Source organism: Macaca nemestrina, chromosome 1 (assembly GCF_043159975.1).
Source record: "Macaca nemestrina isolate mMacNem1 chromosome 1, mMacNem.hap1, whole genome shotgun sequence".
Lineage (NCBI taxonomy): Eukaryota > Metazoa > Chordata > Mammalia > Primates > Cercopithecidae > Macaca > Macaca nemestrina.
Window position 1 is genome coordinate 133,878,025 of NC_092125.1, and position 144,179 is coordinate 134,022,203.

Below are 144,179 nucleotides of genomic sequence, written 5' to 3' on the forward strand. Positions count from 1 at the left end.
TGAGGAACCCAATAGGTCACCTGCCACATAAAGTAAAATGACAGCCAGGCTGGATGTGGTGGCTCATGCCTATCATTCCAGCATTTTAGGAGGCTGAGATGGGAGTACCACTTGAGGCCAAAGGTTTGAGACTAGCCTGGGCAACACAGTAAGACTCCATTTCTACAAAAGTATTTAAAAATTAGCCAGGCGTGGTGGTGTGCTCCTGTAGTCCCAGCTATTGGGGAGGTGGGAGGCTGAGGCGGGAGGATTGGTTGAGCCCAGGAGTTTGAGGCTGCAGTGAGCTGTACTTGCACCACTGCACTCCAGCCTGGGCAACAGAGTGAGAAAAGAAAAGAAAAGAAAAGAAAAGAAAAGAAAAGAAAAGAAAAGAAAAGGAAATGACAGCCAGGAGAGGTCTTCAGCAGCAATGCCCTTTTCTCTGTTTCCTGCTCCACCCTACCCTACCCCAACATTGAAGAAGATGTAATGAAGCCGAATTGTGTGGGTGTGTGAGAGGAGGTGGGGAGTGGTGGCAGACTAGCGGGGTGGAGAAGCAGGGACAGACTGAGGGTGAGAGGAGATGGGAGAGATAAGACCAGTATCCTTCTCACTCCATTTCCTTCACACTGACTCTGAATCTGCTCAAGCTGAGATAAAATTCACATTTCTCTTCTACAAAGTCTTCATGTGCTCAGAGAATATGAACAAATTTCACTGTGGAATAATGCCAATAAATAGATCTGATTCTACACAGATGCTGCAAAGCATTTCATAAGACAAGTTGGGGCAGAACATATTTTACAGTAGTATTGACTATATGCCATATTATATAGATTCTCTTTGCAAATGAATTTACCGTGATTTTTAAAACTTTTAAAAGAAAACTGGCGTCGGTATTGACTGTCTGCAACATCCTTCCCCGTCTCCACCCTCAGTTTCAATCTGTGGTAAACCCAAAGTGATGCAGACAAAGGTGAAGTGAAGTGCAACAGGCTGACCTGTGAGAATCAGCTCTTTGTCTTAGAATTTAAAAGACGTCTCTGTATTTGTGCAAAACTTGAATCATGCTGCTGCTGCTGATGTTGACGTCATGTAATTTAATTGCCAAGGCAAAACAGGGAGAACTGGACTTATACTTCTATTATTCAAAAAACCAAACTGGCTGGGTGAGGTGCTCACACCTGTAATCCCAGCACTTTGGGAGGCTGAGGTAGGAGGATCACTTGAGCCCAGGAGTTCGAGACCATCCTGGGCAATAAAGTGAGATGATCCCCATCTCTACCAAAAAAAAAAAAAAAAAAAAAAAAAATCAGCCAGATCTGGTGGCAGGTGTCTGGAGTCCCAGCTCCTCAGTAGGCTGAGGGGAGAGGATCGCTTGAGACCTGAGACCAGGAAGTTAAGCCTGCAGTGAGCGCACTGTTCTCCAGATGGGGCAACAGAGTGAGGCTGTCTCAAAACAAAACAAAACGAAACAACCCAAACTCCCTCATCCTCAAATTTTATCCATTTAAAAACACGTAACAATGTTGTAAAAGCTGCATTCATTCTTTTATTCAATGAAATTTTACTAATCACCTTTTATGTACCAGTCTGTGTTTTAGGCATGGGAGATTCAGCAGTGAAGAAAAGAAACATAATTCCTTTCTCTCACATAGCTTATAATGCCTGGGGATGTGGTTTTGTTGAAGTTGGCAAGATAGAGAAGAGACAGACAATAAATCGATTATATAAATAAATTATATAATATGCTTGAACGTGTTTGTTGTTATGGAGGAAAAAAGAAAGATAGGGGATTGGAACTAGGGGATATGCGTAAAAGTGGTTTGCAATTTTCAATAGGGGTTTTCCGGGTAATATATATGAGATTACTTTGCACATGGCAAAACATCATACAAAACCTAATTGCTTTTACTGTTTGGGGGTATCACAATATAGACATCTGTTTTCCAGGGTAGGTACATGCAAATTTTGTAATAAAGAATGTACAAAGTCACAGAGTAGCAGAGTATCCTATTTAAGCCTTACGTATTTATTAAGCATCTTTGCACCCTGATCTCTAAATGTCTTCTAATAAAGCTGTAAAACTACTTCATTGGAAGTGGATGTCCTTATGGTGATTATGAATGATTTAAGGAAAGATTTAAAACAGAAGACTGAGGTCAAATATATTTATCTCTATAGTGATTTCCAAATATCAAGTCATCCATTGGTCCATCTATTGTTCACCTAATATTTACTCAGATGCATGATATCCAGGGCATCTTTTTTATTATTATACCTTAAGGGCATCTTGAATAAGTGCTAGAACAGTTATAAAAGTGCTCATGGTCTAGGGTGAGAATGGAGGTAATAGGGTTATGTAGGAATTATGCTCTGGAGATTTAATTTGGTGTTAACTATACTATTTCAGGAAACTGTCTAAAAATCTCATTCGACACCAAAGCAAAAATGTCAAATGAGGGCCGGGCGCGGTGGCTCAAGCCTGTAATCCCAGCACTTTGGGAGGCCGAGACGGGCGGATCACGAGGTCAGGAGATCGAGACCATCCTGGCTGACACGGTGAAACCCCGTCTCTACTTTAAAAAAATACAAAAAACTAGCCGGGCGAGGTGGCGGCGCCTGTAGTCCCAGCTACTCGGGAGGCTGAGGCAGGAGAATGGCGTGAACCCGGGAGGCGGAGCTTGCAGTGAGCTGAGATCCGGCCACTGCACTCCAGCCTGGCCGGCAGAGCGAGACTCCGTCTCAAAAAAAAAAAAAAAAAAAAAAAAAAAAAAAGTCAAATGATCCTTTGAAAAGAGGAGTAATATATCTTCATATATATAGCATGCAGATCTTTAGTTTAATGATAGAGGTGATGAACCAGCATAGACTTCTATAGAAAGTTTCATAGTGTGGGAAGCATTGTAAAAACCAAACTGAAATGAAAAGTAAAATGAGTTAGCTCTTGAAATAGCCTTTAAATAGTATTAATATTAAAAATTCTAATTATTAACATAATAAAAGCCAGATTTGAATAGAAATAGTTTATGTCATTTAGGATAATTTTCAAGATGGCCCTGACAGCTTTGTATTAATGGATCTTTTTCAAATTCCTGTATTTATAATCACTGTGATCTCTTCAAGGTTATATATTCCAATTACATAAATATTAAATAAATAATTTTATTATAAATGTTCACATAATTCAGATAAAGAATGCTATGTTTTAAATATTTGTTCCCCTGAAAACTCATGTTGAAATTTAATCCCCATTGTGGCGGGGTCCTAATCCAGAGGCTGGGTCTTAAAGAGGTGTTGGGTCATGAGGGTTCTTCCCTCTTGAATGGATTAATCCATTCATGGATTAATGGTCAATGAATTAATGGATTAATGGGTTATCACGGGAGTGGAAAAGGTGGCTTTACAAGATGAGGAAGAGAGACCTGAGCTAGCATGCTCAGTCCCCTCACTATGTTATATTCTGTGCCACCTTGAGACTCTGCAGAGTTCCCACTAGCAAGAAAATATATGGGTCTCTCAACTTTGGTCTTCTCAGATGTGGCCTCTCAACTTTGGTCTTCTCAGATTCCATAACTATAAGAAAGTATTTTCATTATAAATTACCCAGTTTTAGGTATTCTGTTATAAGCAACAGAAAATGGACTAAGACAAAGTAAAGTTTCCATTTACTTTATTCCTAGCCCCAGCTACTTCCTAGGAAATATCCACCATTATTAGTTTAAAATTTTGTATAACATTATTACGTAAGAGTTTATTACATATGTGTATATAGGAATATATTGTTTTATTTTGTGTAACTAGTCTTTAAATTAAATGGGACTATAATATGAATATTGTTCTACAAATTGTGTTTTTACCCCATAGTACACCTTGGAGATCTTTCCACATGTGTAAATATTGATATCTTATTCTTTCCAAGAGCTGCATAGCAGTTCATTGTATGACCTTCCATAATCATTATTTTATTCATGGATATTTTGGTGTTTTCAACTTTTTACTGTAACAGACAATGTCACAGTGAATGCCATGTATGCTTTCTTCTACACACAAATATTTCTTTCTTGAATATATTGAAAAGTACAATTGTTGGGTGACAGAGTAGCCATATTTTAACTTCTAAGAGTACTGACAAATCATTCCCTACAAACAGTGTGCCAGTTTACACCCTTAACAGTAATATACAGCAATATCAATCTTCTGACAATCTCATCGACACAAAGTAGTATCAAAGTTTAAAGTGTTTTTATAATTTCCTATTATTTCTCATTGATTTGTATGAGGTCTGTATCTATTTTAGGAAGTAATTGTCTCCCCATTACAAAGGTTGAAAATATATTCTTACTATCTGAAGTTTATCTATTCTAAATGCTAGTCAATTTTTCTGTTATGTAGGTGGACAGTACATTCTCTCAATCTGTAGTTTGTTTTCTGATTTTTAAAGTTCTTAATTTTGATGTAGTCAAAATTATGAGTCTTGAGTATTTTCTTTGTGGCTTCTGTGTTTTATATGTTGTTTAAAAAAGTCTCTTTTATCCCAAAGTTATGAACTTTTTTTTTAAAATAATGTGTTTGCAGTTTTGATTGTCACCTTTACATCTTTAATCCACATGGAATTTGTTTCTTTGCAAATGGTGTAAAAAAGAGATTTAACCTAATTTTTTTCTCTCATTTTACTGACCACACCATCCCCACTGAGTTGTTTTATCAATTATTGTGTATTTATCCATACAAAGGCTCATTTCTGGACCCTATCCTTTTACTATAATCCATTTATCTCTTTATGTATCAATACTGTCATTTTTAAATTCTTACTTCCTTCTGACTTTATAATGCCTGCCACTCTGCATGTTAATATTAGCAAACTAAATATCATGTTTCTAAGAAAGGATCCTGGCATAGGATAGAAGTTAAATTGACATTTATTGAATTTTTTTTTAAAAAAACTGTGAGTCGCCTTCAGCAGACTGAAAAAATAGTGTATATAATAATAAGATCAACTGGACTTTATTTTTTCCTCTTTTCCAGGCTCACATATTTCAAACTTTGGAATTGAAATAAACTCGTTATATCAACCCCTGAACCCCCACCACACTGCCAAGGGGAGAAGCTAGCATAGCCATCTGACTTCTGCATTTATAAATAGCTATGTTTATAGTAAAACATAGTCCAGTGGACTAGAGCTTCCAGTAGCTCCTGTCAATCAAGGAAAGAAAGACCAGGCTGTAAAGCAGTAAGACAAGGCATTTATTGGGGTCTTCAGAACTGCATTTCAGGAGACACAGATTCAACTAGAAGCCAAATTGTGTTTCAGAAAGAGGAAAGGGAGTAGAGATTTTTGAAAGGACACTGAGATGATTACACAAACTATTTTAAAAGAATTATCATAAGTGGAGGCGGCTGGTTTAGTATGAGTCAATAGCTCATTCGTTGTTGCTGTTTAGGAGCTGCAGGGCTGGCAAAATTCACCTATTTTCTAGGATGTTGTGGTTTGGCCCAATTTACTTTAGGTCATTCAGGGAATTCTTAGAATGGCTTCTTTACTCCATTTTAGACCTCTGAACCAAAGTAACACCATTTTGTTTATCACATATTACACCCCTATGACTGAGGGTTTAAAGAAACCGCAGTCGTTTCTTTTGATTGTTGCCATGTATCTTTAAAGAAAACAACATTATTTTGACATGGTAACTAATTGAGAAAAAATATTCCATAAGCATTGCTTTCAAAATGTTTTATTGATGATTTAAAAATTTTAAAGTAAATAGCAACAAAACAGCAGAATACACACCATGAAATAATACAAATTAAAATAATTTAAAACTTTTGATTTCTGCTAAGAGAGCTGATGACATTAATAAGAATATTCTAAAAAGAAGTCCTGAATATGATAGAAAATAAAATAAACCTAACACGGTGGCTAAAATAAAACATCCACAGAGCATAACAGAAGACTGTTATGCTGTTAGGCAATTAATTCATTTCCCATTGCTAGGAGATAAGTAATTTAATTTTGTTAACATTAATTATAATCCCTTTTCAAAGTCATTTGGATTTAGGTCAGAAAAAAGAGCATTATACTTTTAGGTGTTCTAAAAAGTACATTATGTAGTTTCTGGTTCAGCATACTGGTAGCTTAGAAGTTGCCACTCCATTCTAACAAGGAAAAAGCTGAAGAAACTGAAAAAGAAACAACTCTTCTTAAATTGGTGAAAGATGTGAGGTCACACGGCAAACTGCTATCTCCAAAATTGGAGAGATCAACAGACGAATACAGAGAATCTCATTTTAACAGAGCAGAAATCCAGGAGCTGAAACCTCTGTGGGAACCAGTACCACGATAGGGAAACCTGAACTGTGATTGATAGATTGTTGGAGGCTTCGTGCGGACGAGTCTGAGATGGAAAACCTCCAGGGGGTCCCAGTTATTGGGAGTCCCCACACATTTGCAAATTTTATCTCCAAGAGCTTGACCTAGTTCTTGCAGTGAATAGAGAAGAAAAATCCCCTCCTGCTTCAGGCAAAGAAAGGACAGGGAAAAGAAGCATTTTGAAATATGCCAGAGCACTGTGTACTTAGCAAGGCTGGCCACCAGGAGCAACTATTTAATCAGAGCCTCACCTGCTGGTCTTTATCAGCACCTAACTGACCTGGGGGAAAGGAGATACCCTACTTCAGCTGGCTCTAGTCTTCCAAAGGAGAAAGGAAATATCCAGCTCTCGTCCAATTTAGCCATCCTGTCCACCAAAGGCAGGGGGTGGAAATGGGAGACGGGGGACCGAGAAGCATTTGTGAAGTTCCTAGACCAGAGGCACAGTCTCAGCCCTCCTCAGAGGCAGAGCGCTCACGAATGCGATTAATGCCCTTATAAAAGGGGCCCACGGGAGTGCTTTTGTCTTTCTCCTACATGAGGACACAGTGAAAAGACTTCTATGGGTGCCTCAGGAAGCGGGCCCTCACCAGACACCAAATCTGCCAGGGCTTTCATCCTTGACTTCTCAACTTACACCACTGTGAAAAATAAACATATTGTTTATATGCCACCCAGTCTATGGCATTTTGTTATAGCAGCCTGAACAGACTAGGAGAACTGGAGAAAACACAAATCCCAGCCACACACATAGTGCAAGTCCTTTATTGTAAACCATGAATTTATAACTGTGGTTTGTCAGTCAGTCAAAATTTAATTTGTGTCAGTTCCTCTCACCTGGTCACCTTTAAATGGGCTGATGATGTCGTTTATGAACTTTCAAAGTGGTGAGCCCTTCTGCGACTGCATTGCTCCTTCATGAAGCCTCCCTTGAGTGGTAAACTATCCAATTTCTCATATTAAAACATGAATTTTCCCCGTGCAGACCCGAACTGAAATGCTCTTTATTTATTTATTTATTGAACATCTTTTAGAAAATACTGTTGTAGGCACTGAAGATAGAGCAATGAACAAAATTAACAAAATCTTTGCATTCATAGAGCTTATGTTCTAGTGTGATGCTAATAATGTATATCCTTAGATGTAAGAGTCTTGAAAAGCTTTTAGTTCAATTTCCTTATTTTAATAATCAGAAAATGAACTCTTTTAAAGATGAGATCCCCTGCCCTAGGCCAGATAGGTAATAGTACAGCTAGGGCTTAAAGCTAAGTTTTCTCATTGGCTGTCAAGAAAAGGAGAAGGTGATAGCAGAGCCAAATTTGTGTTTCCATTGACTGCTGTGTAGTATTGGTAGGGAGGAATGAGGGCCACTTACACTAGTGAGGATTACCAAGGGGGATGACAGACCAGGACAGAAATGATTATTCCCATAATTTCCTCATTACTCTGTGTTCAGCAAAAAAATTGCCAAAACATCTAGAAGAAAAACTGAGAGGCTATATTGTAAACCACATAAAGAGAATATACAATCAAATAATGAAGAGAAACCAAAGTAAAAGAAAAAAGCATTCGTCAGTTAAGTGGAGATATTTAGTCAATTCTAAAGATTTCGTTTACTGTTGCTATTGGCGTTGTTGCTTAAATAACAAAACAGCAATTTAGCTATGAGAAAGTGTTTAAAATATAGACTCAACTAACCCAATTATTGTGACAGTAGGACAATTACATCATGACTATTTGACTTAAGAAACAGTTCAATAAATCATGTATTTACAGGGCTATAAACCTAACATGACATTTTCTGTGTTTTCCCACTCACCCCTGGCAAAGCAGCACAAAGTATGGTTTTGAACCTGGGTCCCAGATGTACATGCTTCTTGTACTTATTCATTAGTATGAGTGACTTTGGCCAAGACACTAGTCTTTCGAAGCCTCTGTTTTCTCTTCCTTAAAACATGGCCAATATTTCTTTCCTCACAGATCTGCTGAGAGGATCAAATAGATCTTTGCGTAAACGCACACTGTAAGTTAGGGGAAGTGTATATTAAACTGGTCAAATACTAGGCATTCATCATAGATAAAGGCCTATAAAATCTCTAAAGAAATTCACTTAGTTTAAAACATTCTCTGACCTATACTAGCATTTCACTTGCTTCTTAGTGGACTTCTATCAAAGGCCTTCCCTGTTATTATATTAGAAATAAGCAACCTCTAGTTAAAATTGTGAGGTCAGAGAAGTTTGTCTTTATTCTTGCTCAAGCCCCTTTCCAATTCATTTTTCCTTTTTCAGATTCTATACAATGGACATTAACACATAGGACTTCCTGATTAAGGTTCTTACAAGGATGTCATGAGAAATATGCAGTAAAAAGTGCTTCAGATATACAAATAGGTATTATTATTCTTTATTTCAGTTTCTGTCATTTGTGCAGGTGAAAGTTAAACACCTACCGTCGATAAGTGCTGCTCAGTGATTTCAGATTGTCTCGTACCTCCTACCTACAGAAGGCTGGAAACCAATTTGCTTTATTTTGTTTGCCTGCTTATGAACCTCTTATCCAGTAGGCTTTCCACATTTTCTTTGGATTATAATTTGAAGTGTTTTTAGATCCTCCTGTGGCTTTTTACAAATTATTATTATTACTGGAGCTTTCTGATGCAAGCAGTTTCTGATTTTCCCTTACATATAATTCATCTCAGTACTACCAGAGGCTTAAATGATATATGGACTGAGATTAAACAGAACTCCAACTTAAGTAAAATCAGATACAGTTTTAGATTATATGTTTATAGACAAAGGTTCCATTTAATTTCTGCTTCTTTTGTACAATCTGAAAAGAGTTTAAACCCCCAAAACTCTTCTAGATGCCTGAATGGTTCACCAAGTTCAAATTTCAGTTCTCCATATTACATGATAAGTAAGAAAATAATACTTTAAAGAATACATAGAAATGATTGGGTCATGCCACTCCATTACCTTTTCTGTTATATCAATTTATACCAATCCTTCAAACGTGCACAAATTGGACATCAGAATGCTCCACAGAAAATACAAGTTTTAAAAGGTTGGATGCCTGGGTAGGGAATTATGCCTCACACTTTGTATTAAGCACATTCTATATGCCTAGTAGTCATCCAGTGAATTCTTGTTGATTTTAAGTGAACAGAAAAAAAATGGGAAAAGACTTTAGTAGTTGGGGATGGGAGAGCATACTAGAAATAAAAGTAATAGCATATCTGAAAGTAAATCTTAAAAACCAGAGATTTATAAGCCATGTGAAGAGGTTCAAAATACAACTTTGGATGAGTCAAAGTTCAGATTATTTAATCAATCCTGTATTCCTTGGGGAAATTGGATCTGGGAGTCCATGGATTGGCAGAAACAGAATCTAGGATTCTCAACCAGCATCAGAAGACGTTTCTTCTAGAGAAGCCTGGGAAGATCTTGAGAGAAGGGTGCAGTGGGAGGACCCTAACAACAAGGACGCTGGGTGAGCGAGAAGGAAGTCTGAATATTGTGATAGGGATAAATAATACATAGCAGGAGGAAGCATGATGGTAAATTGTGTGTGTCAGAGTGAAGGATGGAGTCTGGCCTTGTGGCCTCTCTTTTGTACTTTCTACTTGGACATCTGAAAGGGCAGAGGCATCTGTATTGTAGAGTGGATTCTGATGGTCAAAATGAGGGAAACCATTCTGTAGGGGTATAGTGCCAGAGAAGGGTGTAGATAACTGAGCTTGGAACTGGAATACAAATTTTGGAACTAAATGTCAGTCTTAGGAAAGACAGAAATAGTTTAAGGCATATAAAACTATTTTAAAAAGATGTTGTATGCTTTCCAAAACTTTCAAGTCTTTCCAGAGGTAAATAGTTTAACATCAGGTCAGACCTCACATGACATATATTATTAAAGACAGTCTCTACAATAAAAAATAACATACTTTTGTACCAAAGAAAGTACTATTATTTTCTTTTTTTATTCTTTTCTTTTTTTGTTATACTTTAAGTTCTGGGGTTCATGTGCAGAACGTGCAGGCTTGTTACATAGGTATACATGTGCCATGGTGGTTTCCTGCACCCATCAACCCATCATCTACATTAGGTATTTCTCCTAATGCTATCCCTCCCCTAGCCCCCCACCCCCTGACAACCTCCGGTGTGTGACGTTACCCTCCATGTGTCCATGTGTTCTCATTGTTCAGCTCCCACTTATGCGTGAGGACATGCGGTGTTTGGTTTTCTGTTCTTGTGATAGTTTGCCAAGAATGATGGTTTTCAGCTTTATCCATGTCCCTGCAAAGGACTTGAACTCATCCTTTTTGGTGGCTGCAAAGTGTTCCATGGTGTATATGTGCCGCATTTTCTTCATCCAGTCTATTATTGATGGGCATTTGGGTTGGTTCCAAGTCTTTGCTATTGTGAATAGTGCTGCAATAAACATACGTGTGCATGTGTCTTTATAGTAGCATGATTTATAATCCTTTGGGCATATATCTAGTAATGGGATTGCTGAGTCAAATCCAGCAATTTCTAGTTTTAGATCCTTGAGGAATCACCACACTGTCTTCCACAATGGTTGAATTAATTTACACTCCCACCAACAGTGTGAAAGCATTCTTATTTCTCCACGTCCTCTCCAGCATCTGTTGTTTCCTGACTTTTTAATATTGCCATTCTAACTTTCGTGAGATGGTATCTCATTGTGGTTTTGATTTGCATTTCTCTAATGAGCAGTGTAGATGAGCATTTTTTCATGTTTGTTGGCTGCATGAACTTCTTTTGAGAACAACGTCTATTGAGAAGTGTCTGTTCATATCCTTCTCCCACTTTTTGATGGGGTTGTTTTTTCTTGCAAATTTGTTTAAGTTTTTTGTAGATTCTGGATATTAGCCCTTTGTCTTAGATTGCAAAAATGTTCTCTCATTCTATAGGTTGCCTGTTCACTCTGATGATAGTTTCCTTTGCTGTGAAGAAGCTTTTTAGTTTAATTAGATCCTATTTGTCAATTTTGGCTTTTGTTGCTGTTGCTTTTGGTGTTGTAGACACGAAGTCTTTGCCCATGCCTATGTCCTGAATGGTATTGCCCAGTTTTTCTTCTAGGATTTTTATGTTTCTAGGTCTTACATTTAAGTATTTGATCCATCTTGAGTTGATTTTTGTATAAGGTGTAAGGAAGGGGTCCATTTTCAGTTTTCTGAATATGGCTAGCCAGGTTTCCCAATACCATTTATTAAATAAGGAATCTTTTCCCCATTGCTTGTTTGTGTCAGGTTTCTCAAAGATCAGATAGTTGTAGATGTGTGGTGTTATTTCTGAGGCCTCTGTTCTGTTCCATTGGTCTATGTATCTGTTTTGGTACCAGTACCATGCTGTTTTGGTTACTGTAGCCTTGTAGTATAATTTGAAGTCAGGTAGCGTGATGCCTCCTGTTCGTCTTGCCCAGAATTGTCTTGGCTATATGGGCTGTTTTTGGTTCCATATGAAATTTAAAGTAGGTTTTTTTTTTTTCCAATTCTGTGAAGAAAGTCAGTGGTAGCTTGATGGGGATAGCATTAAATCTACAAATTACTTTGGGCAGTATGGCCATTTTCATGATATTGATTCTTTCTATCCATGAGCATGGAATGTTTTTCCATTTGTTTGTGTCCTCTCTTATTTCCTTCAGCAGTGGTTTGTAGTTCTCCTTGAAGAGGTCCTTCACATCCCTTGTAAGTTGTATTCCTAGGTATTTTATTCTCTTAGTAGCAATTGCAAATGGGAGTTCACTCATGATTTAGCACTCTGTTATTGTGTGTTATTGGTGTATAGGAATACTTGTGATTTTTGCACATTGATTTTGTATTCTGAGACTTTGCTGAAGTTGTTTATCAGCTTAAGGAGATTTTGTACTGAGACAATGGGATTTTCTAAATATACAATCATGTCGTCTGCAAACAGAGACAATTTAACTTCCTCTATTCCTATTTGAATACCCTTTATTTATTTCTCTTGCCTGATTGCCCTGGCCAGAATTTTCCTGAAAAGCTAGTAGAAGACAAGAAATAACTAAGATCAGAGCAGAACTGAAGAGAATACTATAAACACCTCTATGCAAATAAACTAGAAAATCTAGAAGAAATGGAAATTCCTGGACACATACACTCTTCCAAGTCTAAACCAGAAAGAAGTCAAATCCCTGAATAGACCAATAACAAGTTCTGAAATTGAGGCAGTAATTAATAGACTACCAACCAAAAAAAGTCCAGGACCAGATGTATTTACAGCTGAATTCTACCAGAGGTACAAAGAGGAGCTGGTACCATTCCTTCTGAAACTATTCCAAACAATAGAAAAAGAGGGAATCCTCCTTAATTCATTTTATGAGGCTAGCATCATCCTGATACCAAAACTTGTCAGAGACACAACAAAAATGAAAATTTCAGGCCAATATCCCTGATGAATATCGATGTGAAAATCCTCAATAAAATACTGGCAAACTGAATCCAGCAGCACATCAAAAAGCTTATCAACCACGATCAAGTCGGCTTCATACCTGGGATGCAAGGCTGGTTCAGCATACACAAATCAGTAAACATAATCCATCACATAAACAGAACCAATGACAAAATCCACATGATGATCTCAATAGATGCAGAAAAAGCCTTCGACAAAATTCAACACCTCTTCACGCTAAAAACGCTCAATAAACTAAGTATCGATGGATCTCAAAATAAGGGTTATTTATGACAAACCCCCAGCCAATATCATGCTGAATGGGCAAAAACTGGAAGCATTGCCTTTGAAAATTGGCAAAAGACAAAGTACTATTATTTTCATTGAGAACTGAATATTTCCATATTCTAAAACTCATAGAGATGAAGTATTGGACCATGTATAAAGCAAAGCATTTCTGCCTTTAAAAGAAGCACAAGCAATGCAGAGTTACAGACAGGCTATTACATGTAACAATCAGAGGCAAGGCACAGCCAATCAGAAAGTGCGTTGGAGAGTAAGCTAGTGGGAGGCGTTTGGTCTAAGACTTCACAGCACTGCAAATATGGCATCAGAGGTAACATTTACATACTGCCACACTAGGGAGATGATCTAACTTACTGTATTGACATTTTATGATTTCTAGTTTCTATAACTAGATATTAAGGATTGTTTTCCAGTATCAGAACCCATTTTTTTGTCACTATTTTTCTGGTAATTTATTTAAATGAAATATATGTATGTGGTTATAGGCAGAATAAGCTCTGCTGAAGGTAAACAGCCTCTGTCTGAACAGATCAAGAAATGGAAGGCATTGCTGATATTTCATTTTTGATACTATTTTTACTTTCCAATAATTATAGCACTTTCATTTCTTTAAAAGCATTGCTTATTGCAGGCATAAAAATGTAACTGGGTTTCTTTAGCACCAGAAATATGTATTTAACCATAATTTTCTGAACATCAGAAATAATAGTTGATACTATAATGTAATTGAATCATATTTTTGTTATAATGGAAGACATTTTGATTACTACAAGATACAATTACTTCAGTTATTAGGCATCTAATAAGGTCAAGTCATGCTTTTAAATACAAAGCAGCTTAAATGTCTAGCAGGCATTAAATGTCTGACATGCATTTCATTACAGTCTTCCCTGAAATGAATGCACAAATGCATCCTTAATGGAACATTGTACTGACTGGAATAAAATCAAGATACTTTCTTGCATCCTCTATATGTTATTATCATTGTTCTGAAGAAACCTCAGAAAGTATAATATAAATCTGAAATTTTATTGATAATTTGTATTTGTCTATGCTAACACACTGTGAAGAATATGTAACTTACATTTTGTATATTAAAAAGCATAGCTAATACAATTTATTAATTTGTATCATGAATTTACCCAGAAAGTATAATTCTAATGATAGTGAAACAATCAAATTTTGTGAGAAGATAAAACTCTGACTAGATATTTAGATTATTTTAGTGTTTTGTTTCAAATATTTTTTTTCTAGAAAAAACAGACAATTTTCAGAATAGGCATTTTTGATCTTTCTGTTCTCTTATGTAAGACATCCACAGTTGGCCCTCCGATTCTGATTAAAGTGAAAAAAAAATAAACAACCTTCTTCAGTTAAATGTACAATCATCTTCTATGTGAAAAGCATTTAGAAATAAGACCAAATGAGGTATCAAAATACAATTTCAAAGCAGAGTAAAATTTCATAGGCTTCAATCAAATTGTGGGTTTTTTCACTGACAAAAGTTAACGAAGGCAGTAAAGATTGATTGATTCAACAACACTGAATGAGTTTACTGTGTGGGCCTGGGCATCCCAAAATGAACAAGGTGGACTTCAAGGTGCTCACAATACAGTGGTGATTATATCATGTGAAAATGTACAACACTTACTACATTTGTAAGTGGTTAATCATTTTTGTAAAATAAAAGAGTAATAATATGTTAATTATTTTTTAGAATTATCAGCCTTGTCTCTGGCTATTCATGTATTAATTGGGGCAGATGTATGCAAACTGATACATTTAGGTATATGTGTTATTTTTCTTTGACATTTTGGCATATATTGAGATTATTTTCAAAAATATACAAATAACTTGATGAACTATAAGGAAAGCTTTATTATACACACACACACACACACACACACACACACACACACACACACACACAGAGATAGCTAATGAGAACATGCCTTACTATTTTTAAAAATATATCAAGAAACTAAAAAACTGATAGAACTAGTAAGAGAATGCAGTTAGATGACAAAATGCAAGCTAAACATGCCTGAATATGTAGGATTAATGGCAATAAGTAATTAGAAAGAAAAACTGGAAAAATATTTCAGGCACAATAGCACAAAACTACACAATGCTAGAATTTTTTAAAGCAGACAATAAAATATTACAATTTTACTGTCAAACATAAAACTGAACAGCCCAAGTAGAGACACATCCCATGTTTCTGCATGGAAGACTAAACATTATATAGATGTAAATTGTGCACTAAATAATAAATGCAAACAGTGCTGGGAGTTTTGTGGAACTTCTAGCTGGTTCCAATGTTCGTAAAAAAGAGTAAATGAACAGGTTACTAGCACACATTTGATACTTCCTATTATTCAGTTGATCCTTGAACTGCATGGATTTACTTTTATGTGGATTTTTCTTCCACCTCTGCCACCCCTGAGTCAGCAAGACCAACCCTTCTTCTTCCTCAGCCTGCTCAACATGAAGATGACAAGAATGAAGATCTTTGTGTCAATCTACTTCCACTTAATAAATAGTAAGTATATTTTCTCTCCCTTATGATTTTCTTAATAGCATTTTCTTTTCTCTAGCTCACTTTATTGTAAGAATACAGTATATAATACATATAACTTACAAAATATGTGTTAATCAACTGTTTATCTTGTGGGTAAGGCTTCTGGTCAACAGTGGGCTGTTAGTATTTAAATTTTGGGGAAGTCAAAAGTTACGTGCAGATTTTCAATTGTGCAGGAGTAAAAACATAATATACTTTAAGACTATTCAAGAATGAAAAAGAAATATAGAGGAATGTTTGTAATCCTGCAGTAGAAAAGTCTTCCTAAGTGAAGCACAGATTCAGAAGCCACAGTGGAAAACCTGCCATATTTGACTACATAAACTAAAATGTCAGTATAGCAAATAAAACCACAATACAATGAAAGTTAAAAGATAAAGAATAAATTGGAAGATGATATATACTTTCTATATAACCAAGGGATAATACCCATACATAAGAGTTTCTATAAAGTCACATTGAAGAGTAATACAAGAAGGTGGTGAAAGAAATGCAGACTGTAGTTTGTGTGTAGTTAATAAATGTTATTTTAAAAGATAGCATGAATTTTTAAATGGAGGCCAAATGTAAAAGTGTATCCCAATTTTACATTTTTCTTTTTAAATGGTTGAGTATTCCTTTCTTTTCACCATATGCTTGCCAGCATGCATCTACATGAATTTTCAATTTGACTCTTCTATTTTTACACTATGACAGGTACAAGAGATCTGTTTCCATAAACCTTGATTCATATGTTATTTTTCTAGCAATTTTCCTTCTTATTGCAGAAGGGTTCTCAAAAATTGAACTCTGATAAGCCTGTTATTATAAAATATCTATTTATAGGTAGGCAACTGGCAGAGTTACCATAGAAACCAAAACAGCAATCAATTCAGAAACCATAAAAGTGTAAGTAAAGATGTATTATGAATAGAAACCAATAAAACACACAATGCCTCATAATTATTAAAAAAATGCAAAATAGAATCTTTTTCAAGGGATAATAACAGAAGGAAAAACAGTTTACAATTATATCCACTAATGTAAATTTGTGCAACTGTAATGAAGCTAGGCATGCTCTCATTTTAAGATGCTGTCACGAAATTGGTTATTTTAAGAAAACTGGATAAATATAAAACTCCAATACACTTTGAGAGTGTTAAGTACGCTTAACACTATGTGTTAAGGCAAGCAATTGTCACTCTCTCTATATACCCCCAGTATTAGACCTACCTCAGATGCAATGCCCGGATCATTTTGATTTGGCTATCTTGACCCATATCTACCCCTTCTACAGCTACCACCACACAAACATGGGAGTTGAATTCAGTGGGTGAAATTGAGGAACAGGTCAAGAATGTTAATGGATGACCATCAAAGTGATAAAATCCTTTGACAAATAATTGTCTAGATATTTTTAGTTGGCATGTTTGGTGCAGTAATGTATTCATTCCCAAGTTAATGATTGTGACTCTCTGGTAAGACTGCAGAAGGAATTATAGCTAATTCTGGTGGGAATGGGATTTAGTTTTCACTTTTAAAACATGCTTTAATTTTTTAAAGGTAGAACAAAAGAAAGCAAGTGTTATGTTGATAAATGATTTTATGAATGGATTTTTCTCATTTGTAGGTATTCACTGCTATAAAATGGAATTGCATGAAGAATGTTAGAGTCAATATCCTTTATTTAGTAAATTAATATGAGTTATACCCTAAAGTCAAAGGCACCTTATAATTTAACCTTACATAAACCAATATGAGTAACTGAATTTTTTTTTACTTGAACAACAAAGGAAGTTTGTAGTATACTAGGGAGCATAAGATAATTCATGTTTCTATGAATATTCTCTTGCTAAATTAAAAGCTTCTCAAAATTTGGCTGGCAAAAAACACGGATTGCTTTCCCATATGTCTACTAAATGAAAAGGAAAATGATTAGTTTTTAAAATTCATATTAATTATATCAGATAGCTCCAAAAATGAAGATTATGACTCACTATAGGCTTGCTCAGTTGCAGAAAGCAATGCATTTCATTCCCAAAGGGAAATAGCTCAGGTAGCTTTCATTACAGTTAGGGAGCTGTAGACTACACTACCCTGACTCAAAGAGGTTTACACAACTGCAGGGGGGTTACATAGTAAAGCACTAACCTCAAAAATAATTCTCTTCATGAAAAATTGACCTTATTATTTGATTTTGAGAGTGTTAATGGCCTTTCATTTATCCAAACACCCAAATTGTACATACTAAGTATGAGAACTAACAAAGCAGTACAAGTGATTTTAGCTAAATGTAATGAGATAAAGAACAGTAGTTGGCAATTTTAGGAATAAGAAATCCTGATAATGAAATACTTTGCTGATGACTTTTATGAGTCAAATAAAATTAAGGGGGAATATTTCCTCTGCCTTTATTTAAATTTTTATATTATATATGACAATTTCTATGTGTACAGCCCAGTAAATTTTCACCAAGTGAACCCACTTGTAGTAGTCCATTCTCATGCTCCTATGAAGAAATAACCAAGATTGAGTAATTTATAAAGGAAAGAGGTTTAGTTGACTCACAGTTCTGTGTGGCTCGGGGGGACCTCAGGAAACTTACAATCATGGCAGAAGGTACCTCTTCACAGGGTAGCAGGAGAGACAATGAGTGCAAGCAGGGCAAATGCCAGACGCTTATAAAACCATCAGATCTCATGAGAACTCACTCACTATCACGAGAACAGCCTGGGGGAAATTGCTGCAGAATTCAATTACCTCCCATTGGGTCCCTCCCAGGCCTTGTGGGGATTATGGGAACTACAATTCAAGATGAGATTTGGGTGTGGACACAGCCAAACCATATCATCTCTCATGTAAATAGCACCCAAGTCAAGGAATGGGACATTGTCAACATCCCAAAGTTACCCTCAGGTTCCTTACCAGTCACTATTCACACTTCCTAAGGTTAAACATTATTCCAACTTCTACCATCATGGAATAGCTTTGCCTATTTTTGAAATTTGTCTGAATAGAAGTATTTTCTATATACTCTTTTATGGATGCTGCTTCTCTTACTCATTATCTTTATGGTATTTATCTACCTTTTGCATTTATTTGTAGTTTCCTCCCCGTATTATTGTATAGCATTTAATTGTATGAATGTTTCAATTCATTTATCTGTTCTGTTGACACACATTAATGTAGTTTTCATTTTGGCTCTTACAAACAGCACTGCTCTCAACATTGTTGTTGCTCTGACCATTTTGGATCAATATGTAAGTACTTCTATAGAGTAGATACTAAGGAAGTGAGTTGCTGAGTCATGAGGAATGCACATATTCGGCTTTAGCAGATACTGCCAAACAGATCTCCAAAGTGGTTATATACTAATTTAAACTCCCATCGACAGGATGAGAGTTGTAGTTGTTTCACATGTTTGCAACAGTTAGCATTTATTGTTCTTTTCGTTAGTTATTCTTGTGAGTGTGTAGTGAATTCTCATTGCGGTTTCTAATTAGCACTTTCCTAATATGTAATGAAATTGAGGACTTCTTCCTATGTTTATTAGTCACATGGATCTTTTCATTGTGAAGAGCATCTCCAAAACAGTGATTGCTTCGTAAGGGAAAACTGTAATTTGGTCTACACTTTAATAATTCTGCATTTTAATAAATACTCCTGGTGATGAGTATTCATGCCAACACATGACAATCATTGCACCACACTCTATTCACTAAGACAGGGATTTTGTTTTAGTTACCACTGTATTTCTACTGTCTAGCATAGTGCCTTGCTTTAGATCATTGGCTTTGCATTTTTCTTTTTAAATATGGACATTTAAAACTATAAATTTCCTTCTAAGTATAGCAAGAGTATTTCTTTAGCTGCATCCTGCTAGTTTTGGTATGTTGTATGTATCTTCATTATCATTTAATAAGAAATATTTTCTAATTCTTTAGTGATTTCCTTTTCATTCCAAAGTTATTTAGAAGGAAGGTGATTAATTTCCAAATATTTGGGGATGTTCCAGATATCTTATTGATTTTTTTAAAAAATCCAGTTATGGTATGAAAACATATGAATCCAATCCTTTTAAAGTTAACAAGACTTGTTTTATGGCCCAGTAGATGGTCCATCTTAGTATTTCATTGTGCACATAAAAAGAATACATATTCTGCAGTTGTATGTATGTATGGATGTATAAATAAATAAATAAATAAGGCCAGGTGTGGTGGCTCCCAGCACTTTGGGAGGCTGACCAAAGTGGATAAATATAAAACTGGATGGATCACGTGGGTGGATCACGAGGTCAAGAGTTTGAAATCAGCCTGACCAACATGGTGAAACCCCATTTCTACTAAAAATACAAAAAAAAAAAAATAGCTGGGTGTAGTGGCGGCACCTGTAATCTCAGCTACTCTGGAGGCTGAGGCAGGAGAATGGCTTGAACCAGGGAAGCAGAGGTTGTAGTGAGCTATTGGAGCTAAACGTTACTTTTTTTTTTTGAGATGAAGTTTTGCTCTTGTTGCCCGAGTTGGAGTGCAGTGGTGTGATCTCAACTCCCTGCAACCTCTGCCTCCTGGGTTCAAGTAATCCTCATGCCTCAGCCTCCTGAGTAGCTGGGATTACAGGCACATGCCACCACACCTGGCCCAGATGCTTTTTGTATTTTTAGTAGAGATGGGGTGGGTACCCCATCTCTAAAAGAGTTTTACTCTTTCACTCCTGATCTCAGGTGATCCAGCCGCCTCGGCCTCCCAAAGGGCTGGAATTACAGGCATCAGCCACTGGACCCGGTTAAATATATATATATATTTTTTAATTTTAAGTTCCTGGGTACATGTGCAGGATGTGCAGGTTTTGTTGCATAGGTAAATGTGTGTCATGGTGGCTTGGTGCACCTAGCAACACATCACCTAGGTATTAAGCCCAACATGCATTAGCTATTTTTTCTAATGTTCTCCCTCCCCACACCCCACCCTCTGACAGGTCCCATTTTGTGTTGTTCCCCTCCCTGTGTCCAAGTGTTATCATTGTTCACCTCCCACTTATAAGTGAGAACATGCAGTGTTTCATTTTTTGTTCCTTTATAAGTTTACTGAGGATAATGGCTTCCAGCTCTATTCATGTCCCTGCAAAGGATATGATCTTGTTCCTTTTTATGGCTGCATAGTATTCCATGGTGTATCTGTAGCACATCTTCTTTATCCAGCCTGTCATTAATTAGGTCAAGTTTTGGCAATGTTGTTCAAAACTTCTTTGTGCTTACTGATATTTTTCTACCTATCAATTACAAAGAGAAGGATGTTAAAATATCCACCTGTGAATGTGGACTTGTTAATTTTTGCTTTATATATTTTAAAGTTCTATTAATGGGTGCATGCATGCCTGGGACTGTTATGTTTTCTCGATTCACTGATACCCCATCTGGTTAATCTGGCTGGGTTGATATCAATCCCTTTAGCACTTTTCTCTTGTGCCAGTCAAATTCTCCTAGGTGAGTAACTTTGAGATTTTAATAAGGATTTCTGTTCCTATCTGTGATGAGTGCTTCCCAGGGATGGACCTCTTACCCTCTCAAATAAGCCTCTGTCTTATAGTCTCAAGGACAAAGTTGAAGTCTTCTGCAGAAGTGGGAAAGGAACAGTGAGAAGGTCATGTGGTAGCTCTTGCTGATTCTTAAACATCTTCTGATTTTAAGCCCTACCTTTATCTCTATTTTTAAAGGTACCCAGTGCTATAAATTCAGCATTGTGGGAAGAGGTGATAAAGAACAAATCAGATTGCTTCTAAGTTTCCAAAATTTTGTTGCAGAGTTGAGGACTATATGTAAAGGGGATAGTGGCCCAAATTATAGAAAGTAGGAGATTATTGGGGTTTATAGTTGAGTTGCTGCTGAAATTCTAACATCATAAATTAATTCTTCCTTTGAGTATTATTTATTCATTTATTTGTTAAAAATTTCCTCAATTTCCAAAGGATTCACACCAGCAAATTAATTTTTTAATTTAAATATCTCTTTTAAATGTAGATCACCCTGTGAAGTGTAACACATTGACCTCCCCATCAGTCATTCACATGATATTGTAAAAAAAAAATTAATCAGATCTGTCTAACAAATATATGAGAACCTTCTCCCTCCACTAAGGCTTGGAGTGTGGGTAAGGAAATGCAAAAAAGCCAAGGTGGGTCTGCTTCTGAGCATCGTAAGCCTACAGTGTGGGGACCTAGAGCATTTGGGGAAAAGAGTGCTATGAGGTCACGGGGAAGGAAGAGAATTGACAAGATGCAGAGTTTTATCAGAAGTTGGACATGAAGAGAAAAAGGAAAGAATTCGAAGGTAATACTAAAGTTTCGAGAACTTATCTGCTGTTAAAATGGTAATACCTAAACTCCTCTTTGAAAGCTGTATGCAGATGTTCTGGAGAATTACATATTTTTCTAAAATGGAATTTTTTCTCTGGGCTCTTAAAATATAGTACAGATTAATCTTGCTTTCTTATGTTGTTTATAGGAAGTTATTTGTAAGTTACCAACTTTTTTCTAAATCAAATTCTTTCATAGCAATTCATCTTGTAAATTTATAAATGTTCTATGTTACTTATTGCTTATTATTTTTTGACTCTTCAGGCTCTCTCTCAAGTAGCTAACATGTTTGGCAGTTAGATGTACTACAAAGCCAATAATTAAGAAAAAGTAATTACTTTGCATTGCCTTGATTTTCTCCTAGAGTATTTATGTTGTATGCTGGCCTTTTTTCTTATACTCAAATAGTACCAATACAAATAAAAAATTGTAATTCATTTTCTCATTTAAAATATTTTTATTTTTAGAGGTCAGATAGATCCTGTTTCTATACTTTGAAAAAATTTGTGAATACTACCCATGGAAGGTTTTTAGAGAGGACGTTTTGAAATGCAATTAAATTGGGTACATGTGTTGCTCATAATACCGGTGGTGTGAGTTCAGCTTACCTGGAGGTAGTCTTCTAGACTAACAGGTTTTTCCGTTGTTACCTGTGTTCCTATGGAAACTGGCCTCTCTTGTATTCTGTCTCTCTCTCTTTTTATCACTTTAGAAACAGGTTACAGAAGCAATGGCCAGGAGGAAACATAAAATATTCATACAGCCACTACTTAGGAGCTTCAGCTAACATACTTACAGGTGTATATTTTCCCTTAAAGGTTATGCACACACATGCACAAACCCCCATAGCATGTATTTATATATTTCTAGCAACCCAGACCACAAAGCTGAAAGAATTCTCTCTGACTTGGTAAGGAAACAGTTCAGTGATTATGCTGTAAGATCTGTCAAAGCATGTGTGGAAGTGGACCGAAGCAACATTAACAGAACTGAGATACAATGGTGACTTCTTGGGTACGTTGCAGTTCTGGGCCAGGATGAATACATACATTCCAGCCATGCTCCTGGTGCCCATTGATTAACAAAGATAGAAATTGATTAAAATCTCATAAAATGGATTAAAATCTCGGTTCTCAATCTTTCAGCTCATCAGTTTGCTGATCTGTAAGGTGGGAAAAGTAGTAAGATTTTTGTGAGATTACTCTGAGGACTCAAGTAGCCTACTACTTACTGCAGGTACATGCTGAGCTGGTACTAGAGTTCTGCACGAGCACAAAGCAGATAATATCTGGTTTCTGTCTTGTCACAGCACTGAGCAAGCTTGCAACAGCAAAAGCAACAGAAATAACAACACTTGCAATACACTTCAAACAACTATGTTGGAGCCATTTGTGTGCCCTGAGCCCCATTGCTTTAAAGGAAGGAGAGGAAGGGACCCACTCTAGTTTCATATCTAGGTGGCAGCAGCAGCTACAAAGGACTTCCTCCCAGGTGCAGAAAGTAGAGTCTACACTACATTTTCCCCTAAGTGTTGATTTATCTGGTGACTAAAATTAGTTTAAATAAACCAAGCTGCTTTATGTTTGGGTTTTACATTTCTTAAAATCCTCCTCTACGTGAAATTTTCTTTATGTTATCATATAAATGCATATATTTAATATTTGAGCAATCTATTGATTTTAATAAATATTAAGTAACGTATTCATTATAATTTAAATTGCTATGCTGAAGTATTGGAGCTAAACATTGCATTCTAATAATAGAACACAAATAGTGCTACCATCTCCTGGTGGCGGCCTGCTGAATCACAGGTGGAAATAATTAAGCATTGCCAATCCACAGATATACTTGCAGCATTCACTGAAGTGATTTACTTGAATATATCACATCTCATTTATTACAGCTTCAGCTATGTATAACGAGGAAGTTAAATTATGAATTTTAAGCAAACCCTAAATTTATTTGCTAGTTTATACTTATGGTATTTACTAATCTTTTATATTTTTAAAAGAAATTGTAGATGTACCATCAATCCGAGTCTCAAAAATCTTTGTGAGCTCGTGTTTTTGGACTGATATTTTTAAAATTTTATTTTACAGAGGCAGAAATGGAAGTTCAGAGAGATCAAAGGATAATTGCTTAAGATTTACACTGCAGGGAAGTGGCAGACCTGGAACTTGAATCCAAATCTGGTGACTATATCTCAAGCCCTTATTCACTCTACAAGATTGCCTCTAATCTGGAGTTATCATCTGATTTTAAAATACAGCTACAAACATGTATACAATATCTCCCACAAATGACAAATCCAATTAATTTTAAATGTATAGAGTTAGAAAAGACTAATTTCCTGAAAGATCACTTTGCTTATTTATTACATAGTGAAAGTATCACAAATGTGCCAGGGTGCTGTTTAAAATAGCCATATCAAAGGCTCATTAAGCTTACTGTTAACAAGACAGTCTGTTGTGGTTCCCCTATAGCCTCTGTATGTCTTTGTTGAGTATGTTTAACTGCAAGACCTAAGTGTCCTCTGATCAAGAACCATTTACTTAATTTTTCATGTAGGGTCTCAAGCAGTTTGAGGTGACTAAAACATGAATACCTAGGTCCTGCTTGCTCCCTGCTGGAGGGAAAATGGCTTGTTTACTTCTTGCTACAAATTGTGCTGAACTCTTAGTCTTGGGTTCCCCAGCCGTAATCACCATCTGGACCCACTGTTTCACCTCACAGGACTTGGGGAAATTTGTGCTACTACTTGACGCTCCTGATGTTTGCTGTGATGTGAGTAATAAATTGTTCTCTGATCCAGTGTGTCTTGTCTACTCTTAGGATGTGTGCAATTGTCACAAGTCAATTTGTTTGCTTAGTCTTCTCTTTTGGAGTCTTGCTACTCTTTGCTATTCTCTATGAGATTGAGGGCCCTTCCCTAACGCTGTCCTTTATTCCCGGCAATTATCTAGGCACATGGTAGTTTGCGTCTTACTTTACAAACAAGGAAATTGAGAGACTTAGTACAAAGTAGAAAGTGACAGAACTGAAATGAAAACATGGTGGATGTTCTCTCTTAATCACTACTTTTGAAAGAACAACAACAACAAAATAGCAAACCTTAAGCTAGGTTCTGGCATTTTTTTAATAAATTCCAAAGATCACCAGATCTGATGGAATTGAGATGCCATTTCACTTGTTTTGAAAGTTGCTACTGTTTATCAGAGCTGAGCTCCAGAATTACTGCAATTATTGTATTTTCTTCTGGCAGGATTAGAATATATGATTCATTTGTGCAACATGCTAGCAGCAATACTGGACTTCCTTCAGTGGAGAGGAAAGACTGTGAAGCTAGAATAGAAAGTATGGAAAGCACAGTCATGTTTGTAGCTTCTAGAGGATAATGTTGAAGGATCTTATCCGATCTACAGGATAGGATTGACAAGACTAATGCCACAAGGAATTCCTGGAGATTTCATTCAGCTCTAATCCAAGAGCTGGAACCCAGGTATTGGATTACCTAATTGGGGAAATAGGCTGTAGAAAGAGGTAGAAAGTTCAAAAATAGAGCAGACACGATGGGGGTATCAGGAAAATATTGGCTCGTTTCAACAGCTGCAGCATCCAGGACCTGAGTAATGGAGTCTGTGGAAATCAGGATCACACCCAGCTACATGAATTTGGGAGCATGCCTTTAACTCCACTAGGGGCTTAGACTGAAAGGGGACAACATTACCTAAAAGATCACAAAAGAAAACAGGTAAAGACTTCAGGTAAAAGTGTTTTATTGAGGGAAGTAAAGGGAGAAGAGATCCAGAGGGCCGGGGGAATTGTGGGAATATCACTTTTGCTTGCTCCTGGGTTTATCTCAGCAGAATGACATTCCACCTGCCACTGATACATGGGTGAGGGCTCTTGACATGTCATATTGTGCAGTTACTTTCTCAGTAGTTCAAGGAGTAACATGATTGCCTGCTGATTGCTAGGTGTTCATTAGAAGTCTCTGGAAGAGGCTAGTCCTATCACTGAGGCTAACTTTCATGGCTATTTAAAGAAAAACAGCTTTTAAAAATGCTGATGTCATGATTAATCTTAATAATGAAAGAATCCCCAAGACTGTGCATGATTATATGCACTCAACATCAATTTGAAGAGAGAAAATAGCCTGTCATCTGTAATGCTTTACCATTTTGATTTGCTTAGCAGAAAATGATTTGCTTAGCTAGTGAAGCACCTCTTTCTCTGTCATAGCCGTTATTTAGCATTTAGACTCAGCAAGGTGGAGAAACTTGACTAGAACGTTTGGCCTGGACAAGGAAAGCTGACTGCATAAACAATTTCTATTTATAGATAAGTGTAGATTAAGACCTTTCCTTTCACTTAGTTGGTATATATCCTTCAGTTGAAGTCTTAAAATTGAGATATTCAAAATTTGATGATGGAAGAGGGGTGTGTAGTGAAAGTTCTTAACTGGATTAATCTTTTTTTTTTTTTTTTTTTTTTTCTGAGACAGGGTCTTTCTCTGTCTCCCATGCTGAAGTGCAGTGGCACAATCTCAGCTCACTATAACCGCTACCTCCTGGGCTCGAGTGATCCTCTCACCTCAGCCTCCTGAGCAGCTGAGACTACAGGTAGGTACTTTTATTTTTTTAATTTTTAGTAGAGGCGGGGGCTCACTATGTTAGCCAGGCTGGTCTTGAACTCCTAGCTTCAAGTGATCCTCCTTCCTCGACCTCCCAAAGTAGTGAGATTACAGGCATGAGCTACTGTGCCCAGACTGGATCAACTTTTAAATAACATGTAAACATAAATTTACATATGTTTTTTCATATAATGTGTAGTTTCAGCATTTTTGGAAGTATTAATTCCAACTTGCACAAAAATAAAAATCTTTAATGATGCTGAGATAAATGTTTGCTGAAACTTTTTGAAAGCATTGCCTACATTTGGTGTCTCCAGTTCCTCTCCTATTTGTTCCTGAACCCACTCCAATCAGGCTCTTCCCTCCTGCAAGTCCCCTAGCACTTTCCTCATCACAGTCAACAACGACCTTCCTGTTGCAAAAATTTATATTAAGGCAATGGTTGGTGCTCATGTATGTATATTATTATGTGAATTTTATTTGCTGTGGAGTCAAGCATGTACAAATCTACTTTTTAATTTTTTTTTGGTCCAAAAGTTTTAATAGTTGCCTTTTTTATTTTCTTAGTTTTTCTTTAAAGGTCTAATTGGTAATTTTTTGCAAAATGCTCTGAGATCTGTCAAATTTCTAACAATATTTCTTCCAGATGCTCAAACATTTCAGATGCACTCAGCTGAATTCTGTTTCTAATGACATCTCACCATCCACCCTCCAGCCTCCTTCTCCAATTTGGACTAGTTGATTTCCGCACCTGGTTACAACTAGGCTCCTGAGACTGCCCTTCAGTATTTGTGTGTGTTAGAATTGTGTTTTGGATCCTATATCTTCTTTCTCATTTACTCTCTCATTTGTTAAAGCATACTTTCCAGCACTTCCTAAGCAGTATGAAATAAGAAACTTTTTTTCCCATGCTACACCTCAAAAACAGAGAACAGTATTTAGCGCGTAGGAGATACTCTGTAAATATTTTAGTTTTTATTTACTTTTAATTGACAAAAACAATTGTATATATTTATGGAGTACAATGTGATATTTGATATATGTAGACATTGTAGAATAATTAAAGGGAATTAGCATATTCATTATCTCACCTTACTATTTTTTTGTGGTGAGAACACTTAAAATCTACTCTTTTAAGCAATTTTGAGATATAAAATATATTACAATTAACTATGGTCACCATGGTGTGCAATAGATCACTAACACTTATTTCTCTTGTCTAACTGAAGTTTTCTATCCTTTGCCTCACATATCTCATTTTTCCACCCTCTTACCCCCACTTCCGGTATCCATCTCTGCTTCTGTGAGTTTGACTTCTTTGGGTTCCACATATAAGTGAGAAGATAAAGAATGTGTATTTTTTTACCTGCCTGATTTCACTTAACTTAATGTACTCTATGTTCATCCAGGGTGTTCTAAATGACAGAATTTCCTGCTTTTTTAAAAAGCTGTACAGTATGCCATCACGTGTATATGCTACATTTTCTTTATCCATTGATCCCCGGGCAGGCACTTAAGTTGCTTTCATATCTTGACTATTGTGAATAACGCCACAATGAACATGGGAACGTAGATATTTTTTCAACATACAAATTTCAATTTCTTTGGATGTATATCCATATGTGGGATTGCTGGATTCTATGGTAATTCTAGTTTTAGTTGTCTGAGGAACTTCTATATTGTTTTCCATAACGGGTATACTACTTTACATTCACGCAGTGTGCAATGGTTTCCTTTTCTTGCCAACATTTGTGATCTTTTCACTTTTTGATAATAGCCATTCTAATAGATGTGAGGTGATAGCTAATTGTGGTTTTAATTCGCATTTCTCTGATGATTCCATTTGTTTCCCCAGAATAACTACCCACTGTAGGAACTCTAATGCCACTTTCTATTCTAAAAGCATTTAAAACATGTCAATAACATGCTAAAATATGAAGTTTCCTACAGTTTTTTTTCGGGGGGATGGTTTGGGTTCTTCTTCTTTTTTTTTTTTTTTTTGACATTTGATCACTCCTCCCCCTCTTTAACCACTCACTGTTTCATAAATCACAGCAAATATTTCTCCATGATTTTTTTTGGAAAAAAATCCGGAAGAAGAGAACATTTTTGCCAACCTTTTTGCCTAAATGCCAAATATCTGTGAGTGCTATTCTCGTACCCAAATACCCAAAGTAGATCCTATTTTTTTGTGGCTAGGAAAAAGCGATCACAGTTGGGTTATATTTTGGAGGAAGTGTTGATAAGACTTAGTTTGAGAGTGAATGGTGAGAGAAAAGAATGGATTAAGGATAGAGTTTAGAATTTTTCTTTAGCAGCTGTGGTGGGAGGGTGGACAGTTAGACATTACTAACAGAAAGAAACAAGTTTGGGAGTAGATATCAGGAAGTGTATTTTGAAAATGTTAAATATGAGGTAGTTATAGATACTTAAGTAAAGATATCAATGAAGTAGGGAGTTACATATTTGAATCTAGAATTCTAGGGAGAAGTGAGGACTGGAGATAGAGAAGCCACAGAACACTTACAAATAATAAAAATAAGGAAGAACATTTATGTGCTGCTTACTAAATGTCACACAATATTTTAAATATTGTACCTATATTTAGTCATTTAATCCCCATAACAACCCTAAATTATTATACTGATTGTACTGGTAAGAAAACTGAGGCACACAGTAGGTGGTGCTGAAATTTGAATACTTGTCAGTCTGACCTCAAAGACTCTCACTACTCTAGAATTCTGAAAAATATTGTGATATTCGAGTGGCGCACTGAGTAGCAAGAAGAGAGCAGTGGATATGCCAGGTACAAAGAAATCACTGTAGGTCCTGGTCTATTATTTGATTTTGAATTAAGAAAAAAACCTTGCATGCTTGACTATAGAGGGTTTTCTGTTTTTTTGTTTTTGTTTTTTAAATGTTCGAGTAAGTAGGTATACTTTATTAGCACTTGCCTCCACAAAGATTACTGTGGAGGTGGGAACATCTGAACAAACAACTGTTGCTAGGTCATATGTATTGTGAGAAAACAGCTTGTTCCAAGAAATCTGGCTTATACTATGTCAACACGTTTTAAACATGCTTCAAATAAGAAAAAAGATAAAAACATAAATAGCATAAGTTTGGCTTCAGGGTCTCAGAGTGGACTTTTGAGAAACTGGAACTTCAGGGCACACTCAAATGGACAACCATTCCTTTCTCTTCCAAATAAGTCTCATTTACTTATTTTATTTATTTTTTATTCACAGTAGATAGAGCACACTGTACTCATTCAATTATTCTATATCTGTTAAACATCTGTTGTGCTAGAACTGCTTATAAAGAACTTATAGTTTAGTGTGTAGTAAATATTCAATGTCTCATTTATCAGATTGATTAATCATACAAACTGTATGATTAAGTAAATGCATTGGCCATACAGATCAAAGATCTTTAAATAGTTTCAAAAAGGAGAGATGAAGTTAGCCCTTTTAAAAAATGTACTGACTCTAGTGATGTCAGAAGATGAATTATTTGATTCATTCATTTAAAAATGTTTAATCAATGTCCAACCTGTGTGGTGGGATGATGTGCTAATCTTGAGGAATGAAAAAGTTAACAGAACACAGCTGTTCCTTGTTCTCAGTGCCTCCCTGACACCTACCAGTTGCATGACTGAGTAAATCCCTTCAGTTTCCTTCCAGCTCTAAAATTGTATAGACGAAGATTGAGATTTAAGTTTGAAGACCAAAGGGGATTTTTAAAAGGAGGAGTGAAGACTTTTCAGAAAGGGAGCTAAAAATAAACTCTGTATATATCTATCTATCTACCATCTATCTACATATCTATCAAACAGGTTTTCCTGGAGAAGTAGTAGACTATATGAATTTGTAGGTTAGATTGTGAAGTGTTTTGAAGCTGGTATGACAGAGACTGATCATTAGTCCCCAGGAATTATTCTCATCCTCTTCTACCTACCTAGAAAAGAGACATGCACAATTTTAGCTGGGCCCAGGGCCTCCCAGCTAGAGAGTACATTCTTCAGCCTCTCTTGCAGAAAGGTGATCTATTAGGTTGGTGAAAAAGCAATCGTGGTTGTTGCCATTACTTTCAATGGGACCAACCTAATAATTACTTTTGCACCAATCTAATAGTTTGGGCCAGTTGGGTAGATCATAAATAATCGATACCAGTTATGGCATCTTCTTAAAGGTAAAACTACTTATCCTTGACTTCCTCCCTCCTACTCCTATCCTACTTATGCTTGGAAATTGTGGCAATTAGAACAACCTTGAAAACCGTGTATTAAAGATGAAAATCCACCTCTTCAAATACAGATTGCTTGTATCTATACTGTTTATTGCATGAGATAATTAACACATTGCATAACTATTTGGTGTTGATTTTTCATTCCATATAATTCCCTGGAGATTCAATCAAGTTGGTGGGGTTATCAATAGTTCATTTCTTTTTATTGCTGAATAATATTCCATGATATGACTATATAATAGTTTGTTTAATCATTCACCCATTGAAGGACACCTGAGTTATTCCTAGTTTTTGGCTATTAGTAATAAAGAAACTATGAATATATATGTACCATTTTTGTTGTGGGCAGATAAGTTTTCATTTCTGTCAGATAAATGCCCAAGAGTACAATTGCTGGGTTGTATGGTTAAGTAAGTGTATACTTAGTTTTTAAAATATTATAAATCTATTTTTCAGAGTGGTTGTACCTTTTACATCCCCACCAGCAGTATATGAGCGATTCAGTTTTTCCACATTATTACCAGTATTTGATATTATTACTGTTTTTAATGTTAATCATTCTCATAGATGACTAGTGATATTTCATTGTGCTTGTGATTGGCATTTTCCAAATGGCTAATGATGCAGAATATCTATTCATGTGTTTATTTGCCATCTGTACATGCTTTTTTGGTGAAACTTCTGTACATATTTTTGTCCATTTTTATTTTACTTTTTTACTGTTTTTTATTTACTCTGTTTTTTTTCTACTGTTGAGTTTTGAGAATTATTTTTATATTCTAGATTTGACCTTAAAAGCACGATTCATGAAAGGAAAAGTTAAACTGGATCTAGTTGGGGTCAATCGAGTGGATTATAAATGATGGATGTCACTGCTATATCATCTTTTTTTTCTTTTCTTCTTCTTCTTTTTTTTTTTTTTTTTTTTTTTTTTTGTTGTTGTTGTTTTGAGACAGAGTCACATTCTGTCGCCCAAGCTGGAGTGCAGTGGCATGATTTCTGCTCACTACAACCTCTGCCTCCCAGGTTTAAGGGATTCCTCTACCTCAGCCTCCTGAGTAGCTGGGATTACAGGTGCCTGGCACCATGCCCAGCTAATTTTTGCATTTTTAGTAGAGATGGGGTTTCACCACATTGGCCAGGCTGGTCTTGAACTCCTGACCTCTGGAGATCCGCCTGCCTTGGCCTCCCAAAGTGCTGGGATTACAGGTGTGAGCCACCATGCCTGGCCTCATATCATCTTTTTAACGACAAAGAGGCTTATCCTTGACTTCCTTTCTTTCACTCTTATAAGGAAGTAGCCAGGCATAAAAGGTGATAAATAGAAAATGAGATTTTATACAAATGCAATTTTCATATTTTCTCTTCTTTAAACTCATTCATCTAATGGTCAGTTGTACCATTTTAAAAATGTAACTTTAGAATTTAGATACATTTTTCTTATAGGCAATGACAGAATCTTAAGGTAGGGGAGTAAAGGAGATGAAAAGGGCATTCAAGTTTCTTAAGTAGAATTGGTGGCAGAGTTATAGTTTTACTTGTCATTAACTGTGGTGCACAAATACACAAAATTAGGAACTTTCTTTGGCTAACAATTGTTTGGACAGTGAAATAAAAGTCACATCTATATCAAATGGCTCATCTAAATATTCTTTCAACTTGAAAGCATCGTCAATGGGGATCTTCTATAAATAGATCTTACTTACAATCTATATACTGTTACTGAAATATATGCTTTCTTCAAATGGGAACATCTGATCCTAGAGCATCTTAGAATCTTTTTACAGAATAAAGTCAGAAACATATTTAAGCAGAGGAAATGAAATATCCAGTCACAAAAAGGCCTTTGCCAATTTTCCAAGTCATGGTTGTTGTTTTTGTTTAGATTAAATTTAGATTAAATCATCTTAATTCATTTTTATTTTTTATTCATATTATTTTAATTAAATTACTCTCTGAATCATGCATACATGTTTATATTCCCTTTTACCTGTAATATGAAATTACTCATAGACATAAAGACTTGACCTATAAAAGACAGAAATAATAGGGCCCTTAATGATAGCTTCCTAAGTATATAATAACCAAGAATCTACTCACCTGTTGCCTCATAAGAAAGGTACTAGGACCAGGGATATATGTATACAGGCCACCTGTTTTGATATGTTATGTGGTGAAATGGTTGATGTAGGCTTTCAGCAACCCCAGTTGGCTTGCTTCTATTAACCTTGTAGTCAAAGATGGCAATACTAAATAGTTACTTATTTTAGATCATTAAGTTATTTCCTATTTTCTTACCAGTTTTTGCTCATTGGATAAAATACATAATGATAATCCATAGAAATTGAGAACTTTAGGACATCCTTTAGAAAGGGAAATATGGCTGAATGTCCCCATTTTAGAAATGAAAAAATCAAGACCTAGAGAAGTTTAATTTAAAGACCTAGAGAAACTGTATTTCACCCATTATATAAGATACACATTTTTTTTTTCACATGTTAACTTCTCTAAAACCAGGATGTTTCCTACAATCAACAGTATCTTACATTGGCTGTTGGCCAGGTAGCGATTGTGATGTTGTTGCCTGGTATGTATGAGCTTGGTTGCAATTGGACAGCTACATGAACTTGGTGGCATTACTGGACATTTGTAACTTCACATATCACTCAACAAACTCCTTAGGACCATTTGAGTAAATCCTAAGTTCTGGTTATGGTCTAAAAACTTGTGCTAATACCTTCTAGTTAGATGTACAAATCATCAGCAGTAAAATTCATATAATGAGTCTTAATGGCTCGGAAGAATATCGTGGAGTTTATGGTGAAGCATTCTTTTAAGAAAAGCTGCAGCACCAATGGCCATGATGGCATAAAGGGCGCTACTGTTTGGGAAAATAAGTACATCAACTATTCTTAGTCAAGTCCTTCATATTTTCTTTTTTATACACTGTAACATTGATATGCAAAAATGTGTTTAAAGTATAAAAAACCTCCTTCAATAAGCATAAAATAAAATTCTAAATAATAAGAAAACGTCATAGATTGAGAAACTTTTCTTTCTTAGTTGTAACCCATTCCTAAATATTGATGATGTATTACGTTTATGTTTATGTATTAAATTCATTGATTATGAATTTAATCAATTCTGATTTATTCTTATTTCCTCAGTTATTTTCTTATAAGCCAAGCTATCATCTATTCAGACTCTGAAGTAAAAACAAAAATATTCCAATTTTGATGAAGAAATCTAATCTTTATTTCTATGATTTTAGCACAATATACTCACACAATAGCTTTTATCTGTACTTAACAAAATACATTTATAGCACTTTACAAACTTTATCAGTTTGGAAAACATTGCATAACATTTTATTAAACACAATACTTTATATATACTATATATATTTTCATAATTTTATTTACTTTAAAAAGATAATTAACTCTCTTTATTCAATACTTGGTTTTATCAGTAAAGCACAGCCTAACAAAGGAAGAAGTGCTCCCATTAGCAAATAAGATAAATAGAACACTAAGAAGAGATACCACCTGTTAGTCTGATTTATTTTAAATTAAGGTACCAGTGGAATGTAAACAAATTTTTTTGTAATTTTTTTTTTACAAAAGACATGTTATCAAATATACATGCAGAGGTCTGAGTTCTAGTGTCTGTCATTACATGTCCTTAACAATGTGGTACAATTTGTTAAGTCATTAAAAACTGTAGCCTTTGGCACTTTGAGTAGAAAAAGAATATATCAATATTTATGTAAAGAAAAAAAAAACTTCAATGACTAGAGAAGTACTTTAAAATCTTTTGTTAAGAAATAGGAAAGATTAGGAAATATCATACTGCACCTGAAATGCTGTAGCAGGGGTTTTTGTTTGTTTGTTTTTGTTCTTCGGAGCACGAAAACCAACCCACCTTTCCCTCTACAAACTGGCAAAAGCCAGTAGAAGCATCATGATGGTGGTGGTGGTGAGAAGTGAGGAAGGCAACATTTTATTCCCACTCCCCTCTCTGAGAAGGAAATTGCCAGAAGGGATATGGTCAAGTCCATGTTTTATTGCCAGAGTTTTCAATTCTGCTGGTTTCAGCTAAATTCCTAATGCCTTAGAAGGTTGGTTTTTCTAGAAAGCTCTGCCCTTTTCATGTAGAAATTGATAATGATGTGATACTATTCATCTGTAAACAACTCCTTCTATTATTGGAAAGTGAGCTAAGATTAGATCAACCATCTCTGTGGTTTCCTCTCATCCCCTTGGCAATCATCAAGTATATATCAGAATTCTTATGAAATGGTGTTAAAAAGGTTTAATACTAAGTTCCAAGAACTGAATATGTCTTCATACTTTAAGTTGGAAAACACTCCAAAATATTTTGTTTTTATCTTCTTATTATCAATGGTATTGGTTTCCTTTGATTTAGGCTCAAGGCTTGATTCAGGAAAGGTAGCAAAAATGGTTGTTTGCATATTAAACTAAAACTGTGCGTATTCAGATATTTTGAAGTCACTCTTAATTTATACCGTGAGCTACTTTGACTTACCAATATGCATTTTTTTTTTCAGATTCTTCCTCTTGGTGTCCAATTAACAAAAATGTTTTAGAGACAAGGGTTGAACTTAACCAGTGTGGCTCTAATTTACTGGTCAGCAGGATATAGAAAAAAAAAGTTAATAATGTAGAACCAAATGGGACTTTTAGATTACTTGTTAAGATGGCAACCTATGCCAGCTAGTTGTAGACATCTAAGGGCAAACTTGACCAACATTTCTGGCAATGTAACCCACAATGTCAAGTTTTGGCTCAGATTTCTTGTTTGCAAATTCACAGCAGTATATTTTGCTCAAGGAATGTCAATTGTTATTTTTGCTTTTAAAGTAGGAGAATGTATCTATAACATCAAAAAATTAAGTTAAGGAGAAGCCATAGAAAGCAAAATATGATCACAACAATTTCAAAAAATTCTCTAAAATAATATATTTATAAAATTATGCAAATTTACTCACTAAGAAAACAGATTCATTAGCAGTACCTATACTTAAATAAAAAGTAAGCAGCAGAAGAACTATGCAGAAAAGTACTAGTTATTCCCTTTCACTGAAAATATTCCTACACAATTTTTGATGTTGAAGAAAGCAGAATTTTGAAGAAACGCACAAAAACCTTTTCTTTTTTTGACTGTGACAGAGCCACTACAGAGAAGCTGCGGGGTGTCCTATTCTAACACAAAGCAGCCAGCATCTTCTTAATAAAGTTGCATTTCTTTAACAAGGAATTGCACACCACTATTTCACAGCTAAATAGAGTTTGAGAGTTTACATGGTATATGTACTATAATAATCAGCACCAACCGTATTGAGCTGTAGGTGCAGATTCTGCAAAATGAATATATAATACTGCATGGCCTCTGCTGTAGGGAAAACGTGTGTGTTCTGGGTTCCCACAGCTCACTATAAAGAAAAATCCCCAAAGTTGGCACATTCAGGAAGTAAAATAGTATACATTTGAAGAAAACCACTTTCTTTTGATACTGCTTTCTGCAAAACCTTTTAAGTTTGACGACACGTCTTAAGAAAACTCTTCACACCATCACGTTAGTTAGGTTCTTGCATTGTGCTTTTCCCTCTCCTTGATGTGAGATCTACAAGTTTGAGTATAGCGGTTCTGAAAAGTTACAGAGTTCTGGGCTGATGGGAGACAATCTAGCTTGGTGAGACTTCCCAATTCGCTGGAACAGAGCACAGGTAGAATCGACAAATGGTCTTTTGGGAGTAGCCCAAATGATGGAATGGACATCACTCAATCCTTATAAGCCCGTGTGGGGGAGGTTCCTTTGTAGAAGATATTTCTAGTGTTTTCAGGGCTGTTGCTTCTTTCAGGGATTAGAATGATGTTGCCCTTTCTCCGCAGGGTGGAGTCGCGGGAAGAAGAAATGGACAGCGTCTCTGAGCCAATTTCGCTGCCCTCTACTGGGGTGACGCGGATGGTGGTAATTCCGTGGTGGTGATGCTCATTGCTATCAATGTTGCTTCTCTTGCGATCTCCAGAACCAAAGCTGTCTTTCAGAGACTCACAGCTTTCTGAGTCTCTGTTGAGATCGTTGAGCTCGTAAGTTTGGCGAAGGCTGCCTTTTTCAGGGGCTTTCCACTTCCAGGAGCCACTGCCTTCACCTTCAGTGGACGGGATCTGTATGATGGGCCTGTTGTTCTCTGGGTGAGCCTCAACCCTCACTATCCCACTGGGCTCATGGTCTGTCAAGGTTTTATAGCGGATGGAGCCAGTGCAGGAGACCGTGCTGCCTTCCGTGTTCTTGGGGCTGCTTTGGAGGACACCCTGCTGCTTGGACATGGCTATGACTTGCATGATTCGGGGCTGGCTGTTGCTTCTGTTACAGGCCACAGTCTTCTCAGCAGCTTTTAACCACTTGGCCCGAGCAGAGCTGCTTTTGGGGGAGGTGCTTATGTTTTCCTGAGTCTCCTCAGGGATGTGCACCAATTGTGAGGACCCAGGACGGGACTGAATGGACACTCTTGGCCCTCCAGGCATGCTGTTGTTACATCCGGGGACAGCGCCAGGCTGGATCTTGAGGTACTGGTTGCCAGGACCGTGGTGGTCTCCATTCACCCCTACCCTCGAAGGCTCTGAGCTTGACCTCATTTCTATGGATCTGGGTGGTGACTGTCCAGGCTCAGGCTCTATAACTTGCAAGGACAACTTTCGACTTTCATTCTTATTCTTCCACTGGGTGAGGAGCTGCTTTGATCGAGCGGAATCCATAGAGGCGTGAATGCTCGCATTTCTTCTGACAGGGTCTTCTACAGATGGGGTATTGGCTCGCGGCAAGGTATTGCTGAAGGTAACCATGTTCTCTTTCCCCATGGGGCTCCGTGGAGTAATGATTTCCACATCAGCATTTGCTCTTTTGAGGTTTGTCAACGAGCTGGCATCTCTGTGGTTTCGGTTGAGGATGCCTTCCGTATGAGCAATTCCATCACTGCTACTACCATTTTTAGCAGATAAAACTCGGTTGGGATCTTGATTGAGGTCTGTCAGAGACCTGAGGGCGTCTCTGTGCTGAAACATACTCTCATCACTGGGCAGGAAATTCCCCACAGCATATAAGCCCTAGTGTTTGAGAAAAAGCAATAAATATCATGCACTAGAAGACTGTCACGAGGATTTCCTTAGAATACCCACTGAAGTACATACATAGGTATACGCTTCTTACACACCATTGACTAATACAAATAATGAAACATGAAAACTGTATTTTTGCAGGGAAATAGTTAGTTATATCATAAATCACTGCATGAATTGCTCAGCAATGTGAACCCCATTCTTTTCTCCATCCTATTGGATGTTTTTGTCAATCTTATCTTGTGTATTTTTTCAGAAGAAAAAGCAGACAAGAGAGAAATAAGGACTTTTTTTCCTGCTTTTCAAAGCAATTCATTTCTCCAGATTTAGGAACTTCTTGTTGAGTGACATCTCAAATGGCTTAAATGATTTATTTTACCTTCCATTTTCAATCATATGATGGAAAGTAGAAGAGGTGTACAAAATATAGAACAATATATCATTCATAAAACATGATATCTGGTTTTGAAATAAGGTCAGAGACATGTATTATTGCTACCCACACTGAGTACAGCCTTGTGTGTTCGTCATTGTACAGGGTGCTCTTGGAAGAGAGGGCAAAAACCATCACCAGACTAGGGTACCTAGATTCTTTCCTGATTTAAACTTGGTCATAAGTTGGGAAATACTCTTTGATCAATTTAGTACCATTGCACTAAATTTGAGCCAGATTTTATTTAATTTTTTCTTCATACACAGTGTATCTTTTTTTTTTTTAATTTATTTTTTTATTTTTTAGATTTGGGAAGCAAAATTTGGAAAAAGCCTAAAGTTCAGCCTCAAAATCATTACCCTTTTGGCACATAGAAGATCTAATCCCTGCTGGACTTTCAGTTTTTGAGATACTTGGTTTAGAGATAAAATCAAGCAGCAGACACCTATTTGCATGCTAATTTCAAAAGGAGGTAACCACTGTCTATTTTTCAAGTCAAAACAAAAAAAATTGATTTAACATTTTATAGAATGCTTAACAATGAACAAAACGTTGGCTTAGAACTGAAAATTTTCCAATTTTAGGGCAAGAGTGCAGACAGAAATGGAATAAAGTCAAGCTCCTGCCTCTTCGAGTAGTTTAATTCCTTCTTCTAAGTATCTTTCTATGCTCTCACCCGAATGAGCAATCCCTACATGAATTCTATTAATAATTGTACTTAAATTTGTAAGTTGGGGAAAATCCTCCACTAAACTATAAGCTCTCCGTACAAGTACAGCCATGTGTCGCTTAATGACAGGGATACATTGTAAGAAATGCATTGACAGGTGATTTTGTCATTGTGTGAACATCATAAAGTTCACCTACACAAATCTAGATGGTATAGCTTACCACACACCTAGGGTCTATGGTATAGCCTATTGCTCCTAGGCTGCAAAATCCTACAGCATGTTACTATACTGAATACTCTAGGGAATTGTAACACAATGGTAAGCACTTGCATATCTAAATATAGAAAACATATAGAAAAAATTCAGTACTTCAATCTTATGGGATCATCGTGGTATTATATATGTGGTCCATGGTTGACCAAAATATCATTATGCGATACATAACTGTAGTTGTTTAATTCTTGTTATGACATGGGACAGAGAGTTAGTATCTTTATTTTGTAGGTTAAGAAACAGGCTTCTGAGAAGCTGTGTGACTTGGCTAAGTGGAGGAAAATCTGGATTCATAATCAAATCCTTTGGGCTATAAATCCCACACTAATTCCAGGACATCATGAAATGACACACATGCAAAAAGCGATACATAAACTAGAGAGTGGCATTTCCAATCTTCTTTATTTCTTCTGCAATGCACATTGCCAACACTCCTATAGGTAATCCAGGCTTATGCACAATTTCTGGCACACTAACTTTAATTTGATCCCTTTCTCCTGCACTGAAGAATGCATGTGAGTAAAAATAACTTTTAAAGTGACAATCTTGACTATGCTGGTTTATGAAAATAAAAAAAAAAACGTATAAAATTATAGCACACTTCAGTCCTTTACCTGTATTTCGGTAATCATTTTCTTGTAATACCTTTCCAAGGGCACTAAGACCACGTGATTGAGAACTGTAGCTACAGATAATTTATTTTTATTTCTGTCAGCTCTTCTCAGTTTCTTTCATTATTGCCTTTTCTTCTGCTTGTAACTTGTTTATTGGTATTCCCTGGCTCCCTTTTATTTTTATGACCTGGCAATTTTATATACCCGTAGTAACTACAATGGTACTTCCATTAAATAATATCCTTCTCCAGTACTAATTGCTTTTTTGAACTCCAGAAGCAACTACTCAACTGGTTATTGATTCAATTGATCCTCTCAACTCCCTTTACCCCTACAAATCTGCTTCATCTGTCATTTACCTGGTCTGCTAATGAAGTCATCATTGATCCAGTGTTCAATGCTGGAAACCTGACCATTATGTCTCCTTCCTCCTGTTCCGCCACCTTCCACTTCCACTTGCTTTTTCAGATGCCTGTCTCTTTGCATATGTAGTTTCTTCTTCTTGAATGCCCTCCCTCCTCTCTTTACCCCATGGAACTCTCATTAAAAACAACAACAACAACAGCAACACACACACACATCACTTTTGTGACGTGTTTTCTAACGTCCTTAGGCAGTTTGCTATTCCCAAAATACTTTGTTCATACCCTGTTATATCATTGAACATGTTGTAACCATTTATATTTATGTTATTCTTTACATTGTAAACTTCTAAAGAATACATCTTATTTCTCAGTGTTTTCATGTTCAATACAATCCCTGGCACAGATTAGATATTGAATAAATGTAAAATGCATGAATGCATGCATGCATGACAAAATGAAATGGACAATCTCACTTTCCTTATGCTGAGGATATTTCCCTTAGAGGAAGACCACTCTTGAAAAAAGAGTAGTGTTAAAGAAGTCAATACTAATTGTATCACAGTAACATTCAGGTGCTAAATTTGTGGTGTTGGGAAAGTTATATAACCTTTAACTAAATTTTTGTTTCCACTAACCTTACTTTTGGCAATAATCACTTTCCTCATCTGTAACATTATAATTGTACTATCAATAGAAGTCCCTGCCCACCTCCTGTTTGGTGGGCATAAAGACAAAATTCAAAAATCTTTTTAAAATTACAATTTTTGGCTCATAGTAAGAGTTCAATAAATGATTTTGTTGAAAGTGGGATATGTGTTTTGGCATAGAATGGAGATGTGGCCATTTCCTTGTAAATTTAAAATATATTGCAAGGAAGTTATTATAGTGCAAAATATTCTCTGCATGTTTTCCATTTTAAACTTTGGTTTATAAGATAATAGTAAATTATTTACCAAGTACAGTGCAATTCCTCCTCCTATTAAAAAGCCACAATAGACATCAACTGGATGGTTCTTATACTGAGTTATCCGTGTTAGCCCGCAGATTATTCCACAGATGATAAATGTGAAGACCAAGAGAGGTTTCAGAAGCTTAGAGGAATCCGTTAATGTGGAATTGAAGTACATCTTAAAAATGGAAGAAGTGGGTTAAGTATGTTAGAAAGGCCATTTTATTAGTAAATTATAATCAAATAAAAAGTTAAAAGTCTGATACAACTGACTTCAGTTTTACTGTTTCATTCCCCCTTCCTATGGCTATGTTCTGTACCTGCCAAGAAGAGATATGCATGATGAAATTTACCAAATAAATAACAGATCTCTCATTTAATTATATGAAGGTTGGAAAAATACCAAACCAGTAGAGTTAGCCATTTAACTGTTTAGTCTCCATGTTACTTGTCATATAATTTCGTTCATTTTTCTCAGGAAAGACTTCACGGACTATTGTATAAATTAGATAAAATGACTATTCATTGTGCAACATTTCCAAATTTACACTGACCTAAAACTTATTGTTACAGAAATACTAAAGTAGCATATGTGTGTGCATGTGTTTGTGTGTGTGTATGTGTGTGCACGTTGTATGTCTTTGTGGGTACTTATTGTGATTCTTTCAAGTTTTGTAACATTCCTATAATTCACAATATCCTTCCATGAAGTATAATATTAAAGGGATACCAGAATAAATAAATATTATTATAACTGTGTAGAAAAATTCCTTTACTGTACTATTTTTTATAGTAGCGTTTGATTTCTGCTTTGGATGCCATTGTATTTTAAGGCTGCAGTACTAAATTTACCATTCTGTTATTACATGGGTATATCATCTAATTAGTCACCTGGAGACAACATTCATTGCTCAGATTTTCTGCAGAACACAACTCAACAAAAAGAACCAGTTACTTACCGAAACATACACAGCTGCAAAGGCAGCAAGGGTTGCATGTTGAGAAGGGAAGGACTTTCTGCCAAAAGAAGATAGTCAAATTATGCCTTGTAGTTCAGATACACTGTTAGCAATAATCTCAAAGACACTGAGTGGTTAGAACGTTCAACTTAAAATCACAAGACAATAAGCAATAATTTTGCTTTCTGTTCAGCTTTCTGGTGAAAGACCTTAGTGATAAAGTAAATACTGCTAGTCACCATTAATATTAACAAATAATAGTGATGTACTTTCCAGTATAAAGAACTGCTAGCTTGGCAAGGGGCCGCTTCATTACATCACTAGAACGATGGTTGAAAGTAGAAATGGATTGGAAAACATCATTGTTCTTTGGTGTAAGAGTTATACCAGTTCAAAGTAACAGCTCACAAAACCTAGCTGTAAATTTTTTCTATGCTCCTAAATACATTGTTTTATTTACATAGAATTTTTTAAAAATGAAGTTATTTTCTCATGGCATTGGATCTAAATGTATATTATTAATACTCTAGAAAGCATAAGAAAAGTCTAATTTTAACAAAACGTTTCTCTACAAAATTAACAAAATGTAGTACACTTTACAGTAATTTCATCTCAAGAATCATAAATCATGTTGTTTAAACAGTTTAAAGAGCAGGCAAGGATGGTGAAGAGACACTGAAAAGGGCAGGCGAAAGAAGAATAGAGACTTGTTTCAATGAATTAAAAAATTAGAAAAAATAAAATTCACTTAAATTATTGCCTTCCTAATTATTTGGTACCATGATAAAGAAGATCCCTATTCAATAGAGATAAGTTAATATAATAGGACTGAGAAAAAAATAGAGGACATAGGTCTTGGCTGTAGGTCCAAAATTATTGAATGATACATGAGAACCTTAATGTGTATAATCACATAACATCAGGCTTTAATTATTCAGTTGTACCTATTAACTTATTTTTGACTCCTTAGTGAATATTTGGGAACTTATTGAATGGAAAATTCAATTCTTACAATAATTAATTGGCCCTTATCCCTCTGCAATTTATTTCTTTTGAGCCTCTAAACTACTATCTCTTGTCATATAAGTTTATTTTTGCTTTATTTATTAAAAATTTATGCGTTGGTAATTTCTTGAGTTTCCTTTATATTCTGACATGTAAGGCCAGAAGCTATGCACACCTAGGTTCATTCAAAGAATGAATGAACTTAGTGGCACAGAGTCTGGGGCATGAGTTAGACCTGATTGAAAGAAATCATATGCAATCCTAGATGTTACCCCTTCTCAAACTTTACAAAAAGGAAAATTCACATTTTTTTAATATAACATGTAATGGAGATACAACTTTCATATGTGTTTAGTCTTCCATTTAAACCAGTCCTAGAGTTATATTGACTGTCAGCCATGACTGACTATAAATATTCTGAAATAAACCATTATAGTAACCTAAAACCATAATGAGTATAGGATCGATCACAAAACATGGTGGAGTTTGGTGATATAGGGACTAGTAGCAAGAAGGTGGGCTGAAATTTGGAGACATAGGGAAGAATGTGGAATAAGCCCCCAACAGGTTTCTACGGTTTAGTCATTGACGAGATCATTGAATTGAAAAGAAAAATAAAAAAAAAAAACCATTACGACTGAAAAAGCCATGCTTAAAGTGATACTCCAAACAGCATTTGAATAATGAAAACAATGATGCAGAGTGTTTTTAGACCTATTTCTAACCTGCCACTGTTGATAACTGTGAGGTCAGATCCTGAGCAAATATCTTCCACAATGTAGGAATTTTCTTTGCAAGATACATTCAGAGAGGTATAGTTTGGTTTGCACACAGTCAGAAAGTAAGGTGCTTGATATCCTGTGGACAGCTGTATGATATCTGTAATAAGAGCTGTAGAGCATAGTCCAAATACATGAACACCTATAAGCAAAATGAAAGAAATTGTTACCAAGTTGGTGGTTGTGTCAGCATCAAACGTATTCATTAAACATTAATGAATTAAGATCTTAAAATCTATTATGCTCATTTTCTCTAAGTTAATTTCAAGAAGACAGTATAGAAAATTCCTAAACTTCTAAACAGATATTTACGGCCAAAGTAAAGGCAATGAGTATCTCCAAAGTAGTAACTTTAGGCACTTTTGTTAATTTGGTTATAAAGGACCAATTCTTAACATTAACTGTAAGTCACTTGTCAGACACTTGGAGCATGCTAAGGTATGATTTGAGAGGAATGACATGTGTGGAATGAAGCAAAATTTAAAGTAGTTTTAATTTGCTTAGCATTTTTAAGTTGCCAGGGTTATTTCTCCCTGATGGTCTCTAACACTAGCCACAGTCGTCACACTCTGCAGAATCCATTCTAATTCTCTTCAAGCTGTGATCATACTAGGAATGCTAATTAAAGCAGAGACAACGTCAGGCAGGCCCTGACATGGAAATGACAATCATATCCTAGGTACACTAATGTGGGGAGCCTACCTGTGTGTTTGGAATTTGGACATGCTGTTCTTACATCTCTTGGTCCAAATTCTTTTTTCTCTCTCTCCTAGGACCAGTCTTAAACCATAAAATAAAAAATCCTTGCACTTGTACATGCAAACTCCATATCTTCTTGAAATTGCTTGCTTGGCCTTATCTTTGGGAGTCCAACTCTCTGCTCACAGGCACATGATCTGGAACCTGCTCACTCTAGGTTTTCTTGTCACCCTAGATTCATTCTGACTTGACAGCTTGCATTCTGATTCATGAGTTACTCATAGAAATCATTATGAGAGGACCAGGGTAATTCTTCAGTCACCGCCTCCAGACCAAGAGTGCTGGCTTGCACATTACCCTGTTTTGCATTTTTCTTCACTGCTTACTGTCACCTAACCACCACTCCTCCAATTGCTTCTCCACCCACACACCTGGGATTCATGACACAGAAACTTTGTTGCCACATTCTAATTCCTAGAAGCATGCGAAGACTTACTTTTTCCTTCGGATAATGGACTTTCTAGACCTATTGCTGACGCAGGCTCTGGAACATGTTCTCTAGGGTGGAATGGATCATCCTTCCAGTCGAGAGAGGGTATGTGGCCCTTTGTCCACAGTATTTTGTTACATTAGGGAATATTTTCTCTGTGTTCAGCTACATGTCCTGGAGTTTTATTTCCTTGCCTGAGTTTGCGATGCTGTTAAGCTGTCTATTGTTTTCTTATCTTCTCAATGTGATGGGAAGAAAATGCTTAGTGGAGCAGAGTCCGGGGCATGAGTTAGACCTGATTTTTCCTCTTGTGGGAAAGAAATTTGTGTATAATTATCTACTAGGGATTAAGCAAAGCCATCAATTATTTTGAGCTTATATGTTATAGGTAAAAATAATTTTATGCCGACTTACTGGGAATGAATAGAAAACATTCAGGTGGGTGTGATGTATTGTGGGTGACTATTCAACTATATTAAAAAAAATAAAAGACCTATGACTGGAACAACATTAAGATGGCCCCATGCTATGCAGAAGAGACAAAGGTTTAAAAACTGGTTTGATTCAGATGATGATAGCCAGGTCTATAGATTTTCTATAGGTCTCATGAAAGAGGAAAGGTAACATTAGGGGCTACAACCAAGGAAAAATGGCCATGATGCAGTACTCAATGGTGACATTTCAAAGTGTAGTAACTTCTGGATAAAAACACTCCAGGAAAATTGAAATGGAATCATTCGTGTGACTGAAGTAATTTCTGAAGAGTTGTCTGTTCATTCTGGCCTGCTGACGTTTGTTCTCCATTTTAAAAAACTGAACACAGATCCACCGAAACCATTTTAAAATAAATTCATGCTTCAACCAGAGCTAAGGCACAAATAAGTTGAAATGCATGGCATATTAGCTCTCAAAACAAGGGCAACAAATGTAAATAACACATTTCAGATACAAAGCCCAAATTTTGGTGTTTTAACAGTTTCTTGTACAATGTAAAACTCATCATGTACTGAAATTATACATCTAAATTTTAGTGTAAGAGACTTAATATCTATAATTAAATATGACATTTCTATTTGAAAAAGAAAACATTTCTTTTCTTTGTGGTTCCCCACACCCACCAACGAATCTGACGGCTCGTCTGAGGAAGGAGTTGAAGTTGCAGCCTCCGGCATTAATATTGGGCTCCAGTCCAACCCCATTTCTTCTTTTGGAGAGGCAACAGTAGAGAATTCCTTCTCCTACCATAATCTGCAAAGATAGAAGGGTATTCAGGAAAAGGCATGTTGGAATACCTGTTAAGCCAACAGGTATAAAGGAATTACATGTCACTTTTTAACATATCAATTCAATAAAGTAAGGATGTAAATTTTCTTAAAAGTTTTAGAGGCACAGTAATTTCTTCTGAGAATTTGATCAAGCAGTGAGAATTAAGTAATCAGGCCACTCTAATGAGATTTGGTAGGGTCTTCTGGACTCTTATGTACTGGAAGATTTTACCAGCAGATTAGGTCCATAAATCAATTTGGGATTGAGCAGAAGGATCAATCCATGGAAAGTGTGTGAATGTAGAAAGGTGCTGTCTACAGCATAGCTGTCCCATAAATATTTCTGCAATGATAGAACTGTCCTTCACACTGTCCAATACAGTAGCCACTACCCATATGTGGGTATTGATCACTTGAAATATAGCTACCACAAATGAGTAGCTGAATTTTTAGTCTTATTCCATTGTATTAATTATTTAAAAATTAAATAAACAAATATAAAATGAAGTGGCCACGGGTGGCTAGTGGCTGTCTTATCAGAGAATGCAGATTACAAGAGAATCTAGGTCAGCAGGATAATATTTCCTAGGTATAGACATTTAGACAATGTGTTCACAATGGACAGAGAATCATACAGTAGTATCAAGAGGACTCTCTTAAGATAAGGAACAGGGCACTTTGCTGTAGGATTTTAGGACCTGTGAGATCAATGAAGGAACTCAATGTGATTTAGACATGATTTTCTTCAGTAAGTTTTCTTTGAAACCTCTTACTGTACCCTAAATTGAATTACATCTCCATCTATGTGGCTCCCTTATCTTGTCCTTCCCTCTAGCATAGCTTTATGAAATTGTTCATTTGGCTGTCTCTCACTAGACTGGGGCCTTCTGAAGGAAGAACCATTTCTTATTTATCTTTCACCTTCACTGTCTAGCACAGTGCCTGGCACGGTGAGATTTGCATGTTTGGCTTTTACTGTGGGACTCACATTTGCTAACTACCTTAGGCATTTGGGTTGTCAATTATCCTGTACAACAGAAGCAAGATTTAAAATGATCCATTTTATTCATGAAAAAGTTTTTCAAATATTTGAGAGAATTGTGCCTAAAAGATTGTTGTGAAATTAGATATTGGTTTGCTATAAATGTGTGGAGCTGAGGAAAGTACGATTAGTGAGATACTAACAGTCTCTTAAATGAGATACTAACAGTCTCTTAAATACAAATAATCATGTCACTGTAAATATTATAACTCTGATTAGGACTGAAACAAGTTTTCCAGGGAAAACCTCTCAGTTGTCATTACTAGCTTAACATTTATTTTATGAAGTGTTCAAAATTACAGTTAAAAAACAAAGCTAATGACAGTAAGCCTATGGCCTTCTGCTTTGAATACTTAAATGACTATATTTACTTTTGTAGGGAATATGGTACATGTTTAATTATAAATAATCTTACTTTGTATAAAAAATTTAAAGAATAATTATCACAGTAGAACTCTACATATAACCATATGTGTGAAAATCATGTGGCATAATAAACTCTTTTAAAATCAATCATTATAGAAACAATCAAAAGGAATTCATTTCAAACCATTGGATGCTGAGTTAACCATGTATACTTTTTGAAAAATACAGTCCTACATTAGCATTTCAAGTTAGACATGGAAATTCAATAGATTCTATACTCTGTGTAGACAGATACAACATAATACAGCACTTACACAGAGTAATATAACTGCTACCTCAAAATCATCATCTCCAGAAAATTAACCACTTATTCCTGAAATGTATTGTATTCAGCTAAAAGAGATTAATTTCACCTTCACTTCCTCAATAAAAATTCTGTGAATAATTTTGTTTTCTCTTTGTATTTGTAATGATTCATGTCTTGTCCATGAGTGTTGAATTACATAAGAATTTATCTGTATTTTGTCATACAATACAACAGTCATTATCTCAAATGACCTTGAGACCTTGAGATTTCAGGAGTTTTTTTTTTTTTTTTTTTTTTTTTTTTTTTTTTTTTTTTTTTGAGACTGAGTCTTGCTCTGTAGGCCAGGCTGGAGTGCAATGGCATGATCTTGGCTCACTGCAACCTCTGCCTCCCAGGTTCAAGCCATTCTCCTGCCTCAGCCTCCCAAGTAGCTGGGAATACAGGCATGCGCCATCAAGGCTGGCTAATTTTTGTATTTTTAGTAGAGACAGGGTTTCACCTTGTTGTCCAGGTTGGTCGCGAACTCCTGACCTCAAGTGATCCACCTGCCTCTGCCTCCCAGAGTGCTGGGATTACAGGTGTGAGCCATCGCTCCGGGCCAAGAGTTTTATTTTAGTTGTTTGAATATGTTCAAAACTCATATGTAAAAGAAGTACAACGCTTATTTGGCTAGACCATGTAATGTGTATAGAGGTTTCTTATCAGTATTCTGACATCACCCAACCATCCCTGTCATTAAACAGGACATTCATTTTCTCACACTCACTTCTGTCACTTAACCTCAGCTAATGTCATTCACGAGTTTTCAAAATAATTCAATTTGGCATAAAGCTAGGTCTCCTCAGGGTATGGGGATCTGTTTCCCAGTGCATTTCCAAACGCCTAGCTTGTTTCCCCCTTTTGAATGGCACACTGTTGTACTGCAGTATGGTGTCAGAATTTAGGTTCTGATAAGAAAATTATTTGTTGCTGTTGCATTTGTAAACAGAAAACAGTTTACAACAAGTATCTTTTCGCAGTCTCTGTTTTGTTCTGTACCCAACCCTGAAAAGAACACAATTTGTTGTTGTTATGGACAGGTGTTGGGAGGAGATGTTATAATGACTACTTCAGGGGAGGTTTTGAGAAGAAATACATTTCTTAGTAGTATAAGGAACCTGGCCATGGAACAGTCATCATAGGGAGAACTCACAATCCAAAAGTCTTTCTTGTAAAAGAAAACAACAAAAATTATGATAGTATTCTTCACAGTATCCTCAATATTTAAATTTTCAATGAATGTTTTTTGGAAGCCCCAACATGTCTAATATTCTGCATATTGATTGTGTAGTCTCTTAAAGCTAAGTCTATCCCAGGAGCTAGAATTAAATTCTGATAGAATTCTTCTATAAAATTAGATGTATTAATTGTTTAACAATATGTAGTAAAATTGTAATTCCAGTAAGAAAAAGTGCACTTTTTTTTCTGTTCACATAGACTTCATGAAGATTTATGATAAACCCAAATAGTCTTTCTCATTTTCTCTGAGAAATAATCTCCGAAGAACCTAAAACAGAATGCTTGTTTTATCACTCAAAAGTAAATGAAAATTGAATATTAAGGAAGAAATTTTTCAGTTTAAGGGCAATTTCAGAAAAATAAACATATACATTTCACATAAATGAAATACATTTTTCCACTTTCATGTATAACATCACGAAGACAAGTTATTTTTAAACATCTCTCAAAGCATTAAAAAATCTGGGAAGCAAATACTGAATGATTCATATTTAAATTCCTGCATACAATTAGCTGATCTTTGTATTCATAGGAAGGTCCTTTTGGAGAATCTGGCTGAAGCAAGGCCTTTTGTTTTGCTTTGCCTTCCCTCCACTCCACGTGGCGGGTGGCGGTTCTCCTCACACAAGTCCTTTTGGACACTCATCCCCAAACGGAGAGTTCTGCTTACCTCCCTATCCCTTCTCACTACCCCGTTTTTGGAACAGGCTTATGCTGCCCTAAAGATAGAAAAGAAAATGACATCCTGGAAAGTCAGAAATTAGAGTCTGTTATTTTTACTGTCAGGAAGAGAGGGGGAAAGGAGTTAGCATAGCTATATATGTAGGAAGATTCGAGATAGAATTATGGTTTTAGAACAAGATGACAGCAGACTCTAGAGGATCACTGCTGAGAAAATGTATGTTTTGGGAGAAGGCCTTCAAAACCAAAGAAAAAAAAATGAAATTAGCGTGAAATCTAGAAGTATAGTATATGTTTGGAGAGAAAGCTGTGACAAAGTGTTTGATGTCAGCAAAGTCTAGTCTGTCTCACCATCCAGTTAGTTACCTAAAACCTATCAAACCAGTGTGGTGGGATGAATTGCTGTCATCTTGGAGTATCCTGAAGTGATATAGGGAAACCAGGGATCCTGAAGCATAAATAGTTCCCCAGTTTGCCTTTCCTCCCATGAAGAGGCATGCAGCAGCTATGGAGGCTCCATGGAGACCTAGGAATTGAATGATGCCTTTCTGGAAGGAGTTGGCACTGGAATTCCCAGGTCAGCCAGGTGAAAGGGAGCCATGGTGGAGTTTCTCTTTTATTTCTCAGACCTCAAGAAAGAAAGCTTTAACGCCATATCCCTCAGAAAGCATCCCAAACTTGTATATTGAGAATTTATTACAGGATGTGAAGGAGTCAACACAAGCAGGCACACAGTGATGACACCAAGCTTATTGTCCCCTGGACATGTAACAGTGTCAGCAAAAGAAGCAACATGAAATAAATAGTGCTGGCGGGGAGTGCCACAACTGAATTTGCTTTCCTAGCAACTTGATAAAATACCCTAGGGGAGAAAGACTTCTGGATATGTACAATCAAATTGTTTAAATGATTAAATATCAATACAACTTTTATAACAGAGGCATGATCATTTGTATAGTATTTTATGTAATTTATTTCAAATTCAAATATATCAATTATAATAATTTTGAGCACTTTACCCAATTAGGATAAGTGCTTTCTGGTGTGGCAGTATGATACATTTAAAGCATCTATATGTGTATATATACATATATATAAACTTTATATACATTATAAACTTTAAGCTTTTATTTTAAGTTCAGGGATACATGTGCACGATGTGCAGGTTTGTTACATAGGCAACGCATGTCATGGGGATTTGTTGTACTGATTATTTCATCACCCAGGTATTACACCTAGTATCCATTAGTTACTTTTACTGATCCTCTTCCTCCTCCTAGTCTCTGCCCTCAGGTAGACCCTAGTATGTGTCTTTCTCCTCTATGTGTCTATGTGTTCTCAATGTTCAACTCCCAGCTATGAATGAGAACATGCGGTGTTTGGTTTTCTGTTCCTGTGTTAGTTTGCTAAGGATAATGGCCTCTACATCCATCCATGTCCCTGCAAAAGACATGATTTCATTCTTTTTATAGCTGCATAGTATTCCGTGGTGTATATGTACCACATTTTCTTTATCCAGTCTATAATTGATGGGCATTTAGGTTGATTCTATGTCTTTGCTATTCTGAATAGTGCTGCAATGAATATATGTGTACATGTATCTTTATAATAGAATGATTTCTATTCCTTTGGGTATATACCCAGTAATGGGATTGGTGGGTTGAATGGTAGTTCTGAATTTAGGTCTTTGAGGAATCACCACACTGTCTTCCACAATGGTTGAACCCACAACAGTGTATAAATGTTCCTTTTTCTCCACAACCTCACCACCGTCTTAATATTTTTTGATTTTTTAATAATTGCCATTTTGACTGGTATGAGATAATATGTCATTGTCGTTTTGATTTGCATTTCTCTAATGATCAGTAATGTTGAGCTTTTTTTCATATGCTAGTTGGCTACATGTATGCCTTCTTTTGAGGAGTGTCTGTTCATGTCCTTTGCCCACTTTTTAATAGGATTGGATTTTTTTGTAAATTTGTTTGAGTTTCTTATAAATGTTAGATATGAGACCTTTGTTAGGTGCATAATTTGCAAGATTTTTCTCCCATTCTGTAGGTTGTCTGTTTACTCTGTTGAAAGTTTATTTTGATGTGCAGAAGCTCTTTAGTTTAATTAGATCCCATTTTTCAATTTTTGGTTTCGTTGCAATTGCTTTTGGTGTCTTCATCATGAAATCTTTGCCTGTGCCTATGTCCTGAATGGTAGTGCCTAAGCTGTCTTCCAAGGTTTTTATAGTGTTGGGTTTTACATGTAAGTCTTTAATTAATCTTGAGTTGATTTTTGTATATGGTGTAAGGAAGGGATCCAGTTTCAATTTTCTGCATATGGCTAGCCAGTTATCCCAGCATCATTTATTGAATAAGGAATCCTTTCCCTATTGCTTGTTTTTGTCAGGATTGTCAAAGATCAGATAGTTGTAGGTGTGCAGTCTTATTTCTGGGTGCCCTATTCTGTTCCATTGATCTATGTGTCTGTTCTTGTACCAGTACCATGCTGTTTTGGTTACTGTAACCCTGTAGTATAGTTTGAACTTGGGTAACGTGATGCCTCCAGCTTTGTTCTTTTTGCTTAGGATTACTTTGGCTCTTTGGGCTCTTTTTTGGTTCCATATGAATTTTGAAATAGATTATTTCTAGTTCTCTGAAGAATGTCATTGGTAGTTCAATGGGAATAGAATCGAATCTATAAATTGCTTTGCACAGTATGGCCATTTTAATGATATTGATGTTTTCCCATGAGTATGGAATATTTTTCCATTTGTTTGTGTCATCTCCAATTTATTTGAGCAGTGGTTTGTAGTTCTCCTTGTAGAGCTCTTTCACTTCCCTTGTTAGCTGTATTCCTAGATATTTCATTATTTCTGTGGCAGTTGTGAATGGGAGTTCTTTTGTGATTTGGCTCTCAGCTTAACTGTTGTTGGGGTATAGGATTGCTAGTGATTTTTGCACAATAGTTTTGTGTCCTGAGACTTTGTTGAAGTTGCTTATCAGCTTAAGAAGCTTTTGGACTGAGACAGTGGGGTTTTCTAGACATTGAATCATGTCCTCTGGTGACTAGTCAGCAATAGTCTTACTTCTTCTCTTCCTATTTGAATGCCCTTCATTTCTTTTTCTTGCCTGATTGCTCTGGCCAGAATTTAATGCTAGGTTGAATAGGAGTGGTGAGAGAGGGCATCCTCATCTTGTGCTGTTTTTCAATGGGGAATGCTTCAAGCTTTTGCCCATTCAGTATGATGTTTGGGTTTGTCACATATGGCTGTTATTATTTGGATGTATGTTCCCTCAATACCTAGTTTATTGAGAGTTTTTAACATGAAGCAATGTCAAATTTTATTGAAAGACTTTTCTGCATCTATTGAGATAATCATGTGGGTTTTGTCTTTAGTATTGTTTTTCTGCCCTGGTAAAATGACTGCATAATATGAATTTTTAATTAAAACTTTAGTAAATGACAGGAAAATACTGTTATTCTGAGCAATATTACACTCTAAGAATATTTTATTAGTCTCAGAGTCTCAGCTTCTTCCAAGTACATCATTAATAGTTCTAATAATCGGGCAGTCACTGTAGAATAACTCATTAATTTATAAAGTATTTAGAGACCTTTTAAATATGATAAAGTTCTATGAAAATTGTTTCCATTTTATCTTCTGAGAATATTTTATACACTATGTATTTAAAGTGTAAACAGCATTATATTAAATAATTCCGAGCATTATTCAGTATTGGGGAATTTAAAAAATCCATAGCTATATAAAAGTGTAGAGTTTAGAACATCTATGCAGAGACTCTTCTTAAACTGCCGCTGTACTGGACCTGAACAGGTCAATTAACTAGAATGTGAAGCTTTCAAATAAAGCTTTTAATTTCATAGCCATTTCCTTTGACATTCACGAACATGCTAAAAGCAAAACACGAGTTTTTCACCGTAGAAGTCAATATCATTTCCCTTGAAAAGTGTTTCTTGTCCTCTTAGGTAGTATTTTTGGGGCAAAAGAGGTGGTGAAAATGGTTGGCCAGTCTTATTTGTTAATAGATTTATCTAAAAGTGTGTTACAATGTATGTTAACACATTAAAAACAACTATGTTTTGAATTTAGTTCTAGTACATTAGAGCATTTCTTTATGTACATATTTTATTTATTTAATTATTTATTTTAGATTTTTTTATTGGTACATGATAGATGTACATCTTTTCAGGATATAGCTGATAATTTGATACATTCATATAACATGTAAAGATCAAATCAGGGTAATTAGGGTATTCATCATCTTATATATTTATCTTTTCTTTATGCTAGGAACACTTAAATTGTTCTCTTCTAGCTCTTTTGAATTTATGAACATTTTAAAATGCAAATGCCTTTTCTGAATATAAAACAGTTTATTCTTTGAGCATGTCCATATGTATGTGTATGTGTTCATGCATGCATGCCTTGAATGAGTTTTTATATCTTTACTTTATAATTATTTATGCTCAGTACTCATAATCAATAAACAGTGATAATCTAGTAAAAAAATGAAACTGTAAGTGGTACCAAATGCACTTTTGGAAGACAGTCTGTTGAATATGTAATTTCCCCCCCATTTTTTCAGGCTTCAGATACCAAATAAACACATGTAAAGTAAGTTAATTAGGAAGTGTATCAGAAATATCTTATTAGCCATTCAAAGAGAATTATAAAGTTACAAAACTTTTCATAATGATTTATAAAAATAAACACTAGGAATCAATCATTTTTCAAATCATAGAATGTTTAAATTCTAATGCCAATAACGTTATGCTATTAACTTCCACATGATACTGTCAATATATCTCAAAGACACGATTTTGATTTAAGATTTACAGTTCATCTTTTGTTTGCTTTGAACCCATTTATTATACAAATGTGGTGATTTTTAGTTTTTCAGGACTGATAAACACAATTTTGGGGGTAATTCTTACCGTAATTGCAGGTCCAGCAAAAGCCAAGCTAAGCAACATGAGGAATGGAATTGCCTCCTGGGTTGGTTCAATGTACGGCATGCTAAGACTCCGATCATAGCAGCTAAATCCGGAGTGTACGGGTTTGAAGACATCTGTGAGTTCGAGGAAATAGAGGCTAACCACCGATGATGCCAATATAGGCAACTAAGAATGAAGGACAAAGAAGATCAATTTATTCTACCTGACATACAGGCCATACATAGAAAACAAGCGGCTTTCTCTCCTTCTCTCACTATTTCTCTCTGATTCCAGAGTTAAAAATCATTTGTAAGTGCTATTGCTTCTACCTTCAACGTGGATTCCAATTCACCCACCTTAGTCACAGCCTGTTACGAGTTGACCCCAACCTTCTAACTGGTGCTACACTTTCACTCCCACCCTCCCACTATACCCATTCATTTTCCACACAGCATTCCAAGGGGTCTTGTAAAGGTATTTCAGATCAGACGTGTCAACATCACTGATAATCAGAGAAATGCAAATCAAAACCACAATGAGACACCACCTCATACCAGTCAGAATGGCAATTATTAAAAAGTCAGGAAACAATAGATGCTGGTGAGGCTTTGGAGAAATAGAAATGCTTTTACACTGTTGGTGGGAATGTAAATTAGTTTAACCATTGTGGAAGACAGTATGGCGATTCTTCAAGGGTCTAGAACCAGAAATACCATTTGACCCAGCAATCCCATTACTGGGTATATACCCAAAGGAATAGAAATCATTCTAGTATAAAGACATATGTACATGTATGTTTATTGCAGCACTGTTTACAATAGTGAAGACATGGAACCACAAATACCCATCAATGATACACTAGATAAAGAAAATTTAGTATGTATACACCATGGAATACTATGCACCCATAAAGAGGAATGAGATCGTGTCCTTTACAGAGGCATAGATGAAGCTGGAAGCCATCATTCTCAGCAAACTAACACAAGAACAGATAACCAAACATGCATATTCTCATTCATAACTGGGAGTTTAACATTGAGAACACATGGACACAGAGAGGGGAACAACACACACCAGGGCCTGTTGGAGGGTGGAGGTTCAGGGGAAGGAACTTAGAAGATAGGTTGATAGGTGCAGGAAACCACCATGGCACACGTATACTTATGTAACAAACCTGCATATTCTGCACATGTATCCCCCTTTTCTTTAGAAGAAATAAAGAAAACAAACACACAAACAACAACAACAACGAAGTATTTCAGATCGCATCACTTCCTATCTGAATCACTCTAGTGGTTCCCACTCAACTTGAATAAAATCCAAATGCCATCCCATGCAATGCAAGTTGCTTCATGCTTTGGCTCTTGATTCTTCTTGTACCAGATTTTCATCGCTCCTCAGCCCCCTGCTCACTGAAATCTAACTGGTTTTCATTCTTTTCCTGTAATAGTCAAATTCATTTCTGCCCAGGATCCTTTGCACTTGCTGTTTCTTCTTCCTTTTGTGCTCTTTTTCTGGCTCTTTATACTACTGGCTTCTTTACATCATTTAATGATGACTTTCTGCACGCTCTACCCAAGGCAGCTCTTGATCCATCCTTCACTCTCTACCTTATCATTTTGCTTGATTTTTTTCATGACACTTATCATTAACTGAAATTACCTTGCCAGTTTAATACTTCACTTATTTGTTTTTCATCTCTCCCAATCTCCCACTGAAATAAGTGCTCTATGAAGTGAGAGTCTGCCAGTGTTATTTATAAGTCCTGGCACTTGGTAGGCAGGGAATACATCATTTAATAATTTAAGGAAGCAATCAATACTTGCTGATAACTAGCTAATTGAATAAATGCATAAACCTTAATTTAACTACAATAACTAGACTTGGAGTTACCAGATTTAGCTAATAAAAATACAGGTCACCCAGCAAAACCAGAATTTCAGATAGCAATGAATAATTTTTAGTGTAAGTATACCCCATGCAATATTTGAGAGAGACTTATACTGAAAATTGTTCATTGTTTATCTGAAAATCCTGACTTCACTGGGTTTCATCTATTTGGTCTCCCTAAACTAGGCACAGTGTACTTTCTAGGTTTTGTGTACCCTTTTTGTGTTCAATTATTTATTCATTCATGTTTGAATGTGCCAGGCACTGTGTAGGTAGATGTAATACATTGAACAAAAGATAGACTTGGTCATCAAGGAGCAGTAGCTTAGTGAGAGACCTGCTCTCAGCCAAACAGAAAATATCACAAATGCTTAATCTAGTGCCAGACTTTCCAGAACCTGAAAATGGAGACTTACATAACACTCAAAGAATTGCTTAGTTTAAGGCTTTGTTCCTTTAGAGGATATAATATTTATTTAAGCAAACAGGAAATGTTTTTTATAAAGACAATATTTACTACTCATGATTTCTGATTGTTTGGTTTGAAAAAACAATTTTTTAATTTTTATTTTTAGAGGACAACATTATGCCTTCTATTCCCAAGAGGTCTTTTTTTTTGTAATTAAGAAATAATTAGGTTTACTGGGGGAAAAAAAAGAAATACATAGTAAGTAATCTTGCATTATCTTTCTGTTTTTCAGATGGATGCTTTGTAGAGAACAAAAAGTATATCAAAAACATTTATTTTTTCTTATCGACTATTATTCGATCACTTCAAGTATCTGATCATTCCCCCTCACTACTTCCCTCTTCGATAGTGCACGAATAGTAGCTTTCAATCTTGACCAATAAATCAGCACTTCATGGTGCATGCACATTATTTAAATTTCCACTTAAATCCATATAAATATATTTAAGTATTAATTTAACAAGTACTTCATAAAGTGCTTACTATGTGTCAATTTTTCTGTTTTAGATATTTTAATTAATTTGACACATTTTAAACTCATTTAACCTAAAACTTTCTATTGTGATATAAGATAACTGCTATCAGTATCCTCATTTTGCAGGTGGATAAGCAGTCACCTGTCATAAGTGACAGAGGTGGATTTTGAATACATGAATTCTAGTTCCAAAGTCAACAATATCTGGAATAAATAGCTTATAAATGTTATTAAGTATTGTTATTGTTATAACTAGTAACAATAATATATTCGTTAAACATCACCTTTCTCATGAAGCTTTGCTTGATAATACCTTTTGAGAGTAATTTCTTTAGTCTTAATCCCCTAGTACTTCTTTTTAGGAAATTTCTACCCACTGCTCTTTTTTATCTGCTATAAAATAGGTTTAGTCTTTTGCTTTGCTTCCCAAACTAAAATCGCCTTAAGGCAGGGGTCTAATGGTACTGATTTCTGTGTTGCCACTAATATACATTATAGTGACTTCCAAATATATATGCATGTATCTCTCTATATAATATATGCTACATTAACATATGAATTAATTTGTCACTAATATTATGCATTAGTCTTTTCAGCCAGTAGCCTTCCTGAAACTGACAATTTTTCCAATTATATCATTTTTCCAATTATATAATTTTCCATATTAATATCTTCTACATTTCTATAGAAGCATGTTTTAAAACCTTCATTTGTTTCCATAATAAGAATCATTTTTTCGCTGGGCCCAGTGGTTCATGCCTGTAATCCCAGCAGTTTGGGAGGTGGGTGGATCATGAGGTCAGGAGTTTGAGACCAGCCTGACCAACATGGTGAAATCCCATCTCTATTAAAAAGAATCTTTTTTTCTTTTTGATATCTATTTCTCTTATTTTTTCAAAAGCATATTTACTCTGTTCCCTACATCATTTTGTTTGTGATAAAGAGTAACTTGTATAAAATCTTCATTATATTCATTATATTTTAGAAATAAATAATTTTATACATGGTGTTCCCATAGTGTAGTTTACTACCCAATGTAATGAATTAAATGACAATGTTTATTTCTAACATAATTGTCTTCAGAGTTACCTTTTTATCTTTGAAATGCTCAACAAGAGTTTTTTTTTTTTTTTGAGTGTAAGGAATTTAACAGATGGTATGTGCCAATTTTGGCACACATATAGAATTGATATGCACATAATAAAATTACACAGACTTGTTTTGATTACATTTAAAATGAGATTTTGAAAATGAGATTTAAAGAGATTTTTTAAAAGTATGTAGCCAAACACTACAAATTTTATTCTCCAGTCATGATATAGCCCTCAAAAAAGCGTGAACCAAACTTTCTTTTTTTTTTTTTTTGCAGGGGCGCCATCTTGGCTCACCGCAACCTCCACCTCCCGGGTTCAAGTGATTCTCCTGCCTCAGCCTCCCGAGTAGCTGGGACTACAGGCGTGTGCCACCACGCCTGACTAATTTTTTGTATTTTTAGTAGAGATGTGGTTTCACCGTGTTAGCCAGGATAGTCTTGATCTGCTGACCTCGGTTATCCACCTGCCTTGGCCTCCCAAAGTGCTGGGGTTACAGACATGAGCCGCCGTGCCCATCTGAACCAAGCTATTTGTATGCAGCAATAGAGAGGAGAAAAATTACCTGAGGATTAGGAAAACGGTTTATTTTCAAAAAGAAAAGATTGATTCTTATAATTACCATCCACTAAGGAACCTGTGAGTGAAAATAATAGAGCAATTTTTAAGAAGAAAAATTATAACTGTTCTAGAGAACAGGGCAAACAAAAGAAAGATGTTTCAAAATACCACATTTGCTAGTCAATATTGATTTTTCTGATGTCAACTTTAAAAAGACAAATTTAGACTATATATCCATTTTAGTGAAACATTTTATCAAATCTATCATGACACTTTATCTAGATCAGATAGCTTACTTGTTTTTAGCATGATTATAATAAGGACAAACTACTTTTCTTTGGGGAGAGTTCACTTTGCTCTGAGCCTAGGGCAAAACAGATCAGCTGCATTCTTTGCCTTCTTCATAGCCATCATGAATTCAGAGTCCTATAAGAGCCTTTTGAACTGGTGGAAACCATAGTCACAAAGGGCCAATTAATATATATGGTAATGGTGGCTCATCCATTTAGTCATTCAACAAATATCTTTGGGAGCCTGCTAGCCCAAGGCCTTGTTCTAGGTCCTGGGAATACAGTTATGATAAAACAAAATCTTTGTCCCTATGAATATTTCATTGTAGTTGAGGAAGCCAGGTAAAAAATATATATTATATATATTAAATGTATGTCAGAAATATATATATCAGAAAGAACACATACTATAAAGAAGAGGGCTGTGTAATTAAGTGCCTGAATTCCTATTTTAGATCAAGGAAAACCTATTTGAGTAGGTGCCATTTAAGCAGGGACTTGAAAGGGCAAGAAAGAACTAACCGGATAAAAACCAGGTGAAAAGCATAATCAAATGGAGGAAGTGATACAAAATGAAGTCAGAGAGGTAGATTTGCGACCAGACGTTGCAGAGTCCTGAAGTCCAAGCAGGAAGTTAGAATTTTATTTAAAGTAGGATCAGAAACATTCCGGAGAGTTCAAGCAGAGGTGTAATAGGATTTGCAATGTATTTTACAAAGATCTCTGGCTGTCAGATTGAGGATGATCATGGCGGGTCAAAAGTAGGAATAGGGTAAAAATTTAGAAGGCTGTTCAAAACTCAACAAATATGTATTGAATGCCTAGTAGGCACCCAGCACTTCTCTAAGTGTAAGGAATGTAGCGGTAAACCAAACAGAGAACTCCATGCACTCACAGAACTTACATTCTAGTGGATGCATGGCAATGGCGGAAATCCAGGAGAGATGAGGCAGCATGTCCTAGAGTTTAGTACTGGAGATACAAAGAAACTGGTAGATTGTTGATATGGTTTTGGAGACAGATATAACAAACCTTGTTTATGGCTTGATCAGTGAAGAAGATAAAACAATAAAGGTTGATTTCAAAGATGGGGTTTGAGGAATTAGGTCAGTGATGCCATTCCTTGGGATAGGAAGAAGTTTGGATGGAAAGAATAGAAGATTCTGTTTTGAAAGTATTAAAACTGTTACATCTCTTAGTTATTAAAGTAAGATGTCGACTGGAGCTAACAGGAGAGACCAAGGCTGGAGGCATAAAGCTGCAAATTATTGGTACTAGATGATTTAAGCAGCAAAATCCTCACTTTTGGAGAACAACGCTAGCATAAGACATTTCAAAGTTAAATTATTTTAGCTTTGATATAAGTAATGTCACAAGAAGGCAAAGAAAATAATTGTGTATATTCGTGCCAATCATATGCAAGATCTATTATAAGAGATAAAGGAAGATTTTAATATTAATAACACATTTAAAATGAGATGCTTGGAACCAACTTGATAAATACCCTGAAATCATATAAAATGTGAAATTTGAAACAGTAATACAGTACATTGAAATTCAATTCAAACTGGGAAAAAAATGCTAGCAGATCAAAGCAATTGTATTAAAGCCTGTAGCCATGAAGAAGGTTGTCACAGGTCAACACACACGTCGTGAGGGAATTTTCTACTTCCTACAGTATGATCTTTAGTGGTATTCTGTAGTTTTTTTTTGCCTTGTAGCTAATACAGATTAATATTTTCTTCAAATATTGATAATAATAATAAAATAATATTAGGCTTTATGATATATAAAACTATCTTCGCTCTAAGTATAGCATATTCAGATTGGCTGCAAAGAACTTCAAAAATACAGATTATAAACATACAGTAACACTTAAAGTGTCATTAAGGGAAATAATTGGTCAGAATGAGTCTGCAACATTACTTAAGGTCTAGAAGTCTAAACTGGTTTTTATACGTAAAACAGATACGGCTTGTATGACATGAATAGATACAAATTGAAACAGGGCAGTGTGATTGAGGGAAACCGGTCTGGCCTCAGGACCAGAAGAATCCAGTTTCTCCCCTTATTTATTCTGCCAGCTTCTTCTGGGATTTGGAAAAGTCTCTTAACCTTTCTGGGCGTCATTTCTTATCAATGAAATGATGGGTTTTTTTTACATTGCAATCTAATACTGAAATGCTTCATATACTGTCATGAATGAAGAATCATTTCTCTCATTTATTTCACACTGTCACTGCCTTATATAAAGCATTAGGGCCTTTAAAAAAAACTCTATTCTCTTCATAATTTGTTTCATCCTCCACAATGCTTCCAAACTAATTTTCCTAGAATTCACACCTCATCGCGCATTTAATGGTGCCCCATTAATAACAAAATAACGTGCAAACTTTTTAGAATGATATTTATGACTTTTTAAAATATGGCCTTGATCTGCCTTTCTTGGTTAATTTTGCTTTCCACCTACTCTCCACTCTCCTAAACCAGAAAGACAGCCCATGTTCCCATTATATTTATATTTCAAAAAGATGCGTTCTAGTCTCTGCTTCACGTTACAGTTCCACATTTATTTCTTATAAAAGTTGGACTTATCCTTTCAGGTTGAGGTCATAGAATTTTTTTCTCCCTGAAACCTTCTCCAGGCTCTCCACTCAGAATTGAAGACTCCATCTCATATACTACATATATAACTTTATCAAAGGATCTGTTAGTCTGCCTCTGATTATAGTTATTTATATATTACCAGCCCTTGCCCTAAGATCAAGTACTCAAAAGTGAAACCTTTGCAATTTACCCAATGCTTTGAATGTTCTAGGTGTCCAATAAATGTTCACTGAATTTAATTGAAAGAAATCAAGAAATTTTGATTAAAGGAACAAAAAACATAGACAATTTCTGAAAAATACACAGCAGGTGTTGAAGACTTAGGTGCCAGATACTAGTTAAGTTTAAAAGATTGCTATATTCAATCTACACTGTATAAAGTATCTATCAGTATCCCCAAATTACGAATGAGAAAACTGAGGCAGAAATAGTTTACATAAATTGTGCAATAGCCACAAAGCCCCCAGGTGGGAACACCCAGACTCCTACCCAGGTGTCTAAGTTGGGAAATGTGCTCAAAATTCTTTGCTCATGGAACTCATCTGGCTTTCCTCCTCCACACCGCTAAGATAACTGCATGTGGGGTGCCCATATGGGGAGAGGGGGTCCTAGGGGACAGGTGCAGTTTGAAGAAGGCCACTCTGTTTCTCTTAATTCTTATTACTCTTAAACATGTTCTCTACTCACTTATTCCTTATCATCCAAACATGAAAATTGCTTTGTTTGTTCCAATCTGAGATCTGTCTTTTCTAGAGCTCCTCTCAGTTTCGGTAGAATTTATTAGGTATGTACTCAGACCTAAAAAGCAAAGGACATTTACTGAGTTTTCATTTAGACATTTCCTCCTAATTATCTAATTTAATTCTTATAACCTCCTTGGGATTCTTAAGATAAATTTAAGATAAGGACCGTGGCCCAGATAAGTAAAATAGAACGCCTGGCTGCAAAGGCCAGTAATAGAAACCTGGTCTGTTAAATTCCTGGAAGCATGCACCACCGTGTATCCTGCTGCCATTCTGCCACATGTCACCATCTGGCACTAGTCTAGTGCTTTTCAGGAAAGGATAGCCCCAGGCTTCAATGAGATTGCCAGTTTAAAGGACACAAGGAGAGAGATGGCCATGTGTCAAGGGGTTTCAACGGCAACAACAGCAAAGGGCTGGCAGGCACTTTCAAATCACACTTTCACTGATGTGGTGCCCTCAGGTCCGGAAGGTTCTTCCCTGGGCAGTTTCTGTGAAGTCATTTGTGTTATTTTGGTTTTGGGAATATCTTAAGAGCATTTAATTATATTTTGGATATGGTCTGCTTTTATTTTCACTTTTGTCTTCCCTAGTAAATGATTTCTAATATAAAGTATCAGAAATTAGGCAAACGTAAGGTTCCAGATGCTTTCCTGCTTTTAGTGTTTCCTTTGGATCACTTTCTCTGAACATACAGAGATATCCTGATGAATGCCTGGATCATAGCAATTGTCATATGGGATGGCAGTTGTTCCTTTACGTTCTCTCCTATTCGGCCACAAGATCCTTGAAAGCAGAGAAATTGTCTTATCCATCTCTTTATCCCTGACATATTAGGTGTCCTCAATATACAATAAACTAATATATACAATAATATACAATAAACTAATACATACATGGATAATTTGAAGAGAGATGCCAAATGTTGAGATGTTCTTGCTGTATTGTTAAGAAAATATCCCCCATTTAAAAAGATCTTCATTTATTCTACCACAAGAAAATGCTTTGTATTTTGAATTTCTAGAATTCTAATGATTTCGTTAGCATTAAAAAAATCAAGAAACTTACATTGGATCCTCTATAGCAATGATAATTAATAGAGAAGTGCTACCTCACCTAATAGATGTATTAGGTTGAATGGGAAAAAAATCTGTTCTATGTTTTATACCTGAATATGAAACTACATCTTTACAGCTCTAAAAGGACCAATACAATCACTCAATGATCTAACAGTAAAGTCAAAAATAATGATAAATGGTTGTTTTATTACCTGAATATTGATCTAGCACTAGGCTTGGGGTAGTAGGTTTTGTAATCACCAGTCTTAACCTCAGGTAGTAAAAATTTGTTCTTCTTACATAATTAGACACTGAAGTATGTGTATTGTCTTGGGAAGCATTTTATTCTTTAAACCAAATTAGAGACTAAGACCTGAGGCTGAGGATCTGTATTTCAATTGTTAAAAGTAATTGCTTTTAAATCCTTTCTTCCAGCTGTAATTTCTCTTCCCTTACAACATACAGCAGACATTTTAAAATTTGGGGAATAATTGTAATTTAATGCTACTAATATTTGACAGGTACCATTTAAAGTACTTTATATGTTTGAATTCATGCAATCTTCACAACACCTTTTTGATGAAGGTACTATTATTACTGCCATCTTACAGATGAGGAATCTGAGATTACATGAGATTACATGATTTGTACAAGGTTATACAGTAAGATTCCATGATTTGTATAAGGTTATACGGCTTGTTAGCTGGATTACAAACTCAAGAAATCTGGCTTCCCAATTCATGTTTGTGATTATTGTACATACTACCTCTTCCTAGGAGCTTATACTATGGACCAATGGGTTTCCAAAGACATTGAGAAATAACAAAATAAAAGAATTAGAATATTTCTCTTTATAGATTGTTAATGCTACCCTACAATTTCTATAATGTGTGATATTGCATATATTCTTGATGTCCTCTAACAAAACTAAGACCTTAATATACTTAGATTAAATAGTGCTTTCCCTATTAGTGGGATTGTTATATTCATACAGAGAAAGCATATAGATGTTCACATAACCTGGCAAAGGAAAGACATAGTGCATACAAAACAAGCATTAAGGGAAAAAAGTCTATTGCAATAATGTCAGGCAAAAGTGACATAACTAAAACTTCTATATGAGGGATCTTCAAAAGTCACGGAACATGTATATTATGAAAAAATTGTGAATGGATTTCAATTTGTTGCACCAAAATAAGCTCATACTCACTGAAAACATGTCTGAAAAAGATCTAGTTTGAAACGCCAAGAAGGATAAGATATCAGTTTGAAAAGAACCCCTATCAGAGCAACACGAATTTTGCTCAAATTGAAGCAAGAACATCCATCAAATTTATGATGAAACTTTGGTAGAAGAATGGCAAAATCATTGATACTTTACAGAAGGTTTATAAAGAGAAGAAATCCGAAGTTTACAAATGGATGATTCATTTTAAGAAGGGAAAAGATGATGTTGAAGATGAAGCCCACAACATCAGACCATCTACATCAATTTGCAAGGAAAACATTTGTTTTGTTCATACCCTAATTGAAGAGGACTGACTACTAACAACACAAACAATAGCCAACAACGTAGACCTCTCCCTTGGTTCCGCTTACACAATTATGACTGAAACATTGAAGTTTTGCAAACTTTCCATTCAATGGGTGCCAAAGTGACTGTGGCCAGATTGACTGCAGACAAGAGTAGAGCTTTCAATGGAATTTTTTAAACAAGTAGGCCATCAAAGTCCTGAAGCATTTCTTCAAAGAACTGTAACAAGTGATGAAACATGGTTTTATCAGTATGATCCTGAAAACAAAGCACAATTAAAACAATGGCTACCAAGATGGGAAAGTGGTCCTGGTAAAGCAAAGGTGGACTGGTTAAGAGCAAAGGTCATGACAACATCATCTTGGGATGCTCAAAGCATTTTGCTTGTTCACTTTCTGGAGGGCCAAAGAACAGTAATATCTGCTTATTATGAGAATGTTTTGAGAAAGTTAGCCAAAGTGTTAGCAGAAAAATGCCCAGGAAAGCTTTGCTAGAGAATCTTTCTCCACCATAACAATGCTCATCTCTCTCACCCAAACAAAGGCAATTTTGTGAGAGTGTCAATGAGAAATCATTAGACATCCATTTCACAGTCCTAATTTGGCTCGTTCTGACTTAGTTTTGTTTTCTAATCTTAAGAAATCTTTCAAAGGTATCCATTTTTCTTCAGTTGATAATGTAAAAAATTTTGCAATGACATGGTTAAATTCCCAGGAGCATCAGTTCTTTAGGAATGGACCAAACAGCTTTTATCATTGCTTACAAAATTATCTTGAACTTGATACAGCTTATGTTGAGAAATAAAGTTTATGTTTTTTATGTTTATCTTTTAATCCCATTTTTTTCCATGAACTTTTAGAAGTCCCCTTGTATTTGAGTTATAGCATAAGAAAAGCAAATTTTTGATTTTGAGATCTAAATTGACATATAATCTTAACATTATACACACAGAAATGACTGAATTAAAGACCATCAGTGTTTCTAAATTAATTATAGTTTCATAATGTTTATTAAAATAAGGTATCAATTTTGTCATTAAACCATTTTACTTAAACATTATGAAAGTTCATATTTTCTATTATATTTATTCAATTTATTTAACAAATGTTTTTAGTATTTGCCTTGTGCCTGATACATTTTATTTGACCTATTAATTATCCAGAAAAGGAATTTCTCATCTAATTTCAGAGATTAGAACACTATAGCGTATCACAAGTTTCTCTTCCCTCTGAGCTTGTCTCCTACGTACACATCTTTATACACACTTAGATGCACACTTAGATGCACATTATGAGCCCTTCTTCAAAGTTAAAACTTTCCAGTGCTGCTGAAGGCCTTAGTTATTTAAGTTTCACTTTTGAAAAGGCTTGGTGCATGTAAAAGAGATGTTGAAGTTAAGCTGTTAATGTGGGACATTAATAACTTCTATTTTATTTTCTAACATATTAATGCTGTGATTAATTAAAGTAGGTAGGATTGTGTTATGTGTTTTACTGGAAAATGCATCAAAAAGATGAACAATATATATAAATAAAATGCTATATAACTGCCAAAGAAAGCCACTTTATTACTAAATACATAAATGAAAAAATATAACTGCTTTTGGATTGCTTGACCAACACAATCACCTGGGAAGGTAAATGAACCAATAGTAAATAGAGAGAGTGTGAGAGAGAGCTAAATTGCCCTGCCTCACTGCCCAAGCTCAGTGTCCATGCTAAAGAGCTTCTGCTTAGATTGTAAATTGCTGTCCTCTCTGTGATTTTTTTTTTTAACATGGCGTGGAAAGAATGTGGAACTGAGGATAGATGGCTAAGGACATTGTGATTCTTAGGGTCATCCCATATGAGATACCTTATACCCCGCTCCCTCTCCCTACTGTGCTGCATTGACCTCTGGAATCTTGGGAAGGTAAAGAGTTGTGGTGGAGGAAGAAACAGAGCCTGTTGAGTTTGGTTGGCTGGGGGATTTGGAATGAGGAATGAGCAGTTCTTAAAGTTTTTTGTAGTCCCATAGAGTAGGCATTTTCTAGGATTTGCTACACTTGGCCATTCTTAGTCATGTTGGAACATACATTTGAGCAGTGAAGTCTTAGCAATCTCTTCCTCTATTTCTGAACAGGACTGAAAAGACCACTAGCCTTCAAGGTCAGACAAAGAATAATGTGGCCAAGGCCAAGGCCAAAGCTGAGGTTCAGTCCAGGCTCTGTCTCCCTATATTCATTAATTAAGCTCCTAGATTTATTGACCAACACCACAACTAATGCATCACAGATCTATTGAGAGAATATCTGCTCTCTGCTATTTGTATTGTTCTACAGGCTGGAGTTTAAAAATAAATAATAAAAGGAATTTTTCTTAATTATGTCTTGGGCCAACCATCTAAAAATTACTAGAACCAATATTATCTATGGAATAGCCACTAGTCTGAAGCTTAAATATTGAGAAACATAACACCATCAAATAATTTTCCTTCATGTACATCAAATTCAACTGGAAGCTAGAAACTAAATGAGGTCTTAATGCAGAAGAGTTTTCAAAAGTTCATCTCTCTATAGTACATTGTTTATAACAGATTGCTGACCATCCTTTTTATGAGGTTTTGCCATGAAGAAGACATTATTTATGTCCAAATCTTCACAGTTGGATGTTCTCCATGTTTTAATCAGTCAAATCTCAGTTGCTACAATACAAGCATTTTCAGATCATCACCCAAGGGATAAGTAACCTGTTAATTCTTCAGGGTGTATGCAACTGCCTTAAAAAAAAGATTTCAATGAATCATACAATAGCCTAAATGAGATGACTCTTTCCCAAAGACTAAATCTAATTTATTCATCATTTTTTAGAAAGCGTAATATTCTTTATTTCACAGATGGTTCAGTTGAGGCATGGGAGGATATTTAATTTGCATTGAACAGACACTGCTGCTGATGAGTTTATATATGACACTTTAGAACTCTGGAAACCTGAGAACGGCAGTAGCTTACAGATTATGGGCCTCCCAACAACCCTGGAATAGGGACTTTCAGTAGAGTGTTACCTGGGCACTGTGTGTAGAAGATGCTCAGTAAATGAGAATTCCTCTCCACTGACTAGGTCAAGGTAAGGGTACTGAAAAAAAGTGGTCTCTATTTTGTAAGTGTGTGCATATGTCCCTCTATCTTTAAAAATGAGCAGAAATTCCAGTAAATATTTGTTGGTATTGTATTTAAACATTATAATAAACTGCTCTACCATTGTATGCACACTGTATAAAACACACATAAATGTGTGATACCAATCGAAAACAATCAGGAGAACCAGCCCCTTTCCAGGTAATCTGGTAGCATCTAAAGCCACCACAAAGTTTACTTCAGACAAGATGGGAGAGGGGGTGTTGGTAAATGGGAAAGAGAAAATTCGTTTACTAGGCCTGACTTTGCTTTAGAATTCTTGGCCATATTTTATAATTTGTATATGATTAAGGGGTCATAATTACTCTATCCTGACCACAATAGTTCAATCATTTTCAAATGAGGAAAATGATGCTTAGAGGAAATAAGTTAATTGCCAAAGATTACAAAGCTAATTGGCAGATCAAGTTAAAAAAAAAAAGCTATATTCTTTTAAGTAAAAAAATATATATATCTATATCTAATAGTTTTTTTTACCATAGGCACAAAAAATTGTCTGTGGTATATGTGCCTTATCTAACTGAAACAACTTTCTATGAAAACTAAAATTGCAAGTTCTTTGCTTCACTGATGCCTTTGAAATTTCAAATCTCAAACAATCCATAGGTAGGTCCTAGATCATAAAATGAACATAAGCATAATTAAGATATAAGGACTCATATAGACCTTGGATATTGATTTAATCTTCAACTGTTCAATAATCCACAAGGCTGAGCAATGTCTCTGATAGGGAATTTATGATCACTCTGCAAATAAAAATGTCTCCACAAGCTGATAAAAGACAGTTAAAGAAAAATTTATGTTCATATGATTAGTCTTGTTTTATTACATCCAATTAAAATTTATGGAAATTCTACAATTGACTAGAAAGTATGTCAGTGATGATTCTATATCGTTTCTATTACTTTTACCAAAAGTCACATCATAAGCAATTAATAAATATTTACTCAGTACATAAATAAATTGTTGTAAGAGTACAAAACAGGTTATACCCTGGAATTTCATTTTAGCATTCTGTATTGAAGAACATTTGATATAAGATCCGTCTCTTTTGGACTCTATCCCTGAGGACTCAATTTCTGAAGCATGTCTAGGATTTCATTAAATGGCAGTTTACCTCTAAGCAAACCCATAGCACAGACTTTTGGTAAGAGCATTAAGTTATTAACAATATAGTCACATCTACTTCCATTGCTCTCACTCCCAAACATCATTCTTTTGTTAAATGTACTGATTCCATGTTTACCTTTTCCACAAATACATTGATTTTAATTACTTGTCTTTCCCCTTTTCTTTAATTTATTCCTAAGTGGTCTAAATACCAGTTTTACACAGACAGAAACCATCTTGTTACAGCAAATAAGAAAGCAATTATCCTCCTCTATGTTGCCTGACAAACAACCAGATAGTAATGATTGGTTTAGTCCAGATAGTGCAATTGGTTCAGTCTAATTATTGATAAGAAAAACACCTCAACGTTACTTATGCCAAAATTAGCATTTCTATCCTTGGCATCCATATTTCAAAATCCACTTGACCATGAAAAGATTACTCCATTCGATAGTTAACTGTAAATAAATTTCTCAGCTAATTCATACCATAAAAGGCTACCATGATGCTCATAATTAGACATTTCACAGTTTAAATATCACCTTTTTTTCCTTTTGACCAAGATGGAAAATAGCACTACTTGAGTTTTAGACAAGTTTTTGGACTTCTCTGAGTCTTCGTTACTTAATTTTTAAAATAGAGTTTATATTTATTTCTCAGTTGCATTTAAAGGATCAGATGAGATAATGTATGAAAAATTTACATTGAAGTATAAGGGAAAATTCAAAGCTATTCTATAGCTGATGACATAAATTATATTCTTACACCTTCCCTTGTTTATGCTTTCCTTTACTATCTGTTAGAGACCTCATGTCAAGGGAGTTAATTGTGAAATTACAGGTGGGCATGTAGGCAATGAGAAAAACCCTTTCTGATTTTCTAATCTTTAGCTATTACCATGCTTTTCAAAGAGCCTAACAACTTGGAACAGTGGAAGATCCATTCATAATTGTTTAATGTAAAGTGGTCATGAAATGCGTTTGGAAGTTAGCACAAACAGCTAGCCCAATTTGTTCACATGTAGAATTAGAATGACCTGTATTTTAAATGTTATAATCCAGAGGGAAACTTTCTAATATAAGGAATTCTAGAAATAGTAATAATTAGGAAAGAGCACTAGAACAGGAGTCAGGAGACCTAGGTTCTATTCCTGATCTGATATTAACCAGTGTGTCCTTAGGTAACTCGGGCATACTTGGCATGTCCAAAGGTTAACTCAGTTAACCTTTTCAAGGCAAAATTTTCTTAGGTGATTGAAGAAACAGTAAGGCCATATGTCATTGGATTATATAATTTTATTAGACTTATCTCTGTAATAAGACTTTTAAACTCTATAAGACATTTCCTCACCTTTTAAATACAAAGGTTGCTTGAGAAATAGCCTATGCTGTATACATATGCTGAGAGAAAATGTGTTTGCTATGAGTAACATTTGTAATACATTTCCAACATAAACAGCAATAATTGTGTCTCAAATAATCTTTAACAAGCCAGTTTAGACAACCAAAATGTTTAAAGGGGTCTCCATGGTTTGCTCATAGATTGGATCTCAATCTCACACACACACACACACACACACACACACACACACACCCACTTCACTCCTACCTTCAATTTTCTAATGCTTTTTCTTCTAATCCTGCTTGGCTTGACCTCTCTCTGTTTCTATTATCTTTTTGAATTTCTTTCTTTCTATCATTTTAATCGACCTACATATTCTACTCTCCTATACTCTATTTAATTTCCAAGTCTTCCCTCTCACCCCCACCCATTGATCCTCATTAATCTTCATCAGAGACTCACGGGTGCCATTTGTGCTTGCCCAAAGGGAGCTTGATTTTAGGGGACACTGTGCCTTTCAGACATATCAAAAATTAAACCAGTTACTATTAAGTAGGAAAAAGCACTAACACAGCCAAGTTTTGTAGATGAATGTAGAGAAAAACTCTGATCCACAACTCTGACAGAGCCACAACCAGACATGTTTCAAAGACACACATCCAGATACCATGAAGCTAGCCAAGTCACAGCAGAGGCAGGGCTCTCCATTGCACTTCTTCACTAGGTTTAGCATTGTTGTTGGAAGCATGTGTGAGACAGTATGGTGTAGTCATAATGCAAGAGCAAGACGGACAGGCTCTGAAATCCTGACTCCCTCATTTCATTGCTATGCAACCCTGGTAAAAACAGTAGCTCTCTGAGCTACAATTTCTGATTCAAAAAGTAAAGATAGCAATGCCTTTTCAATAGGATAGTTCTCCAGACTAAAAATAATGTATCTAGAGAGTCCATCATATAAAGAAGACTGGAAATGGACTATTCTTTTTTATTACTATGATTATTATCATTATTATTAAAATCTCCTTGAAATTGGCAGAAGCCAAGTATTTTTTCTTTCCTGATAAAGTAGAACAAATCACATTTTGTAACTTGGCCGTGAAGAAACAGTAAGATAGTCGTGGTGTTTAGAAATAGAAAATAATTCCCTAATAGCAAGCGTTATGTTCAATACTCAGATTTGTAGAAATGTCCTCATTTAACTCTATCTCTAAAACTTAGGGCTCTAGTCTCTATTTATTTTATTTTGCATCAGAGTTTATGCATTGTGACTTTGAAAGAGAAGAGACTTGCCAACTCATCTCATTTGGCAGGGTTTGAAGTACTTCTTTGAGCAGACTCTACTTCTATACAATCTAAAGAAGAGAAAAAAAATCTACAGCTACTATTTTGGTATATGCAATGCAGAAATGTGATTTTATATTTCCTACTGATGCTGAAGTTTATGTAAAAGGGAATAAGCTAGCAATATTTCTTAGCAAGAAAATCAAGTGAGTTATGTAATTTTAACATAGATCATGAGATAGAACTGAAATCTTGTGAATTAATGTTTGCTACAATTAAAAACCTGTGGACGATTTCCAATGGGAAGAAAATAAAAATTGTATTAAGATTTTGTCAAGACACCACAATTTCAAAATGTGTTTCAAAATGTGTGTCTTTGCTCAAAGGCTTGTTGAACTTCCCCAGGTAGGATAGCAACAGAGTAGCAGCAATGGCTTCTACTCCTGAACAAACTGTTTAGTTACTGACCTTATAGTAATTAAGCTCCATTAACAAAATCCTGCAACATATCTACTGCTAAGTACACATTCAAAGTAATGAAAACTTTCTGAGTAGGCCCGGTGTGGTGGCTCACGCCTGGGATCCCAGCACTTTCGGAGGCTGAGGCAGGAGGATTGCTGGAGCCCAGGAGTTTGAGACCAGCTTGGGCAACATGATGAAATCCTGTCTCTACCAAAAATTATAAACACTGGCTGGGTGTGGTGGTGCATGCCTGTAGTCCCAGGTACTCAGGAGGCTGAAGTGGGAGAATCGTTTGAACCCAGGAGGCAGAGATTGCAGTGAGCTGAGATCATGCCACTGCACTCCAGCCTGGGTGACAGAGGAAGACCCTGCCACAAAAAGAAAAAAACAAAAGGAATGAAAACTTTCTGAGTAATCTTAATTTTTTGAGATTCAAATATTCTGAATTGGAATGCTTCAGATACTGTAATTTTATACTGAGTGGACAGAGAGATGATATTCTTACTCCATGTGTATTTGTACATACCTATGCACAGAAGTGTGTGCATACATAAGTGTCTTTGTGTGTTTTCTCATATGAATAACAGGCAATTTCAAACTCTTTTCTGTATCGGTAACCCTGTCAAAATATATTTGCATATAGGTGAAGCATAACTCTTCTGCCTTCATAAAGTTAGCATCAGGTTTGTTATAAAAATGTTATGTCATATAGCAGAATGTTTTAGGAAAAAGAATCTCATTCCCATTTATTTCATGTTAAGAATTTATATCTTTTTAGGTTTAAAAAGGTAATTTGTCATTTGTTTACATTACATAATGAATTGCTCTTTGAGCAGGATGACTAATGAGAACAAAATTGTGAGCCTGAGCCCCAGATGGACCACTGTAATCCTTTGCATAAAGGAAGTGCACTAGTCCCAGACAACCAGCCTTATCGCATACAATATTGGGCTATGCCCAAAGGATTATAACTGATTCTACTATAAAGACACATGCACACATATGTTTATTGTGGCACTTTTCACAATAGCAAAGACTTGGAACCAACCCAAATGCCCATCAGTGATATTCTGGATAAAGAAAATGTGGCATACATTCACCATGGAATACTATGCAGCCATAAAAGAGGATGAGTTCATGTGCTTTGCAGGGACATGGATGAAGCTGGAAACCAACATTCTCAGCAAACTAACACAAGAACAGAAAACCAAACATCACATGTTCTCATTCATAAGTGGGAGTTGAACAGTGAGAACACATGGACACAGGGAAGGGATCATCACACACCAGGGCCTGTGGGGGTTGGGGAGCTGGGGGAGGGATAGCATTAGGAGAAATATTTACTATGGGTGACAGGTTGATGGGTGCAGCAAACCACCATGGCACGTGTATACCTATGTGACAAAACTGCACGTTCTGCACATATACCCCAGGACTTAAAGTATAATAATTTTAAAAAAAGTTTGAAAACTCTTTTGCTAACTCTAGGTATACTGCTGGCTGCAGTTGCTACTGTAAGTGATACAGCCATCATTTGCAGGGTACTTGGGAACTTTAAGGGCATGATAAACCTTTTCTTTAGTGGAACATTCCTTTTTAACCTGCTTTTCTCTTTATCCTAATAAGATTTGGCTATGCTTATCTGAGAGTTCTTTTCACAACTTGACCTTTGTTTTCCCAGGCTGTACAGTGTAAAACTGAGTTATGAAACTTGCTCATAAAATGATGTGCAAAATTAAAAATCACCGTGTTTTTCAAATCGCCATCCAATATTACTGTCAACCATAAGCCATTTCATTAGCAAACAGCAGCATAAACCAAAAATGTAAGAAAAAATAATTCTATCCCTTAAACCAATGTGTGCTTTAACATCAGGTATGGCGGTGAACAAAGACAAGATTACTTGCTTTTAGTAGCTGAACACGAACACCTCAGCCTAATGCCCATAGGGGTATAATTAGAGATACCTTGACACTCTGCAAATGGGCTGCCAACATCTTTACTCCTTCCTTGCATCTATCCAGAGTTCTTGTTGAGGGGCACTAGCCACTAACTGATGAGCCAATGTGGGGAGTATGCACTGTCCACTAACTCTTTGTGCTTGGAGGCTCCCAGTGGAGGAGGTTGAGCTGAGGAAACCGATCTGTTGTCAGAGAAAACTGTATTACCTTTGTCAGTGTGCCCTTGCCTTACTATATCTTCCTTTTTTACCAGTGAGAAACCACAGAAAGTGACTTTGCCTATATGAATGTTCTTTCAACAAGTTGAGAGAGATTGTTATTGCAGTGGTGAAGAGCATGAGCTTTGAGTTAATACCCAGCCCTGCCTCTAACTTTGCTTTATAAAAATGGGCAAGTTGTTTAACTTTTATGAGTTTCAGTTTCTCTTCAAAACACAGATAATAATGGCTCTTTCTTAAAGAGAAACTTTGAAGATTGAATGACATGGTCATGTAAAGCATTTAGCTTATTGTTAGTACATATTAAGTACTTTATAAATGGTTGTCATTATTATTGTACAAACTTTAAATAGTACTTCACTCTCTCCATTTGTATCAATTAATACAGATCCATTTCAAGAAGCCTGTGGAGCCCAAACTGTTTCTAGAAACTGGGGAGAAGATGACTTCTTCTCAACAGTGGGAACTCTCAAGCTGGACCTTGTCAGGACTTGATCTTTTAAGTCCAAACTATAAGTAAAATAATTTATTTCAGGTCAAGAACAGTTATAAGAAAGGAAAAGAACTAACATATCTTGATTGCCTACCATATCTCAGCCATGATCCTTTAACCGCATGATATATTCAATATTCTAAGACATAGGTATAATAATTTCTATTATGTATGAATACAGGTGTATTTATATTTATATTATGTAATTTATATTATATGTGAAGAAACTAAGGATGAGAGAAGTAATTTGGCCAGAACTATTCATGTAGTATCTGGCAAAGGCGGTGTTTGAACCAAGTCAATCTGTGTGCAAGGCCCAGGTTTTTCCCAGAGCATGCTGCCATTTTCCTGATATAACTCAGTCCATCTTGATTTTAGCCCCTTTCACAACTCAAGTGAAAGTTTTCCTTGCCTCATTTTCCCAATTAAAGTTTCTTTACATCTCATACCTATCATGAATTAGTGATGTCAAACTCCTAAACTCCTTGAAAAAAGGCAAAGTGTAAGTCGCTCCTGGTGTCACTGACTTGAGAACCAGGGACTGTTTTCTCCTGAGATCTGTTTTGTTAGAATCCTCTTGTTACTTAAATTATGGTTTGAGTAACAGAGAAGGCTAAAAATATGTGCTTTAGACTGATATGTGATGGAAAGAGATTCACTCACGTTTCACTTTTCCATCTTAATTTCTAAGGTCTTGGGAAACTGTGCTGGAAAGCAAAGTGTCATTACTCTAGAGCATTTTACTAACATGCAAATTCAAGCTATGTTTATTCATCCTACAAAAGAGATGTAAATTTAGTGCATTGTCACCACCTTCAAAATGAGTCATTTCAAAGGAGCGTGGTAGTGCATCTGGTCAAACCCTTAAATAATTGTTATACTAATGCAGTCTCCCATTTTCTGGAGGCTCTTTAGTGGTTCATCATACATTTAATTTTTAGGAAGATAATTTGCAATCCAATTGTATGGATCTGTTTTTGAAGTCTGTTAACCCCAAGACACAGTGTCATCAATGCTCGTTTAAACTCCATGAATTGTCTTCAAGTAATTGTTCTATAGCTTGCCCTGCTAAGGAATTCATAGAGGATATCTGAATGGGCCAAAGTAAAAGTAATGAATCTGGGCTATTTCCACTCATGGAAAAGAAGTAACAATTGTCAGATGTCTGTTCCTAAACACACAATTCAAATGCATTATGAGGCACTTGTACTTTTAAAATTCTTGCTTAAGGGACATGTACTCCGGTTAAAGATGCCTCAAAAGTGCACACGGACATTCTGTAAAGGCACATCCTTAATTGTCTGGTTTGCATCCTCTTTCATGGGGGCATTTTCCTTGAAGCCATATAGCTGCAACCCCCATGTAGTCAGCTTCTAGCTGACCTCAGGTGTGTTGCTTCCTGGAGATGGAATTCAGACAAACTGATTTCTCCTAGACAAATGTCATTGATTCAGACACAAATGAAATCACTATAACACAAAACTACATGGATTAGCAATGCGACAAGTGGTCTGATAGATTGAACTTGAAGGCAGGTATCTCATCTTTCTATTCCTTCACCCTTTTCATTATGGAATCTTCTGCTACCTACATTTTCTTGAGAAAGCTCATTATCTTTCAACAAAAATTACCTAAATCGTGGTCAATCGTGGTCTCAAAAATCTCTTGTGAAAAGAGAAAGGATAATAAATGAATTCATTATTTTAAATACATAGGTCCTTTTTTTTTTTTGCTTCTTTTCTATGGGTCACGAATGAAGGGTCACCCATCATTTCTCTGAAACTTATGCAAGTCACATACATCTTTCTTAAAACTGAAATTATTTAAAAAAATTATGACACCTCTACAAAACTTCCAAATATATTGTTACCTATAAGAACAGACTGACAATGTCTCTTCTCCCAAGTTTCAAGGCAGTGACTATTCCTCATCACAGATAAGCCTTGCAATCATTGAATACAGAATCTACTGTTTGTACTTGGAAGGGCTAAACCTCCATATTTGGCTGAAAAGATGGCCAGAGAAGGTTATTTATGATTCAGCAACAGTCTTATAATTCTCTAGGCAACCCAGACTCTAACTACACAGAATATAGTTTTATGCCTAAAACCATCTGATTTCCCTAAACATATGCAATATACCCCTTTTGTATCTGTAATTTAGTAAACGTCTTGCTTAAAAATGTCTTCCTAATGCAATGGAGCACAGTACATAGAACCATTGTATCTGCCAATCTTTATAACTCCTACCAATTGTTTCTCCCTCAAATACTGCATTTTGGCAAGTTAGAGGGTCATGATGGATACATCTGCATTTAATTGCTTAGCTATAATACTGCTCAGCACAGTAAATACACAGATACAAATCATGTAAAATCAGATGATGTCATAGATTTGAAATATTATATGTAGTTATGTATACACACATACATAATATGTATTTTTTTACTGTGGAAAGAGGCCAGTACACCGATGATTGATGTTTAGAGATGCAGATCCAATTTCAGAAGCATATGTGAGCACCATAATAATATAATAGGAGAAGGATTTGTGGGGGGGGGCAGGGGTAATAAAAGCAATCAACAATATTTGTACTATGTAAACACCTTCAACCCTCATATGCCCTAGGCATAGCTGTGTGCACACAGAGTTCCCGACACGTACTCGGCAGGTTGAAGACACAAATCCCGAAATATGGGCATCATGGCCCCTCTGGGGCACTAGCGGACGTTGTGCACACAGGCACTACAGGAGGGCCAAGGAACTAAAACCGCACTCACTCACACAGGTATCCCTTCCCCGTAGGCCACCCAGCAGCGACACCTCTAATGGTAATCACCCCGGGCTGACAGGTATTCACAGGCACATTCGGGGAGCTGCTGTGAAATCGAGGGGAAGAGGGGAGGGTCGGGCATTTGGGGACAGCGGCGCGCGCCCTGGCACGATCTCTGCGCCTCCAACGCTGTCCAGGACCTGAATTCGCTCAGGAGATGCCCAGAGGATCTGCATTATGCCAAGGCGCTGGGCCAACTCACCTCCACGAAATAAAAGCAGGGCAGGAGGGTGACGCTGTCCTTGATCACTTTGCCCTTTGGCCTCTCCTTCGCCGACATCCCTGCCGCCTGCCCGGGTCTGCGTTCTCCCCCGGGCGAGGTGTGCACAGCGCAGCTGAGGCGAGCTGCCTCCTCCAGCCCCAAGCGTCCGGCGCCGCTGATGTCACATTCCCCGCGGCCACCGCTGGAGCCAGCGCGCTGCATGCAGCGCCCCCGCCTTCTCCCCGCCCCTTTTTGCAGCAACCCAGCGATTCTCTGAGCGTGCCAGTCCTCTTCCTCCCCTAGTCTGGCTCCTGCTCCCCGTTTTTCTGGTGAGAGACGATGTCCAGCTCCCTCCTCCAAGCTGTTGCTGCAATGGCTTCCCCTCCCTGTCACCCTCCCTCAGCTCTCTACCGCCCTTGGGAGGCTCCAAGGCTGCCGGAGCTTGACGTCAAGAATCCAAAAAGGGGGACGCACTCCTGGTTTCTGCAGTAGGGAGGTAGAGGAGCCTAGCCACCTAGTCCCCTTCTGGGAACCCTCCCAGGTCACTCTAGGAATGCTATTCAAGAATGCTAAGGATCAGAAGCTCTGCTCCAGCGCATTGACCCATAGCAAGAAAACCAACCCCTGTCTGCACGAAATGAGATCTTGGATCCCACACTAAAAGTAGGCCGAGGTAGGCACTCACTGAAAGCTGGTTACTAACCAGGAATGACAACTCCTACAGGGGATTCTACCTAGGAGACTCCTTGGCTCCCTTCCACACCGAAGCACCCACTAACAAACACTACCAGTTGCCTGGGAATGATGTGGGTTCCTTGCATCCAGAGAGGCAGATGTGTGAATGCGCAGGTAATAGGCATCCTCACTGAGCCCAGAGGCTACTGTATGTTCTAATCTCACTGTCACACTCCCAGAACAGTGTCAGTATCACAATCATAACTGTAAAAAGAAGTATGTCTTCAGATATTAATAATCTGAAATCCTTCACCTTGTTGGCAGTATACATGGCTGGTCTCAATTTTGTGACTGCTTTGGCAACCAGAAGTATCAAGTTGATACAGAAGAGAGAAACACCCAGCAAACAGGAGACATGGTATTATACTAATAAAGATAAGTTACTTTTGTGATCACATGTCCCAGGCCATTTCCAGTATCTCCAAGTCTCCATTTCAAGCATGTGATGAACAATTTCCAACCAATTTGTCCATTTCCCTCTTTTAGTTGCTCCTCCAATAGGTCTTTAGCAATATGGGACCACCCTATCTGATAATGTACACATTTCACTGCCAACACCACCTCTTGCTCCCACTTTCCTCTGCCAGGCTTGGGTTCCAAAGTCTTGCATTACAATTGCTTGTTTCCGCCTCCCAATTTGCCATACACCTGATAATATGCCAGCTTAGTTGAGCCAACTTCTTTGCCCTTACCAGAGCAACTGAAAGTTACTGGAGGAAAACACACAACTGCATGCTCCTGTCTCACATCCAACTCGTGACCACAAACTCCAAGTAGGTCCTGGAGTTGCCCCCACAATTCTGTAATTTTTTTCTGTCCAGCCATTTTTCCATTCACGACTTCTCACTTCTCAAATCTCCTCATTCTCAGTTCCTGACATTAACTCTTATTTCAGTTAGAAAATGAAGTAATCAGAAGAGAACTACATCTTCTTCCCAAACTCACTACTTGCCTCACCTCCCACCACACACAGTGACCGCCATCTCTTGCCTAGACTGGCATAACATAACAGCCTTCTAACTGTTCTACCAGCTTTTGCCCTTGCCATTCCCACAACCTACAAACCATTCCCTATGCAGCAACCAGAAAGGTCCTTTGAAAAATAACCCAATTGTGTTTTTCCCCTACCCAAACCCCCCAAGAGCTCTCTTCCACTTCAATGGAAAATCCAAACTTCCCGTCTCTTCCTTAAAGCCCTGCCTGGCCACCCTGCCTGGTTCTAGGACCTCATTCACATCACTTTGCACCTCAATGGTCTGGCCATTCCAGCCTAGCCTTTCACTGCCTCCGGAACTTACTGTTCCTTTGTCCAAGAACTCTGTTCCGCCAAAATCGCTTGGCTTACCCCCTCACTTAATTCATATCTCTGCTCAAATTTTAACTCCTCAGGGAAGTTGTCTTTGATGCACCAAGTAGATTCATAATCTCAGACCTCTGTTACTCTTTATTCTTTTATACTATTTTATTTTCCTTCATAGAATTTATCACCGTTTGATAGTATATCAAGTATTTCTGTGTCCTTTTTTTATCTTGCCTGCCTCACCCACTAGTAAACTCCTTGAGGTCCAGTACATTTTCATTATTATATTTTCTGGTAACTAGAAGTGTGCCTGGCAAAGAGTAGGTTATCAGTATATAGTGAAGAAATAAATGGAACAATAAAATTAAGTGATGCATATATAACTAGATAGCATAGTTTTTCACATAGTATATGTTCATTAAGTGCTTGTTGATTCTGTTTAACTATTACATTAATCAGTAATTATACTTTTCATTACTACCAATGTTACTTTGTGTTGTGGGGGTTGGGTATTGGGTACTGGAGGCCTTTCTTTTTTCAACCTTCTTGGTACTTCAAGAAAATTTACAATCTTTGGTGAGGTAAAAAATAAGCTAGAACATATGTAACTTAAGACAGATCTTATCATCCTGGAAACTCAGTATTTTTATTTAAGAAAGGGTGAAATATAAGACTAAACCTATACCTGCTTAATTTCAATAGCAAAAAACCTGAAGGTATGTGACAAAATATCAGAGATGTATGTTGACCATACCTCAACAATTCAACAAATTGTCCAAGTATCAGAAAGTGACCCTTTTTTTCCTCCCTAGTTGGTCTGCCCAGATTGACCTGCTCACATTGTCAAGGATTAGGAAATGTTTCAGAATTCAAAGACAATTCTTATCGTAAATCCTTTATCTTTCATTAGGTCAGATTCTCCTTCCTTCGGTCTCTCTTCTTTTGAATTTTATTTTTCTAATGTATAGCATTTCCTAAAACAATCAAGCTAAAGATTCCCTTAAATACTAAACACAATAATAATGTCTTACACTGGGGTAACAGTTTGATATATATTACCTACTTTCACTTTTGATGCTCAAAACAATGCAATGAAGTGAACACGGCAAATGATTTCCCTATTTTATAAAAAAGTCAGTAGACAGAACTCAGAGATAGAATAAATAAATAGAAAAGTTTGAACCAAAACAGAATGAAATTTGGAGTCAGAAGACATGAATTTGAGCTCAGGGTTTGTAATGTTTGAACTCTGCTCATAAGCAAGCCATTTAGTATCTCCAAGCTTTAGTTTTCTATTATGTAAAATGAGAAGAGTACTGGTACTATCTGACAACAATGCCTAGTAGCTTAATTGTGACAATATATGTGAAAGCACTTGGTGAAACGTAAAACTACCTCATCCGTTCATCAGTCCATCCATTCAGCCTATAAGTATTTATTGATCCCCTTCCATGTGAGAGGCATATTTCTCACAAAACACCCACTGGAGAAAAGAATATATATGCTTGTTGCCTTCATAGAATTCACAGGCTAATGTAGGTGAAGAGAAGACAGATACAGACAATTGATTAGTAATAGTAAGAGAAAACACCTCCATGAAGCTCACTATGGAATAGGCACCATTAACAATACTTTGCATCTTACCTCATGTAATTCTCACAAGATCCTTATGAAATTAGTATCATTACTATCACATTTTATAGTTAAAAAACTGAGACTCAGAGATGTAAACTATGATTGTATGGAAGGACCATAGACATAATTAATGGGGCTGAGATTGTTGAACTCAGTAGGTTGCTCCAGGCTATGTGATCTTAAGGGCTACATGTACTGCCTCTCTTTACAAACATATAATTATATCTTGTGATATAGACTACTAAAGAAACAGTTAAGGTGCAGTTGCAATCACTATGAGAAACTTCTTAAGAATGGTAGTTGTGGCACTATTCATAATAGCAAAGACTTGGAACCAACCCAAATGTCCATCATTAATAGACTGGATAAAGAAAACGTGGCACATATGCACCATGAAGTACTATGCAGTCATAAAAAAGGATGAGTTCAAGTCCTTTGCAGGGATATGGATGAAACTGGAAACCAACATTCTCAGAAAACTATCACAAGAACAGAAAACCAAACACTGCATGTTCTCACTCATAAGTGGGAGCTGAACAATGAGAACACATGGATATAGGAAGTGGAACATCACACACCAGAGCCTGTCAGGGGTGAGGGGCTAGGGGAGGAATAACATTAGGAGAAATAGCTAATGTAGGTGACAAGTTGATGGGTGCAGCAAACCACCATGGCACTTGTATTCCTATGTAACAAAACTGCACGTTCTGCACATGTATCCCAGAACTTAGAGTATAATAAAATAATAATAATAATAAAAAGAATGGTAGTCAAGGAAGTCCATGAGAGGAGTTGACATTCAAACCACTTACAGCACAGAGGTTACTAGAGAACATTCCAAAACTAAAAAATATGTTTCATCCCATTTTTACCATGTAAATTCACATTGAAGCCAAGTGCAAAACTTTTATATTGAATGTTGCTTCATGTATGCTAGTTGCAGCTCTACATTACAATAGTGAAATTAAAAACAATTTAATGCGCCTCACAGAACTTGAACATTTTCAATGGAAATCCTGTTTCAGTGCATTCAAATGAAAAATGGCACCCACTGAAAAAGCAGCACTCTGACATTTCACGAGACAGTACTTCATAGCACAAATAACATGGAAAAAAATATGCCTGAAAGTGCATTTGACATTATTATTAAAAGTGTCAGACTTCTCAGATAAGAAAGAAGTCATTTTTCTATATATTGGTTTTGTGTGCCCATAGCCAAATGCAAACTGCTTTTCTGTTTCCTGGCAACTACTTGCCCTTTGGGTATTTGCATGACATTTATCTTTAAGGTCATAAAAATATATTTAAATTAGTTATGTATTTCTCAGATATCAGCCCACTCCACCACATTTTGAGGGGACAATGTAAGATTTTATTGCATTTTTCTAAACAGAAGAGACTTAACATAACTGAATATGTAGATGTGTGAAGCAGGAAAAGCACTGAAATGAGAAGTTTCTGAAGGACAGGAAAGTGATGTTTTAGTTCCAGCCTCATCTTTGACTAATTCCATGGCTGTAGATAAGAGCATTTTAACTCAGGGACTCTATTTCCACATCTAAAAATGAATGAGTTAGATGAGTGAAATGGACATATGTTGTTGTGTTCAGGAGCCATCATTCCTTCTTTCTGTGGTGGTTTCTTGAATTTTCATGATAAACTGTCCCACTTCTACAGTCCAAACTGGGACTGTAAATGAAGGTATTCAGTCTGCCCTAGGCCAGATGGGATAGTGACCAAAATGTGAACAACTGGACCCTGTTCCCCAGGAATCTGAATATTGAGGAAAGTGATACAGAGACAGAAAATTGTTGGTGTTGATGCGTGGTAGAAGAAAAGAGAATGATAATTAAGGCTGGCCTTTTGATTCTCTGAACTGTCCTTGTTAACTTTCCCTTAAGAAGTCTGGCTTTTTCCTTTTCTTTTGTTTCTTTTTATATCCCCGTTGTCTTTCCAAATATATCCTTTCCTCTCTTCTTTTCTGTCTTTCTCGTTAATTTAGCCAGAGCCCATTTTCTGTGCCCACAACCAATCAAAACATTTTCTGTGCCCACAACAAAAAAATTCACATACCTTTGATAAGAAGACATGGCTTTTTTGTTTTTTAATTTAACACCAAATTTACCTAACAGCAATTCAGCAATTCTTCTGGCAAGAGTTTTTGTTTTGTTTTGTTTTGTTTTTTTGTTTTTGTTTTTGTTTTTTTTTTTTGAGGTGGAGTCTCACTCTGTTCCCCAGGCTGGAGTGCAGTGGCACGATCTCAGTTCACTGCAAACTCCACCTCCCAGGTTCAAGTGATTCTCCTGCCTCAGCCTCCTGATAGCTGGGACTACGGGTGCATGCCACCATGCCAGGCTAATTTTTGTATTTTTAATGGAGATGGGATTTCACCATGTTGGCCTGGCTGGTCTTGAACTCCTGACCTCAAGTGATCTGCCTGCCTTGGCCTCCCAAAGTGCTGGGATTACTGGTGTGAGCCACCATGCCTGGTTCAGGCAAGAGATGTTTAAAATATAATTTTATGTTTGTTTGTTTGTTTTACTATCAATGACTTTTGTCCACTATGGTCCTCTGTGATTCCTTATCAGGATATGGTAGAAACTGGTTTACATGAATCTGTGGAGCTTCATCCCACAGGAACATATCTGCCCTGGAAATCAGTGGCTATCCCAAGAAAACCTATAGCAGTGACACAGGGAATAAAATAAAAAGTTTATTGCAGAGTTGTGTTGTGCATTGTGATACTAGTGTGTTGTGAATGGGTTTCAGCTTTCCCACAAGATATTGATCCCCTCAGGGCCTTAGCAGGGTCTCTGCCAAGTCTCAATGCAGATTGCTCCTGGCTGCAATAATCCAGGTTCAAGGTGGAACAGTGTGTGACAGCAAGCTCCGAAGGCTATAAACCAGGAGAAAAGAGGAATGACTTCAGAATTTGCTGCTCCACCTCAGTGTACTAAATATAGCCAAGAGGGAGCCCCACTACCTGGAAACCTACTGGACAGCCAGCTGCGGCATATGTTACTGCCCAAGGAGCACCGGGCACACCCCTAGGTGTGGTCTGCTAAAGATGCTTGGAGAGTGGAGAGATCCAGCAGTTCTCCTCATGGGCACAACTGAGGGAAGTGATTGCTATTTCTCTTCTCTCTGTAAATTCTGTCCATGGGTACTGATATGTCTTGTATATGGCTTCCATGCTACCTACATAGCAATAGCTCTAAAAATGAATGTACATTCTGCAAATAAAGCATCATTTCTCTTTTGCAACATGTGATAAAAATATTTAATTTGATTTAGAAACATCTAAGTTTATCACAAGAAATTTAAACATTGCTTTTGTCAATGAAGGCAGAGCTGTTGAATTCTTCACATGTAATTTCAAGGGTTGTTATATTTTTAATGATTGCAAAGCAATGATGCCAGACTTTTATCACCTGCTTGTGCAAAATTTCTCTTCAATGGTTACTATCAGGGATTTAAAGAGATCAAAAGTAAAAATTCTGATGAGAAAATGTACGTAGCCATTCTCTGTAAAAGTAAGTCCAAGTTTCTCATTTAAAAACTGAATAGTATTTGGAAGTTTTAAAGTTAATATATTTCTCCAAAACTTGATTTTTCTTCATGTTCATGTACTATAAAAATGTGATATTTTTCCTACCAAGTTCTGCACAGCAGCCCTCAATTCCCTTTTAAAACATTTACCCTATTGTGCTGTATTAATACACTAGTTTATGTCTGAAAGGGTTGAGAAATACATACATATGAATTGGCTATTCCTTTTTTTTCAGTGTCACACTGCAACTGGTTCTCTACTATCTTCCTGGAAAGTAACAAGGAGTAGCTAATTAAAGTATAAGATGATCCAAACCACTCAATCTAATAATCTAGTCATCATCCTTGATTTATGCATGCCTGTGTCCCTAATATTTAGTCTCCAAATTCTTTTGAATTTCCAATGAACTTTTGCTCTTTCGTATTTTTCTCTTCCATATTTCCATTAGCATCAATTAATGCCTGGTTTCCTACAAAAGTCTGCTACGGCCTCCAGGCTCTTCCATCATACAACACCCCTCTGGGTAAGTCCTGCCCCACTAGACACTTGTCTTGTGTCCCCCTCTGCAGAGATGTGTCCTCTCCTCTGATAAGCTTGTTTGAGCTGCACTTGCACCATCTTTGTTCAGTTCCTGTGCCTCCTCACATGCTGTTCTACTCTCCTGGAATGAATTCATATCCCACATTCTGAATTTTGTCCTTGCTACTCTAGCTCTCAAAGGCATGTCGCTGAATACCAGTAGAACTTATTTTGACTGTACAATCTAGCATGTGAGTATAAATCATTTTATTTGATTTGATATATTCTCATCTTGTACTTCCAGTCGTAGGAGTGAATTGGAGAAACAACATGTCATTTCTCTTTTCTCCATTTCCTCTCTTCCATGTCTGCTTTTACCATTGTGTTCACTTCATTATTTCAGTGACAGTGTCATAGCTTACTAGCTAATTTCCCTAACCATGAATCTTCCATTTTCTGATCAAGTCTATAATTTTGCACCATGAAAATTCTCTTAAAACACAATTTTGATTATGCCACTCTCTTGCTCAAAAATGCTCTGTGATTCTTCATTGCCTATAAAATTGTATTCAGTCTTTAGCCTGGCATGTAAAGGCCTCTGTGATCTGGCCTCCACCAATCTTTTCATCTCACCTCTCCTTCTCCTTATACAATCACTAACTCCAGACATCCTAGGCTACATGGCATTTTATAAACCATATTCTCTTGTACCAAAGCCTTTTTTGTACTCTTCCTTTAATGAGTTTTCAAATTTTAAACCAAAGTAAACTCCTTATGAGATTTCCTCAAACCTTCCCTCCTATGTGATCCGTTAGAGCTTTCTTTGGACGGCTATGTAGATCACATTATAAAACTTTTGCCTTGATTGTCTTATTTTCCCCCAAAAACTATTTTGCTTCTTGAAAGTGTAAGTTGTATCTAATTCACCTTTCTTTTGAACCCTTAACATAGTAGTTTGTACATATCAAGAGTTCAGCGAATCTTTATTGAATAAATAAATTTCATTCTTTTTACCCTTCCTTCTAGTGATGAGTATAACACTGGAACAACATAAGTATTTTGAATGTACAATTATTAATTTTATAATTTATGTAAACTAATAAGCACCCTGTTGCTCTCTCTTTCTCTCTGCCAGCACTATGAGAACACTATTGGCCCCAACAAGAAGTGCATTCTCTCAATCCTTTAATGATTATCCATTGGTTGCATAGTTAGATTATGTATTATAATTAGTACAACATGGGAATATTGAGCATCTCTTTGGAGCTGCTGAGAAATGTGCTTCAGTAAAGTGGATCTGTGTTGTCCTTTCTTCTTTCCCCAGCGTCCAGCCCGATGCCTTCCATTAAATTGCATCCTAAATTCTACTGAAGATTCGCTTCCCCTTTGAAGTCTTCCGAGTTTGTTCCCAGGCTATGACAGCTCCAAATGGTTCTATAATTTATATTGTTGTCCTCTTTTTCTCTACCTGTGCATCGATGTGGCTCTTGCATACATCTTCCCACCTGTCCTGTTCTTACCTGTTGAACTCTTCTATGGACTGGGACTTTTATTTGTTACATTAAAATACAACTTTTCTTTACACGCTGTCTTAATTTGACTGCTGTGATGATAACCGTTATGTTTCAGAACCAATTGTAAGAAAAATTAGGGCAAATTCCCAATGATTTTAGAATAAATGAATAAAAGAAAACACCTTCCTGGATATGCAAAACAACTTTGGCTAACACTCATACAACTTTCATGTATACTATCTGTTATCAAAGCTCTTATCAAAAGAGCTGAAGCAAGATCATTCCTAAAATTAAGACACTTCATAACTTTAAAATAAAACATATAGAATTAAAGTTTATTTCAATTTCACAGCAATATATAAAATACATAAAAATTGGCCAGGCGTGGTGGCTCACACCTGTGATCACACACTTTGAGAGGCCAAGGAAGGCAGATCATTTGAGGTGAAGAATTTGAGGCCAGTCTGGCCAACATAGTGAAACCCCGTCTCTACTAAAAATATGAAAATTAGCTGGGCATGGTGGCATGCAACTGTAGTCCCAGCCACTTGGGAGGCTGAGGCAGGAGAATCTCTTGAACCTGGGAGGTGGGAGTTGCAGTGAGCTGAGATCGTGCCACTGTACTCCAGCCTGGGTGACAGAGTAAGACTCCATCTAAAAATAATAAAATAAAATAAAATACATAAAAATTTACCCTGTAAATATTTTTTAACCCTATACTTACTCCTTTGATGTAGATGTGTTCATTGATAGTTGAAAAATGACTCTATTTATGCTGGACTCCATTTTGATATATAAAAGTAATACAAACCTGATTTCTTTCTTTACTTTCCTTTTTTTTTTTTTTTTTCAGCGAGGTCTTTCTTTGTCACCCAGGCTGGAGTGCAGTAATGCGGTTATGTCTCACCGCAGTTTTGAACTCCTGGCTTCAAATGATCCTCCCACCTTAGCCTCCCAAGCTGACGGGACTGCAGGTATTACATGCCACCATTCCTGTTTTTTTTTTTTTTTTGTAGAGTTGGAATCTTACTATGTTGCCCGGGGTGGTTTTAAACTCTTAGCTTCAAGTGATCCTCCCACCTCACCCTCCCAAAGCACTGAGATTACAGTCACATGCCACCACTCTTGGCTGCAGATTTGATTTCGTATATATGTGGAGTCACAAACAACAGAGAATCTCTAGTCCTATCTCTGCAAATAGGGAGACTATGCTCACTTAATCTTCAGAATTCTCAGATTCATTGACTTGTCCTTTACATGGAATTGTATGTTATTAATTTATCATTCAATAAAATGTTCTTTCATAAAACTTTATCTTTGATTCCACGTGTAGGAAATATCTGTCGATTTCGTTTGCTCCCTTCTTTTGAGGGAGGTCCTCTCTTCCACATACAAGCTAATATGTGGTCCTGGACATCCGGACATTTTCTGTTAGATTGCACCACACTAATGATGGGGTGAGCACACAACTGAAGTGAAGCCTATCATTTATGCTACCCTATATCCTCTGCTCATGGAGATTTGTCCAGAGATGATCATGAAACCAGTAGGAGCCTATCTGAATACCCATCCAGGAGTGTTCTGACTAGAGTCAGGAGGGAAGAGTGCCTTTCCCTTTCTGGTGGCAAAGATGTACAGATGTAAGTACCAAAGCTTCCTGTGGTCATGTGTCCTTAAGCAAATGAAGAAAGTCTTCCACTTGTAAAAGAGAATAAAACTGGCATTAATAGAGAAGAGATGAGATATAGAAATTCTCAAGAGTTTTTAGTCCCTGATTTCAATTACTTGGAAGAAGAGCTCCAACACAACTTTCTGTTCAACCTTTGAGGTTCAGTATATGAGTTAGTAATCACCTTCTCCCCCGACTATTTTTGCCTAAGTTACTTGTTTGTGAGTTCCTTTCACTTGTAAACAAAAATCTCTGTGCAATTTGCACTTTATAAAATGCAAAAAAATGTAGAATGATACTAATGATGTTGTAAGATTTTTTTTGTGGGAGTAAGTATGAAGTGTTACCAATCAGTATCTGATTTCAAGCTATAATCAATCTTACTATGCCATCATCCTGAAATGCATCACTATAGACTACAAATTAAGCTGTAACACCAGTTACTCACCACTGCATAATTTACTGCCACCCACAACTCGCAGGGAGAGGTGATGACAAGGATGCCTATCAACCCCTCTTATGTAGTGATTCTGGAGTTTCTCTACTTGCAGGCACATATGTCTTGACCATGGGTGCAGCTCACTGGGGTTAACTGAAGCTGGCAGGTTTTGATTGGTGAATTGTGCAAGTTGTGTGAGAAGCCAGCAGGTGTGAGGTGATGCCGGAGTAAAGATAAGTAGGGCACTGGCAAGTTAAAAAGAATCAATATACAAAGCGTTGGTTTAATTTGCATTTTAAAAACTTGAGCTTCTATTCAATTTAGAATGTCTAGCCCTTCCAGAAAGGACTTCTTGCCTCCCAGGAAAATGAGCTCACACCTGAATAAGAGTTTCTTTTGAACTAGGCTAAATTTTATTTTCATGAAGACAAATTGCAAGTTCATTCTACAGGAAAAGAGAGAAGTCATCTTGGAGCAGATCTTTACTTTAAAAAGAGTTGATCTAGGCAAATGTAAATAGAATAGGACCCAACATCCCTAAGGAAGACTTTTAACGCCAAGGAAGCCACGAAAGTTGTTTGCTCTGGTATTTCGAAAAATGAATCTGTTTGATTTAATTTAAAAAGCTAGGATCCTCATGTAAGAAAGTGAAACCAGCCAAATTGTCCCATATAATTGATATTTACAGTTCAATAAACATAGAAATTGAACCTCCTAGTCTTAATTTTTTTATATTTTTTTAAACTTTTGTTTTAAGTTCAAGGTTACATGTGAAAGTTTGTTACCTAGGTAAACTCATGTCACAGGGGCTTGTTGTACAGATTATTTCATCATCTAGGAATCAAGCCCAGTGCCTAAGAGTTATCTTTTCTGCTCCTCTCCCTCTTCCTACCCTTCATCTTCAAGTAGATTCCAGTATCTGTTGTTTCTTCTTTGTGTTCATAAGTTCTCATCATTTAGCTCCCACTTATAAGTGACAACATGAGGTATTTGATTTTCTATTCCTGCATTAGTTTGCTGAGGATAATAGTCTCCATCTCCATCCATGTTCCTGCAAAGATCTCATTCTTTTTTATGGCTGCATAGTATTCCATGGTGCATGTGTACCACATTTTAAAAATCCCATCTGTCATTGATGGGCCTTTAGGTTGATTCCATGTCTTTGCCATTGTGAATAGTGCTATAATGAACATTAATGTGCATGTGTCTATATGGTAGAATGATTTATATTCCTTTGGGTATATATCCAGTAATGGTTTTGCTGGGTTGAATGGTAGTTCTGCTTTTAGCTCTTTGAAAAAACCACAATAATGCTTTCCACGATGGTCGAGCTAATTTATACTCCCACCAACAGTGTATAAGTATTCCCTTTTCTCCACAGCCTCACCAGCATCTGTTATTTTTTATCATTATTAAAAAGTCATTTTATATTTTTAAAATTATTAATTTAAAACAGTATATTAATATATAATATAAGAGCAATATATTTTATTATATTAATATGTAATTATTATTTATTATTAAATAGCCATTCTGACTGATATGAGATGGTATCTCATTGTGAACCACTCAGTCTTAAAGCTTGAGAAACACATTTGTCTTATCCGAATGGATAGATAGATAGATAGATAGATAGATAGATAGATAGATAGACAGATAGATAGTTAGATGATAGATAAAGATGATAGCAATAGTGATGATAATTTTCTGCATTCCTTTCTCAGGAAATCGACTATCAGGACTCCCAAGTAGTATTAAGGAACTGAATCTTACTAGATTCTTGCATCTGGACAAGGAGACACCAGATCCGTTATTCATCCTCATTGCCTTACCAACCACCTGCTGCCTATTGACCAACTCCTCTTACCTACCCCTGCCTAATTCTTGTTTACCTGCACTTTAGCCACATTCCTGCCCCACTATATAAACCCCTTACTTTGATCGATTGGGAAGATAGATTTGAAACTCATCTCGCATTTCCTCAACTGTAGCACCTTGTATAGTGTTGTGCTTTGAGGAACCATGAATCAGCATGAGATTGTAAAATAATAGAGCTCTAACCTGGCAGTCCCAAAGTGGGGCACTACTGGAGTCTGTGTCAGGCTCCAAGTGAGGGAGAGAGCCTCAGCATCCTCGAGGTGACCTGCACTGGACTGTGGAGGACCAGGATGTGGCAGCATATAGAGTAAAAATGCCACAGGAAAAATGAGGTTTTTCAATTTTCTCTCTTCTGACATTGGAAGTGGACTGAGCTCTTTGATGAACCAGTTGGACCTTGGGGGTTTTGGAGCCTCTAGAGCAGGGGCTGGAGAATGACTGGCTCACAGCCTGAATCCAGCTTGCTTTTGTAAATAGTTTTCTTGGAACACAAATACACCCATTCATTTCTGAATTGTCTATGTCTGCTTTGACCCTATGATGGCAGAGTCGAGTAGCTGTGACAGAGATTATGTAGCATGCAAAACCTAAAATATTTACTCTCAGGACCTTTACAGAAAAGTAAATCCTGATCCCTGATATTCAACAACTTCCACAATTTCCAACACTTCATCTATCCTAATTCTCACTAATTCTGAATTTTAGTCTCTGAGTTTGGTCTGAACTCATGTGATTGATCTTACTGTCTCTAGTAAGGACCATGACTTTTTCCTCATATACCATTTCTCACTAATTTCCCTCATGACCAAGTTCTTAAATAACATTCTACCCAACCACAATATATAGTGCTTGACTCTTTAATGTCACATTCTGTGGATGTGAATTTCTTAGCACAGTGACTTTCTGACATGACTTCAAACACACAGGAATAACAAGGACACAAAGTAGAGTTTAAAATTTATTTTTATAAAAAAGTTGACAGAAATGAAATATATTCCCTAATACACCATAAAATATAGTGAAGTAATATTTTAATATGATATTTAAATTTCAGACATCTACTTGCCTCTGCAAATATTATTCAGAGCAAAATTTAAACCTTAAAATGTCATAAAATGGCAAAAGCCACATTATAAAAATATCTTTAATTTATTCAGTCTGTGCTGAGTCCTTTGTAAGTTATTTTAAATGGCATCCAAATCAGAGTAAATTAAAGATTATTTCAGGAAAACCAGATTTTTAGATGTAATCAACATGTCATTTGACCAACAGTCTTAATGTTATTTAAACGACGAAACCAAATGTTGTGTTGATTGGAAAGGAATATGACTTGATTTAATGGAAACAATGTCTTCTATTGTTGACCAGCCACTCATTACCATCATAACACAATAATAATTTCAAAAGTATACATAATGATATACATATACATGTATATACACACATATATGTGTATTGCATACACATATAAAAGAGAGATAGCTACATTTTCATACATATTTATCAATCAAATTTAAGCTAAACTAAAAATTTGATATTTGACAAATATTTTTTGAGGGAGTATTCTAGACAAGGTATTGCACCAGGCATTAGGGTTACAGAGATAAATGAGCACAGCTCCTGTTCCCAACAAGTTCATACTATACTAATGGAAGTTATATGAAATCAAATACTTAGAAAACAGACTTCAAAAGTTTTTCTCATATGCCTCTTAAAATGATATTTAAAAATGCTTTCTTTTGACCATTCTATATCAGTATCTCAAATTTTAACAAATGTTTAAATTACTGCTAATGATATAATTTTGGCAAATATTGATATTACATAAATTAACACTCAAATGTTATATCACTTTTTTAAATGTATGCAATAGAATCAATATACCATTATTATTTAAAACTTACATTCATACATTAACAATGTAAATTTAAAAAGGTGCTTCTAGTAGTGGTGATTTAGGTAAATCAGACTAACATTCATCATAAGAACAAATAAAAAAGGCTAGACACAACATGGAAAAGAAAATATCCTTTTTTTTTTTTTTGAGATGGAGTTTCACTCTTGTTGCCCAGGTTGGAGTGCAATGGTGATCTTGTCTCACCACAACCTCTGCCTCCTGGGTTCATGCGATTTTCCTGCCCCAGCCTCCTGAGTAGCTGGAATTACAGGCATGCACCACCACGCCCAGCTAATTTTGTATTTTTAGTAGAGATGGGGTTTCTCCATGTTGGTCAGGCTGATCTCGAACTCCCGACCTCAGGTGATCTGCCTGCCTCAGCCTCCCAATGTGCTGGGATTACAGGCGTTAGCTACTGCACCTGGCCCAGAAAATATCCTCTTAATGGCATGAAACGCCCAACAAGTTAGTAAGGAATATAGTAGGACACACTCTGGTTTTGGACAAACACCTCAGAGGCTAAACTCAGGAAGGAGGATGTAAATATTACTCTGGGGATCACCCAGGCAGATAGAGAATTCTCAAACCTTGATCTTGTAGTACAACTACCCATAGGTAACTGGAAGCAGGAAACAAAATCCTCTCTGAAGAAGATAATGCCACACTGAGTCACAAACTTTATCTAAAGATACTTTTTCAAATAAAATTGGCTGGTAAATAACTTAAAATCACAATACATGTAAAGAGTTAAGTTCACACAAATCAGAATTAGCAGAATTAACAGACAGAAACAGATCCAAATTAACTCTAGATACTGGATACTGGAATAAAACAAGTGCTCAGTCTGTTCATGGAGATAAAAGTGGAACAAATTTTTTCAAGGGATTTCGGTTTGCATATTTGAAGAAGAACTATCTAAAAATTATGTAACTGAATGATTACATAGCTAGGTTTAGCAGTAGATTAGACCTTGATGAAAGTATGGAAAAAGAAACAATAAAAATAGCATGTAAGTCAAGAAAAGTTTAAATAGATCTAGAGTATGCTAAGGTCTTTGCGTTTTCTCATAGGAAAAAAAAGAGGAAAAGAAAATATAACACGTAGAGCAAATAAAAAACATACCAGGAAATGGAAGATATATATGTATTTAAAAATATATAATATGCGTATGTATAATATATTTTTGTATATAATTACATGAATTTATATTGACTAAGTTATTTAATTAAAATGCAAGGATTAACACATGATATTTAAAAATTAATTTCATCATATTTACAAAACATTTAAAAAATTTTAAAGTATAGAGAGGAGAAATAGTAAACCATACAAAAACTTAGCCAAAATAAACTAAAGTAGCTGTATTTATTTGCCACAGTATAAAAAAAAATGCAGACCCTAGAAATTAACCTAGAGTTGTGCAGGACTTCTACGGTAAACATTAAACATTTTAATGACATAAAATAAAGTCTTGATATTATACTAAGAAAGTAATACTTTTTCTGGAGTGAAACACTCAATAATAAAAAATTGTTAGTTCTCCTGAACTCACCTATAAATTCAAGACAGTCCCAATAAAAATGTGAGCAACTTGACAATCTACTTCTAAAATGTATATAAAATTAAAAAGCCATGAATTTTGCCCTTATTAAAAAATTATTGATTAGACATTATGATCATTGTTTTCTCAATTTCATAGAAGTATAATTAAAAAATATTACCAAGACATCACAAATGACTCTAAAATATACCTTGCTCATCCACTTAAAACCACTTTGTTTATCCAGTAAAACTTATATTATAGAGTAAAAGTAACTCTATAAAATTAGGTATTATTTACATTTGGAGTTTGCCCATTAATTACAAGTAAAAACTGATACGTTTATGCCAAATCTGTTTGAAACGGCACTCAAAGTACTTGAAAATATATTTTTAAAAAAAAACATAAATTGACACAAGAATTGTTACCAAGAAATTGATAATTTTTTATGGTTAAAAATTAAATTTACAATTTTGAATTTGACTTAACATAACTCTATCTGAGGAGGATAAACCGATTCTAGTTAATTGAAGCCAGTTGTTCAAAATTCAACATATTGAACCCTAGATTGCATTTGGGGTTCTTACCTACTGTAACAAGTCAAGGTGTCTGAAAATTTTATCAGTCTTTTATAAAGTAAGAGAAAGGTGATTGCCACTGAGCAGATGAGAAAGGAGAACAGCATGGCATTTTCTGAGGTAGATCAAATTTAGGAAAGAGTTTATATGGCAGTTTAGCACTTGGACAATATTTTTTAAAAAACTATGCAATACTGAAGTCTTAGTCTAGTGTATCTAACAGGATATCCATTACTCATTTTGAAGACCTCACATATAAATGATATGTTAGAAGGGAGTACACAGTATGGTTTAAAACAAGAATTGGACTTGCTCTATATACTCTTACTGTTACCAAGACTTTAAATTTTATATAATGCGAGTGACACCCAATCCTCTCTCTAAACTGACATAGAGCTGCTGGTGGAAATATCATTTTAATGCCTCCCAACTCCCATATAACTACACACGATTCATCTTTCCTAAAAATGTTCTTCTTCCTGTATTCTTTTATTAGTTTCACCCAGCCATCCAAGACACTTTTCTTAATTACCTCTCCTATTGGCCCCTGAGTCCTGCTAATTTCTTGAGGTATCCTCTCATTTACGTCACAATGCCCTAATCTATTCTCATTGAGAATACTGAAAAATCCTTCCAACTGTTAGCCCTGTCTCCAGTTTTGCGTCTGATTAATCACCGTATTCTATTGCCAGAGTAATTGTCTAAAATGCAAACCTCAGCATATAATACACCTATGATCACATTTTAATGGTGTCCCATTCCATTCAGCAGTACTTGTCAAACTTTTCCACTTTTCATAAGAGGATAATAAATTTATATCTACAAAAGAGACAAACTTATCTGAAGACTTGTATTTTATTTTCTTAATTCATGTGAACTAAGGTATCACTCTATAATATAATCATGTGTGGTGTTTTTAAAATTTTATTTATTTTTAAAATCATCACATTGTAATTACACATTGAATCATGTGTATTTTAATTATTTACCATTTAAATCTGTTCACTCCCTCCAAAGGCCTCCGTACATGAATTGATGTCTTTCCTCCTTTCCCCATTGTAAGTATTGAAACTCTAGGAAGTTGTCCTAAATTGAGTTATTTCTCTGGCTTATCAGATATTTTTTCACACAAATGTATTCAATCCCCACATATTTAAGAATAATGAATCTACAAGACAAATATAAGGTTTTACTTATATTTTTATTTTGCTTTTAAAAATGTGAAATATAATCACCCATATTGAAAAATACAGAGACAGATGTATAATTTAATAAGTTACAACATGGTTAACACCAGAGTAATTATCAGGTCAAAAAATAGGAGGTTGCCAACCTACCAGAAACTCCCGATGTGTTCCTTCTTTAGATCCTTGATTGTTTCACTCAACACGATGTTTTTAAGAATCCTCTGTGTTTGATATGTAAATGTAGTTCTTTTTTCTGTTGCTCTACAAATTTTAGTATGTGGAAATACAGCAATGATTAGGCATTTCAAAGATTACAGATAGTTAGGTTAGTTTTTTTTTTCTGGGGATTCTAATCAGGCTCCTAAGAATATTCCCATATATGTCTTGTGGTGCACATGTGCACTAGTTTCTCTAGGGTGGGTACCTAGGAGTGGAAGTGCTAGTCATAGAGAATGAATATTTTGATTTTACCACATAACAGCAAACTGTTTTCTAAAGTGGTGGTACCAGCAATGTGTAAGAATTCCCATTGCTCCACATATCCTGTATTGCGAGACTATTTAATTGCAACAAATGTGGTTGTTGGTTTGCGATACCTCATTTCAGTTTTACTTACATTTTCTAAACTTTTTGTTTTGTTTTCTTTTTTTGTTTGTTTGTTTTTTGTTTTTTGAGACAGAGTTTCACTCTTATTGCCCAGGCTCGAGTGCAGTGGCACAATCTCAGCTCACCACAACGTCCACCTCCCGGGTTCAAGTGATTCTCCTGCCTCACCCTCCTGAGTAGCTGGGATTAGAGTCATGCATCACCATGCCCAGCTAATTTTGTATTTTTAGTAGAGATGAGGTTTCTCCACGTTGGTCAGGCTTGTCTTGAACTCCCGACCTCAGATGGTCCACCTGCATTGGCCTCCCAAAGTGCTGGGAATTACAGGTGTGAGCCACTGCACCTGGCTGCATTTTCTAAACTTCTAATGAAGATGATCACCTTCTCATACATCTATGGGCCATTGAATAGTCTGTTTTGTGGTGTGCTTGCTCAGATCCTTTGCCAATTTTTCTATGAAGGTTCTTGTCATTTTTGTTTTTCTTTTGTGTGTAGATTTTAAAAAATATCTTCTGGATGTGTTCTCTTTGCCAGTTTTTTTCTGACAAATACAGTCTATCACTTTTTATTTTCTTTATGATATCTCTAAATGACATCATAAAGCTCTAAATCTTAATGATGTCCATTTGATTAACTTTTTTCTTTATAGTTATGGATTTTTGTGTCTGGTGTAAGAGTTTTCTAAGATCTGAAATCAAGAAGATAGTCTGTTAATGAACCACTAAAATCTTTAATATGTAGGTCTATAATACTCCTCAAATTATTTTTTTAAGGAATGAGTTACAATATTTATTTCCCAAAAGATACTCAAATGTCATAACATTATGTATTGAAAACTAAAACTTTCCCTTTCACTTGGCTATAATACCACTTACATAAATCAAATGTCCATATATACATGAGTCTCTGTGTGAGAATTCTATTTTATTCAGTCTATCTATTTTTTCTACCCAAGCACCACTGCCCTGCGATCTCTATTGTTACTACATGATGATAAATCTTGACATAAGGTAGAACAATTCCCTTTCATACTGTTCTTTTTTGGGTTCTTTACTTATAAATTTTAGAATGAACTTGTCAAGTTTCACAGAAATAATAAACAATCAAAAACAAGAAGAGGTTTTTAATTGAAATAGCATTAAATCTATGGATCAATTTATGGAGAATTGACCTCTTTATAATATTTAGCCTTCTAATCCATGGACACACCTATTTTTCAATATATTTACGTCTCCTATAAAATTTCCCAACGATGATTTTATAGGGGTTTTTTTTTTTGCAGAGTTTTTTTTTTCATCTCTTTTCAAAATTTATTCGAGGTATTTGGTATTGTTGGTGTTACTGTGTACATGGCATTTTTTTCCTGTTTCTTACTGTTGTATTGGAAAATGGGTTATAACTGTTTATCGATTTTACATATATAGAAACATTGTTAGACTCTGTCATTAATCCTAATGGCTTTTCTGTAGTTTTCTTCATGTTGTCTGAGAATAATGACAGTTTCTCCTCCTCATTTCAAGCTTTATATTATCTTCTTTTCTTTTCTTTTTTTTTATTTTTTGAGATGGAGTTTTGCTCTTGTTGCCCAGTACATATTCAAAATACAGATGTTTTATAATTTGTCTCCAATAACTTCTTTCATATGAGATCCTGTGGATCTTTGTTTTGTCTTTGTTTCTGCCGGTTGTCACCATCAACTTCTGTAGGCCTGATTGTTTTCAAACATATTGGTAATTATAACTAAAAAGTTGTTTTTCAGTGTGTTGAGGGGTTTATGTTAAGGTCAATTCTGACATAGTAGTTTTGCAGTTGCTCCTGCTGGGTGACTGGTAGGATTATTAGCCCGAAATCATTTTGAGTAAAGTTGAGATTTCCTGATCAGACAATTTGAAAAGGGGCTGCAATTCCTTGAAAGGGCTGTACTATTTCTGGTTCACCTTTACCCTGAGAATGTATCCTACCATGGTCCCAGCTCACTGGGGAGTAAGCCCCACTTGTTACCTGCTTTGGGCTTCTGTCACTGTTGCCCTACAAGTAACCAAGATATAGGTTCTGAATTTCCAGTATTAACAAATGCCTTAAGACCAAAAGTAGCTTCTGCGCTCAACTATCTCTCCAGGTTCTTGTTTTCTTTTTCAATTTTGGCTTAGTAATTAATCCTTACTCTCTATTAGTTCTTCAATGTTTTTAAAACAGCAAAGGGGAGATATAGATCATATATATGACATATATATGATATGTATAAGATATATAAATATATATTAGATATATATCATATATGTTTTATGTATTATATATGATATACATCTTATATATATTAGATATATATACACACACACACACACATATAATGTGAAAAAGCTAGGATTGCTTCTGGCTGCAAGTAATAGAACACACACACACCAAAGTGGCTTAAGGAAATAAGGTGTTTGCTATTTTTCACATGACAGTACCAGAAGTTGGTAGTCCAGGGTGAGTACAGAAATTCCATGAATCCCTTCTGAACCCAGGTTTCTTTTACCGTTTCACTCCTGCATTCTTACCTTGAGCTTATTTAGTCACAAGTTGGCTTCTCCATCTAAGAGGAGGAGAAAAGGCCAACAGCATCAGAAATGGCATAATGTAATTTTCAAGATGGACACATTGCCTAACCCAACAAAATCACAATTCTGACATTCAGGTGAGCAATTAGCAGTTTCTGCCTAGTGTTTGTACAGGTAAGAAACAAGTAAATGTAAGGCAATGTTTTTATATTTGCTAAACACCTTTTATTTGAATAACTTTTAGATAAATTTACTTTCAAGAGCATATGAAAGTTGAAAGAAAATTTAAGTTTCACCTAATTCAATCTAGAAATTGGATGCAGAAATTTTTTTCTTTAACATCACTAGCAGATGTTTACTAGCTTCTTCATGACAATTTTTGACTTCAGGTTGAAAAAGTGATCTGGTTAATAGAGTATAACTAGCTTAGCATATTTTCTAGAAAACACACTAATGAGGACAGAAAAATAAATAATAAAATAATAAAAACATACAACACTGAACATTATAGTTGTTAATCTTCTGTTAGAATCAGAGTAGATTTTCCATTAATTGAGAAATGTAGTTGATATCTTACTCATGCTTTGTTTCAAGAAGCTAAGCAATTCTTCCAATCTGAGAAAAGGTAAAAAAAATCTAAATTCTTCTTCAATCAAATGGCTCCTGGCTCAAGTAATGGTTTTGTACAAACCAGGAAAATGAGGGGCTATTTTTTTTCCTCTGGAATTGCTACTTTGTGGGATTATCCCAGTGTTCCTACATTTATTCAGAGACTACAACTTCCAAAAACAAACAGGGAGGGACTTGAAATGTTTCACTGAATTCAAATAACTTAATTCCCCAAAGTAAAATATAGTAAGCAGGAGTAGAGGAAGTCTGAAGAGCTACATTAAAGTATATTCTAAGGATTGCAGTTTTTCCTGGATTCCAATACATTACTGTGGGAGAGAATCAGATAGGAGGAATTAAAAAGTATTTACCTCAGTATAGCAGAACTGCACAAAGTGCATGCTTTGTACACAAAAAAGATGGTGAAGTAGTCATGCATGTATACTAGCCATCCACTCATTCATTCATTTAGCAAATATTTACTGAACATCTACTATGGAAGAATCGGCATGGGACATACAGCAGTAAACAAAAAAGACTAAGTCCCTGCCTTTCAAAGAGCTTACATTCTAACAGAAGGAAACAGATAAATATAAAAATAAAGATTTGTCAAGTAGTGAAGATGATGGGGTAAAAATTAAAGAAAGGCAATCTTATGAAAAAATGCTCAACAAAACTAATTATCAGGGAAATGCAAATTAAAACCACAATGAGATACCACCTTACTCCTACAAGAATGACTATAATAAAAAATAATAGATGATGACATGGATGTGGTAAAAAGGGAACACTTTTACACTGGTGGTAGAAATGTAAACTAGTACAGCCACTATGGAAAACAGTATGAAAATTTCTTAAAAAACTAAAAGTAGAACTACCATTCTATCCATCAATCTCACTACTGGGTATCTACCAAAAGGAAAGAAGTCATTATATGAAAAGACACGCATACGCATGTTTATAGCAACACAATTCACAATTGCAAAAACATGAAACCAACCTAATGCTCATCAACCAACAAGTGGATAAAGAAATGTGGTATATATACACCATGGACTACTACTCAGCCATAAAATGGAATGAAATAATGGCTTTTGCAGCAACTTGGAAACTTGGAGGGAGCTGGAGGCCATTATTCTACGTAAAGTAACTCAGATACGGAAAACCAAATATTGCATGTTCTCATTTATAAGTGGGAGCTAAGCTATGAACCTGCAAAAGCATAAAAATGATATAATGGATTTTGGGGACTTGGGGGAAAAGATGGGAGGCAGGTGAGGGATAAAAGACTATAAATTGGATACATTGTACACTGTTAGAGTGTACGCTGCTTGGGTGATGGGTGAACCAAAATCTCAGAAATTCCCACTGACGAACTTATCCATCTGACCAAAAACCACCTGTACTTCCAAAACTATTTAAATAAAAGACAAAAAAAAAAAAAAAAGGGAAGTCCAAGATCAAGACACCTGCAGATTTGGTATCACCGAACACCTTGATCTTGGTCTTCCCAGACTCCAGAAGTTAAAGAAACAAATTTCTGCTGTTTATAAACCACCCAGTTTGTGGAATGTTGTTGTACCAGCCCAAGTGAACTAAGGCATATAGTTTCACTTTTTTTGTAACTTGTGATAATGATATCTTTATTTTATAAGTCATAAACGTACGCTTTTGCAAATAAAAGCATGAGCAACTAATGGAGCTAGAAAGTGCTGGATTCAAAAACCAACATTTGGAGGTCTTTGTAAACATCCAAAGACCATAATATTTTCCTTTTTTAGGGCTTCCATGCTGCATAATTGCAAAGGATGCTATTCACAGAGTATTTTATATCTTGATCAAGAATTGTACAGTCAGGCTACTTTCTGGCCATTGTTTTGTTATCCAATGACACCATTCAAAAAAGAAAAAGCAATACACAATCTAGCCTACAGTTTCAGTTTATCACTCTCTCACATCTCTTCCCATCATACTTTGTATTATTTGAATATTCCAGCATCTATTTCATTGTGGTACAACTGTTTATATGCATACTGGTACCTCACCTTATGTCATAGGTTACTTGAAGACCTACAAAGAATATTAGTCACCTTTGCTTCCTCAGTCTTACATAAATATTAAGTCAGTGAACAAATAAATTTTAAAAATTAGAATTGTAAGCTTCCTTTTTTTTTTTTTTTTTTTTTTTGAGATGGAGTCTCCTTCTGTCGCCCAGGCTGGAGAGCAGTGGCACGATCTCGGCTTACGGCAAGGTCCGCCTCCCAGGTTCACACCATTCTCCTGCCTCAGCCTCCGAGTAGCTGGGACTACAGGTGCCTGCAACCATGCCTGGCTGATTTTTTTGTAATTTTAGTAGAGACAGGGTTTCACTGTGTTAGCCAGGATGGTCTCGATCTCCTGACCTCGTGATCCACCCGCCCCAGCCTCCCAAACTGCTGGGATTACAGGTGTGAGCCACCGTGCCCGGCCCCATTTCTTTTTTTTTTTTTTTTGTCTGTGTATGTCTTTTCTCACATATTTTTAAGACATGCGACAGAATATAATTTAGCATCAATTGCCAAAACAGCTTGGAACAGTTTTATCCTCTTACTTAGGGCATGCTTGTGAATGGTCTTTCCTGTGGTTTTAGTAGTCATTCTTTAAAGAGAAGTTGGTATTATAACCATAATCATACATCTGGACAGACACAGATAGTCCATTATTTTTTTTTAAAGCCAGCCAAAGAGCTTTTCAAGCTGTTTGTCAGAACCATTGAAGGCAAAATATTTGAACTTAGCTTAGGCAACAGGGGTTGTGTGATAAAGAAAATGCATCAACATTTTAAATGATTATTTCTCTACACACCTTCAATTCTCTATTCATAAAGCACATGTTTATTTCACAAGTATCTGATACATAAAATTTGCCAAATCTAAGAAAACACTCAAAACTCTTTGCTGTATAGTGATAATTAGTTACATATTAGTGCATAGTACACATACTCTTTAAATTTCGTTGGACAGTTGAGTTGTTATCATATTTTTTGTCCTCATTAAAAAATCCACAACTCTGATCATTTCTTTAAGATTAACTCCCAAAAGTGCAGAGGGGTTTGATTAATTAATTAGTACTTTGAAAATCTAATACATGGTGCTTGGAAAGTTTAAGTGGCTTAGCCAATTTGTGGCAGTTCTTCTATGACTACCCTGATGGAAGAGCTACATACATTAGCCCTTCCTTCTCTCTGTGCCAGTGACTCTGCGATTCTGCTAGAAATAAAGACATTTATCCTCCTTCGGGGCCCAGCTGTGGTGGCATTTCTTCCATTCTGTTTTCACTCTCAATACAATCACATAAGCTTTACGATTTCCAGACATTAGAAAAAAATACTGTTGGTTCTTCATATCCTGCCTTTCAACACTGATATATATTTATTATTTTTATTTGGATTATGCAGTCTCCATGGAACTCTGCCAATAAGAGGAATCAAATGTGTGTCTTCAGCCGGCAGTCTTGATTCTGCAACACAGAGTGGGGAGAGGGGAATGAGAAATGCTGTTGACTTACTCTGTCTGGGGATATGCTACAGCCCTCAACTGGGAGCTGGAGGGAGAGAGAGCACATTGTTCTTGGCCTCATCTGCCTGGAATGGAGCGTCCATGATGTCGAGCTTGAAAGGAAAGGGAGAGCACCTGTCATGGCTCACATGCCACAGACTCATGCTGTTCTTCAGATATTTAGTATATTTTCTTGATTGAATATGTTTGCATGTGCTGTTTGCCCTAACAACAGCTTACAGAGATTGTTAAGTGATTTTTAAATATAATTTTCCCAGCTATGATTGTGGCACTGGGAAAAGGATCTGCTGAGCTCCCCACACTGCTATTCTGGAAGTAGTTCTCAATCACTGCTTTTTTTTTTTTTTTTTTTTTTTTTTTTTTTTTTTTTTTTTTTTTTTTTTTTTTTAAGCCTCTTCATTTTAGGGTAGTTATTATGCAGCAAAGGGTATCTAAGACATCTGTTATCATTGTTATGATGATTATTACTCCTATAAACATTTATTTCACTGAGTATATATACTCTGTCTATGAGTACTCAGAACAGTAAGGATGTACATGGCAATAGTAAAAGACACTACTTGTGTAACTACATATTTAACAATTCAGTTAGTGATTCAAAAGATACTCATGAAATATTGGGAGAAGGGAGACGGAATTAACCAATATTTATTAAACACATCTTATGGGTCAAGAGTTTGTATACACTACATTTTTATTTTCTCAAAAGCACTGAAGTAAAAATAATATTCTCACTTTACATTTAAAGAAAATGAAACTCAGAGAAGTTAAAGTATTTGCCCATGCTGGCTCCGTGGCAAGTTTAGAGTTGAGATTCCAATCAACATTTAACTGACCCAAGTCTTTGATTTACTTACAGGTTAGTGATCAACCAACAAACAGAAAACTATAAGAAAATGTGTAATAGACTAGTCTAAAATATAAATTTTATAGAAATTTAGATAATGAAGAATCTGAAACAAAAATCTTATGCAGACTTAATGAAGGAAATAGGAACTGAATTGGACTCAATATTAATTATAAGAGAATGTGTTGGTGGAGAGGTTTATTCTTGAAAGGTAACACATGAAAAGTAAAAGTCTGGTGGCAGAAATCCATTTGTTTGTGGGGGTAGTAGGATACGTTTGGCCAGAATTAAAATGTACCTGTGGTAGGTGTTTGGTAAATATGTGGGATTTTATGAAATTGTTCTTAAACAGTAGGTAGAATAGATTCAATGGGTCCATCAATACAGGATTCCTTCATTGCCTGAGGAATGTGAACTTTATCTAAAAATTGACCACATGGTCAAGATCAGAAAGACAGGAAAAAAGAATGGAAAATAGATGGCAAAAAGAGGACTCCTTGATAGCATGAAGAATGTGAACTTTATCTAAAAATTGACGACATGGTCAAGATCAGAAAGGCAGGAAAGTAAGAATGGAAAATAGATGGTAAAAAACTAGATTAGTTGTGACTGTTCACTTACGTACTTATATTTGTATTGTTTGACTGGAATATGTTCCTGTTGATTTGTGGAGTAAATATTTACAATTAGAATAAACCATTTACTCCTCTAAAAGAGATGGGTTATAAGGTTATAGAAATTTAAACTATTTGTCTGAATAGAAGCAGAGATGAGAACATGGCCTTTAAACAATAAAGGGCATTTTAATATGACACAAATCAGTTGGCTTACTTGCTACCTTAATCCTATTTCAATAAATGGTCTTTTGTTACTCTCTTGACTTAACCAGCCACCACAAAGATTTATCCATCTCAGCCTCTCACAAGTTGACAGTCGTTTGGCCCTCAATTCCTAGGTTCTATGTCAAGCCCAAAAATTTCCAGTGGCTCTGGAGAAAAAGTTAATGGAAGCCTAGTCTACTCTTGAGAAGCTAGTGGGGCGTGAGGGTTGGGGGAACTAAATGCCCAGGTAAATTGATTGTCTTTTATCTGCCAGGAAAGGATTTGCTGAAATTAAGTACATATCTTGAGTTAGGACCAGGTGAGCTGGGAAACCAAAACCGTAAGTCAGAGAAGGAAATCTAAGCTATTCAACAAAAGTCATGTTAGAATGAGAAAATCAGAAGGCCAGCAATAAATAAGTGAGATACCTAAAGTTTGGTTCTAGACAAATATCAGTGGTGGCCAAAGTTGCTTTTGAGTATTTTCTATTAATTGATATGTGGGAGGGACAACTCATGCAAAAACTGGTAGCAAGAAAGAGGACTTTAACACTGAAAAGTAAGCAACATTTTAAATAAGAAAATCACTTTTTATAGAGGAATACAAAATTAAAGCTCACAGGGCAGGAACACCTCTAGTAATAAGAAACATGTTACTTTTTGAAGAAATCTATTCACTGTTGAACATGTTGAATTTTAATATCTCCCTTGTATTGCACTGAATTTCTTGCCATCACCAGATGGACCACCAAAACTGCCTTCTACATGACAGATCTTCAATATTTGATGACAGCTAGAGTGGTTCCATTTTAAATCTCTCCTAAATGCTAAATCTCTTCGTCGCGTCAAGTGCTTCTCGTGTAATATCAACTCTTTCTCTGGAATCTTTCAGAATGTCAGTATTTTTTCAAATGGTCACTTTATGCTATGGCATACAACCAGCCTTTTCCACCTTGGTCTCAATATCACATAACACACAAAAGTCAGTAGATATTAGATTCAGAATCCGAAAGACAACTCAGGCACACATTAGATGCGTGTCCTTAAAAAAGGAAAGTAACCCTTCTAAGCCACTCTTTCCTAATCTGCAAACCATTGATATCTCTGTGTAGTTATAAGAATTGAATGACCTAATGTTTACATCTAAATAAGTGCTATTATTAATAGTAATCCAGTGTATTTTTATCAATATAATACTATTGTCTTGTATTGGCTTTATGTCTACCTGAAGCCCAAATTTTTTCATGTGAATTGCTCTTTAGCTAGATTGCTCACATCTTGCACTTTTGCAATTAATGGCTAAAAACAGGAATTTACAAGTTTCCCAATTCTATTTCATTTTTGATACATAAGCCCACATTTACAGTGTATTGAAAAGTTTATGAATATTGATCTATCATCTTCTGAATTGGCTACCTCTAAAACCATTATGAAATATTTAGATTTCTTTCTTTCAATGGATATTTATGGAGTTCCTTCCATGTGTCAAAATGGGCATGAGAGACAACAGAATCAAAACAAATGCAATTTGATGCATGTTATAAGTGAGCTGTGGATTCAACAGCTATTAATTAGTATCTTTATTCTGAACCTATACCTGTGTTAAAGGTATAAAAGCATTATCTCATTTAATCTTCTCCCACCTTATGAGGTAGATACTATTATTATACCCATTTTAAAGATGAAAATACTGAGCCTGCATGCCTAACTCTAAAACTTTCTTATTCATGAAATCCTAAAAAGAGAAGTTAGTTGCCACTGTTGTGTGAAAGATGGATGGTATATGCAGCATGTGCTTGGAGTGCCCACCTCACTTCTGGCTTAAACTTTTCTTACTTTTCTTCAATTGTTTTCTTTTTCTAAATGTTGTTTTCATGTTTTAGTATAAATATCATTATAAGCTATGCTAAATTTCTTTTTGGAACAGGAGTGAAAATAAATAATCAGAGTGTTTGATAACAATCATTTCTACATTTTCAAGCCAAGACCAACAAGAAAAACTAACAGACATGACTGACTACTTCTTTAGGTGACATGAATCAATTTTCTTGCATGTCATTATTTAATGAACTACTTACTCACATAATACTTATTCTTATTATCCATCATTATATCACAAAAGACCATCCAGTGCTTTTTTGAAATCTAGAAACATATTAATTTCTCCAGCATTCTCCTCATCTACAACTGAGATAATCTCTTAGAGATGAAAAGAAGGACTAGTAGTGCTGGATTGCTTTTTAATAATTCTACAATGAAAACAAGCTATCATTCTTTGCATTTCTAAGACACACAAACTATCTGTTTACGTTTTAGTGTTTCTTTCTGAAGCATCCATTAGTAAAATTATATTCTTATTTTCAGAATATATGGTATTTTGTGCTGCTTCGAATACAATGAACTAGATTATCTTTACTGGGGAAATTCTCTTGGGGACCCCCCCAGCCAAAAAAGAAACAAAAAACAAAAAAACACTTTGGGAAGCTCCGCTTACTCTCAAGACCTATTAGGGCACCACTTTTGAAATTGCTTCTAAGATGCTTACAAATAAAGAGCCTTAATGACTTACAGTAATAGTTTACAAAATGGTACCTCAGTGATTCGGGAGAGTTTAATGTGCAGGCAGGGCAGAATTTACCTACTGGCTCACTATCAAGGAGTCAAGCTTCATGATTTCTAGACTAGGCTTTGTCATTAACTGATTGTGTGACTGTGGCAAATCATTAACCTTTCTAGTTCTCAGTTTCTGCATCTGAAAAGTAGGAGAGTTGGGTTGCATCATCCCCAAGAGTTGCTGCCTGCTCCCCACAGTCATGATTTATAAGAAAAGACTCAACCTTAATATGCAGCAAAACCAAAGGATTACATGGCAATGCTGTGAGTGTACATGTATACATAATATGTAGATCACAATAAATTAAGTACCATAATTTGCGGCATAATAAAGCTTAATTTATTATTTGAGACAGACCCTCTGAAAGATATTCTTCTCTCACCATATATTACACAATGTTCCTCTACAGGTCTGTTCTCTACTTCTTGCTTATTGAAAATTGTTTTTATTAAAATCTCACCTTTTGACTGCAATAGTGAAGCAACTACCCCTAGAAAGCACTTGCATAGACTCTAAAAGAAGAAAAGTTGCTTTTCAAAATTACAGATTAATTTACTACATGACTTATTGATCAAAGATTTGGGAGTGACAAGGTCAGAAGAGATTTGAGACTCATAAGATGGATGTAATGTATGTTAAAAAGTCTAACGGTTAATAAGTAATAGTTAAATTTTAACCTAGGAAGTAACTTGAGAGGTTAAAGTCTCAAAAAGATGGTCCACCCTAAAGTTTACTGACATAACAATCTTTCCAAGACTACAACCAGAAAGCTGCTTGTGATAGAGCTTAAATCAATCCTTATATCTCTATTCACAAGCTCCATCATTGGCCTTCCATGACTATATGTGTAATGCATTGGTTTCTAGAGCTGCTGTACTACAACTGTCTTTCCCAAGATGGGTGCCCAGTAATATCAGCTCTGCCAGCAAATTGGACATTCTGGAAGCACTCTTAGCACTATTTTGTATCCTGCAGGTTGCTAGAAGTATTTTGCAGAAAAACTAGATTTTTATATTTTTCTAACATTTCCGTCAATGAAGGTTAGGGCTTCTGAGAATGCACCAACCAGAGGCTGCTACAAAACCCCTCTTCCTCAAGGGAATACCTCAAGGGTTGAGTCAATTAGGTCTTTGAAGACATTGGCTTACATTTTGTGAAAACTTTTAGACAATAATTCCAGTGCACAAAAGTGTTTATACTATGCACCATGAAAAGCATCAGCAATCACTCCAGCAGTATTTACCATAGGAACACAGTAATGGCTCCGCTCTTTAAATTGTTACTTGCGTTTTCAGATTACTTTTATCATCATTGTTGTTGTTTTTAATATTGAAGGGAAAGGTGCTAAAAATATTTTGTATCAACCATAGATTACAATTTAACATTGAAGTTAAAATTATATACTTCCCTGGGAAAAGAAGGTAAATACTGGATTCTTTTCAAACCTAGCTGCAAAGAACAATGCATCCTTTGCAAATGAATTAAATATAAAGCAATTTCTTACCCTTTCATTTAAGATTTTGTATTTAAAATGTGCGAGAAGGTGCTATACAAGGAGAGAAGAATTTTAACCGGAGAGTTGCAGAAAAATACAACTTTGGGTGAAATCTATGGTGCAGTGTGAGTATTTATACCAATAGCATTCACTAGTAAGTTTCAACAAGTGCACCTGCAGCAGAATGCTACTAACTTGCCCAATTTTCATGTCAAGCTGAAGTTTTGCAAAGTAATGACAATATCGTTTTTTTTTTAATAGCAGAAAATACAAGAAGGGTACAAGTTAATCAAAACTAGCATCCTGAGCATCAATGTCAGCAGCTTGGCTTTCATTGTAATAAAAGTTACCAACCACTGTATTTGCTGGCAGTGAGTTAATTCCATAATGGCATTGGCTATGATACAGTTTAAGGGAAATTGTGGAGTAGAATCTGTCAGCACAAATCTTGAGTAGGAGTAAATGTTTTGTAGCACACTGTGTGCTTCTATGTCCATCTGGTGTTCTGTAATAAGAAAAGCCAGGGAGGTCTACAAAATGTGCTTGATGGTACATTTGACAAAGGGAAATTCAGAAAGTGATACATATTCATATTTTTGTTTTATTATAATACCTATTAGCAAAGGACACTGGACTGGACAGGCTATAACCTTATTTGCCTAAAATAAATTTTAGAGAGACTCCACCTCACAATGAAGCTAACTGTGTTGTTTACATATTTTTAATTTGTTAACAATAAAAAATTATGAATAAAATTATGACTCTAAAAGTGTCAGAGGTCCAGTTTCCAGACCAAAATGGAGACATATGCTTCTCCAGTGCACAATTCCAACTTTGAATGATTTAATTTTATCAAATTATATATGTATGTAACATTTTGGTATAAAATCCTCAATACAACAACAAAAAGAACTTGAAAACAAAGAAAATGATAGAGGAAAAACACCTTTACTCCTATTGCCCAAAGACGATCGCTTTAAGCATTTTGATAAGAGCCCTTCCAGTATCATACATATTTACACATTCAAATTATATATGCATTTCCCTCCAAAATATTGCTTACATATTACTTTGTTGCCCATTCTATTCATTTATAGTAGTAATATAACATAGATATTTCCACAGAACTGTAAATCTTCAACTGTAGCTTTTATACCACTTATGTTTAGAAATTAGCTTTCTAACCAGATTCTAACTTGATGTTCATCTAGTTGTTTTTGAAAAATAATCTGCTTCTTTGCTGGATGCAACCCTACTACTTGCTCATTGTGGTTGGAATAAAGAGATAAAACTTCAGGGACATCTGCCACATGGCACCTGATGCACCCAGAGAGCCTACTTCCTCATTGTGTACCCACTGGTTAACTGATGGACAACATGGGGCAAAACTTTCATCAGGTGCTATTTCCTGGGACAGGATCCAGAATGGTTGGGATGCACCCAGCATCAGAGAAGGACATTTCATATTTCAACTGAAGTAGTGGGTTGGAGCTCTGTTCATGCGAGAGTTATTAGTAATCAAGCAACAGCAGTCAGAAGTGGATGGTAAAAGGCCAGCTCATCTGATAAAGTGGGATTTTGCTTGAAAAAACATGATGTTTTAATCTCCTAAACACCTCTTCTATGTTACGAATGTCTCTCATAAATTCATATGTTGAAGTCTTAACCCCCAAGGTTAAAATTAGAAAATAGGAATTGATTAGGTCATGAAATCAGAGCCCTTATCGATGGGAAGTGCTCTTATAAAAGAGGCCCTGGAGAGACCCTTGTCCTTCCCATTATGAGAAGACGTGGTGAGAAGGTACTGTTTATAAACCAGGAAACAGGCCCTCACCAGAGAATGAAATCGGCCAGCATCTTGATCTGGGACTTCTGAGCTTCAGAACTGTGAAAAATAAATTCCTATTGCTTATAAGTTACCAAGTATATAATATTTTGTTACAACAGCCCGAACAGACTGAGATAATCTGACTACTAGAAATGGCTGTCATTAAAAAATGCTGTTGCCAAACAAGTTAGCAGCACCCACATTTTCTGTTTCAAAGCTTTTGCCCCATTTTGGTGTCTATTCCCTCCATCCTCCGGGCCCAAATTCCAAATGTGGTCCAGTTGCCCTAGACTCTCCAGTCGCTAGACACAACCATTTGCTATCTTGACTCCTACTAAAGTATTGTCAGAATGCGTAAGTTTTCTTTCCCAAGCACATTTTAAGTCTCAGCTTAATCATTATCTCTATCAAATCTTTTCAATTGTCCACTTCACTCTGTCCCCTGAGATTTTTTATTCCTAGTGTCACGTACAGTGCCTGGCTCACAATAGCATATCAAGAAATATTGTGTACGGCGGAGCAAGATGGCCGAATAGGAACAGCTCCAGTCTCCAACTCCCAGCGCGAGCGACACAGAAGACCGGTGATTTCTGCATTTTCAACTGAGGTACTGGGTTCATCTCACTGGGGAGTGCCAGACGATCGGTGCTGGTCAGCTGCTGCAGCCCGACCAGCGAGAGCTGAAGCAGGGCGAGGCATTGCCTCACCTGGGAAGCGCAAGGGGGAAGGGAATCCCTTTTCCTAGCCAGGGGAACTGAGACACACAACACCTGGAAAATCGGGTAACTCCCACCCCAATACTGCGCTTTAAGCAAACAGGCACACCAGGAGATCATATCCCACACCTGGCCGGGAGGGTCCCACACCCACGGAGCTTCCCTCATTGCTAGCACAGCAGTCTGTGATCTACCGGCAAGGCAGCAGCAAGGCTGGGGGAGGGGCACCCGCCATTGCTGAGGCTTAAGTAGGTAAACAAAGCCGCTGGGAAGCTCGAACTGGGTGGAGCTCACAGCAGCTCAAGGAAACCTGCCTGTCTCTGTAGATTCCACCTCTGGGGACAGGGCACAGTAAACAATAACAAACACAGCAGAAACCTCTGCAGACGCAAACGACTCTGTCTGACAGCTTTGAAGAGAGCAGTGGATCTCCCAACACGGAGGCTGAGATCTGAGAAGGGACAGACTCCCTGCTCAAGTGGGTCCCTGACCCCTGAGCAGCCTAACTGGGAGACATCCCCCACTAGGGGCAGTCTGACACCCCACACCTCACAGGGTGGAGTACACCCCTGAGAGGAAGCTTCCAAAGCAAGAATCAGACAAGTACACTCGCTGTTCAGAAATATTCTATCTTCTGCAGCCTCTGCTGCTGATACCCAGGCAAACAGGGTCTGGAGTGGACCTCAAGCAATCTCCAACAGACCTACAGCTGAGGGTCCTGACTGTTAGAAGGAAAACTATCAAACAGGAAGGACACCAAAACCCCATCAGTACATCACCATCATCAAAGACCAGAGGCAGATAAAACCACAAAGATGGGGAAAAAGCAGGGCAGAAAAGCTGGAAATTCAAAAAATAAGAGCGCATCTCCCCTGGCAAAGGAGCGCAGCTCATCGCCAGCAACGGATCAAAGCTGGACGGAGAATGACTTTGACGAGATGAGAGAAGAAGGCTTCAGTCCATCAAATTTCTCAGAGCTAAAGGAGGAATTACGTACCCAGCGCAAAGAAACTAAAAATCTTGAAAAAAAAGTGGAAGAATTGATGGCTAGAGTAATTAATGCAGAGAAGGTCCTAAACGAAATGAAAGAGATGAAAACCATGACACGAGAAATACGTGACAAATGCACAAGCTTCAGTAACTGACTCGATCAACTGGAAGAAAGAGTATCAGCAATTGAGGATCAAATGAATGAAATGAAGCAAGAAGAGAAACCAAAAGAAAAAAGAAGAAAAAGAAATGAACAAAGCCTGCAAGAAGTATGGGATTATGTAAAAAGACCAAATCTACGTCTGATTGGGGTGCCTGAAAGTGAGGGGGAAAATGGAACCAAGTTGGAAAACACTCTTCAGGATATCATCCAGGAGAACTTCCCCAACCTAGTAGGGCAGGCCAACATTCAAATCCAGGAAATACAGAGAACGCCACAAAGATACTCCTCGAGAAGAGCAACTCCAAGACACATAATTGCCAGATTCACCAAAGTTGAAATGAAGGAAAAAATCTTAAGGGCAGCCAGAGAGAAAGGTCGGGTTACCCACAAAGGGAAGCCCATCAGACTAACAGCAGATCTCTCAGCAGAAACTCTACAAGCCAGAAGAGAGTGGGGGCCAATATTCAACATTCTTAAAGAAAAGAATTTTAAACCCAGAATTTCATATCCAGCCAAACTAAGTTTCATAAGTGAAGGAGAAATAAAATCCTTTACAGATAAGCAAATGCTTAGAGATTTTGTCACCACTAGGCCTGCCTTACAAGAGACCCTGAAGGAAGCACTAAACATGGAAAGGAACAACTGGTACCAGCCATTGCAAAAACATGCCAAAATGTAAAGACCATCAAGGCTAGGAAGAAACTGCATCAACTAACGAGCAAAATAACCAGTTAATATCATAATGGCAGGATCAAGTTCACACATAACAATCTTAACCTGAAATGTAAATGGACTAAATGCTCCAATTAAAAGACACAGACTGGCAAACGGGATAAAGAGTCAAGACCCATCAGTCTGCTGTATTCAGGAGACCCATCTCACACGCAGAGACATACATAGGCTCAAAATAAAGGGATGGAGGAAGATTTACCAAGCAAATGGAGAACAAAAAAAAGCGGGGGTTGCAATACTAGTCTCTGATAAAACAGACTTTAAACCATCAAAGATCAAAAGAGACAAAGAAGGCCATTACATAATGGTAAAGGGATCAATTCAACAGGAAGAGCTAACTATCCTAAATATATATGCACCCAATACAGGAGCACCCAGATTCATCAAGCAAGTCCTTAGAGACTTACAAAGAGACTTAGACTCCCATACAATAATAATGGGAGACTTCAACACTCCACTGTCAACATTAGACAGATCAACAAGACAGAAAGTTAACAAGGATATCCAGGAATTGAACTCATCTCTGCAGCAAGCAGACCTAATAGACATCTATAGAACTCTCCACCCCAAATCAACAGAATATACATTCTTCTCAGCACCACATCGTACTTACTCCAAAATTGATCACGTAATTGGAAGTAAAGCACTCCTCAGCAAATGTACAAGAACAGAAATTATAACAAACTGTCTCTCAGACCACAGTGCAATCAAACTAGAACTCAGGACTAAGAAACTCAATCAAAACCACTCAACTACATGGAAACTGAACAACCTGCTCCTGAATGACTACTGGGTACATCACGAAATGAAGGCAGAAATAAAGATGTTCTTTGAAACCAATGAGAACAAAGATACAACATACCAGAATCTCTGGGACACATTTAAAGCAGTGTGTAGAGGGAAATTTATAGCACTAAATGCCCACAAGAGAAAGCAGGAAAGATCTAAAATTGACACTCTAACATCGCAATTAAAAGAACTAGAGAAGCAAGAGCAAACACATTCGAAAGCTAGCAGAAGGCAAGAAATAACTAAGATCAGAGCAGAACTGAAGGAGATAGAAACACAAAAAACCCTCCAAAAAATCAATGAATCCAGGAGTTGGTTTTTTGAAAAGATCAACAAAATTGACAGACCACTAGCAAGACTAATAAAGAAGAAAAGAGAGAAGAATCAAATCGACCCAATTAAAAATGATAAAGGGGATATCACCACCGACCCCACAGAAATACAAACTACCATCAGAGAATACTATAAACACCTCTACGCAAATAAACTGGAAAATCTAGAAGAAATGGATAATTTCCTGGACACTTACACTCTTCCAAGACTAAACCAGGAAGAAGTTGAATCCCTGAATAGACCAATAGCAGGCTCTGAAATTGAGGCAATAATTAATAGCCTACCAACGAAAAAAAGTCCAGGACCAGATGGATTCACAGCTGAATTCTACCAGAGGTACAAGGAGGAGTTGGTACCATTCCTTCTGAAACTATTCCAATCAATAGAAAAAGAGGGAATCCTCCCTAACTCATTTTATGAGGCCAACATCATCCTGATACCAAAGCCTGGCAGAGACACAACAAAAAAAGAGAATTTTAGACCAATATCCCTGATGAACATCGATGCAAAAATCCTCAGTAAAGTACTGGCAAACCGGATTCAGCAACACATCAAGAAGCTTATCCACCATGATCAAGTGGGCTTCATCCCTGGGATGCAAGGCTGGTTCAACATTCACAAATCAATAAACATAATCCAGCATATAAACAGAACCAAAGACAAGAACCACATGATTATCTCAATAGATGCAGAAAAGGCTTTTGACAAAATTCAACAGCCCTTCATGCTAAAAACGCTCAATAAATTCGGTATTGATGGAACGTACCTCAAAATAATAAGACCTATCTATGACAAACCCACAGCCAATATCATACTGAATGGGCAAAAACTGGAAAAATTCCCTTTGAAAACTGGCACAAGACAGGGATGCCCTCTCTCACCACTCCTATTCAACATAGTGTTGAATCAGGAAAGAGAAAGAAATCAAGGGTATTCAGTTAGGAAAAGGGCAATCAGGAAAGAGAAAGAAATCAAGGGTATTCAGTTAGGAAAAGAAGAAGTCAAATTGTCCCTGTTTGCAGATGACATGATTGTATATTTAGAAAACCCCATTGTCTCAGCCCAATATCTCCTTAAGCTGATAAGCAACTACAGCAAAGTCTCAGGATACAAAATTAATGTGCAAAAATCACAAGCATTCTTATACACCAGTAACAGACAAACAGAGAGCCAAATCAGGAATGAACTTCCATTCACAATTGCTTCAAAGAGAATCAAATACCTAGGAATCCAACTTACAAGGGATGTAAAGGACCTCTTCAAGGAGAACTACAAACCACTACTCAGTGAAATCAAAGAGGACACAAACAAATGGAAGAACATACCATGCTCATGGATAGGAAGAATCAATATCGTGAAAATGGCCATACTGCCCAAGGTAATTTATAGATTCAATGCCATCCCCATCAAGCTACCAATGATTTTCTTCACAGAATTGGAAAAAACTGCTTTAAAGTTCATATGGAACCAAAAAAGAGCCCGCATCTCCAAGACAATCCTAAGTCAAAAGAACAAAGCTGGAGGCATCACGCTACCTGACTTCAAACTATACTACAAGGCTACAGTAACCAAAACAGCATGGTACTGGTACCAAAACAGAGATATAGACCAATGGAACAGAAGAGAGTCCTCAGAAATAATACCATACATCTACAGCCATCTGATCTTTGACAAACCTGAGAGAAACAAGAAATGGGGAAAGGATTCCCTATTTAATAAATGGTGCTGGGAAAATTGGCTAGCCGTAAGTAGAAAGCTGAAACTGGATCCTTTCCTTACTCCTTATACGAAAATTAATTCAAGATGGATTACAGACTTAAATGTTAGACCTAATACCATAAAAATCCTAGAGGAAAACCTAGGTAGTACCATTCAGGACATAGGCATGGGCAAAGACTTCATGTCTAAAACACCAAAAGCAACGGCAGCAAAAGCCAAAATTGACAAATGGGATCTCATTAAACTAAAGAGCTTCTGCACAGCAAAAGAAACTACCATCAGAGTGAACAGGCAACCTACAGAATGGGAGAAAAGTTTTGCAATCTACTCATCTGACAAAGGGCTAATATCCAGAACCTACAAAGAACTCAAACAAATTTACAAGAAAAAAACAAACAACCCCATCAAAAAGTGGGCAAAGGATATGAACAGACATTTCTCAAAAGAAGACATTCATACAGCCAACAGACACATGAAAAAATGCTCATCATCACTGGCCATCAGAGAAATGCAAATCAAAACCACAATGAGATACCATCTCACACCAGTTAGAATGGTGATCATTAAAAAGTCAGGAAACAACAGGTGCTGGAGAGGATGTGGAGAAATAGGAACACTTTTACACAGTTGTTGGGATTGTAAACTAGTTCAACCATTATGGAAAACAGTATGGCGATTCCTCAAGGATCTAGAACTAGATGTACCATATGACCCAGCCATCCCATTACTGGGTATATACCCAAAGGATTATAAATTATGCTGCTATAAAGACACATGCACACGTATGTTTATTGCGGCACTATTCACAATAGCAAAGACTTGGAATCAACCCAAATGTCCATCAGTGACAGATTGGATTAAGAAAATGTGGCACATATACATCATGGAATACTATGCAGCCATCAAAAAGGATGAGTTTGTGTCCTTTGTAGGGACATGGATGCAGCTGGAAACCATCATTCTTAGCAAACTATCACAAGAACAGAAAACCAAACACCGCATGTTCTCACTCATAGGTGGGGAACTAAACAATGAGATCACTTGGACTCAGGAAGGGGAACATCACACACCGGGGCCTATATTGGGGAGGGGGGAGGGGGGAGGGGGGAGGGATTGCATTGGGAGTTATACCTGATGTAAATGACGAATTGATGGGTGCAGCACACCAACAAGGCACAAGTATACATATGTAACAAACCTGCACGTTATGCACATGTACCCTACAACTTAAAGTATAATAATAATAAATAAATTTAAAAAAAGAAAAAAGAAATATTGTGGAACTAATGACTAAATGAATGAAAGAGTGATGTTTAAAAAATAAAAAACACAAACGTGTATTTCTAGTGACGCGATGGAAGGCTTCTTGGTTCAAGCCTCTCTAAAATCTCTCAAATCTAACGCAGAGTTTTGTGCCTTTTTATAAAATCAGACCTGAGTAGGCAGCAAAGGGTTTTGCAATATCCTAACATTGACACAATACTTCCATTTAGTCGCTGGAGCTGCTTTATTGCTGCTGAAGGCTTAAGAAAATCAACTTCATTCTGATATTTTCTAAACTCGGGAATTAAATAAAGCCTAAGACCATTGTATTGGTGTTGTCTGTCCCATTTTCTTCTAGGCAAGATAAAGCTCCTGTTTGTCTACCAGACAGGCTTTCTCAAAGGCTGAAGAACATAGAAACAGCTCCAGGTTTTCAATTTCCACAAAGCAATGTGAGGGAATGCTAGAGACAATAGTAATACGCACTGCCTTCTCTGATTAACCCTTTCCCCAGATTCTGGTGGAGCCACTGGCTCCAGTGGCTTTAGAAGTATACATTTTATTTGATGGGTATAATGTGCCCAAAGCAGTCCACTCTCTTTCGTTTACTACCCATTGATTGTATTGTGCCTAGTATCTCATTTATTTGTACAATGTCTCATCTTTTCTACTGATACAAACAAACTAAGTGTCCAGGACTATGTCTTATTCAGTATTATTTCACCTACTCCTAGAAAAGCACCTAGTATATAAAGTGATGTAAATCATTTCCTTTCCTAAATGCTTTGCAGTCTATCTGCTAGTTCCTACATAGAAGATATCAACTCTATGACACATTTATTTTAAAAAATAGTTGTTTTTCCTTTGTTAGATTATTTCTTCTTGGAAAAAGAAATTATTCCTGATGTTACAATGATTGATTTTCTTTTTAAACAGTTATTATTCTATCTCAGGAAATAATAATTGTGACATTTTAATAAAAATATCCATTCTATGGTTTTTGTAAGAGTGGCAGTAGTATGAGTATAGATTAACCAAATCTCTTTACCAGAAAAATTTCGTCATCCTTTATCTCTGCTTCTTTTCCAACACATCCATCCATCTGTGAAAGTTTTTTTAAGATCCCAGCCTATTGATTAATCCCAGCAAGGCCTCAGCTGAAGACAAGAGAAGCCAGAAAGGTTAGTAACTGGAAGGGTCACAGAGTAAGTAGATAAAGGCTAGAAAGCTAAAACAGCAGAAAGTATTTTGTAACATTCAGAGAAAGCATCCTAGGTAGAAAATTGAAAGAGAGAGAAATTTCTTGTTCAACTCAACTCTACTCAACTCTGTTCTCAGAGAAAAGAATACACGAGAAGAAGAAAAAGCTACCAGAATATCCATGTTAATATGGATTAATATAGTCCATATAGTAATCATTATCAATTTCTTAAATAAGTCTTTCAATAGGCCGGGCGCGGTGACTCAAGCCTGTAATCCCAGCACTTTGGGAGGCCGAGACGGGCGGATCACGAGGTCAGGAGATCAAGACCATCCTGGCTAACAGGGTGAAACCCCGTCTCTACTAAAAATACAAAAAACTAGCCGGGCGAGGTGGCGGGCGCCTGTAGTCCCAGCTACTCCGGAGGCTGAGGCAGGAGAATGGCGTAAACCCGGGAGGCGGAGCTTGCAGTGAGCTGAGATCCGGCCACTGCACTCCAGCCCGGGCTACAGAGCAAGACTCCGTCTCAAAAAAAAAAAAAAAAAAAAAAAAAAAAAAAAAGTCTTTCAAATTTTAGGTATCAGAGATAAAAATGTATAAAGAAGCAAAACAGATTGAATCCCTGGGTGGGGAAATACAACTTTTACTTACTCTCAGATCTTGTTATTGAAAACAGTAGTTTTGAGTTATATAGATACTCTTTAACTTGAAATTTTTCAGCAAATAATATGGGTAAGATCTTAGGAAATGTCTCAAAAATGATAAGAGCATATGAACAATTCTTTATCTGATGACAATATTCATTTGCCATCAGCATTCATGTGAGTTAATTATACCGTTAAATACAAAATAACTCATTTTTTTAAAATCTTGGTTTGGTGAAAAAATGTTTTTGCCCTCCTAGATTTCAAATCTGTTCTTACATTGAGGAAGAAAATGGCATTTTAAAAAAATTCTCAAAATGCTGCTATTTTACCTGAGAACTATACAATTAAAAACTAATAATGAAAACATTTTAAGTGTAAAAGACTATAGGAGATATTTTCTAATTTAAAGGCAACATCCAAATGATACAATAACAAGAAGCTTTCAGTGTAAATTTTTATGTCAAGAAATCTATTCAAGCTAATTAGAGAAGATTTTATATAAAACTTGGAGGGTTTTCATAACAAAGGCTTTATTTTAAATAACATAATTTTGAGAAAATTCTTTTTTTCTTGACAGTACTGGTTCCTCAAATGTTTCTTTAGAGGAAAGGTTTCTGATAAATAGATAGAAAAACTGAACTTAAAAAAAATCCTTCAAGTGGATATAATCTCTTTACTGTAGCCATTGACTTTAGTTTTTTTTAACCTAATGTATCTTATGTGAAGAGGTTTCCTCCACAGTTAATAATATGTACTTATGGCTTCCTATTTTGCTTAGAGAATAAATTAAAAATTAACATTGATTCTATAAAGTTATATTTGCTATAAGGAGATACAAATGAGCAGAGTATTTTGAAATGATTTGAAAATTCAAAAACGGGCTAGGAACAAGTCGGTGGTAGATAAAATCTCTCCTTTTAGTTGATTTCGGATGCTAACAATACATAAATATGAACCAAGCCAAAACCATTATAATTTTGAACCCCAGATGGAAGTTGTTTGTGAACAACTAGAGAACATCCAGTTTATTTATAGTACAGAAATCATTAACACTTGAAAAACAAAACAAAAAAAAAAAGCAATTACTGTATCTCCAACCGTGTAATGACCATGTTAGACAGAAGAATCACAAATTTAACTGCATCATGTTTAAATCAAAAGCTGGACTCTGGAGATTATGACTACATTTGGAAAATGAGAGAAAAATAACACTTTCAAAATTATAACACAAAAAAAGACAATTAAGCTGCTGCCATTATTCCTCACGACAATAAAGTTCCAGTTTGGAAAATACATAAAAGAACAAAAGTCATTAGAGAAATATTAAAATAAAAATTAATTAGATGACAATAATTAGATGACAAAACATTCTTCCGTGTTTCACTCTCTCTTTCTTCTGTGTTTTGTATCTTCTTTCATCCTTTCTTATTCGATTTCCCTTTTTTTCAGAGTCACAACTTTTACATCTCTTTTAAGTATTTATTTTTGTTTTTTTACATTCTTTCTAGTTGTTGTGTGATGTTCCACCATAATGTCCCTCTTTCCCTTCCTTTCTATGTGTTTCTTTTCTATTCTCCTCTTTGTCCCTGCATAAGAAAGAAGAGTACCAATGGAAAGAAGCTCTAAGGAAACAGTTTTCTACTCAGAAGATGAAGAACTTTCGGAAATCTGAGCATTATCTGAAATTGACACAAACGACTTTTCTGGGAGTGACCCCCTTGTTTTAAGAGATGTGCGAGAAGAAGAGGGAGAGATAATTATCAGAAACGTTGTGGAGAAAGCTTACATTAAATAAGAGATTGAATTAAATGACCTCTAAATTTCATTTCAGTGCTAAAATAATATGCTTCTATAACTGTCTCTTGAGCAAGGCAGACGGAGAAGCTTCCCATGATGCTGTATCATTCAGCACTATTTACAGAGGTAAATGATCATTCATATCTGTTTCCCCTCTGACTAGGAAAGTGAAAAAATCTTCCACCAAGACTATACTAAACAGGTATTTGATTATGCTCAGGTTAAATAAATCTTTTTTTCTGTTCTGCTTTTCTATTTTCATTTTATCATCCCTTTTTTCTTCTTCTTTCTCTTGCTTCTCTTTTTCTTGCCATATACCCACCTCCTCAGTTTCCCTCTTTCTTCATCTCATTCTCTTCTCTTCTCCATCTTTTTCCTTTCTTCCTCATCCTATTCTTTCCCCCTCCTTTTTGTACTCCTGTTCTTACCTGAAGGCTTGCTTTAGGCATTACCATTCAGTCCCAGAGCTCAGAGCAATGAGTTATTAGAGAAGGAAAGGAGATACTCTCTGGCCTCTTTCTGAAAAGATTACTCTCATCCCTCCCCTCCCTTGACACCCCCTCCTACCATGCCCTCTTTCCCCTTTAAATATTGATGGTATCACACTAGCCGCTTCCTAATGTAACTGTGGCTGGCATCTCTGCAGAGGCAAGGCGAGCTGCAGGTTCTGTAGCAGGTAAGTGACTTGTACATGTTTTCCTTCCATTACTTGCTCTTCTGTAGTCTCTGGACTTCAAGCTTGCCAAGGACAGAAAAACCCATGTGTGTGTCAATAGATTTACTACCCAGAGAGAAGCTCCACTTCTCGTGCAAGCTATACATTTTTCTGATACTTATCGGAATGTGCGGAGGCTATTCTCCCAGCAGGAGGAAAGGTCAGCTTCTGTTCATCAGAGGAACAACTGCTCAGTCAAGATTCTAGGCATTGATGTCTTGGTGCTTTTGAGTTGAAGAAAGAAAACCCATTAGATGTGGGGCTCTCTGCTTCCAAATATTGCTTATTCACAAGGCATCCTGCTGAACTATATCTGTGCCTACCTCTCTCATTGGTTTGAGTGTGCCCAGAATAAGGGCAGTGTATTTTCTGAATTTCAGTGCAGCAGCAGCAGGTCCTGGAGAATTATGAAACAGCTGGGTGCTTAAATGTGTATCACTTAATTATGTGCCACATGTAATTTCAGAGCAGTTCTATTTATAGTGAAACTTTATTTTTAAAACGCTTATATTTCAAAGTGGGAGGCGATACAAATCATTTTAGACCCTGTAATGAGCTTTAAAATGTGACTCAATGAAGCTGTAAAATTGGGCAGCACCTCAAATCGGTCACATTTAGATCAAGATGGCAAGGAATACATTAATGGCATAAAACCAAGCACAAGGGCTGAAAATTTGAGACTTTTCTTGGTGAGTGTATGTGTGTGTATAGCCTGTTTGCATTTTGCTGTGGGTGTCGGTATATGTGTGTGCTTGTGTTTTGCACAGAGGTGATTATTGCTCTGTAGTAAAGAGATGAAGTCAAAAGAAATTCAGGACATCTAACAGAAACTCGGAATTCATATAAATATCGAACAAGGTCAGATTGAGTCTGATGCATATTCCAGATGAATTACTAATGAGGAAGACATAGGTGAGAGGTAAGTATGTGACAGTGGGCAGGAGGATCAGAGCTCAGAGAACTGAAGGAGGGCCTTGTCTAGGTTTTCGGTCATGAACCAGCAGCCAGGAGAGAGGGGAGATCCTGTGCCTTCTCCACTAAGGCCAAAATGTATGTTTATGTATGTCAGTGTGTGTGTGTGTGTGTGGGGGGGGTCCATGTGTTGAGGAGAGGGGAAATAGCTAGCTTATTAGAAAGTCTTCCATCTCTTGTAGGCAGATAGATTTCTATTCTTTCCTGATTTGGCTGTGGTATAAAGTATGAGTAAAAAAGAGATCCATTTTTTTCTTCACTAAGTGAAGGCAGGAATGATTGAGTCCTGTAAATAATTTGGGTGGACCTAGAGGGATACTCAAAAATACATTGTTCTGTTCTATAAGTGACTGTAGCCCTTCATCACCTAATGAGGAACAGCTGTTTGTCTTTTCACTTCCTCTGTCCCCATTCGTCCCACATTCTACCCATGGAGATTGAGCTCAGTCTCTTTAACAATTCAGTTAGAAGGCAGAGATTGTGCTTAGCTTTAGAGTTGGCACAACACCCAGGTCTGTGGTGGGAAGTCGTGATATGGAGCATCAGTGAAAACAATTTCAGAAGCATGATCATCCGTTGATTGAATGTTTCTATTTTCTAGGACTGACTTTGGCACTGGGGAGATAGAGCTGCATATTTCTCACTGGTCTCAGCAGCTCTCTCTTATACCTCCTACTCACTTGCGCATCTACATTCAGCCTGAATTTTTACACCTACTTTTAGGCCCAACCTCTAACCAAATTTGAACTATAATTCCAACATCCCATCCACAATGCTTCTCCTTTCACCATGAATCTTAGCTCAGTGCCCACGCACTTAGGTTTGCCAAAGCAAACTCAAGCCAGTATCAGTTTTAAAAAGCAACCAAACAATAGCCAAGAGATTAAATGCATTTTCAAGATCTAGCACAATACACATTATGGAAATAAGAATGAGAAGACTGGATTTAATCCAAGGAGCCCCAGGAAAATATCACTTCTTCAATTTTTTTTAAAAAGTCAGTCTCTTTAGATATGGCTTCAAGGCCTAGAGTAGTACTCTGAAAAGATCAAATTATGTCTTGTGGAATGTTACTAATTAGTTTTCGATGGTTTGATTTTTTAATACTGGTAAGACGAAGTATGAATCTGAATATTAGCTCATAAACTAGAGTACAGCCATAAATATCTCTATTAACAATAAATAATATTATAGCAGTAATAAAAATTACTAGTAATAATAATATAGCATTATACTTATTTAGAGATTATAAATTCTGTGTTATGTTCAGTGAGTATTTAGTATTTATAGAATGTTAATAGTTTTTGCATATATGCTCTTCTCGTTCTTTTAACAATTCAGGAATCTTGTCTCACTCACATCTAAGTCTTTCACATGCCTAGTACTGCAACTGGTGATATGGACAGGAGGCAGGGAAATACTAGGTAGAAGAGGGCAGGGTCCCTGGCAAGGCCTCCACTCTCAAGCCTGGACCTGTGGCCCAAAGTGCAAACTATCCCTGTTTTCTTGCCAGAATGTTGCCTTTTGGCTCACCCCACCCCCTATCCTGTGCCTATAAAAACTCCAAACCCCAGACTCAGGACACACATACACACACAAACACAAGAAAAGAAGCAGCTGGACATCAGAGATTATGGTCAGAGAGGAGTTCTGCCAGGGATAGTCAGAGGGGAGCTCAGCCAGGGAGGGCTGGACTCCAGGGGAAGATTATCTTTCCACTTCACCCCCTTTCCAGCTTCCCTTCCCACTGAGAGCCACTTCCATTGCTCAATAAAGTCCTTCACATTCACCACCCTTCAATTTATTTGTGTGACCTAATTCTTCCTGGACACTGGACAAGAATTTGGATACCAAAGGGAAGGATATAAAAGGCTGTCACCCTGACCCTCCATTGAGCTGGTTAACACTTCGCTGTCCATGGACAGCAAATGCTAAAAGAGCACTGATTGTAACACACACCCTCTTGCGATCTGGGGGGTCACAGACACCCCCTCCTGGACAGCAGAGCTAAAAGAGCATTGTAACCCACTTGGAAGCTGCCACAGGGCCCACACAGAGCCTGCTCCCCACCAGAGAGGAGCAACTGGCCAGTTCCAGCTTTTGTTCACTCTGGTTCCCGCTCCCGTCCACTCATGTGCTCCCTCTCATAAAGGACTGAGCATGGCAGGTGAGTAAATGAGCCACCCCATTTGTGTGTCCTATGAAGGGTTCAAGGGAATTCTCCTCTCTCACTGGTACATTGTTGACACATAGCAAATATTTGTTGGCTGAGGATGAGCAGCGCAGGCTTAATGTTTGCTTTGTGAGTTCAGGACATAAACCTGTGACTTGACCATCACATCTGACTTACCACAACCTTCTACAAGAGCAGACATTATCAATTTCTACTGTTCACAGATATCAGGTCATATATTTTATAATAAATGTATGCAAACTGTGATCCCATGCCAATTTTAGAAGTTGCCATTACTGAATCTTCATCTGGAGATTGCCGGAAAGGTAGAGTTTTCTTGTACTATTCATGTATTTATGGAGCATTGAGAGCAGCAATAGTTGGCTTCCAAGAGGAGTTCTTCCCAAAAATGACATTTTACAAATTTGACTTTCATACTTGGAATGGCTATGCAATCTTGCCACTGATTACTGGGACACTACTCCAGATTTATGAGGATATTTGCTTAAATAAAGAGTTCCAAATAGATTTGAAGTTATCTAAAATATTGTTGATAAATATTCTTCAAAAAATTACCAGGGGAGATGATGGTGCTCTTTTAGGAGTAGTGGCAAAGACAGTCACCTGGGGGCTTGCTATGTTAGTAAGAACTTTGAGCCCAGGTGTCTTCATCCCACCTCAGATGTAATTGTGAAGAAGACACTGAAAGCACATCAGAAACTAGAAACCACTAGATAAATGTTAGTTGCTACTATATCTGTAAAATAGAGGTCACAATAGTACATCTGTCTTAAAAAGTTGGTTGGAGAATCAAGTGAGATAATGTGGAAAGAGATTTTGAGGACAAGAGGCTTTTCTATTCTCTAATAAAACTAATACTAAAATGTCCTCTTCAAGGACATCAATATCTTTTTCTGATGACTAAAATTAGCACAGATCTTCCTACAGAGTTCCATGGCAGTGGCACAAATTGAATAACTCTTGCCATTACATGCTCATTGATTGAGTGCTACACTATCAGCTGCTTCTTCAACATCAATTCTCTGTTATTCAATGGGTACAGTATTAAAAAATGCCATTAAAACTATAAAACCCATATGCCAAATAAGTTACCTGTTTCTTCAGCATTGATTTGTGCTCTTTAAAGAGCTGGTAACTTCAAAAGCTGCCTCCTTGGCCAGGTGTGGTGGCTCATATCTGCAATCCCAGCACTCTGGGAGGCCAAGGCAGGAGAATCACCTGAGGTCAGGAGATCGAGACCGACGTGGTCAATGTAGTAAAACCCTGTCTGTACTAAAAATACAAAAATTAGCTGGTTGCTTGAACCTGGGAGGCAGAGGGTGCAGTGAGCTGAGATCGTGCCATTGCACTCCAGCCTGGGCAACAAGAGCAAAACTCCATTAAAAAAACAAAAACATCAAAAAAAAGGCTGCCTCCTTAGAACATAAATCATTGTAATTGGAACTTTGGAAGTAATAAGGTAACTAAAATGATGAATAAAGCACAGTTGGGGAGTTTCAAGTATGAGAGTTTATGTTTCCTCTAACGCCTGTCTTATGAGAAATTGGGAAGTCAAACAATATCTGTAACAAACACATCATATGAAATCCAACTGAGTATTAATTATTCTTTTTAGCAGCTACAAAGTCCTTTCATGAATAGATTTCAATTTTCCCCAAACAGAAAGAACAGACATTGGTTGGATTGTATAGTATTTACCTTCATAAATTCCTGAGTCAGACTAATCCTCCAATTTTCAGAGGCAGATATACTACACTATTTTTGAGTAAAGCATCCATCGTCCTCACTGGTTCTGAATATACCAATGGTTCTTTTGCTCCTCAAGGTCTTTGGAAGGAGCAGTTCAAAAGTTAGAACCAGTTTTGTTTGCCATATTTAGGGGTCATATTTAGAAAAGAAGAAATGATGTTTCTGACTGCATTTGTGGTTCCTATGTTACCTTCTCTCTTACAATGTCCCTTGCTTACCAGACTTGGCAATAGGAGAATTGCCTTTCATATTCTGTTCCCCACACACTCAGTTCTAGGTTAACAATAAAATCTCAGTTTAAGAGGACAGAAGTTATAAACATAAATATGGCATAATAGATAATGAGGTCAAGTGTCTGAAAATACTTTTCTGTAATAAAGAGTGGGTACCTCTGCCACCAGTCTCTTCTAGAAACATCATTCAAGGGACTGAGAACACTTGACCTCTTTGGGTCTGAGGAACAGGACCCGAATTCTCATTTTCAATGGCTTCCAGGAACCAGCACAATCTCAACTAATTGCATAATGTATATAAATTACTTTTTAATTCAATTTAGATTATTTGTGCATAAACTACAGAGAAGCAGGCAAATTTTTGATAGGCCATATAATTAGAGTTAGTATTTCTATGTAAAGTTTTTTTTTTTTTTTTTCTTGAACTTGGACTTACTCTGTTGGATAATATCTGTCTCTTCTCCTTCTTCCCTTTAGGACCCTGTCTGGATTAGCTAGAGGGATATCTCCCAGTTCAAGCAAATGGTACATATCATAATCTACCCATAACACCTAAAATTAGCTGCTCTTACCTTTGAATCCTTGGTCCAGAGTAACCACAAAAATCTTAATTTCCTACAGGCATTTCATTGGTTTGAGCTCCCTAAATTCTATTAACTCTTCCTCTTTCTATGAGTCCATGTATTTCCCAGATTCTTTATTTCCCAGTCCCTTCTTTATCACTTTTCTCTACTGTGCCTCCTCAGGCTCTGTATTCCACATCAAGCATACCCACTTAACCTGCTTCATCCCATCTAGAGGTTTTAAAAAAATCCATTTAATTGTAAAGTGATTGCATCAACATATAGATTAATCTAGTCAGAGCTAACCAGGCTAAGTATACATTTAAAGATTTGAGTTAATCAAAATACAGGATACCAATAGGCACCACTCAGAAAAGAGGAAATTTCTTTTCATTTATTTGTGTCTTCTTTAATTTTTTAAATTTTTAATTGTTATGGGTACATAACAGTTTTATGTACTTAGGAGTACATGTGATGTTTGATATAAGCATACAATATACAATAATAAAATCAGGGTAACTGGGATATTCATTACCTCAAACACTTTTCATTTCATTCTGTTGGGCACATTTCACATCCACTCCTGTAGTTATTTTGAAATCTACAAAAAAATTTCTTTCAGCAATGTTTGATAGTTTTCAGTGTACAAGTCTTTCACATCCTTGGTTAAGTTTATTCGTAACTATTTTATTCTTTTGATGCTCTTATAAATTGAATGTTTTTAAATTTCCATTTTGAATTGCTCATTGTTGGTGTATAAAAACAGAATTGGTTTCTGTTATGTTGATTTTGTAGCCTGCAACTTTCCTGAATTTGTTTATCACATCTAATATATTTGTGGAATCTTTAGGATTTCTACTTATAAGATCATGTCATCTGTGAACAGAGATAGTTTTACTGCTTCCTTTATAATTTAGATGCCTTTTATTTCTTTTTCTTGCCCAATTTTTCTGTCTAGGGCTTCTAGTATTATGCTAAACAGATGTGGCGAGAGTGATCATCCTTGTTTTGTTCCTGGTCCTAGAGGAAAAGTTTTCAGTTTTTTACCATTAAATATGATGTTAGCTGTCGACTTTTTATAAATGACTTTTATTATGTTGAGATAATTTCTTCCCATTCCCAGTCTGCATGGTGTTTTTATCATAAGAGTTTGAATTTTGTCAAATGCTTTTTCTGCATGGATTGAGATGGTCATGTGATTTTTAATATCTTCATTCTATTAGTGTGGTGTGTCAAATTTTCATGTGTTAAATCATCCTTATATCCCAGGGATCAATCTCCCTTGATCATGGTGTATGATCCTTTTAATGTGCTGTTGAAGTCAGTTTGCTAATGTTTTGTTGAGTATTATTTTTTGTATCTATATTCATCAAGAATATTAGTCTGTAGCTTTATTTCCTTTCAGTGTCTTTGGCTTTGCTATCAGGATAATGCTGGCCTCATAAAAAGAGTTTGGTAGTTTTTGTTGCTTCTTTTTGATTTTTTGGAAGAGTTTGAGTATCCAAAGTCATCTATAGACTTAAATGCAATCCTTGTCAAAACCTCGATTGAATTTTTTTTTTTTCAGAAATAGATAAAACAACCTAACATTGATATGAAACCACAAAAGGCCATGAATAGCCAAAACAATTTAGAGAAACAAGAGCAAAGTTGGAGGCTTCACACGTCCTGATTTCAAAACATATTACAAAGCTATAGGAAACAAAACAGTATGGTACTGGCATAAAGACAGATATACAAAAAAATGGAACAGAGTAGAGAGCCACACATTTAGTCACCTGATGTTTGACAATGGTGTCAAGACTACACAAGGGGGAAAGAACAGTCTCTTTAACAATTGGTGTTGGGGAAACTGAATGTTTACATGCAAAATGAACCCTTATCTTACACCATGCATAACAATCAACTCAAAGGAGATTAAAAACTTAAATGTAAGATCTAAGCTATAAACCCTCTTGAAAAAAACATAGGGGGAAAGCCTTATAACTTTGGTCTTAGTAATGATTTCTTGGATATGACACAAAAATCACAGGTAACAATAGCAAAAATAGGTAAATAGGATTACATCAAACTAAAAAGTATCTGTGTAGCAAAGGAAGCAATCAACAGAATAAAAAGGCAATCAACAGAATGGGAGAAATATTAACAAATCACACATATAATAATGGGTTAATATCCAAAATACATGAGGAGCTTTTAAAACTAAATAGCAAAAAATTAAATAAATAAATAAATAAATAAATTAGAAAATGGGCAAAGGATTTGAATAGACATTCTTCAAAGAAGACATACAAGTAGTAAGTATGCCAAAAGATGCTCAATGTCACTAATAATTGGGGAAATGCAAGTCATTATCACAATGATATTTTACCTCATACCTGCTGGGATGGCCATTATTTTAAAAATACAGAAATAACAAGATTTGGTGAGAATATGGAGAAATTGGAACTCTTTTATACTGTTGGTGGGAATATAAAAATGATACAGCTGCTATGAACAACAGTATGGCAGTTCCTCTAAAAAATTAAAAATAGAACTGCCATATGATCCAGAAATCCCACTTCTTGATAATCATTCAAAAGTATTGAAGAGATGAGCTTGAATAGATATTTGCAATCTCATTTTCATTGCAGCATTATTCACAATAGCCAAGCCGTGGAAACAATTTAAATATCCATTGATGGATGAATGGGTAAAGAAAATGTAGTTTATACATACAATGGAATATTATTCAATCTTAAAGAAGGAAATCCTGTAATATATTTCAATATGAATAAACCTTGAAGATACTATGCTAAGTGAAATAAGCCAGTCATAGAAGAATAAATACTGTATGATTCCACTGACATGAAGTATATAAAGCAGCCCAACTCATAGAAACAGAAAGTAGAATATTGGTTGCTGGGAGCTGGAAAGAGGAAGAAGTGGAAGTTACTGTTCAATGGGTATAGTTTCAGTAATGCAAGGTGAAAAATTCTGGAGATCTGCTGTACAACAATGTACATATCATAAACAGTCCTGCACTGTACACTTAAAATTTTGTTAAGAGAGTAGATCTTGTATTACATGGATTTTCATTTGACTGGAAGAAAAGACCCGAGCCTGGTTGGTGGTGGTAGCAGGGGAAGTTGGGGTAGTGATTTTTTTTTGCCATAATTGTTGTTTTGATTACAGATTTAGGGTATTATGATTTATCAAAAACAAAAATTCTATTTACAGAAAACATTTTTGAACCTTAGCAAAGTTTCACTTCAATTGTTTCCATTCATAAATGACTCTGATAAAGCCGACATACAAAAAGCTACCATGGCTATTGTCTAAATGAAACCTGGAGGTCACTGAGTATTTGTACATCTCCAGGACAAGAGGAACTGCTCAAAATCTCCCTTACTCTAGAGTGAGGGCAAAAGGGAGTGAGTTTCAAATAGGTGAATAAATAAGTATCTAGCTCTGTTATCATGACCGACGGCTCCCAGACAGAAACTCAGGGCTCCCTAAGCGGTCAACTGGACTCTTTCTGTGTTGGGAAAATGTACTAAAAAATAAAATATTCTCTCAACCCAGAAATCCTTTCCATAAAGGTAGTAGAGAAAGAAAAAAACAAAACAAAACACTATTAAGCATTAAACCAGCATGTGATACTCATCATCAGCAATCTGCGTAAGAGATTGCAAAGACAGAAAGAAATCTCATTCTTTTCTGAAGCTAAGCAGATACAACCCAATACATCCACGTTTTCAAGATAAACAATTACTAGTCCTCAAATAAAAAGGCTTGACAACACCATTTGTCACACATAGTTGATCCCTACTTTATCTGATTAGGTAATTGAGGTGACCATCTGTGTTATCTAATTGGCTTACAATTAGGTAAACAAACTTCTCATGTTTTTATGACAGTAGGTGGTTTTGCAACTTGGAGCAGGGTGCCTGCCCACTGAAGTTAGACTCCTAGGTTCCCACAGAAACTGGAAGATAGGGGTGGTATCTTTTTAATGTTTATGTTTCAAAGAGGTGGATCCCTGGTCCTTGAGAAAGACATTCTCCAGTCATACAGTTGACAAAAGGCCTATCTCATCTTTAAATAATTTATATACATTTTAAAGAGATGATAAAGTATTTACAATGACAAGTTTTCTAATGTAAATATTCTGAGAAAGAGGAGAGGGAAATCTCTTCTTCTATTTTCAACTGCCAGAATTAAGCCTCTTATTTTTAATGCCTATTTGTCCTTGTGCTCTAACTGACAGCTTGGAGCTCCCAAGGCAACCCAATTGCATGAGGGGTGTGTTTTGGGGACTTGAGGAGCCTTAGGTTTCGGGAGGGCTCATGTGCCTCACAGCAAAGGGTGAGAGCCAGCACCATCTTCCCACTCCAGCCACGGGAGAGCCAAGTTGGGCTCTGGGTTAAGGGTTGAAAGGTGAGGACAGGGAGTTTCACAACCTCAGCAGCCCCTACCTCTCTAAGAAAACATTTTGGAACCTCACATAGTGTCAGGTGCCAAGTCCTAGCTATGCTCAGCTTTTACTTAAATTATAATAGTTATTGGGTTATTGGTGTGGGGGGAGAGGGAGGAGAGAGATTTTTTAATGGGGGAAACCTGGGTCCTTTCTATCAACTTTTTGATGACTGTGTATTTTAACATGACTTATATTTCAAAAGAACTAGATCTGAATCCTGTGTGAAGCTGTCTTTAGAAGCAGTTTGTTTCTTTTTTCCAAAAGTTAAATTTCTTCTATTAATTGGTTCTCTCTAAGCTCAATTTAATTGAACAGCTGAGTCCCAGCCACTAGCTTTTAAAATCACTTGTTAGACCAGAATCCATTCTTTTGTTCAGTTTGTGAGAGTAAACCTAGCTGTCATTTGAAATGAGGGCATGTAACACCCTTGCGGCAGTCCTAACTGTCTTGTTACCTGACACTAGACCACCGGATCGGTTGCTCAGTTAAAGCATTTAACCCAGACCAAGTGATAGTAGCAGGTGTTTGTATCATAAGGCAAGATCAAGTTACATCACCCTCATCTCTACAAACTCTGCTTTACTTTGGCTATTGCCAGTATTAGTTCTTGATTTTCCACAGATAAACCGCTGTGTTGGAATTACAATACAAATTGCAACGTGCAAAGCCCCAGCTAAACGGAAGCTGCTGTTAGGGGGACGGCCATTAGGAAGTTCTACTCTGAAGTGGTTTGAATTTCTTAGTATGAAATAAATATATGTTAGAATAAACATTGCCTTAGATAGTTTGTGCTATCCTGTATCAAGTTCATTCAGCAAAAGCTTCAACCAGTGAGCAGATATTTAGTTACCAACGACTTAAGGACCATATTAAATTTCTAAATTGTTTTATGTTGGGCATCAGACAATGGAATTATATTCTTTACATTATTTCTGATTGTTACTCACTTTCGTTCTTACTCATTTATAAAATGCACTCAAAATTTATTCGTATTTACTCCATTTGCAAATGATAATTCTCCCTCCTCAATACTACTGTGCCTTTTACTTCTTATGTCATTGACAAGTTTTAGCAAATTATAGCCTTCATTCACAACCCTACCTAACATTTGATTCCCCTACCTAACAAAAGATAATAATTTCCAAGCAATGAAATGGTAATCTGGTAATTCTCAAACAAGAAATAAAATGAGAAATATGCCTGCTATTATAGTTATTTCTCTGTACTTTGTATCTCCACATAGATTTTAAGTTTCCTAAGAAAGAGCCCATGTTTTCCACATGTCTCTCACAGCGACTAGTAAAGTGTCTAAAACATTGCTTTGCACAGTTAGATGCTCAACAAATGTCGTATTGACTGGAAGAAGAAATGCACCAGAAACAGATCCCCTTCATGATAAAGAAGATGTTTCTGAATATCAAGGAAGTTGTGGTGACAATTTTCAAGATATTTAGTTCATTAAAATGACTGTAATATTCTCATGTGTCCTGTGAGGACAGAATTCATTCAGTTTTTAGATAAGAATTTGATTTTATATTTGTTTGGGGGACTTATTTAAAAGTTCTAAGTGATCTTTGAATTTTAAGGAAGGGTTGAATGATACAGTCAGCTATGTATTACGAGTTAACACAGAGTCAAAGGAAAAATAAACTGAATTAAATTAAAATAAGCCTGGAGTAAGTAATTAAAGGCTATTCTTTTTCTTTCCCTTTCCTTCCCAAAAAAGCTGACCAATAGACGTGTGTGCTGAATATATTATATCCATAACGGAGAGCATTGACAAGTGGTCTTACAAGCTTATTTCGTTCATTAAAAATCAATTCTTTTTAAAAACTGATATCTTTACTGTATCATTAGTATAACAGATGAGCTAGTTTCTTCTTCCACATCCCTCCACTAAAGGAATCATTCTTACTATTCATATGTGACATTTTTCTTAATCAGAGAGTGGAAATGAATCTGCAAGCCTTTCTGGCTCTTGTGAACATAAGAAAATTGGCATAACTGGTTTAAGAAAGATTAAATGAAAAAAGATTTTTCTAATGCCCCTTTAAAATCAATCATATTGAACCATAATTTTGCTTCCAACATTATTATCCCATTACTCTAATAAATAAAGGATTGATCAATATTTCCGATTCTTCACAATATATTTTATGACTTTAATATAGATTTCATCACTGGTGAAACTAAAAAACTGTATGTATTGTTGAACTATTTTTTCTCACTTCTCAGTGTGGAAAAAACAGGGGCTAGTGTATTGGGTCAAAAAACACCAAATAAGCACTTCAGAAAACAAGGAAGGTGAAGAGCACTAGTATTTATTAGGGGTTTCTAACATATTCAACCCATTACCTCATTTAATCTTCTTTCAAAATAAACTGTATTGGCTCTAGTTTAGAATGAGGAAACTGGGCCTCTGTAGTTGTGCCTAAGGCTTATAGCCAGAGAAAAGTGGGAGACCTAAGATCAGAATCTAGATTTCTCCAGCTCCCAAGTAGTTGTACTAAACTATGACCACACAAAGATGAGTCAGCTGTGAAAAATAAGACATAGAATGGGACTGGAATAATTTAGCATGCAAAAGTGAATGGATGGGGCAAAATTCATGTTTTAACTATACCAACAATAGTTGCACAGAGGGTGAAAAACAGATGATCTCCAAGAGAAGCCAGGAGAACATTAAAATGGAGCATGAGGGATTTGAGTTAGATTTGTGAAAGAAGTCTTGCCTATGAGGGCTGTAAGATGTTGTAGAAGATTATTGAGGGCAGGGGCTGCATTTTTGAAAGTCTCTATACAGAAGAGATTCTCACCTATTTGTGAAGATACGGTTAGAGACTTGGGGAGATTACACTACAAGGGTGTCAAGGGCGCTTATTTGCCCTGAGTTCCAGTTTGTGGTGTCTGATTCTCATCCCTCTCTCAGTTGACTTGTTAGTTGAAATAAAGGAAAAGGACTTGAAATCTGGCACAAAAGTAGAGTCCATCGCTGGTGAAAGGTTAACAGACTAACTGAAAACCATATGTGAGAATATAGATTTGGTATGACCAAAACAGCCTTAATGTTCCCCACAGCTTGAACAAACATTAGGCAGGCTTCTTCCTGACTCTAGGCCCCTGACCTCCCTTTTCTTAGAGCATTTGCTTTAGGAAACATAATTTTAGATTCTTTCCCTGCCCCTCTGAGATGTATATATTTTTTAAAAAATACTTTTGCCAAAATTCATTCCTCCTATCTTACTGCACTTCTGTACCCACTGACCAAGTATAGTTAACAATACTGTATAGTATATTTCAAAATAGCTAAAAGATTTTGAATTTTATTACCACAAGAAGTAATCATCAATGTTTGAGGTGATGGATATGACAATTACCCTGATTTAATTATTATACAATGTATACATGTATCAAACCATTATATGGTGTCCCATAAATATGTACAATTATGTGTCAATTAAAAACAAAATACAACTTTGACAATCCTTTTGCCAGTTTTACATCCCAGGACTATCTTTCTTAAGGGTCTGAGAGTCATCCCTTTGGAATATAATCATCAGGAAGATAGCATTCCTATTTCCCAGTTTCTGTGGGAGGGTGGGAGCCAAACTTTGGTGCATGTCTTGCTCCAAGTTGTAAAACTACTTACTGTCATAAGTTCAGAGAAAATTCACTTGTCTTTTAGGTAAAGCCAATTAGCAAACATCTGACCTATGATTCCCTCTTCTCAACTCTTAAAAAAACTCCCCAGGCCTATGTTTCAACAGAGTTGAGCTGAGACTGAGCTCTGGTGTCACTCCCCTATGGCAATAGCCTTGAATAACATCTCCTTGGCTCGTTTAACTTTGTCCAGTGGATCTTTCACATTGATAGGTATTATAATACATCCTCAGTTACATATGATGAATTTATAAACGTTTGAAAGAAGCAGCAATTCAAGACAGAAAGTATAGTAATTTTCAGTTGTGCCAAAAACATAATTAAAAATGCTTATGTAATTTTACAGGAAGACTTCACAGAGAAATTGTTTCCTTCATTGCCTGTATTTTATTTTTCATTTAGGTTTTAATTAATTAAGTTGATGTGCATCTTAGAAATATTAACAAATCATTTCTTTGTTTTCTTTTTCTTTTTTTTATTATTATACTTTTAGTTCTAGGGTACATGTGCATAACGTGCAGGTTTGTTACATATGTATACTTGTGCCATGTTGGTGTGCTGCACCCATCAACTCGTCAGCACCTATCAACTCGTCATTTACATCAGGTATAACTCCCAGTGCATTCCCTCCCCCCTCCCCCCTCCCCATAACAGGCCCTAGTGTGTGATGTTCCCCTTCCCGAGTCCAAGTGATCTCATTGTTCAGTTCCCACCTATGAGTGAGAACATGCAGTGTTTGGTTTTCTGTTCTTGCGATAGTTTGCTGAGAATGATGGTTTCCAGCTGCATCCATGTCCCTACAAAGGACACAAACTCATCCTTTTTTATGGCTGCATAGTATTCCATGGTGTATATGTGCCACATTTTCTTAATCCAGTCTGTCACTGATGGACATTTGGGTCGATTCCAAGTCTTTGCTATTGTGAATATTGCCTCAATGAACATACATGTGCATGTGTCTTTATAGCAGCATGATTTATAATCCTTTGGGTATATACCCAGTAATGGGATGGCTGGGTCATATGGTACTTCTAGTTCTAGATCCTTGAGGAATTGCCATACTGTTTTCCATAATGGTTGAACTAGTTTACAATCCCACCAACAGTGTAAAAGTGTTCCTATTTCTCCACATCCTCTCCAGCACCTCTTGTTTCCTGACTTTTTAAAGATTGCCATTCTAACTGGTGTGAGATGGTATCTCATTGTGGTTTTGATTTGCATTTCTCTGATGGCCAGTGATGACGAGCATTTTTTCATGTGTCTGTTGGCTATATGCATGTCTTCTTTTGAGAAATGTCTGTTCATATCCTTCACACACTTTTTGATGGGGTTGTTTGTTTTTTTCTTGTAAACTTGTTTGAGTTCTTTGTAGGTTCTGGATATTAGCCCTTTGTCAGATGAGTAGATTGCAAAACTTTTCTCCCATTCTGTAGGTTGCCTGTTCACTCTGATGGTAGTTTCTTTTGCTGTGCAGAAGCTCTTTAGTTTAATGAGATCCCATTTGTCAATTTTGGCTTTTGTTGCCGTTGCTTTTGGTGTAGACATGAAGTCCTTGCCCATGCCTATGTCCCGAATGATACTACCTGACTTCAAACTATACTACAAGGCTATAGTAACCAAAACAGCATGGTACTGGCACCAAAACAGAGATATAGACCAATGGAACAGAACAGAGTTCTCAGAAATAATACCACACATCTACAGCCATCTGATCTTTGACAAACCTGAGAAAAGCAAGAAATGAGGAAAGGATTCCCTATTTAATAAATGGTGCTGGGAAAATTGGCTAGCCATAAGTAGAAAGCTGAAATTGGATCCTCTCCTTACTCCTTATATGAAAATTACTTCAAGATGGATTAGAGACTTAAATGTTAGACCTAATACCATAAAAACCCTAGAAGAAAACCTAGGTATTAAGAAATCATTTCATGCTGGTTTTATGCTGAAAAGGCACACAATTCCCTTATGTTTAAAGTGGAGTTTTTGAGAAATGATAGTTATTTTGCTTGTTCTCATGCTTTTAAGTTTCTTACGAAGTAAGCTTTTAATTTTTGGGGAGAAAAATTATCCTGGTAGTTAAACTCGTTGATAATACTAAAATTAATTGATCATCAATCTTTCACATAATTTATTAAGGTAGACATGATGTTTTTGAAAAATCTCATTGTTTTACTCTTTAACATGCGTTCTATTGCCTATCAGGTTTTATCGTTAGGCAAGAAATCATAATATATTTATTATAGAGGTGTACACATTATTGTAATATTATTAAGCCAAATGTCTCAAGTTAAATGATGCTCAGATTATTATTAGGTTCCCTTGGCTTCTTTCCACTTGGGGTTCTAAGAATTACTGCATACTAGTATTATGATAATATTTTGGATCATTCTTGATTTCCCAAGTAAATATGTGAGATTTGAATTCTAAGAGTTGAGTCAAAATTATACTAGATCTAGAAGTCAGATATTCTTGAGTAATCTTTTGGGCCACAACCGAGTCTTCAGTGAATCTTTGGAACCAAGCATAAGCTTAGCTAGCCCATATTCCCCACTACTTTGTATTCTCTTTCATCAATTACAGCTAAGAAGATTTGCCTCTATCCAATAGAATTTTATGTCTAGAACTAGTTTTGATTTCAGACTCAGCCCCCAGGTTTCTTCTGGTAGGCAACTCTTTTCAGATGATTCATGTAAGTTCAGACAAACATAATGACTTTTGGTCACATTTGAGATAATTAACTCAGTCTCAAGTGATTTAAATTGTCATCTCTGAACTTGTGTTTCCTTCCTCTGGGTAAATTCTAAAACCATAAAGATTTTAAGAAGACTAGTCAGGCATCTCGAGGCTGAGGTGGTGTCCAGTTTCAACCACCATATCATGAAGCCACGCAAGGAGTCCTGTGAAGAAGTCCACATGGCAAGAAACAGAGGCCTCTTGGCAACAGTCATTTGAATGAGCCATCAGGGAAGCAGATCCTCCAGCCAAGATGCTGATGAGTGCTGCCCAGCTAACAAGATGACTACAAAACTTTTAAGGACCACTGAGCCAAAACCACCCAGCTAAGCTGAATTTCTGATTCATAGAAACTGTGAGATAATACATATTTGTTGTTATTTCAAACTGCTAAGTTTAGGGATAATGGTTTTGCAACAATAAATAACGAATGCAAAGTCAAAGATGTGTGTGTGTGTGTGCACACGTGCGTGTGTGTGTGTGTTTCTTATGGTGGGCTGTCTTCACTATATTGAAGTATTTAGCAGTTAACTACTAGGTTTGCGTAGGGCCTGAGTTTGGGAGAGGACAATGGGAGTAGAGATAGTCAAAAGGGATATGTTGAAACATATTTTGTTATCATATTGTCACAGAAAATAATATCTCTGAAGAGGTGGAGGTAATGTCTTAAATTTAATAGTAATGACACCCTCAAATCCATTTTCCACACTACAACCAGAAAGCTCTTACGAAGATGTAAATCAACTATATAATTCTGCTGCTTAAATTGCTTAAAAAGTCAAAGCCAGTACTCCATAAATGATTCACAAGACCTCTGTTAACCTGTGCACTGCTTATCTCTTTAGTCATGATTCACCAACAACTCCAGTCTCTAATCTCTGGTCTTAGGCTTTTTCCTCTGCATGGAATTCCAAACTCTTACCCTGAGCTTTTTGGACTCCAAGTTATCTAGCCACATTTAGGTCTCCTTCAGGCCTTTCCTGACACCCTGACACATGGTTAGATGTTTTTCCCTAGACTGCCATAGTATCCTTGCTTACATCTGAAATGTCCTTTATTGATGAATATTAAAATTACCCTCCTAATATCTATCTTTCCCAGTATAGTATAAGAAATTTGAGGGCAAGGATTGTGTCTGTTTTATTTTGTAACTTCAGGGCACATTTGGGAAAATAATTATTATTCCATGAAGACCAAATAAATTGAAGAATAAATAAACACACAAACTTATCCCAAGCCAAACTGGTATAATGCACACAAACTTTCCAAAAAACAAATGATATTTTTTATTTCATTTTTTAAACATATAGGATTACAAATGCTTGTAAACTTTGGGAGTTATTTCATTAGCAGAAATGTCAAGATTGCATTCTTTGAGCATCATTAAATCTTTTAAAGAAACGTGATATTTTCCTCTGGGGTTATTTTAACTTGATTATTAATGATGTCCTTTGTAAAATGCATGAAAGTTTTCGTGACATTACGAATGTCCATTTCACAAGCCTTATCATTAATCAGAGCAGGTAGGTAAGGGCAAAAACTGCATTATGCAAAGAGAATGGAATTTTCCCTATAAATTCAATGGTTTAAGGCCTTTTCTTCTTCACATAATTCTCACTGAAGCAGTTATGCTCTACTTACATACCATAGTCTCACTGGTTGTCAGAAAACATTATTAATCCTATTCCAAACTTGGACCTACTGCTGTGACTCTGTATCCAGAAGGAAATAAAATATTTCATGCTTTGACATTGTCTTAGTTCAGGCTGCTGTAACAAGAATACCATAGACTGCATGGCTTAAATATCAAACATGTATTTCTCATGGTTCTGGAGGCTGGAAAGTCCAGAGCAGGGTGCTAGTGTGGCCAGGTTCTGGTGAGGGCTTTCTTCCTGGTTTCCTCAGACGGCAGAGAGAGAGAGTTGGGGGTCTCTTCATCCCCGTATAAGGGCACCAATCTCATCATGGGAACTTTACCACCATGACCATATCCAAAATCAGTTATATCCCAAAGGCCTCACCTCCTAATCCTATCACTTTGGGAATCAGGATTTCAGTATATGAATTTTGGAAGAACAGAAACTGCCAGTCCCTAGCAGATATTGACCCATATTGGATTGTATACTGGTATAAATGGAAATATTTTTTTTCCTGTCATCACAGTACATTGGTTCTGGCTCTGCACTGTTGGGTCTTTGGCTTTAAGCCAGGAATCTAACCTCTCTGAACCTCAGTTTTTCAAATGGGTGTAATAATTTCCATATCACCAGATCACTATGTGAATTAAATAAGATTGTATACCTTTTCTATTATGTAAAATGATATACAACTATAAGATGTTAAAGTATAGTTGTGTACCATATAAGGACTTTTGGTCAGTGATGGACCATATATGACCACAGTCCCGTAAGATTATAATGGGGCTGAAAAATTCCTATCACCTAGTGATGCTGCAGCAGTTGTAAAGTCACAAACACATATTACTCATATGTTTGTGGTGATGCTGGTGTCAACAAACCTACTGCACTGCCAGTAGTATAAAAGCATAGTGCATACATTCATGTACAGTACATAATACTTGATAATGATAATAAATGACTATGCTACTGGTTTATGTATTTACCATACTACACTTTTAATTTTTACTTTAGAGTGTGCTCTTTCTACTTATAGATTAAGAAGTTAGCTGTAAAACAGCCCCAGGAAAGTCCTTCAGGAGGTATTCCAGAAGAAAGCATTGCTATTACATGAGGTAACAGCTCCTTGTGTATTACTGCCCCGAAGACTTTCTAGTGGGACCAAATGAGGAAGTGGAAGACAGTGATATTGATGATCCTGAACCCGTGTAGGCCAGGCCAGTGCATGTGTTTGTGTCTTAGTTTTTAACCAGAAAGTTTAAAAAGTAAAGAAACAAAATTAAAAATAGAAACAAGCTTATAGAATAAGTATATAAAGAAATTATTCTCTACAGTTGTATAATGTGCTTGTGTTTTAATCTGTGTTATTACAAAGGAGTCAAAAGGTTTTTTAAAAAGTTTATAAAATAAAAAGTTACAGTAAGCTAAGGTTCCTTTATTACTGAAAAAAAATATCATTTTATAACTTTAATATAGGCTAAGTATACAGTGTTTATAAAGTTTATAGTAGGGCCGGGTATGGTGGCTCAGGTCTGTAATCCCAGCACTTTGGGAGACTGAGGCGGGTGGATCATGAGATCAAGAGATCAAGACCATCCTGGCCAACATGGTGAAACCCCGTCTCTACTGAAAATACAAAAATTAGCTGGGCGTGGTGGTGCACACCTGTAGTCCCAACTACTTGTGAAGCTGAGGCAGGAGAATCACTTGAACCGGGGAGGCAGAAGTTGCAGTGAGCCGAGATCGTGCCATTGCACTACAGCCTGGTGACAGTGAAACTCTGTTTAAAAAAAAAAAGAAAAAAAGAAAAAAGAAAATGAAAAAAAGAGAAAGAAGTTTATAGGAGTGTACAGTAATATCCTAGGTCTTCACAGTCACTCACTACTCACTCACTTACCCAGAGAAACTACTTAAAGTCCTGCAATCTCCATTCAAGGAAGTGCCCTATAGAGATGCACCATATTTTGTCTTTCATATCTTTTTACTGTACCTTTACTATGTTCAGATATGTTTAGCTACACAAATACTTACATTGTGTTACAAATGCCTGAAGTATTCAGCACATAACATGCTGTACCGGTTTGTAGCCTAAGAGCAACAGGCTCTATCACATCACCTATACGTGCACTAGGCTATACCATCTAGGCTTGTGTTGGTATACTCTGATATTTTTATGACAACAAAATTTCCTAAGGATGCATTTCCCAGAACATATCCCCATTATTAAATGATACCTGAATGTAAATGCAATTTTGGGGTCCAAAGAGTGGCAATATAACAACAAAAACAATTATAAAAACACAATTAGCATTTGCATTTTATCCAGGTACTTTCCACATATTAACTCATGTAATCCTCAATACAACCCAGCGAGGTAGGTATTTTTATTATTTCCTGCTATGGTTTGAATATGTTCCCTCCAAAATTTAGGTGTTGCAATGTAATCGTATTAACAGGTGAGACTTTTAAGAGATTATTAGACTTATAAACAATCACCATTCTGACTGGCAGGAGATGATATCTCATTGTGGTTTTGAGTGTCGTTTCTCTGACAATTGGTCATAATGAGCACTTTTTTCCATATGTTCATTGGCTGCTTGAATGTCTTTTGAGAAGTGT

The 144,179-nt window shown here is 36.3% G+C and overlaps 1 protein-coding gene across 1 annotated transcript; it reads right to left on the minus strand.

Moving 5' to 3' along the window:
* Nucleotides 1–34,111: 34,111 nt before the first annotated feature.
* Nucleotides 34,112–79,306, minus strand: LOC105485452 (phospholipid phosphatase related 4). Its single transcript, XM_011747815.3, has 7 exons — nt 78,936–79,306; nt 55,143–55,328; nt 46,375–46,504; nt 44,014–44,209; nt 42,284–42,341; nt 41,329–41,502; nt 34,112–38,007 (listed from the first exon to the last, which is right to left on the minus strand). Exons 1-7 carry the CDS (start codon nt 79,155–79,157, stop codon nt 36,682–36,684), a joined length of 2,292 nt encoding a protein of 763 aa, XP_011746117.1. The 5' UTR covers nt 79,158–79,306; the 3' UTR covers nt 34,112–36,681.
* Between the last annotated feature and the right edge of the window lie 64,873 nt (nt 79,307–144,179).

Bases quoted from the DNA above. Each gene is read 5' to 3' on its own strand.
- LOC105485452 (XM_011747815.3), bottom strand. From the start codon at position 79,157: ATGCAGCGCGCTGGCTCCAGCGGTGGCCGCGGGGAATGTGACATCAGC. The intron at 44,210-46,374 runs GTGGGTGTGGGG...TTTTGCTTATAG, and splicing joins ACGAGCCGTCAGATTCGTTG to GTGTTCATGTATTTGGACTA. The intron at 42,342-44,013 runs GTTAGAAATAGG...TTCTTTTGGCAG, and splicing joins ACAGTTATCAACAGTGGCAG to AAAGTCCTTCCCTTCTCAAC.